The 140,922-nt window shown below is 49.8% G+C and overlaps 3 protein-coding genes across 3 annotated transcripts; 2 read left to right on the forward strand and 1 right to left on the reverse strand.

Moving 5' to 3' along the window:
* Nucleotides 1-1,570: 1,570 nt before the first annotated feature.
* Nucleotides 1,571-80,587, forward strand: URB1 (URB1 ribosome biogenesis homolog). Its single transcript, XM_068975463.1, has 39 exons — nt 1,571-1,712; nt 4,011-4,150; nt 5,068-5,219; nt 6,123-6,255; nt 15,743-15,839; nt 17,842-17,927; nt 19,492-19,617; nt 22,352-22,476; nt 26,531-26,726; nt 28,498-28,635; nt 31,362-31,535; nt 32,231-32,360; nt 33,044-33,160; nt 34,526-34,638; nt 36,409-36,528; nt 37,998-38,114; nt 38,827-38,965; nt 39,759-39,929; nt 41,127-41,320; nt 43,410-43,652; nt 44,539-44,718; nt 46,132-46,990; nt 47,833-48,034; nt 48,693-48,876; nt 52,103-52,161; nt 53,665-53,858; nt 55,150-55,260; nt 57,378-57,441; nt 59,325-59,496; nt 59,879-59,981; nt 68,932-69,092; nt 69,530-69,641; nt 71,462-71,568; nt 72,462-72,605; nt 73,722-73,831; nt 76,009-76,206; nt 77,674-77,915; nt 78,315-78,887; nt 80,049-80,587. Exons 1-39 carry the CDS (start codon nt 1,571-1,573, stop codon nt 80,228-80,230), a joined length of 6,810 nt encoding a protein of 2,269 aa, XP_068831564.1. The 3' UTR covers nt 80,231-80,587.
* A 3,355-nt stretch (nt 80,588-83,942) lies between these two features.
* Nucleotides 83,943-100,638, reverse strand: MRAP (melanocortin 2 receptor accessory protein). Its single transcript, XM_068967624.1, has 3 exons — nt 100,533-100,638; nt 87,029-87,128; nt 83,943-84,240 (listed from the first exon to the last, which is right to left on the reverse strand). The coding sequence occupies exons 1-3, from the start codon at nt 100,636-100,638 to the stop codon at nt 83,943-83,945; spliced, it is 504 nt and encodes a 167-aa protein (XP_068823725.1).
* Nucleotides 100,639-116,982: 16,344 nt separating this feature from the next.
* MIS18A (MIS18 kinetochore protein A) lies at nt 116,983-127,362 on the forward strand. Its single transcript, XM_068967639.1, has 5 exons — nt 116,983-117,313; nt 120,587-120,653; nt 123,753-123,875; nt 126,532-126,628; nt 127,194-127,362. Exons 1-5 carry the CDS (start codon nt 116,983-116,985, stop codon nt 127,272-127,274), a joined length of 699 nt encoding a protein of 232 aa, XP_068823740.1. The 3' UTR covers nt 127,275-127,362.
* The last annotated feature ends 13,560 nt before the right edge of the window (nt 127,363-140,922 follow it).

The following is a 140,922-nucleotide window of genomic DNA, read 5'->3' on the forward strand; positions in this document are numbered from 1 at the left end:
TAAAAAGTTTTTTAAAAAAGAATTAAGTCTGTCTTTACTAACAAAGATTACCCTTTACAGCCTGAATTTTGGGTATATCCGTCTCTTAATACTGCTGCAAGAACTCGTATCTGGTTAGGCCACTTGCTCTGACCTGCCTACAAGGTAAGCATTTCCACAAGCACGATAGTCTTGCCAGGTCAGGGGCTCAGGGTCAATCCCATAGACGTTTCCTACTAGAGACTCTGGAACTTCAACAGTCACAAAAAAACACCCACGTCCTTAGACGTTCAATACAGACCTGCTTACAGAGCACAGGAGAGTATTTCCTCAAAGCAGAGGGCGAGCTAATGGATGATTCCAGGAATCACCAAATCACTCCATCTCATGACCTGGTTCATGATTTATTTCAACACACAACCAAGTATTGATGAAGGTGTATTAAGGAATGCACCAGCCTGCTTTTACTTATTTATTGATGCCTCCATATTTCATGCGGCTCTCAAGTCAACGAGTAACATCGTACAAAGACACACAGTCCTTTTTCCCCCAGTCAAAGGAGTTTTGCACGCATGGCATCATTTTCTCCGCTTGGCAACAGCTGGCTTCGCTGTTGCGCTGTCCACGAGGGGTTTTGACAGACGTGACTTCATTTGATCCTCTCCTCCCACCCTGCAGGGCCGAAAGGGTGCCCGTCCTCCCATTAGTTTGTCAGTCTGCGATGACATCGCACCAGACAAGCCTGTCTTTGTCCGAGAGGTGAGATAAGCTAAGGGTCGGGGTTAGGGACATCCGCACGACTTCGGACCGGTTGCCTGACCAAGGACCTCCCCGCAACAAGCCCGCCCGCAATTAAGTTCAGTCGCTCAGTCTTGTCCGACTTCTTTGGACCCCATGGACTGCAACACATCAGGCTTCCCTGTCTTTCACCATCTCCTGGAGCTTGCTTAAACTCATGTCCATTGAGTCGGTGATGCCATACAACCATCTCTTCCTCTGTCGTCCCCTTCTCCTCCCGCCTTCAATCTATTAGCCAGGGGCATCCACCCTCCAGACCCACCAACAGGACTTCGACTCTAAACAAAGCATCGAATCCCGCCGCGTGTTAATCATGTTCCAGAGGCCACAGCAGAGCCCCCTGAGGGCAAGAACGATCTGACTGTGCTGCGACCACGGGTCTGGGCTCGCGCCCTTCGGGAGCGGAGGATTTGGGGGTTCTTCTTGCTAAGAACCCTCGAGAAGGGCAGCCGAAGGCCCTCTCCTCGCCGCGGCCGAGCGGGGGAAGGGGAGTGTGTTGCGGAGAGTGTCGCCTCGCTCCCGAGCAACCAGCGCCCCAGCTGCGACCGTAGCACCACACGGGAAACCGGGACTCAGAAACCGTTTACCTCCACTACCGGATTTCCGCCGGCCCCCCGCTGCTCACAAGCCCCGCCTCTTCCGCCGACTTTTCCCTCGATGCCCCGCCCCTTCCGCCGGCCCCGCCCCCGTTCAGCCCACGTGTGATCCCTGAGACACTGGCTGGGTAACCGCGCGTTTGCTTCCGCCAGGTCTCGGGCCGCGTGGATCCCGGCGAGCCCCCGCCCTCTTGGCCATGGGGGTCCCCAAGAGGAAGGTCTCGGGCGGCCGGGACGGCGCGGCTGCCCCGGCCGGCGCAGCCAAGCGGGCCCGCACCGAAGAGCTCACGGGCGTGAGCTTCAAGGCTCAGCTGAGGGAGCCGCAGGGCGCGGGGCCGGGTGAGTGCAGGGGGGAAGAGAGCGCGAGCTTCTGTCTGCGTGGGGCCTCCGTGTGCAGACGCAGCAGCTCCTTTCTGCAGCGAGGGTCAAAGCCCAGCCTCCCGATTTGCAGTCGGGAAACCGAGACCTGGGTGCCGGGGATTCCAGGGCCACGATTTGCTTGATGGTGACAGTTTCCTGCGAGTACGTGCTTCCCCTGCCCGGGCAGCATCTGTCGGCAAGCTTTAAAATTCTTTTTATTGCAATTGTTAGGAAAGTGGATAAATGTACTCCTCATTCATCACAGCAGATATTTATGGAGTCCTGACTGTGAGTCGGGGGCTTCCCTCATAGCTCAGTCGGTAAAGAATCTGCCTGCAGTGGAGACCCAGGTTCGATTTCTGGGTTGGGAAGATCCCCTGGAGAAGGGCATGGCAACCAACTCCAGTATTCTCCATGTAGAATATCATGGACAGAGAGCTATAGTCTATGGGATTGCTCAAGAGTCAGTTCGGGGCTGTTCCGTGAGTCGGTTTGCAGTTACTGCCATGGCTCTCAGCTCTGTTTTGCGTAGCTTTGATTCTCCACCACTCACACTGACCTGAGAACATGTAACAAGCTATCACGTGAAGCCACCGCAGGGCCTGTCAGTTGACCAAGATTAGTGACTGATATGAAGTAGATTCTATAATTTCACTTTTTGAAAAATGTGATCACCCTGCACAACTTCTTGTAATCCATTAGAAAGTATTTAAATTATGAGGGCAAAACACAATCGAATTAGGCTAATATGTGGAAACACTGGCATTGTGTCAAAATGAAACCGTGACGGTGTTTCTCTCAAGTGAAAAATTATTAAGTTGATGGCCAGAATATCCTCAGTTTCTAGTTTGTCTTCCACAGATTTTTTTTTTTTTTAAGGATTGATATCTGCAACTGCTAGCCAGTGCTAGGAAGATGATACCTGCTTTAGCACAGAATTATACATTTCATTCATTCATTTGTTCATTAGTTTTGGGGGAAGAAAATGGCAACCCACTCTAGTATTCTTGCCTGAAAAATCCCATGGACAGAGGAGCCTGGTGGGCTACAGTCCAAAGGGTTTCAGAGTTGAACATGACTGAGTGACTAAGCACATACATTTCATTCATTCATTTGTTCATTATTTAGAAGGGGCTGTTATTTGCTGGGGTAGAGATCAAATGGTAAGAATCAGATGGGCCCTGCCATTTTTATAAGGCATGTGGAAGTGAGAACATACAGTATTTGTCTTTCCCTAACTTGTTTCATTTACTACCTTCAGGGTTCATATAGAATGTTGCAAAAGGTAAAGTTTCCTACTTTCTTTTTTTATTTTTTTAATTTTGGCTGCACTGAGTGGCATGTGGGATCTTAGGATTGAACCTGCACCTCTTGCGGTGGAAGCTTGGAGTCTTAACCACTGGCCCACCAGAAAAGTCCCCAGTGTCCTTTTTTAAAGGCTGAATAATATTCCATTGTGTGTATTTCTTTCCTTTGTTTTTTTTGATGTGGACCAGTTTAAAAACATTTTATTTTGCTGTAGTTATCTATTTGTTCACTCATTTATTTATGTATGGCTGCACTGTACAGCATGTGCCAGCTGAGTTCCCCAACCAAGGATCGAACCCATGTCCCCTGCAGTGGAAGCACAGAGTCTTAACCAGTAGACCACCAGGGTAGTCTGATGTGGACCCTTCCCTGATGTGGTCTTAACCAGTAGACCACCAGGGCAGTCCCTGATGTGGACTCTTTTTTAAAGTCTTTATTGAATTTGTTACAATATTGTTGCTGTTTTATGTTTTGCGTTTTTTTGGCCAGGAGGCCTCTGGGATCTTGCCTCCTTGACCAGGGGTTGAGACCTGGCCCCCTGCATTGGAAGGCAAAGTTTTAACTACCAGAAGTCCCTTTTATGTGTATTTCTGTGTATAGATATACCACATTTTCTTTATCCATTATGCCCCCATCAGTTGATGGGGGGTGGGGATGGAGAGCAGGGTTACATTGATAAAGACCCAGAGGATGCTCAGGAGCATTGGATAGTAACCCATCAGGAGGTTTCCTGCATCAGGAAGGGTTCTGCTCTCAACCAGTGACTTTGAAAGATGCTCCCCATGACTTAAGGACATGTCCTCTCTCTTGATCTCCGTCTCCACCCTGCTTCTCTGTTCCATCTTGTCATGGGCCGCTTCCGGTCACCTGGCTGTTTCCTGCCAGCCATCTCCCTCTGTCACCGTAGCACCTGGGATTGTTTCTAAAGAGACTGTCCTTATTAACATCTGATCATGACTCTCATTTCAGCCCTAGAGGCATTTGTTTCCGCTGCTAAGAAGCTCCCCCGAGAAGACGTGTATGATGTTGTGGAGGGGTACATCAAGATTTCTGTGGAGTGTGCCGAGATTTTCCAGCTCCTGAGTGGGGAGAAGCGCCCTGAAAGTGAAGTATGCTCTTTCTTACCTGGCCTGATGGGGAGAAGCAAAAGTTTGTGCTACTGTTGTGTTAGGGCTTCCTGGTGGCTCAGTGGTAAAGAGTCACCCACCAAGCAGGAGACCCAAGTTCAATCCCTGGGTCAGAAAGATCCCCTGGAGAAAGAAACGGCAACCCACTCCAGTATTCTAGCCTGGAAAATCCCATGGATAGAAGAGCCTGGTGGGCTATAGTCCACGGGGTCGGAAAAGAGTTGGACACAACTGAGTGACTAAATAACAACTATTACGTTAAGCTTGATGAAGAGAAATGTGATGTAAATCTCCAAAATATTACCAGCTTTCTATTGAAAATGATGCTTTTTGCCTGGGCTGTAGAGATACATTCATTTTTGCATTGTAACCTTTGAAAGCCTTTGGAGGAAAGTGCTAACTTGTTACTGGTGAATAATAGCAGAAGGAAGGATCATAGATTCTTGTCTAAACACACTTGGTTTCTGCATGGTTTCCTTTAACGGAAGGGAAATAGGTAAAGATTGTGTGTCCCAGGTACAGATGTATATTGAGTTGTCTTGTTTTCTGCTTCCAAAGGGGTTCAGAATTTGAGGTGTTAATGAACCTGTTGAAGTCTCAGGATTATTGCTGTAAGGCTGTAGACCTGCATATCCCCAAAGCAGTGAGGCGGAATCATTACTAGAAATTTCTCTTTTAATTTCATTTGGTTTAATTGTAAGCAAGCTGTTCTCTATTTAGCTAGACTCTTGGAGCAAGGCTAATTCCAGAGCTCCGGGCCTGGCAAATCTCTGTGTTTGATTCAGGATCTGGCAGGTTGAAAGATTTAAACCTGCAGGTAACTGTGGCTAAGACAAGTGTCTGTAGAGGCAGAAAAGAAAAGGAGATGATTTGTAAGCACCTCGATTCTGTCTTTGCAGATGCTTTTAGTGTTTCAAGTTTTCGAGGCCATATTATTGCGGACAGCCAGTGACCTTTCCCATTTTCACGTGGTGGGGACCAACATTGTGAAGAAGCTGATGAATAACCACATGAAGCTCATCTGTGAGTCCCTGTATGCCTCGGGTTACAGGTAAGTTGGCCGCCTGTACGTGGCCAGGACTAGCCTTGGACTTGGTCAGCGTTCAGCTCTCCACGAGGGCACGTGACCTTCCCTCTGCCCGCCCGCAGAGCTGAGCTGCTTCCGAGGCTGTGGCAGTGCCCTCCTCCTGTTGTTGGCTGCCCCCTCGCCGCCACCGACTGCTCTGCTGCTATGTGTCCCTCTGCTCCCGCCCTGCCACTCCCCCTGCGGTCTGGGGAGCACCCCAGACCTCCTTAACGCTACCTGTCCTTTTAACCCCCAGCGGCTTGTCTCCTAGGTCCTTGCAAACTCCCTCTCTCTCCACCTTCACAGCCTTGCGGAGGTGTCATCTCAGGGAGGCCCTCTCTGACCGTCCCATCCACAGCTGAAAGTGTGCCATAATATCCACAGCCATCTCCTGACCCACTGTCTGCCTCCACTGGGATGCAGGGTGCATGAGGGTGGGGCCTTGACTGTCTCGTAAATTGCCGTTTTCCCAGCACTTACCTAGAGTGTAGGTGCTCGGTCAGCGCGGATTCTGAGTAACCTACCGCAGGGTGGAAAGGCAGCCGGGCTCTTGCATCTAGAGATGTCCCCTGTGCAGAAGTCTTCTGGCCTGCACTCGGTGCAGGTGGGGTCCAGCTCCATGATGATTTACTGGAGAGAGACATCTCCATTTTCTCTCTGCCTTCATCTTGTGTTCTAGGATTGTCCTCAGACTCAGTTTTTTAGCTTTCTTTGAAGATTTTGTTGGGGTATTTTTTTTCTTAAAGAAAGGGCATGTCTCCATGTTTCCTTCCTCCTGGTTTCTGGTGTGGGGCCAGCAGACCGGACAGACAGGTTGCAGCTGGCTTGAGGCGAGGTGGCCTTTGTGGTCCTGCCGTCACGACACCAGGTCCCGCTTGTCTTAAACAGGATGGCTCGAGCCTGCCTGAACCTGATGGCCGCCATGGTGACCCAGGGTCCCGAGGCCGCCAGAGATGTCTGCAGCCATTTCGATTTGAATAAGAAGACCTTGTACACCCTGGTGACTAAGAGGGATCCAAAGGTGAGGAGTGTCTCATGAGTTTCCCCCTGCCCCGAGTGTTTCCTTTCCTTCCAGGGGGCTGCGGTGGTTCCTGGGTCCTCCTCTCTCTGGCCCCGGTCCTCACGTAGATGGAGCGGGAGGCCTCTGTGTGAAAGGTGTGCCTCAGCAGCCACTTTGAGCCTGTGAGGAAGGGTGGCCTCACCCCGGCTGGTGGTAGGGGCTTGGTCGCCTGGTGGGGCCTGAGTGACAGGGACGTCTGAGGCCAGCTCAGCGTGGCAGGGCCTCTCTGGCCCATGAGGATGGTGCAGCTGGCAGGCGTCTTCCCAGAGTGGTGGCGGTAGTCTCTGCGGGCCTCGCGGGGTGGTGCTCGTGGTGGTCCTCCTATGCTTGTTCCATCCACTGTGTGGAAAAGCCCTTAAGAGACCACACCAGTGAGGTCATCAGAAATGACATCTATGGCTTTTTAAGAAAATAATTATTATTTATTCTTTGCTTTATTTTGTGGCTGTGCTGGGTCTTCATTGCCCTGCCCGCTTTTCTCTAGTTGTGGCCCGCAGGGGCTGCTCTCCTGCTCTCCTGCTCTCCTGTGGAGCGCGGGCTTCCCCCTGCTGCGGCCTCTCCCCCTGTGGAGCACAGGCCCTGGGCACATGGATTTCAGTAGCTGTGGCGCTCTGGTTGCAGCTCCTGGGCTCTAGAGCACAGGTTCAGTAGTTTGTGGCACAGGCTCGGTTGCTCTGTGACGTGTGGGAATCTTCCTGGATCGAGGCTTGAACCCGTGTCTCCTGCATTTGGCAGGCGGGTTCTCTTTACCACGGAGCCCCCAGGGAAGCCTGACGTTTGTGGCTTTTTAATATGTTCCTGTGCCTCCCAGTTAGAAGTCTTAACAATGAGTAGGGGCTGGATTGTGCCAAAGAGAATCGAAGTGTGAACAGTTGGTGGTGAGAGTTGTCTAAAGAAGAAAGGTTTTCTAGGAGCTCCAGAAGTTTCTCTTGGGTTTGAAAGGATCTTGAGGGAAAAGCACAAGTTTCAGAATACGTGAGCTGGAGCACGGGCACCCTTCCAACCCCTGTGCCAGCTGTGGGTAGTCGAGGTGCCCTTTCCCCATTGCAGGGTCTGCCTTCCCCACTGAGCTTCCCATGTGGCGCTCGTGGTAAAGGATCCGCCTGCCAAGGCAGGAGATGTAGGTTCAATCCGTGGGTCGGGAAGATCCCCTGGAGAAGGGCGTGATAGCCCACTCCAGTGTTCTTGCCTGGAGAATCCTCATGGACAGAGGAGCCTGGCGCGTTACAGTCCGTGGAGTCTCAAAGAGTCAGAGACGACTGAAGCGACTTACACACACACACACCCCCTCACTGCTGGCTCCATCCCCCACGCCCCCTTCCTTGGCACTGGCATCAGGTGACAGAGGCCAACCTTTGTCTGCCTGGGTGGAGGAGCCACGTTAGAATAAGTGACTTCTGCAGCCAGGTGTGACCTTCTTCGCCGGCTCTTCCTAGGAAATAAAGAGTTTCTATTGCCAGGTGATAACTAGACTGAAGGTGAATCACAGTAACAACAGCGTCGAAGGTTTTTCTGGAATAACGAATAAGGTTTTCTCTGAGGAAAAGCTTCCAGGTCTTCGTGATTCCTGGATATACTATAATCGGTGTGTCCGAAGTTCCACTTAATGAGTGACAGCTCCTGGCATCTGAATGGTGTGTCTGACAAAAAGGTGTGTGCTGTCTGCCCCCGAGGGCAGACCTGGCTCTCTGGTCTTCTCTGGCCGTCAGCCTGGCAGTAATTACCTGTCAGAATCCCTTCCCTTTCCCTCCCTCAGTCTTGGCCCAACCCTCCCTTCCATCTTAAGTAAAGCGCATGCCAGCGGACAGGCCACCCGCCACTGCACAGCTTAGGAAAGCCCAGTCCTTGTCCAGATCCGGCTGCTTCAGCTCGGGGCCTCCACAAGTCATTGTACCTCTTGATCTGGAAAATGGGAGTTACTGTAGAAATGAAAGCATTTTTGCTTTGCTTAATCATCTGTATCAAGTATCTTACATACTTTGTGCGTGCTGTGCTAAGTCACTTCCGTCCTGTCCAACTCTCTGTGACCCAGTGGACTGTAGCCCTCCAGGCTCCTCTGTCCATGGGATTCTCCGGGCAAGAATACTGGAGTGGGCTGCCATGCCCGCCTGCAGGGGATCTTCCCGACCCAGGGATCGAACACGCGTCTCTCACGTCTCCCAGATGGGGTTCTTTACCACTAGCACCACCTGGGAAGCCTGGACCCTCTGCATTGGAAGTGTGGAGTCTTAGCTGCTGGACTACTAGGGAAGTCCGAAACTTTGTATATTGTAGGAAATTGTTTCTAGACAGTAAAAAAAACTTTTTCATATGGGAAATGTCAGAAACATTCAAAAATAGTCATCAGCACAGTGACTTCCTATGTCCCTGTCATCCAGCTTCAGGTGCTGCCATCCTTCCCTGCCTTTGGGTTTTGGGCCAGACAGTCAGTTACACAATCAGAAAAAGAGTCATGTCCGACTCTTTGCAGCCCTGTTGACTATAACCCGCCAGGTTCCACTGTCCTTGAGATTTGGTTGCCATGTCCTCCTCTAGGGGGTCTTCCTGACCCAGGGATTGAACCAGCTCTCTTGCTTCTCCTGCATTGGCAGGCGGGTTCTTAACCACTAGCGCCACCTGACGCACCCCTGTTACAGCTCATCGCACATGTATTTCGACTATAAATATTTAGTATCTCGAACAGAAAGCAACATTTTAGAAAACAAAAGCATGGTGCCATCATCATACTTAACACTGTTAATAATTTCTCACCATCATCTAATGCCTAGTTCAGTCTCAGCTTTGCCCCTACTGTCTCAGAAACATCTGTACCCTCTGTGGTTCAAATCAGGATCCACACAGGGGCTACATGGGGTGTTCTGCTGGTACTTCTCTTAAATCTCTCCAGATCTTTGGATTTTCTGCTTTTCTCCCACTTTTTTTTTTTTAAGCCATTTAGTTATTGAAGAAGCTAAGGGAGATATTTCTTTTCAGTGTTTTTAGCATTTTGGAAGGAGTTATTCAAGCCTCGTGAAGAAAGAGGATTATGAATATTTTTTCTCATCCAAAGAAAGCATTGTTAAAAGTCCTGTGCCAAAGAGCAGTTTTACCAAATATGTTTTGGTCTATTTCAGACAGTGTTTTGCAGAACATGCCATCAAGTTCAGGATGTTTTCTCCCTGGGATAACAGCCCTGTGAAGTCAGAGTGTAGGAATGAGGGCAGGCGTGTGTGGCCTTCTTGCCTTTGATGGAGTTTGCTGGAGACGCAGGGTGGCGGCTGGGGGCAGCGAGGGGCTGTGGTCAGGGGGACGAGGCCTGGCTGCGGCTGCTGGAAAACAAAGAGCCAAAGCTGTGTCTTGGGGGTCTTGTTTTCCACCGTGTCAGGAATCTGAACTTTGGGGTTCTCTGGGACATAAAAGATGGATGCCAGCGGGTAAGAACTAACTTTTGTTTCAGTTCAAAATCCATTGCTGGCAGCACCCGTGAGAGGGTCTCTGCTGTGTTCACATGGGATAGAAAGACCTAGAAAGGCAGGTCGGAACCAGCACTCCAGAGCCCTGATTCCCAGGACTTCAGTGGACAGAGAACCCCAAACATCGGGAGCCTTTCCAACTCATGAGGGAAGGATGAAACCTAATTTCAGTTTACCAGGCAAGTTTTCGCATTTTGCCAGGATTCTTTTGAAGTTTAAGGTGTGTGTAGACCAGGATAAGAGAACTGTGCTTGAATCAGGTGGCACATTGGTTTGAATGGTGAGGCTCCAGATGGCTTAGAAGCAGCGGTCACTTGAAGCAGTTACTGAGGACAGGGACAGTGTCCGAGTCACCTCTGCGTCCCTCCAGCCTGAGGTTATGACTCCTTGAGTGTCACTGGCGTCGTATTAATGTAGAGTTGGTGAATGAAGGCCCCAGAGCATTGCTGACACTGACAGAGTCAGAGTGTAGCTTATTTTCAGGACTTGAAGGGATCATTGTACCCAAACCACGTACTGTGAAGAGGCCCACAGGTTGGTCCCCAGAACCAGAGGGTAGCTTGGGGCTCTCAGTGTATTTGGAATAAAGCAGCCCAGGTCCTGCTGAAGTGGGTGCTGAGCTGTGGACGGAGATAAGCTCAGTAAGTGCGAGGACCTTGCAAAGCCTCCACTCGGATGTTACAGAGCGGGGTTGAATGCACATTCTTTTCTCCAGGAGAAACAGCCAATAAAACAAGACAGTTAATTTCATACTCACAGAGGCCTAAATGGTGCCACATATGGTCCTTGAACCTTGAGAAAAAGTGGCATGGAGCTGCCAGGGGAGCGCTGCGAAGGAGGCGCCTCTCTAGGCAGACTTGAGGTAGAGCAGGAAGCGGTGTGTGTGTGCAGGTATTTCTAACCATCCCAGGCCCAGTACTTTCTCACTTGGTAGTGGTGTAACCTCAAGGGAGGGGCTCCCCTGGTGGCTCAGCTGCTGAAGAGTCTGGCCGCAGTGCGGGAGACCTGGGTGTCATCCCTGGGTCGGGAAGATCCCTGGAGAGGGGAAGGGCAGCCCGCTCCAGTGTTCTTCCTGGAGAGTCACAGGGGCAGAGGAGCCTAGTGGGCCACAGTCCATGGGGTCACAGAGAGTCAGACGCGACTAAGCGACACACACATAAGCTTAAGTGAGGTTTTTAAAACCCCACTTTCCCATCTATAAGATAGGTGTGCTGGTGTCTCTACCTCAGATTCTTATTGTAAATGAGAAAACCGATATGCACTTGGCAGGGAGCCTGGCAGTCACGAGTGCTCAGGAAACGTTACTGATACGATGCTCCTCACCGCCATCATCGCCACAGCCTCTTCCACATCCTCATGCTGGGCCGTCACCACCCACACGCTCCTCACACTCCTCACGCTCCGCACCCCCCTCACCTCCTGACCTCCTCACCCCCTTCACCCCCCTCACCCTCCTCACCCCCTCACCTCCCTCACCCCCCTCACCACCCCTTACCCCCTCACCCCCCCTCACCCCCTCACCCCCCCTCACCCCCTCACCCCCCCCTCACCCCCTCACCCCCCCCACCCCCCCTCACCCCCCCACCCCCCCTCACCCCCCCACCCCCCCTCACCCCCCCTCACCCCCTCACCTTCCTCACCCCCCCACCCCCCCTCACCCCCTCACCCCCCTCACCTCCTGACCCTCCTCACCCCCTAACCCCCTCACCCCCTCACCATCCTCTCCCCCTCACCCTCCTCACCCCCTCACCCCCTCACCCCCTCACCCACCCTCACCCCCTCACCCCCCTCACCCCCTCACCCCCCTCACCCCCCTCACCCCCTCACCTCCCTCACCCCCCTCACCACCCCTCACCCCCCCTCACCACCCCTCACCCCCCCTCACCCTCCTCACCCCCTCACCCCCTCACCCCCTCACCATCCTCTCCCCCCTCACTCCCCCACCCCCCACACCTCCTGACCCTCCTCACCCCCCTCACACCCCTCACCCTCCTCACCCCCTCACCCCCCTCACCCTCCTCACCCCCTCACCCCCTCACCCTCCTCACCCCCCCTCACCCCCTCACCTCCCCTCACCCCCCTCACCTCCCTCACCCCCCCTCACCCTCCTCACCCCCTCACCCCCTCACCCCCCTCAACCCCCTCACCCCCTCACCCCCCTCACCCCCCTCACCCTCCTCACCCCCTCACCCCCCCTCACCCCCTCACCCTCCTCACCCCCTCACCCCCCCTCACCCCCTCACCCTCCTCACCCCCCTCACCTCCCTTATCCTCCTCACCCTCCTCACCCCCTCACCCCCTCACCCTCCTCACCCCCTCACCCCCCCTCACGCCCTCACCCTCCTCACCCCCTCAACCCCTCACCCTCCTCACCCCCTCACCCCCCCTCACCCCCTCACCCCCCCTCACCCCCTCACCCCCCTCACCCCCCTCACCCCCTCACCCTCCTCACCCCCCCTCACCCCCCTCACCACCCCTCACCCCCCTCACTCCCCCACCCTCCTCACCCTCCTCACGCTCCGCACCCCCCTCACCTCCTGACCCTCCTCACCTCCTCACCTCCCTTATCCTCCTCACCCCCCTCACCTCCTGACCCTCCTCACCCCCCTCACCTCCTCACCCTCCTCACCTCCCTCACCCCCCTCACCCCCCTCACCCCCCTCACCACCCCTCACCACCCCTCACCACCCCTCACCCCCCTCACTCCCCCACCCTCCTCACCCTCCTCACGCTCCACACCCCCCTCACCTCCTGACCCTCCTGACCCCCCTCACCCCCCTCACCTCCTCACCCTCCTCACCCTCCTCACCCCCTCACCCCCTCACCCTCCTCACCCCCCCTCACCCCCTCACCTCCCCTCACCCCCCTCACCTCCCTCACCCCCCCTCACCCTCCTCACCCTCCTCACCCTCCTCACCCCCTCACCCCCTCACCCTCCTCACCCCCCCTCACCCCCTCACCTCCCCTCACCCCCCTCACCTCCCTCACCCCCCCTCACCCTCCTCACCCCCCTCACACCCCTCACCCTCCTCACCCCCTCACCCCCCTCACCCTCCTCACCCCCTCACCCCCTCACCCTCCTCACCCCCCCTCACCCCCCTCACCTCCCCTCACCCCCCTCACCTCCCTCACCCCCCCTCACCCTCCTCACCCCCTCACCCCCTCACCCCCCTCAACCCCCTCACCCCCTCACCCCCCTCACCCCCCTCACCCTCCTCACCCCCCTCACCCCCCCTCACCCCCTCACCCTCCTCACCCCCTCACCCCCCCCTCACCCCCTCACCCTCCTCACCCCCCTCACCTCCCTTATCCTCCTCACCCTCCTCACCCCCTCACCCCCTCACCCTCCTCACCCCCTCACCCCCCCTCACGCCCTCACCCTCCTCACCCCCTCAACCCCTCACCCTCCTCACCCCCTCACCCCCCCTCACCCCCTCACCCCCCCTCACCCCCTCACCCCCCTCACCCCCCTCACCCCCTCACCCTCCTCACCCCCCCTCACCCCCCTCACCACCCCTCACCCCCCTCACTCCCCCACCCTCCTCACCCTCCTCACGCTCCGCACCCCCCTCACCTCCTGACCCTCCTCACCTCCTCACCTCCCTTATCCTCCTCACCCCCCTCACCTCCTGACCCTCCTCACCCCCCTCACCTCCTCACCCTCCTCACCTCCCTCACCCCCCTCACCCCCCTCACCCCCCTCACCACCCCTCACCACCCCTCACCACCCCTCACCCCCCTCACTCCCCCACCCTCCTCACCCTCCTCACGCTCCACACCCCCCTCACCTCCTGACCCTCCTGACCCCCCTCACCCCCCTCACCTCCTCACCCTCCTCACCCTCCTCACCCCCTCACCCTCCTCACCCCCTCACCCTCCTCACCCCCTCACCCTCCTCACCCTCCTCACCCCCTCACCCTCCTCACCCTCCTCACCCCCTCACCCCCCTCACCCCCTCACCCTCCTCACCCCCTCACCCTCCTCACCCTCCTCACCCCATCACCCTCCTCACCCCCTCACCCTCCTCACCCTCCTCACCCCCTCACCCCCCTCACCCCCTCACCCCCCTCACCCCCTCACCCTCCTCACCCCCTCACCCTCCTCACCCTCCTCACCCCCTCACCCCCCTCACCCCCTCACCCTCCTCACCCCCTCACCCCCTCACCATCCTCTCCCCCCTCACTCCCCCACCCCCCACACCTCCTGACCCTCCTCACCCCCTCACCCCCTCACCCTCCTCACCCCCCCTCACCCCCTCACCTCCCCTCACCCCCCTCACCTCCCTCACCCCCCCTCACCCTCCTCACCCCCTCACCCCCTCACCCCCCTCAACCCCCTCACCCCCTCACCCCCCTCACCGCCTCACCCCCTCACCCTCCTCACCCCCTCACCCCCTCACCCTCCTCACCCCTCCTCACCCCCCCTCACCCTCCTCACCCCCCCTCACCCCCTCACCCCCCCTCACCCCCTCACCCCCCTCACCCCCTCACCTTCCTCACCCCCTCACCCTCCTCACCTCCTCACCCTCCTCACCTCCTCACCCTCCTCACCCTCCTCACCCCCCTCACCCTCCTCACCCCCTCACCCCCCTCACCCCCTCACCCCCCTCACCCCCTCACCCTCCTCACCCCCTCACCCTCCTCACCCTCCTCACCCCCTCACCCCCCTCACCCCCTCACCCTCCTCACCCCCTCACCCTCCTCACCCTCCTCACCCCCTCACCCCCCTCACCCCCTCACCCTCCTCACCCTCCTCTCCCTCCTCACCCCCCTCACCCCCCTCACCCTCCTCACCCTCCTCACCCCCTCACCCTCCTCACCCCCTCACCCCCCTCACCCCCTCACCCTCCTCACCCCCTCACCCCCCTCACCCCCTCACCCCCCTCACCCCCTCACCCTCCTCACCCTCCTCACCTCCCTTATCCTCCTCACCCTCCTCACCTCCCTCACCCCCCTCACCCCCCTCACTCCCCCACCCTCCTCACCTCCTCACCCTCCTCTCCCTCCTCTCCCTCCTCACCCCCTTCACTATCACTACTGCCACCACTAAGTGAATGGAACTCGCTGGAAGGTGAAGACTCCTCGGTCTCTTCAGGCATTGAAGGCAGTGGTTCTCCATCATGTTAACTTACCTCTTGTCTTTAAAGTTAGTTTCTAATAATTGAACTCGGCAAATGCTGTCGGGTTGAGCAGTGGAGGCTCTGAGCCCGTGTGCTCATGCAGGGCCAGCTGACACGTGCCCTGTGTGACCGTATGCCCTGGATTCTTTGGGTGTAAAACAGGAATGTGAGACACAAGTTTGCCTTAAAGCTACTGAGAGGAGAAACTGGTGAAGTGGCCCTTATAGCCGCTCCTGAGGAGCTGGCCGTCGGTCATGGCCTTTGGGCCCTCGTTGAGGATGCTGCCCTTGGTCCAGCTGACACCCCCACGGGACAGTGTGGACTACAGTCCTGGGAAGGCCATGCTGCATGTGTGATGTGGCTGCATCTGTGTGTCTGCTGTGAATGTCTAATATCTGATAAAAACCAGACATCACCTCATGGGTGTCTCATCAAAAGCAGCACCAGCCTTTCCATCATCTCTGGATTTTCGAAAACAGAGACCTATTATCTCATGATGTGAGAGTGGATGGTGTGTAGACAGGCCGAGCATCTTCTGCTGTATACCAGAGCGGTCCCTGAACTAAAAATGTGTGTGTCCTACAGGCGGGGAAAGGGAGACTTATGCTTTGGTATTTAGAGACGGCTTGAAAGAAGAGGAGCAACTTCAGAGGGAAAGAGCAAAAGAAGAACCCTTGGTTTCCATAAAGAGATGACCAGTGGTTCTAGACGTCGACCCTCTGACAGTACCAGCCTGGAGAACCCTGTGATACAGGGTTGACCGGGACATTGAGGGGGCAGCCTCGTGTTCCTGCTTCCTCGGGGGGGTGTGTCTCTGTGTATGTGTGTGGCTGCGTGCATATGAACACCTGTGTGACACGATCTCCTTCGCCCCCAGGGAGTACATGACGTCCGGCTGGCCTACATTCAGTTTGCCCTTTCCTTTCTGATTGCCGGTGATGACAGCACCATCACGCAAGTGCTGGAGTTGAAAGGTAGGAGGGCCTTGTTGTCTTGGGGCCCAGTCTCCCCGTGATTGTTCTGAGCGTTTAGCGGGTTAACAAAGGTCAGCCGCCGCTGTGGCTGCCTTGCACGTGGGAGTGAAGGGTGTGTGCAGAGAGACTTTGGTCACCGTGGCTTGAAAGCCGCTGGTCAGTGCAGAGAGAGTGGTCCCTGTTGCACTAGCTGGGTGCCGAGTGAGCCTAACGGGGGAGAAACGCAAACTTCAGTTCAGTTCAGTCTCTCAGTTGTGTCCGACTGTTTGTAACCCCATGGACTGCAGCACACGAACAAGGGAGGCTTTATAGCTCCAGAAAGGATGCAGATTCATAGCCCTGGCTACTGAGCTTCTCTTAGTAGTTGTGGTTTTTTTAATGCCTAGTGTGAGCAGGATATCAGAAATTGAGCTTCAGAGAATTCTGGCTGGTGCCAGTCTCCCTAGAGCGAGGCTTGGCATGGTTTCATCCATTAGGGCCACCAGCATTTTTCTCAAGACCGTGGATGGCAGTGCAGAGAGGGTCGTCGTCCAGTGAGACCCCCGGGGTCAAGCCCTGTCTGTGGGTTAGGAGTGGCTGCCATCTCAGCTGGGGCCCTGAGACTCGTGGGAGGAGAAGAGCATGGGGGCCTGCAACCGTTTCCCTCTGTCCCCCAGCATGGGAGACCTGAGTCCCCTCCAGGGCAGGCTGCTGAGACCACTCACGAGCAGGTGCGGGTGTGGGTCCCTGGAGGTGGGCAGCCCAGGGCCAGGTGGCCACCCAGACCGCAGCCCCACGGAGGACACACCTCCTTCCCGTGGTGTCGTGCCCTGGTCCTGCTTGTTGCCCGCCTGCGTGGGATGCCCTCTGCCTCCAGGGCCGGGCATTTCTTCAGAATCTTGCCCCACGTCTTCTCAGTGTCCGGCTTTTATTAAACGGAGGATACTGGTTTTGGTGTCATCTGTCCACACTGCTAAAGGGGCAAGGATGCACTTCTGTTAAAGTTTCAGCAGGGCAGCTGGGCTAGGCCAGCCATTCCACATCCAGCCATTTATCCTAAGGGAATAATTAAGGAGTTGAGTAGAGGTTTTGTTAGGGGACATCTTTGTCTGTTAGCTGAAAATCGGACTCCTTACTACCCACCAGCGAGGGACTGAGCAAATTGAGCACTGGTCATAAGGAGGAATGCAGCTATCAAAAGGGATATAGAAATATACTTACTGATCCCAGATCTTTTAAGGGTATGGGACTGGGTGTAACTCCGTTATAAAACTGGTAAAATATGATCCCATTTTACTAAAAGTTTAACAGAATATGGACATACCAGAAGGTTAGCAGTCAACTGGGAACCCAGACATTACTCAGTATGAACTCTTGGGTAGTGGTGCGATGGTTGATTTACCTGGTATTTTCGGATTTTTTTTTTTTTTTTTAAGAATAATGAATTTGCCTTTGAAGAAATTATATGTGCTCATGAAGAATGTATAGAGCAAGAGAAACTGTAATGGGTTTGTTGCATTTTACCAGTGTCGCCAGTATGTCAGTAATGACAGAGCATCAAGCGGTGGAAGGTTGAGTCCTCGGGGAGAGAAAGCAAATAAATCAGTCCAATTCTACGGCCAGTCAATAAAGTGACAGCTGTCATTTTAAATACATCTCTGAGCTGGTCTAAGTGAAGAGTGGAGCTTTGGAAAACTAATCATACAATACATGCTCTTTTAAACCGTTAGTATTAACTTTACTGACGTCAATGTGAAAAAAGAAAGGGAAGATAGAACCAAAGAACTGTTGACCTTTAATGGTTCACTCATTGTATTGCTTTTAGATATTTATTTCCTATGTCACAAAACTAGTTTTTCCTGCTGTGAACTTGTGTAATTAAAAAAGACAAAACCTGAAAAAAAAAGGTGGGGGGGCAAATCAATGGCCTTGTTTGCCATACAATTTTAAGAAGTAATGCTCTCTCGTCTGTTCCCGTTCAAAGTATTTTTGAATCTAACGCTTTGAAACTTTCTACTTTCAGAATTTATTCCTTGCATTTTTAGCTCAGGCATCAAGGAAGATAGGATCTCCACCATCAATATTTTGTTGTCCACACTGAAAACAAAGGTACGTGTTTGGTGATCAGTATTCCTGTCACGTGTTTGTTCCAGTGTTTTTTGACAGGACTTCAGAGCTGTGACCTCATGGGTGATGCGAGTTGTTGTGTGGGTTGGATGGGAAACTGTTTCTTAAGCAAGAACTTGGTGGTGGTGAGCGATTCTGAAGGAGACAGCTGCCATTTCTTACAAGAGGAGAAAAACTGCTACCTGCTTCCCCCACCCCCTACCCCATTCCACAGGAAGCCACTGGGGTAACTGCGAGCTGTAAACGTCAGCCCTTCATCACGTGCACACCTAGCATGCTGTGTTGTGTTATATAATAACACAAAATGTTATTTTGTGTCATCTTCCATATTCTGCCTTATATAAGCATCTTGCAGAAATCTGAAAACTTGCTGAAAGGATCGCTGTCTTTGACACAGAAGCCTCTTCCATGATCCAGGAGAAAAACTCTGTGAGCCTCCCCAAATAAAAAAAAGTTGTCCAAAGGCTGTGAGCTGGCAACCCATATGAAAAGGGCTCGTGAGCACATAGCATTTAGTACTTCTCAACTTGGGCACAGTTCTGTCCCCCATGGGCCGTCTGGCAAGTTTTGGTTGTCATAACCGGAGAAATGTGACCGGCATCTGGTGAGCAGAGACCAGGGTCGAGCAACCACTATAGGCTGCTTAGCCTCCTGTAGTGCAGAAGGCAGCCTCTCACAACAGTTATTTGTCCCCGCATGTCAGTAGTACTGAGGTTGAAAATTTTCCTGGATTCAAAGCAGAGCAAGTCATGAGATTACAGGTTTTTTCACCCACCAAGTTGGCCTTGACTTTTCAGACCTGATACTCAGCGCCAGCAAAGAATCAGGTGCTTCCCTGGAGGAAGTGTTATGGTCCCTCTGGAAGACAGCAGGTCTGGCAGTGCATGTCAGAGGTCTTGAAAATGTGTATCAACCTGGAGGCGGGGTTTTGGGAGTCGCCTCAGATCACCCAGGGAATGGATTTGAAATAACTCATAAGCCCTCAGAGATCCGGGCTGGGGGCTAGGTTGGGAGGGGCTGAGAACTTGTGCACCATTCCAAGTGCATAGGCAGGGACGCAGTGCAGGCTGCTGCTCATGGAAGCAGCCTGATTGTACCCACCTGGGGAATGGGTACATGAGTTACCATCACTTCTGGGATAGAATGATGATCAGTCCTCCAAAACAGTGTTCTAAAGGAATTTTTAATGATGTGGAGACAGTTCATGCTGCATAAATAAAGCAGGTACAAAGCTATATATAATTTCAAAGAAGTTAAAAAAACCCAAACCCCAATAAAAACCCAATACACTTAATATATACACATGTATATATTTTGCATGTGTTGTGGGGAGGGGCAGAGGCTGAAAGGAAATATACCAAAATGTAAACTGTTGGTGTCCTAGGAAGGTGACAATATTGATGAATTTTGTTTTCCTCTTTACATTTTTTCTTTTTCTGGCTAAGTGTTCTGCCACAAGTCTGTATTATTTTTAGTTTATAATGACGAAATCCAACATGTTTTAAAAATCAGCTTCCTTGAAAGCCATTTGTTCTGTTGTTTTCAGGTAGTTCACAATAAAAATATCACAAAAACCCAGAAGGTGCGTTTCTTCACTGGACAAGTGCTGAACCACATAGCATCTCTCTACAGCTGGAAGGGGATTGTTGACGTGAGCCTGGACAGCGTCGAGGTACAGTCTCTGGGGTTCGCTTGGCATCACTGTTAGCATGAGATGCCCAGAGCTGGAATACTGAAGCATCTATACATATTATCTTGATGGCTCAAGTGGTGTAGAATCTGCCTGCAATCCAGGAGACTTGGGAGACGTGGGTTTGATCCCTGGGTTGGGAAGATCTAGAGGAGGAAATGGCCGTCCACTCCAGTATACTTGCCTGGGAAATCCCATGGAAAGAGGAGCCTGACAGGCTACAGTCCCTGGGATCACAAAGAATCCGACACGACTAAGCGTGCATGCACACACAAAAACATGATCTATGCATACACCTGCCTTAAAAAATAAGTCCCCCCGTTTGATCTGTTTCTTTTGGCCTGTGGTTATATTAATTATCTACCTAGATACAACATGACTCTTTTAATTAGAGTAAAATTTTTTCTAATCTCTGAGGTATCATATTAAACTTTTTTTGTCTTTTTCTTTAATGAGCTGCAGGGCATCTCCATTTTCCCTGCAGTGTTTGCATGGTGGACTTAGAGGGTAGATTCCCGCTCTCTCCCCCCTTGCTTACCTCTCCTCTCCCATCTGTTCTTCTCACATCTTTCCAGTCATCAGAGTTTCAGGGCCTGTTGTCTCTGCTTTAGGATCCTGGAATCTAGGGAGCATCAACTTCCTCGCCTGCTGACGGGAATGGTTTGCTCTGTGCGTGTGCTTACTTGCTCACTCATGTCCGCCTCTTCGTGGCCCCATGGACTGCAGCCCGTCAGGCTCCTCTCCCCACTGGATTTCCCAGACAAGAATACTGGAGTCGGTTGCTATTGCCTACTCCAGGGGGTCTTCCTGACCCAGGAATCGAACCCCCATCTCTTGCCTCTCATGCGTTGGCAGGTGGGTTCTTTACCACTAGTGCCACCTGGGAAGCAACAAGTACTAGATAAGAAGAGTCACTCTCTTGAGGACCTAAGGCCTCCATACCTTTGAATTTTCCTTGTTTTGATTTTTCTCAGGGCATTTCTGAACATGGACTTGGCCAGAGTAGTGAAGGCTCAGACTTCCTGTTAACTTTATGGTAGTTAACCTCTCAAGAGCCCACTGTTGTACCCCTTTTTATCTCATGACCTGCCTGTGTCCTTATTCTGCACATATTTTATACGTTCCATAACCAGGAAGCCCAGGGGGCTTCATAAGAACACTCCCAATTGTGAAGTTTTATTCAAAAGAGCAAGAGAAACTAAGTCATTCATAAGCTTGTTTGAAAATACAGGTTTAAACTTGCCCCTCTCAAGAGTTTTGTTTTTGCTTTCTGGCTGCACTGTGTGGCTTATGGGGTCTTAATTCCCTGACCAGGGATTGAACCTGCACCCTGGCCGCGAGAGCGCAGAGTCCTGACCACAGGACCACCAGGGCAGTCCCTAACGGTTCTATTGCATAGGTGAGGACACGGAGAATCGGGGCATTAAGCGATGCTCTCGCTACTGGTAGTCTGGTGTCCAGACCCCATCCTGAACCTCTCCTGGGGCCTGTTAAGATTTGCCTTGTTAGAATGAAAGATGTTCCTGTCACCTAGGAGATTCTAAGGGATTCAGGATCTCCATGTGAGATGTTCCACTTGCCCCCATCACTCAGAAAACTGCAAGGGTTTTAGGAGCTCTGTGCCAGGAACGGGGCAACAACCAAACACTTCCATCTTCTGCCACAGTATCACAATGCAAAAGCAAGAACAAGCTTAGAAAAAAATTAAGCATGTGCTGTAAACAGAGAATCTTTGCTACTGGGGGTCCCAAGACTGACCTGCTCTGTACTTCCTGTCTCGGTGCTGACCTCAGCGTCTCATCCACAGTTTCCTCCTTCGTCGAAAGGATGCGATCCTGTCTGCCCGGCCAGGCTCACGGGGCTGCACTAACAACTACTGTAAAGTGCTCGGAGACAATCAGAGATGACAGAAAATCTCAAAAGTTATCTGTAGTTTCTTATGGTCCCAGCAGCCCCCTGTTTGTTCAACTTTAAAAAGGAAAATTTTAATTCAGTTTATTTAAACTGAAAAATAAACTAACAAACAGAAAAACCCACAGTTGACCCATTCTCCCCAGTCCCTTGACCCCCATGTCTGACAGCTACCAATCTGCTCTCTGTGAGGTTTTTTAAAAAAATTATTATTGTTTTATTTGTTTATCTTGTTCAGATTCCACATATCAGAGCACTTTTAGGTTTTGATTGGTATTTCTCTTTTTTGTGCAGTTTTGTTTTTGAATTATTGCTGTTGTTCAGTCGCTAACTCATGTCCGACTCTTTGTGACCTCATGGACCACAGCACGCCAGGTTCCTCTGTCCTCCACTATCTCCCGGAGTTTGCTCAGATTCACGTCCATTGAGTCGGTGATGCCATCCAACCAAATCTCATCCTCTGTCGTCCCCTTCTTTTGCCTTCAGTCTTTCCCAGTATCAGGGTCTTTTCCAGTGAGTCAGTTCTTCGCATCAGGTGGCGAAAGTATTGGAGCTTGAACATCAGTCCTTCCAGTGAATATTCAGGGTTGATTTCCTTTAGGATTGACTGGCTTGATCTCCTTGCTGTACAAGGGACTCTCAAGAGTCTTCTCTAGCACCACAGCTCGACCAGGTGTTTAATTTAAAGTGTTTTCTGATTTGCTTTTAATATGAGGCATGTGCTGTTGTCCAGTTTTTACCCTGTAGTTGTTAGTAAGGCTTATGAAGCTTGGATGGTCATTGAGTGTCTTTGAAACTCTCATAGACTTCTGCTGAAGACGCAGGGAAGACCATGGTGCGGGAGCTTGTTCATAACTTCCTGATGGATCTGTGCTGTTCGCTCAAGCATGGGATCAATTTTTACGATGCATCTCTCGGTACCTTCGGCAGGTAAGGCTGGAGCTTGTGTGCACCCTGAGTGTGAGTTCTCAGAGGCCGTCACATTCGTGACTTCCCGTGGGGATCTGTCAAGTGATAGAAGTGTAAGGGGTTAGAACTAGCGTTTCAGATGATGCCTGACTCATTTTGGGGATGAACTTGGAATAGGACTCAGATGGTTCCTGTTCGTTGTGGGCACTCAGGGCAGAGTCTCAGGGGAGTTGACTCAGACACACGGTGTGAGGTGTCTCACCCAGGAGGGTGCTGTGTCCACTTGGGGACAGTGCATCAGATGAATCTGAGAATAAATCCAGAGACAAGGGGCCCTCCCGGGGGCCTCCCCACAGTGCTTGGTGGCTGCCGTTGCTACCCCAGTTTTGCAGATGAGGGAAAGGGGCCCACAGAGGTCAGGTCACTCACCCTGTAAGTGGCGGAGCTCAGGTTGGAACCTGGGAGGTCTTGGTTCCCAGCCCACACTCTTGACGGCCACACAATCCCCCTCTCCCCAGAGCTGGCTGCTAGTGAGTCAGGCTTACAGAGTTTTCTTCTTGCCTTTTATTTCATATTGCACCATTACGATAGCATTTCATTGGTAAGGAAGCATGAAGTCCACAGCTAATGGTTTCTATTATGTTCTTTTGGACATTCTCTTTAAACCTATAATAAATATCTGTGTTAATTTTTAAACCAAAATACCCTACTGTTAGATATAGCGTTCATCAATCTGCTTTTTTCCCATTTGACAGTAAAAATATTGGACAGATTTTCTCGTCATCATGAGTGACCCTTAGTTTTATCTCCTTGACATTTTATTATAAGAATAGAGTTGATTAAAAAAAAAAAAAAGAATAGAGTTGGTTTGCTTTGGTTTCCACCAGCCAGGCAATGACTGATTCCCTCAAAATGGGATTAACCTAGGGAGAATTTTTCTCCCTGTTCGTGCCTTTGAACTTGGTTAGATTCTGTAGTTATTATGCATTAACTCGCCGTGTCATTTCTAAATCTTTCAACTTTGTTTTGGTGATATCGTAGCTTCTCTGTCATCAGTGAGAGAAAACTTGTTTTCTCGCTGAAATGTAAGAGCAGACTTTTATAGTCTAATATAAACATGTTGAAAAATGCCTTTGTCCTGTGAAGGAGACCCATAAGGTAGATGAACGTCATGAACATACTGGATCAACTTGCGGTCGTGGGTCTGTTTAAATAAGCGGTGGTTTATGTAAAATTTTTCAGCCATGGACCAAAGGCAAATTTTGTGCTTAGAGAGAGGAAGCGGTTTTGTTTGTGGGGTGTTAATGGAAAGCTTTGAGAAAACTGAAATGCCTGGCTTCCCAGTGGTCGTCAAGCTCCCTTGTGTCCTGCTGGCCTCCGTGCAGATGTCACCATGTCAGAGAGGCCTTCCTTGGCAACTCTTCACGAAGACAGACCTTCCACTCTCACTGTCCTTTTGCTTGGCTCTTGCTTCTGATGGCGACTTACCACCACTTTGCATATTTGTTTGCTTGCTCATTATCCGATGGGCAAGAATCGGTGAGAACAGAGGCTAGTCTGTTTTTGTTTCCCTTTTTCTCTCATTTCTGGCGGTGCTGGGCCTTCGTTGCTGCGTGGCAGCTTCCTCTAGCTGTGGGGTGTGGGCCTCTCGTTGCGGGGTCTTGTTGTGGAGCTTGGGCTCCTAAGCACGAGAGCTTCAGTAGTCGTGGTGCACGGGCTCAGTCGCCCCGTGGCCTGTGGGACCTTCCCGGACCAGGGATCAAACCCACGTCCCCTGCGTTGACAGGTCGATTCTTAACCACTGGACCAAAGAGGTCCTGGCTAGTCTGTTTTGAATCCCGAGTCTAGGACAGTGCACATAGGGAGGCATTTTAGCATAGGCCAGGGTTGGCCAACTTTTTCTCTTAAGGTCCAGGGAGTTAAGTATGTCAGGCTCAGTGTATTACACTGTCGCTACTGTGGCCACTCAGTAGGCCATTGTGGTACCCAAGCAGCCACAACATGAATAAACAAGTGGGTATAACCGTGTTCCAATAAAGCTTTATTGGCAAAGGCAGGTGGCAGGCCAGAGCTTGCTGAGCCCTGTTGTGGAGGTTCAGAGAACAGTTTCTGGAGTGCCTCAGAGACCTCAGCAGGTTATTGCTCTTCTTTGCCAGTATTGCCTCATCTGTTTAAAAAATAAAAAAGAGAGAGATACGATTAGCACCTACCTCAGAGAGTGTGTGGTAACTGCTTAGAGCAGTATCTGGCACCCACTGCAAATTCTGTAAATGTTGTTCATTTTATTACATCATTGATTAAAATGGTGTGTGTGTGTGTGCCATATTTTTGGCATGCTTTGCAGATTTAACATTTTGTGCATTTGAAAGCACAAAGTGCGTTTTGCTCATGAAATTTTCCTATTAAGAATGTTAAGCTTTTTAAAAGATAGCTTTCTGATCAAAATTACTCTCTAATTCAAATTTTGAAAATTCTTTATTATCTGTAAAGTATCATATTGCATCTTAGTTTTGGTGAGTTTTTAAGGGGCTCCAAAACCAATGGTCCCACAAGCCATCAACATGACACGCCAGTGAGGCTGATTTTGAGTTTTTTCCTGGATATTATGACTTCCAGGGACAAGCTTGATACAAAAATGTTTCTGGGGATTAAAACCCACTTAACTGCCTAGATCCTGAGTTAGGTGTCCAGGTTTGTGTAGGTTTTAAGTCTGTAAGTTTTCCTGCTTTTATCATCTTATATCTTTGAAAACTGCCCACTTTGAGACAAGTTTCAACTGTTTTCATACAGTAGATTGCCACCGCCCCACACTAGCTTCTTTTGCCTGCTAAGTGAAGGTGTATTAATTTGAACTAAGCTAGAAACAGGGAAACAGAAGACCTGTAGAAGGACTCTGTGCCACTTGGCTAAGTTCTAGAAATAATTCTATGGCACTCTGGACTGTGGCGTTTCATGAGCACTTCATGGGGGAAGTGTCATCTTTGCATTTTTGTTTACAGTTTTCCTTATGTGTGCATTATATGTTTGGCTGTGCCGAGTCTTGTTGCTGCACACAGGCTTTCTCTAGTTGCGGTGCGAGGGATTGGCGTCCCAGTGGCCTCTCCTCTGCGGAGTATGGGCGCCAGGGCGCGCAGGCTCAGCAGTTTTGGTACACAGGCTGAGTTGCACCATGGCATGTGGGGACTTCCCAGACCAGGGATCGAACCCATGTCCCCTGCTTTGGCAGACGGATTCTTTGCCACTGAACCACCAGGGAGACCCAATATAATCTTTTTAAAGGAAAATGCATGCCTCTGTGATTTTTACTTAATGTGCACATACGTCTTCATATATGTGCTTTTTCATGTGTAGTTGGAGGAAGTGAAAGAGAAAGTCGCTCAGTGGTGGCCCACTCTTTGTGACCCCATGGACTCTCCAGTCCATGGAATTCTCCAGGCCAGAATCCTGGAGTGGGTAGACTTTCCCTTCTCCAGGGGATCTTCCCGACCCAGGAATTGAACTGAGGTCTCCTGCATTGCAGGTGGATTCTTTACCATCTGAGCTAGTAGGAAAGCCTGTAGTTGGAGGAAAGAGGTCAGTAAAATCTCAAAAGGAAATTTTACAATTGCTTTTATGCTGTGGGTTTAGAGAGAAAGAATTTCTTCCTTTTCTCTGAAAGTCAGCTGAACTTGAGGGAGGGAAGGAGAGGTGGGAAACAAGACAAAGGGGAGACTTTTTTTAGCTGTTCAAAAGTAGGGGAGTGAGACGTCCCTGGTGGTCCAGTGGTTAAGACTCTGTGCTTCCAACACAGGGGGCATGGATTTGATCCCTGGTGGGGGAAGTCCCGCAGGCTGAAGAAGTAGAGGAGTGAAGTTCAGGCCCTTTGGTGGAGAACAGGAACCCCACAGACCATGAGAACATCTCACTCTGTGCTCTGAGGGAAACTGACCAGAAGGGAAATTTGCCCATCGTTGCATCACAACATAAAACTCTGTGTTTACTCGCGGGTTCCGAGGACCTGTCCCGTCATCCTGAGAGTTCGGCGTGTTGTGAAAACCCCCCGCTCACCCCTCTCTCTTCTGTCTTTCTGTGACAGAGGAGGAAACCTGACTCTCCTGCACTTCCTGCTGGGTTTAAAAACTGCAGCAGACGATGAGCTGGTCGCTGAACTGGTGGTGAACATTCTGAAAGTGTGTCCGGACCTACTGAACAAATACTTCAAGGAAGTGACGTTTTCCTTTCTCCCGAGGCTGAAGTCCACTTGGTCAAATAACATCAGACTGCTAAACAAGGTGATGACCACTGCATTTTGAAGTCTGCCTCGTGGGGTCGTGGGTGAAGTGTGAGAAGTTGGGGTGGTGAGGATGGAAGGTGGGGTGACATCCTGATAAACTGCAGGATGAGAAACTTCTTTCAGCTATTCTCCCGGTATATTTTTGTTGTTTTTCAGTCGCTCAGTTGTGTCTGACTCTGCGACCCCATGGACTGCAGCCTGCCTGGCTTCCCTGTCCTTCACTATCTCCCCGAGTTTGCTCAAGCTCATGTCTGTTGAGTCCGTGATGCCATGCAGCCATCTCATCCTCTGTCGCCCCCTTCTCCTCTTGCCCTGAGTCTTTCCCAGCGTCAGGGTCTTTTCCAGTGAGTTGGCTCTTCGCATCAGGTAGCCAAAGTATTGGAGCTTTAAGCTTCAGCATCAGTCCTAGATGATGTTAATTCAGTGTCTTTTTCTTCTAAGGACATTTTACTTTTCACTGAGCTGCATTTTGAGGTTTATGCTGCTAAATCTGTTCAGCCAATTTTATTTTCTTCATCCAGATTTCACTTCGAATGTGATCTTGATGAGTTTAGCCACAGTTAGGCTAGAATTAGCAAAATGCCTGACCGTGAAATGCAAGCCAGGGAGCAAGGCTATTTAAAGATTGCCATTTCAAGTTCTTAGAACAACTTGAAACAAGCTGTGTCTTGGTGGTCTGTCCTGCGGATATGAATGAATTTCCATCTGATCGTGGTGTCAGCCGCGCCTCGTTTACCAATGGCAGTACCTGCTACAAGTCCTTCCATCCACCATCGCTCCTTCTCTCAGCCGTATGATCTGCCTCATGGTAACAGGGGGCCTTCCAGGTGGCTCAGTGGGTAAAGAACCCACCTGCCAATGCAGGAGACCCAGGAAACTCAGGTTTGATGCCCGGGTTGGGAAGATCCCCCGGAGAAGGAAATGGCAACCCACTCCAGTATTCTTGCCTGGAGAATCCCATGGAAAGAGGAGCCTGGCAGGCTATAGTTTATGGGGTTGCAGAGTTGGACACGACTGAGTGACTGGGCATGCAGTGATAACACACCTGGAATTATTTTTTTGTGCCTTGACTTGGGCAACGGGTTATCTGCAAAACAAACTTAATCCATCATTTTCCTTGAGCACCCGTGTGTGCGGTCCGCCTGTGTATTGGGGGCAAGAAGGAGGTACTCTGCCCCCCACTTGGTGATGGTATCACCGTGGCCACCACCCCTGTTGGGACCTGCCCTGGCCGCACTCTGGAGTGGGATGGGGAGGGGCAGGTGCATGGCCGCTGCAGATTGGATGGTAGTCTTGCCGTCTCTAGGACTCCCTAGTCTCAAGGCTAGAGTCTGCCTTCTAGCCTTGCAGTCCGAGGGAAGCTCCCCTCATTGAGGGCCAGTGTTGTCATCTGTAAATGTGTTTTATCTTGGTATAAAATAACCCTACCGCGAAGGGTCGTCATGAAGTGCTAAAAAGCCGACATAATTTGCCAGGCGCCGTAACTGGGGAGTAAGTCATCGCGTTGAGACTTGTTTGCCATCAGGGGTTTTAACAGGCTCCCCAGACCACCAGTCAGTCTCTGCTTTGACGGTCATTACCCCAGCAGTAGTCTTTCCACCTGCCTGGTCTCCAACCAGTGGAGCTGGGGGTCGACATTCCAGACCCTGTGCCTTGTGGCGCGCCTTGGGCCTCTGTTACTCTCGTTGTTTCCCCGGAGCGGCTTCGCTCTTGGGCGCCTCCCGTCAGACTCAGGTTTGGAAGTTAACTTCTCTGTGTCCCTTTCTCAGGTCTACGCTGCCCAGCCGGACGTCTCCCGGGCGTTTCAGACCCGAGAGTTCATCCCGCTGCCTCGGCTCCTGGCCATGGTGATGGTGACCACCGCGCCGCTGGTGTGCAGCAAGACCATGTTCACGCAGGCGCTGAACGTGAGTGGGGACCCTGCCTCCAGGCCCTCCCGCTCACCCCCCTGGCCATGCCGGCCACTCCGCTGAGAAGACTGGCCTGTGTGTATTGGGTCGTCTTCTGTCAGCGCTTCCGAGGTTTTCCACGTGTCCCCTCGCCTGGGGACGGGGCCCTGGGGCCCAAGGCACATACCTGCCTTTCTCCAGCACTGAGCGGGCTGCAGGATCCTGTGTGGCTCTGTGGGCCTTTGTCGATAAGGGGCGGGGGGAGCAGGGGCTGGAATCATAGGAGGGTACGTGTGCTCAGCTGCAGCCCAGTGTCACGCATTGAAGTCTCATTACTTGAGGATCTTTGGACAGAGTGGGCCTGACATTTGCCTGGCAAATCCTTTCTTCTGAGCTTTAAACGAATAGTGCTAACTTTCCTGGGGAACACTGACTTTGAGGCCCAGCTGTTTCAGGAGTTTGGGGAGGACGTGTTCATGGAGAAACTTGATCCTCAGATTCTGTGTCATCGTCTATCATAAAGATCCAAGGCTCAGCAGAAGCCACATTGTGAGGGGCCCATGCCTTGTTCACTGTAGCATCATGGCCTGAGCCAAACCTGCCGTGAGTCGTTAGCACATGGATCCTGGGCTTCCCAGGTAGCGCTGGTGGTAAAGAGCCTGCCTGCTAATGCAGGAGACCATGAGTAGATGCGGGTTCAATCCCTGGGTCGAGAAGATCCTCTGGAGGAGGGCGTGGCAACCCACTCCAGTATCATGCCTGAAGAATCCCCAAGGACAGAGGAGCCTGGCTGGGTATGGTCCATAGGGTCGCACAGAGTCAGACACGACTGAAGCAAAGAACATGGGTTCTGGGTCCTGCCAGTTGCCTGCCTGTTACCTCAAGACCCACCTGGCAGAGGCCAGGTGTTCAGAGCGGTGCAGGGCTTGGGGCTTCCTCAGGGCGGGTGGAGTCCCTGCGTTTCAGGCAGGCTGGTTGGGGTGTGAGCACGGAAGACCAGGATCTGCCACGGTGGGTCACAGAGCGTGGTTTGGACCCAGTGTCCACGGGGCATTTGCCGTAAAGTGGCCCCAACTCCTTGGATTGTACTGTGGGATGAGAGTTTTTCTTGCTCCCATCCAGGGATGGTGCTGAGAGAGAGCGGTGGGGTGTGTGGAGTAGACAGAAGAGGCCTGGGTGGGACCTGGCAGGATGGCTTGTTTGCTCTGGTGGCCAAATCCCAGAACCAGAGTTAGGACCCAGCTAGCTTGCCCATCTGTTTTGTGAGACACAAAACAGTTTATCCCAAGAGACTTGCAAGAAAGTCGAGTTGAAAGGGGGATGTCTGACGCCGCCTCTTGTGGGTGGGAGGTGCTGGCTGGCTGCATTTCCTCTCCGCTTTGAGCCAACCCCGGTCTTTCCCCAGCGGCCTGGGATGTCAAAGGCTGTCTCACTCCCAGGACAGAGGAGTTGTGCCCCGGGGGTGTTCATGCCCTGCATGGGGCGGCCTTGGGCTGGGGTAGAGGACACGTCCTCCTTTTTTCCTGAGGCCACCGTCCTCCTGTGCAGGCCCAGGGCCAGTTAAGGGGAAGCTGAGGCTCTGTCTTCCCGTCCGTGGCCCTTTCCCAGCTGTATCTGTGTTCACGTGAGTGACACCAGAGACACGTGTGTCTCGGGGGTGGAGTTAGGAGTGTGTGTGGGGGTTGTCGAATGACATTTTCCTTCTATTCATTACAGTTTTATCTATTAAATTTTAATAGCGTAGATTTTAGAACCAGAAAGAAAAGAGTGAGCTCGTTTTACAAACGGGAAATTAAAAGGCTGTTCGGAGATAAGGCCTCAGGCTGTTGGCCAAGCTTCGTGTTCCAAGCCGGCGGATATACACGTTGAGCACTCATTTCGGTCCTGCCTTTGAAATGATGACAGGGTGGGGGTGGTTATTGGTTCAGGGCATTTAACATAGCCCTTCTTGAGAGTACCACGTCCATATAAAATGAGATACCAGCTGATTGGAATGCTGGGGGCCTGGGGTGTTATTAGACTGCAGGTCCATCAGAAAACCTTGTTAATTCTACTTGACTCTTAAGCTACAGTATCCTACCCAGTGTTCCCTGGGCTTCTCTGTCCTTAGGAGTCACCTGGGGCTGATGGCAGTGGGCTGGTCTGGGCCTGTGATGGAACGTGTCTCCCCAGTGCCCAGGAGATGTCCTCGCTCCTGCTGGCCTGGGGCACACCGCCGTCACCAGGGGCCTCACTTCCCCCTTGGTGCTGATAGCACAGGCTCTTGAACCTTACTCAGTCTCCGCGGCGAGTAAGAGTGTTGAAGGTCTCCTGGCTATCATCCGAATCCAAGTAGAGAGTCCGGGTGTGGGAGGCCTGCGGTGGGGGCTGCGGTGAGCTTAGAGGTGGCTCTTCAGACCCAGGTGCCCGGTACCTTTGCTTATCATCTCTGCAGCTGACGAGAAGTGCTTCTTCAGGGGCTGGTCAGGTCCTGGTGGGGCCTCGGCTGCACTGACGCGGATTATCCTTGTGAGTCTGGCAGTTGTCAGAGAAGACTTGTCAAAAACAGACAGTGGACTAAAAATCAGGAATAACCATCAGACTCCTCTTCTTTAGTAACCAGCCTCCCAGCATCAGCTGAGGTCAGGTCTGCAGGAGTGCAAGCGGGCGGAGGCCATCAGGCCCCCAGGAAAGGCCAGCATGCCCTGGGTCCACCAGGGCCATCCGAAGACGTTTGTGGACTCAACTCTTTGTTTTCTTCCCAGTTGGACAGCGTATCCGTGAAACACACAGCTTTATCCCTTGTCGCCGTCATTTTGAAGAGAGCCTTGAAGACCATCGAGCACTGCCTGAATAAAGAGGCCTGGCAGGAGTCGGGCGTCTACACGGCCGCCATGATGGAAGACTTCGTGCGGCTCTTCAGAGAAGCTCTGAGCAAGGTAGGCCCGGAGCCAGGTGTGGCCTCTCCTTACAGGTCGCACAGCAGCTGGGAGAGACGAGCTCGGGGGCGCAGAGGGTGGGGGTGAAGTGAAGGGAAGTGGTGGGGGGCCGCTCTTGGGACCTCTGGTCTCCTTAGGAACCGTTGCACCACTTCGCTCCCCTCCCTGCCGCTGCACACTGGCCGGGCTGGGGCCGCAGCGAGAGGCAGCCTGCTCCCTCCTCCCCAGGCTTGGTCTGACGAGCAGGGAGGCTGGGCATCCGTGGCCTGGCTGACCGCCCAGGAGAGCCATCCACGGGCTTGCTGGGCAGGGTGCCCCTAGCCGGTCCTAAGGGTGAATTGCTTCGTTCCTAACGTCTGGCTCTGGTGAGCGAGTCTTTAGGGGTGTCTTTTCATGATCAGTGCTTGTGTCTTCATCCGACGGATGGAGGAGCCTGGCAGGCGACAGTGCATGGGGTCGCAAAGAGCGACAAAGTGAGCGACTGAGCATACACTTGTGTGCTCACCAGCTCCTTACCAGGCTCGGTTCGGGGACTTATACCCCAAAACAGAGCTCCCAGAGGCCAGGGTCTCTCCCTTGCACACTCGCACGTGCTGGCCCCTCTCCCCTGTTCTTTGCATCTCATCATCAGTGGGATCAGTTCGTTTCTCCTCCTCTCAGTGTGACTGATTTTTTGCTTGTTTGTTTCCTTTCAGATTTTACCAGACCTGAATGCCATCGTCTGGGTCTGGCAGTCTCTTAGGAAGCAGGGTGCAGGACAGGAGGCCGCAAAAGGAAAGGAGAAGGCCAGCAGGGCTGCTGCTCCCTGCGTGGCCCCCGAGAGCGGTGAGGGCTGTTTGCAGACACCACTGGCCCAGGCAGCCCGGGAGCCTCCTCTCCCGGGGAGCTTGTGAAGCCCTCTCTGACTCTTAAAGGGGCCTGTGTCCTTTATGGCTTAGTGAGGAGGAGGAGCCTGGCATCGTACTTTGAGTTTTAACATCTGCTAGAAATGTGCCCAAGCCTTATGCAAGCACCACGCACATCTCTCTCCACCCTTGCGTGATGGATGCTGTGTGCTCTGGCCTTCTGGTGGGTGGAGGGTGGCGGCAGGCGTAGGACACTCTTTCGTTCTGCAGGTAGAACATAACCCCCGGGTAGTAAAACGCGTTGCCTTAGACCTTGGCGTTGGTGCTTTGTGTCTTGTATCTCTGTCCTGTTTAATCCTTCTCCTGGCTCTGTGGGGGTTAGGCCCTGCTGTGTGTCCCCCTTGTTCAGACGAGGCCCCTGAAGCACAAAGAGCCCAAGTAGCTTTACGCTGCCCAGGGTCACAGCAGTGAAGTGGGGGTTTAGAGCCAGCCTGTTTGAGCAGTCTTGACTTCTTTACCTCGTTGACTCCCTAAATCTCGCTCCGCGGGCATCTGTCTGCAGCCTCGGAGTTCCGCGTGCAGTTGACCGTGATAGGATTGCTTACTGATTGAGGACAGAGAACCAGGGTGTTTCCTGATTCACACTGTTCAATTCTGATTCAGATGATGCAGAAACCATTCTTCTGAAAGCCGTGCTGCTCCAGGTCATCTGCCTCTACCAGAAGGTGGTCCCACACGTGGTCATGCAGTACAACTTTGACTTCAGCAAGCTCCTGAAAGGTGCGTCCTGAGCAATGGCAGGTGCCCCTCCGCCGGGCCTGCCCGTGGGGCTGAAGGGGCCGCAGATAAACTGGGTCCCCAGGGCACAGGACCGGGAAGGCTGGTGGGCGGTTTGGCCAGCTTGTGTGATCCACTGGCTTGGTTGTTTTCTTCTGGATCAGCGCCGGTCTTCTTTACAGAAATATCAGACAAACACTGAACAGCACCGGGAGAGAGAAGGGAGAAGCCAGCTAGGCTGAGTTGTCTGCCAGGGGTGATCTGCAGATGAGATTGCGTGCTAAGTCGCGTCAGTCGTGTCCGACTCTTTGCAACCCCATGAGTTGTAGCCTGCCAGGCTCCTCAGTCCATAGGATTCTCCAGGCGGGAACACTGGAGTGGGTTACCATGGCCTCCTCCAGGGGATCTTCCCCACCCAGGGGCTGAACCTATGTCTCTTATGTCTCCTGCATCGGCAAGTGGGTTCTTTACCACTAGTGCCAAATAGATGAGATTCTTCTTTACCACTGGGAAGCCACATAGATGAGATTATGTGGCGTTGATTCTAAATCTTCTTTTCAAAGGAAAAGGGGTGTGCAGAAATGAGAGCCCCTGAGGAGGTCCCGTTCATACGCACACACTTTTAACATAGTTACTCAGATTTGACTCAGGTTCCAACCACATCTTATAGAAGCAACATCATGCTTGTCCGGCCACGTTTCCTTGATGGAAAAATTTGTCTACTGAAATTGACTTCATAACTGGGCCGACAGAGGAAGACTTGCAGAAATAATCAGTCTCGGAATTTATCTAAGGTGTTGAGATAGTCCTATTCAAAAAGCTACAGTTAAGTTTTTGATGGTTCAAAGGCAGAAAGTTCTCTTGCCGTGAGCAGACGAGATTTGCTAGAATGTGGCCACTGAATGTTTACTCACCGCGTCCTTCCCAAGTAAATGGTTAACCCAGAAATGAGGCCAGGGGCTGAGGACCCCGCCTCGGGTACTGGTGGCCACAGGCTGTGCATAAGACTCTGGCCGTCCCGGGAGCAAGCCCTGTGTCTCCCACCAGGGGTCGCACTGACAGGAGACTGTATGGAGGACCATGTGCCGGGGGCTTCCGGTTGTCGGGTGGTCAGTGTGGCCGAGCGCAGGGAAGGGCTTCCTGGGCCCAGCGGCATCCCAGCTCTTGAGTGAAAGGTTTGGGGTGACCACAGGTCAGGGGGATCTGAGGCGTGTAGACAGGAGAGTGGGCGCAGGGTGGGCTGAGCCGCACGGCCTTCCGCCTGTTTCCACCGACAGTTCCTCGTCGGATCCTCGTGGCTGCGGCATCAGCAGCTAGGTGTCCCCCTCCCCCTGACTTCTCGTCTGTTTTCCTCTTGTCTGCCCGCAGGGGTCATCTCAGAGGAGGGCCTGCGGGAGGAGGTGCCCCCGCTTCTGCAGCACCACATTCTTAAGGTAGCCCTGGAGCTGCCCGCCAGCAAGTTTCTATGGTTAAAGGCCCAGGTAAGAGGCCGAGAGCCCGCCCTGCAGCCTTAGTTCCCCTGCAGGCTGGGCGGCCGTCTAGGAATTTCCAGCTCCAGAGGAGGACATCCGCGGTTCTCCTCTGAGAGCAAAACCTTGGCGCAGAGGCCAGGTCTGGATTTGTGAGCCAGGAATCTCCTTACTCTGCAAACAAACGTGCTTAGCTGTCCTTGTTGAAAAGGCATGGTTGCTGCATACTGCGAGTTTTTGTGTTTTTCTAACAGGGCTTTTACATTTTTCTGGTCCTTTTAAAACCTTTTTGGAAAGGAATAATATATATTTCTTCTCTTTCATCCTCATCCTGGAACGACTCAAGACGGAGCTGGAGATAGACACCAAGGCAGGAGAGGGTTGAGGCTGGTGGAGAAAAGGCTGTTCTCTGTGTCTGTGATAGTGTCTCATAGCCCCTTCTGGAGAACATAATGTTGACCGATAAAGGGGACTCAGGATGCAAGAGATGTTCATCCGTGTGCTTAAATATAGGACACCATGTCGCCCCGTTCAGGGAGGGAAAATGACCAGGTCAAATTAAGCACTGTCAATAAGGGTGTATCTCAGTAGCTCAGATGACTTGTTTTAATGACTCAGGTCTCCCATGAGCTCTTGTAAGGAACCGTTAGTGTGGACGTGTACGTTGGCACTATGAGAGGTGAAACTCCAGAGAGGTGCAAGAATGCCGTGGCACTGGGGGTTCTGTGTCTCCCCTGAGTCCTCTCTCTGCGGCTTACCTGTGTCACAGCTGAGAATAGTTCTCGTCCAGGACTCAGCACCAGGCTTGGCACGAGTGTTCTACGTGTCGGCTCACTTACCGCCACTCCCAGATAAAGGCAGCTGGAGCGCAGAGTGGTTAGGAGACTTCTGGGGTCTTGGGGGGTCCAGGACGCAACCTGGGGAGTGTGGCCCAGAACCTGCTCTCAACCCGGTGAAGTTACTGCCAGGACTGCAGAGAGATGACGCGTCTGGGCTGTTTGGTTTATCATCCCAGATGACCCGGACCATTGAGATCTCGCTGATTTAGTTGGAAAGTGAGCAGAGAGGCCTCTTATCTTGAAAGAGCTGGTATTAACATAGTAGTTTGTAGCCTGTGCTTCAGTTTTTGTTTTAATAAGGGTCTGCTGGGCTCTGTAAGTGCCAGTTCCTCAGGGGCTCAGATCGGAGCTGCAGGGACTCCCCGGGAAGACGCAGAGTCTGGGCGGGGTCTGGAGCTCCATGTGCTCAAAGCCCAGAAGCCTCTGAGAGTCTGAATCATGTATAAAGGGACCAGTTACATTGCACCGGCGTCTTGCTGAGATGCAGTGCGTGTGGTATTGGGTGGAGTCGGGGAGCCCCGGGTGGTGTGGTTCCCCACCAGCCTCTGGCCGGAGCTGCATCTGCGCCAGGGCTCCCAGGCTTGCGTCCCACCTCAGTCATTAAAACAGCCTGTTAACCTCCTTGTGTCTCAGTGTCTGCACGTGTGAAAAGGGGGTGACAGTCGTCCCCAGCTCAGGCTTGTCGGGAGGATAAAGCGAGTTAGCATCTGTGAAGCACCCGAAGGTCCCCCTGCTTCCTGCTGTGACTATTGTTGCTGCCACTGCTGCTGGGGGCTGGGGGGCTGAGCCTGCTGACTCCAGAGGTTCCTCGTGTCTGACGTCACAGCAGGCTTGCCAAGGGGTGGTTGAGATGAGGTGAGAGGCTGGAGAAAAGCCTGGGCATGTAGTATCTATTCACTCAGCAGCAGTGATCTCTGTTATAACTTTGTCATTCAAACTCCAGGAAGGCCCAGATGCAGAAATCATTGGAGGCAAGCGATCGGTGTTTTACTTACTGATGAAAATGTTTGTGACCAGTGGCCATTCACAGCTCAAGTCATCAACCAAACTTCTGATTGTGAAGGTGAGCCTTTTCTATACCAGTTCCTAGTGTTGGAAGCATTTTGCATAGTCTTTCTTTGCTGAATTAAGAACGTATTAGGACCGACATAATTTAAGGAGAGCGGGTTTTATGGCAGCTGTAATTTATTCTGCCTTCACCTGGTTGTGTTCCTGAGAGGCGGCCTGGTGAAGGGGGAAAGTCAGCACTTTGATCCCTGGTTCCGCCCCTTCAGGGGGGGTTGGACTTCCCTGCTTAACCTCTCTGAACTTAGTTTTCTCGCGGCAAGTGGGGATAACAAAGCTAGAACTGCAGAAGGAATGACATGTGATCCGGGCTCAGTAAACATTGGATTGCCTGCCCGCTGGGGACCAGTTTAGTAGGCAATGCCTCGGCCTTCATCTCCAGACTCAGCCCTCTCCAGGGCTCCAGCCTTTTGACCTAGGCCGTCACCACAGCCCAGGTGTCACCAAAGTTAGAGGAAGGAGCCGAGCTTGTTGGTGCCTCTTCTTTCTTACACTTGACCTAATTTTCCAGAGCCACTTTAGGTCTTAACTGCAGTGCTAGGAAATCCAGTTCTTTGGTCCTGCTTTGTCACGGGGTTGGGTGGCAGCGGGGAGTCACTACAAAAATCACATTCATTGTGTCTGGGAGTTGAGTCGCTCAGTCGTGTCCGAGTCTCTGCGACCCTGTGGACTTGGGCCCGCCAGGCTCCTCTGTCCAGGGGATTCTCCAGGCAGGAATACTGGCGTGGGCAGCCAGTCACAGCCCAGGGCTGGAGCCCGGGTCTCCCGCGTTGCAGGCAGGCTCACTAACCACCAGAAGCACTAGGGAAGGGTTCAGGGCACCAAGACTTCACCTCTCCTAGACGTGCCGGTTGTCTTCACTGGCACTCGAACCTCACGTGAGCTGCCCGGAGGGAGTGAGCGTCTGGGCCTGGGCCTCTGGCCTCTGCACACCTGTGCGGGTGTGTGATCTCACGACCGCCCCCTGCATGTGGGTGGAGGGGTCTACCAGGCTCTCCCTCAGTGCCGAGACCCAGAGTCCTGTCATCCGACCACGTGGGGCTGTCACTTCACCAAGTCCTGCCTTGAAACACATTCTCCCCTCAGAAACGGCGGTGCTTCCGGCGCAGGCCTGGCTCTTGAGGGGCCACGCTGAGATGGCACGGCTGGCTGGCTCCTTGTCTCGAGGAATCTCACACAGGCCGAGGATCAAGTCCAGGTTGAAAGTCAGACTTGCCGATGGGAGTTGGGTGTTTTAGGAGTCGAAGGGAAGGAATAAGCAGCAAGACGCGGGGCTGCGTTCCCCTTGATGGAGCCCGGAGCCACCTCTCGTCTGGCAGAGGGGAGTGCTCTTCTGAGCTGGAGCTTACAGAGGAGAGCTGAATGGAACTTCGGCCGCGTGTGAGCTCCTCCGGGGGCAAAAGGAGGCCGAGACCTCAGAAAGCGGGGTTCTGCCCTGACTTACCCCCGCGGTCTGCCTCCCAACAGATCCTGCGGGACACGGGCGTGTTTGAGCATACCTGGCCAGAGCTGGAGCTGTGGCTGGAGCACTTGGATGACACGGCGGAGGAGAACAAGGAGGCCGTGATTCAGTTTCTGGAACGCGTGAGTGCCTATTTCCCGTGTAGAGGAGCGTTCAGGACGATGTACTCAGTGGTCCTTAGTGTATTTAAGGCGTTTCCTAGGCAGTTAGGAGGCCTTTCCTCCCGGCTCACTTCCTAATTCTTGCTGAGACATGAGAAACTACTTAGTTTTAGCATCTGTAAAATGGGAACGTATCATCGAGCGCTATTTAACTTCCCTGGGGGCATTCGTTTTCTTTTTGGGGGGGGGGGCATTCCTTTTCACAGGAGGGGTTAGTGGTACACTAAAGTGAAGGCGAAGTCACTCAGTCGTGTCCGACTGTTTGTGACCCCATGAACTGTAGCCTGCCAGGCTCCTCCATCCATGGGATTTTCCAGGGAAGGATATTGCAGTCGGTTGCCATTTCCTTTTCCAGGGTATCTTCCCAACCGAGGGCTTGAACCCGGTCTCCTGCACTGCAGGCAGACTCTTTACCATCTGAGCCACCAAGGAAGCCCACAGTGGTATACCAAAATTAGTATTAAAGGCAGTAGTCTAGTGTGAAAAGGAGATAATTTTTTAAAGTTCTACAATGGGAACTGTTTTTTAAAAAACTTGGCAGCTAAAGTATTGCTCTTACTAAGGCCTGTTAAGATTCTTGCTCTTCCCTTTATTTCACCTGTGACTTCTAGACACACTTTTCATCCCACCTGTGACTGTCTAAACACTTCCCACTTGACTCTTCAATGCTCAGGTCCTCCTGACGTTGGTGGCGAATCCGTATTCGTACACGGACAAGGCGTCTGACTTCGTCCAGGAAGCCAGCGCCCTGCAGGCTCCCGGGACGCGGCAGGACGCCGATGACTCCAGCATTCCCATCTCCCACATCGACGGTAGGTGCCATTCCCCAGCGCTCCTTGGCTTCTGAAGAGCCAGCCAGCGTGGCATGTTAGAGACAGGCAGCAGAATGGCTCTCTGAAGCCTCGTGCAGAGGCCAGATGTCCCCCCACTTTCTTTGCATCAGAGATTGGCCCCCTCTGGAATTGGGAATCCCCTTGTTTGTTTCTGTAGCAGGAAATACGTTCAGGGGCTTACTCGCTGTGTTATTTTCATCTGCACAGTGTTTACACTGTGCCAGGTGCTGCTCTGAGCTCCTCACAGACCCTACCTTGTATAACCTCACAAACAACCTCAGAGCAGGCAGGCTGTCCTCACTGCAGGTCTGGGTGAGGCAGTTCAGGCACAGAGAGGCTAAGCGGTCTGCTCGGCCTCACCCAGCGAGCACGCAGCAAGGTCAGGGTTCAACTCCAGACCCTGTGGCCCTAGTCTGTGCGTTAACCTCTGTACACTCATGTCGATTCTCAGATGTTGGCTTGTTTCCCTGACTATCCGGGTCGAAGTTTGTGGGCTTTTCTCAGTGTCACCCGAGGAAACATCAACCCATTATCACCTGAGCGGATAATCCTGCATTTTGTCCGGCAGAGATAATGAAGATTTTTACAGATAATACTGTATCTGTTTAGAATCAAACATTACATTAAGCATTTTCCCCAAGAGAAGTTCAGCTCTCTTTGTTCCCCTCTGTGCAAGTGTTCTCTTCCGAGCCCTCCCTGGGGGCTTCCTGCCGCAGAAACCGTCAGTGCCTCTCTACCTGGGCCTGACTCCCCGCCGCCGTTCCATCTCCAGATGTCCTCGACATGGTGGATGTGCTGGTGGAGGGCAGCGAAGGCTTGGATGAGGAGGTTGGCTTCGTCCTGAATGAAGACATGATCCTCCTCACGTTCCCGTTCAGCGCCGTGGTCCCCGCCGCCCTGGAGGCCAGGAATAAGTTGCTCCTTGGAACAGAAAGCAAAGCAGGTACCCCTGCGTGGTCAGGGTGTTCTGGGTGCCTCAGGCCAGCTGGGTCTCTGGAGGGTGGGAGGTGGGCTTCCAGGGGCTCTGGAAATAATTGCTGCAAAGCCAAGGCAGCAAGGGTGGAGACCCACCAAAGTGACAGCTGCACAGCTGGCAGGGCCCAGTGTGCAGGAGTAGGTGTCTGGAGGCTGACTCGGCTGTCGGGAGAACGGGGCATCTGACAGAGGAGCCTGAAATTGTGTGTTTGCCTGGCCGCAGACACCTGTGGTCACACCAGTGTTTCCTCTTTGGTCTTTACTCATGATTATCTTGATGCTGAGCGCTTCCCTCGTGGCCCAGATGGTAAAGAACCCGCCTGCCAGTGTTGGAGACCTGGGTTCGATCCCTTAGTCGGGAAAATCCCCTGGAGAAGGGTATGGAAACCCACTCCAGTATTCTTGCCTGGAGAATCCCATGGACAGAGGATCCTGTAGGGCTACAGTCCAAGGGATCCCAAAGAGTCGGACACGACTGATCAGCTAAGGGACATCTTGATGCTAAGGGACAAATCCTTCATCTCTCCTGGGTATCCAGGAAACATAGACCAAAGGAAGCACTCACTGATCACAGTGGTGTCATTTAGTCAGGATCATTCGGGATTTGCTGCAGTAACAGCTACGTTCCAATGCATCAGCGGTTTAGGGACTAAGGGTCTCTTTCTTGACATTGTCCGGGACAGGTCAGGTGCTCTCCTGGGTGGTTGTCGTGCAGGAGATCACGGCTGCTCCCATCTTATTATCTGTGTCGTCTCAACATACAGCACCCAGAGTGCCTGTGGAGGGGAAGAGTGAGTGGACAGTCCCGCAGGCGGCTCTGGCCAGGCCCGGAAGTGGCTAAACCAGTTGTGGGGTCCCCGCCTGACTGCAGGGAGGCCGTGTGCTGAGGAAGAGAGGAAGTGGCTTGGTTTGCATCAAGCAGATCCCAGAGGCCTTGGCCTCGCCTCTTCCGGGCCTGGGTCTCCCACTTCTGGGCCTCCACACCTGCAGTCCGACTGTGTGCTGTATGTTTAAGTAAAAGTCTGGTGTGGTCTGCAGTGGTAGCCTTTGCCTTCCACTGCGGTCATGTGATCCCTTCGAGTCATGATGAATCTTTCCTGGGTCTCGAATTCATGTGGGGGTTGGGGTGACTGATGGTCCCAGCAAGCTCCTTCCTCCCACGCAGGAGAGAGCATCGTGGCGTACCTGACCGGGGTTCTCACTGACCTGCTCCACACCCAGAGAGACCCGCTGGCCCTGTGTCTTCTGCTTCAGTCTTATGACCAGTTGGAGCCTCCGAGCCTGCCTTGCCGCCGCCTGCTGTCCCAGTTCAACAAATACTACAGCCTCTGGATCCCGGAGCCAGCCCGCGAGGCCCTGGTGAGCCACGGCGACCCTGCGGAAACCAGGCCTTCCTTTCCCTGGGAAGCCCCGGAGGCCCCTGCCCGTGGGCCGCGGCAGCTTGTAGCCCAGATGTGTAGCTTTTCTCAGCTCACGGGGTGAGCTTTCTTCACTTTCTCATTTCCCTTGGTTAGAAGAGGCAGCGCAGTGGGGGTCAGCAGTCATGGGGCAGAATGAAATCCCCGCTGGCCGTGTGACTGGAGGGAGGAGGTCCCGTCGTTTCCCTTTCTGCACGGTCTGTACACGCTGGCCTTGTGGCCCTCGTCCAGGCACCCTAGCACCCCCTAGAACAGGCGTGCCCAGCAGTCAGACCTGGCCCCTGAAGGCCGCCAGCTGGCTACGTTCTGCTAAAACTGGAAAAGCAAAAAAGGAAAGAAGGAAACCCGTTTTCTCTTGGTGAGGACTGCATTCTTAGCACATTATTGACCAGGAGTTTTTTGCAGAAATTAACAGGGGTGGCTGGCTGTTTGTTATGTTAAGTGAATATTGAAATAATTCCACTCAATAACAGTCGGGCAGTGAAAGGAGAATTAATATGTCGGTGGTAAATAAGTTGTTAAAAGGGGTGCTGCAGGTCTGGCTCTAACGCAGAGGACTGAGGATTGCTGAGTGGGGCAGGAAGGTCACTTGGCGTGTGCATTTTTGTGTTTTCATTCAGTTGTGGCTGCTCTTAAAAAAGCAGGCAGCCAGGACTCCTTGCCTCATGGACTTGGTAGCAATAGCTAAGGTTGATTGCGTGTTTGCTGTTTGTCAGGACCTCCCCCAAAGGGCTGCCAAGTCACTTCAGTTGTGCCCAACTCTGTGCGACCCCATAGACGGCAGCCCACCAGGCTCCCCCGTCACTGGGATTCTCCAGGCAAGAACACTGGAGTGGGTTGCCATTGCCTTCTCCAGTGCATGAAAGTGAAAAGTTAAAGTGAAGTCGCTCAGTCATGTCCGACCCTCAGTGACCCCATGGACTGCAGCCTACCAGGCTCCTCTGTCCGTGGGATTTTCCAGGCAAGAGTACTGGAGTGGGGTGCCATTGCCTTCTCCGCCCTCTAAGGGCAGTATGTATCTTTTGCACCATGTAACCCTCCCAACTCAGAGAAGGTCAGGACTTCCTGTCCTCATCATACACATGGGGAAACGGAGGTGCAGAGCAGCTCCACCACCAGTCAGTGGTGGACTCAGGGTTTTGCCAGGCAGCCGGGCGCCAGAGCTCAGGCCGGTCACGGCTATCACCGCCTTCCCGCCTGCAAGACCGTGGTCAAGAGCTGGTCAGAGCCACACAGCAGCTCCCATGGGTCAGCAGTCAGGCGGTGCCACGGTGCTCCCAGGGTCGGCGTCCACCCTGTGGAGCTGGGCACAGGCCATTCCCACCCACAGCGGCACGTCCGGATCCCCAGATGCTCAGTCCCCGGGCAAGTCTGTTCAGCAGGTCTGTGCGGGCCCAGGAGTCTGCATCTCTAGCAGGTTCCTGGTTGATGCTGCTGCTGGCCCAGGGACCCCACCTCCAGCCCCGCTGAGTTTCAGGGCTCACGTAGCCTAGTTGTGTTGGCCTTAGGAAGCGGAGTGTTTGGAGGTATAACAGTACAGGCCACGTGGGGTGAATAAAGATGGCAGTTGGGAATGAAGTTAGAAGAAGTGAACCCCTTTGAGGCAGGCTGGTTGCAGGAATCTGTCTTCCATGCAGCCCCTGTCATCCCATCCTTCCCGGGGAGGCCTTCGAAAGGTCTGCAGCTCACTGAGCTGGCCCCTTCCCGGGGCAGGACTTCCCAGTCTGCAGGGATCGATCACAGTGATTCCCATTTGAGTGAAGTCCTGTCTTTGCCCCGGGCAACTCCAGTTCTCCAGGGCATGTAAATAACCTCCCCGACCCAGCGCCCTCACGTGAACACACACTAGGATAAAACACGTGTGACCGAGCGCGTTGGACTTGATGGGGTCCCGTGGTTTTCAGCATCAGTGGGTGACTTTCTGTGAAGCGCCCCACTGTCGTGCGTGTCGCCCGTCCCTGTTGCCACACTCCGTGCCTTTGGCCCCCTGGGCTGATCCGTCTGCCCTTCTCACCTCTGCTGTCCCCCAGCCGCTGCAGACTTCAGGCAGCCCTGCCCCGCCGGGCCCCGCGGCCCCGTCCTTCTCCTCCCTGCTGCAGACGGCCTACGCCAGTCAGGACCAAGGCCAGGGCCCAGGCGGGCTCCCGCTCCTGGACGAGGGGGTTCAGGCGCAGCTGCGGGCCGCCCTCCTGCGCCTCCCGATGCAGCAGGCCCTGCGCGCCGCCAAACACCTGCTGCTGTACGTCAGGAGCGCCGTGGAGAACTTCGCCCAGGTGAGTGCTGCCCATGGTCCCCTGCATCACCGCCCACAGCGAGTGTGGCTTCTGCCAGTCGGGTCCGAACTGAGTGGTAGTGTGGACTGGAGCATCTCGGGGCCCTGCTGTCGCCCTGCTTGTTCTGCACGTGGGGAGGGTGGTGGCCAGTGCACAGGGCCCTGGGCAGGCCTATAGTCCGGGTGCCCGGGTGGCTGGTCTGGCTCCCTTCTCCCTGGAGCAGAGGTCTAGATCCCAGATGGGGAGCCCAGCGTGGCTGAACTTGGTCACCCAGGCAACGATCGGTCAGGACGGGGCCCTGCCAATGGCTGACCAGGTCAGCGTCATGGCCAGGCCTTCCATCTTCCTTCATGAGTTTAAATTTGATGGCTCATTGTTGAGCATTCTGTCCCTGAGGTGCTTTACCAGAGTTTTAGCTTAGATTTTGCGGGGGTGGGGGGGCCTTTCCTCTTCATCTTGGTCAAAACAAACCTCAGTGTTCCATGAAGATTTAGGAGAACATGTCTTAATTAAGACGGCTTCTCAGGTGGTGCTAATGGTCAAGAACCGCCTGCCAATGCAGGAGACACAGGTTCGATCCCTGGGTGGGGAAGATGCCCTGGAGGAGAAAATGGCAACCCACTCCAGTATTCCTGCCTGGAGAATCCCATGGACAGAGGAGCCTGGCAGGCCACAGTCCAGAGGGTCACAGAAAGTCGGGCACAACTGAAGCGACTTAGCACGCACGTCTTACTGAGACATGACTTCAGTGTTGTTGGTGTTGCCGTTTGAGGCCCGTCTCCCTCTTTGATCCTGGTTTCTGGCAGCGTCACCCGATCTGTCCCAGGAGACCTGGCGGTGAGTGTCGGCCCTTCCAGGCCTGAGGGTCGTGTATCTTGCCTCACAGCTGGGCCGGAGTGCCGGGCCGCCCCTGCTGCAGTTCCTCCTGGATCTCCTCCGGCGCCTGGTCATCCACTGCCAGCAGCTGGATGCCCAGAACCAGCAGAAGTGCCAGGCCGCCCAGGCGGAGTCCGACCTCTTTGTGGACATGGAGTCCATGGCCTCTCTGGAGCTGGCCAGCGACAAGGTACAGCCTCCCGTTTTCCCCCTTCCTGTTGGCCTTTCTCCTGGGAGGTTATAGACGCTGGTTTCCCTACATTCTGGTTGGAAGCTAGCACCTGTTCACTGCAGGGAAGCAGGGAAAAGCAGAGGCCACTAGAGGAGATACTGAACACCACCCGCACCCCCACCCCATCCCGAGGGAGGCACGTTCACTTTGGGTGCTCACATTCCCCTTCTGTGAACACTTTTCCCTCCCACTATGTGCCCCGAGCATCCTGAGAACCCAGCCTGCATCTTTTCCTCGGAAAGGGTTGTGGCCTGTATGGAGTAAAGGTTGGGTAGGGGTGCGGCCCTCCATTGTGAATACTTCCAGCGACCACTCTGCCCGAGAAAAGTGAGCCTCCTTCTCTTGTTGGTGGCTTGGCAATCAGCTGCTTACCTAAGGCCCAACCAAGTCTTTCTCACCCTTTGCCATTTGAGATGTTATATGGGGTTCAGGAAGCAGGCATGTTGCTCATTTCATAATCAAATGCCGGGCTCCCTTGCTTTGGTCTCCAAGGGGCTTTTGGGGCGGGGGCGGGGTTGGTGCACGGCCATCTGTTAGCCACTCGTCAGGCACAGCACTCCTAATCTGTGCTTTGCTGTTTTCACTTGGGAAAGCTCAGTTGGCAAATTCGTAGGCTCCTCTTCCCTTCCCTGAAGAGTAAATAAGGAGAAAAATAGATTTCTGTCCCCAGGGGCTGGGTGGCCTCCTTGGCTAGGAATCGTGTGCAGCACGGCTGAATCAGATCCCTCTCTGATGCAGCAAAGGGTGCTCGGCTGCTCTCTGCTCAGTGGTTTAAACTAGTCTCGGGGTCAGAGTTTGCTCCCTGAGGGCCTAGTCTCCTTCTGAGAGTGGACGCAGGCTCACCTTCAGTTCTGGCTCGTGTAAGCCCTGCTCACCTCCCTCAACCACAGAATCTCTTCTCAGTGGAGGCCACCCTGTCCCTGTGGTCAGGTGGTACTCGCGTCCCTCGCCCAGATTTACTTAGGAGGGTAGGGTTGCTAGGGAGAGACCAGAAGACGGTGGATCGTAATTGCATGTAGCATCTCTGCGTAGCCCCGGCCTGCCTGAATGACCGTGGAGAGCAGTTTCTCTGCACAGTTAGTTCATTCAGCCTCTGTTCATCAGATTCCTGCTGGTCTTGGGGGAGAGGGGCTTCAACTGAGTTACAATCCAGGCCCGTTGGTCTCATCCGGGAGGAGGTGCATTCCAGTGGGGTCACAGCTCTGAGTGGGTCTGGGTTGGGGTGCTGTGGGCACCCCCCAAGAAGGGCAGGGAAGCATGAGCTTGAGGCCGAGGGTGGCTAAGGAAAGCTGCCCTCTGCTGTCTGTCCGGCTCGAGGGCAGCCGCTGGCGGGGCGGCAGCTGAGGCCTCTGCCCTGTGGCTCTGTTCCAGACGCTGGAGGAGGTGCTGGTGGCTGTCCTCAGACACCCCACGCTGGAGGGCTGGTTCCTGGCCCTGGAGCGGCAGGCCCTCCCGCCGCATGCCCTCAGCCCGGTCCTCGTGAAGCTCCTGGCGGCTAGCCTCAGCTTGGGGATCCTTCCACTGCTGGTGGCCAGTGCTCCGGCCCTGCGGAGCCTTGGTCAGCTGGGCCTGCTGGCCAGGTACTCGGAGGCCGTCACCCAGAGTGTCCTTCGTGAGCTGCGCAGCCCGAGGGCCAGCTCGGCCACATTGACGCCGAAGACCCTCCTCCCTCCGCTCGAGGCCCTGCGGGAGCTGCACCCCTACATGGAGGACGCCCCGCTCCGGGAGGTCACCCTGGCCCTGCTGAGCCTGCCCGAGGCCCGCCTGGCCACCCAGCGACCCACCCAGCCCCCCCGGAAGGAGAAACCACTGACCGCCCTCGGGAGGACCCTGGTCCAGCTGCTGAGCAGCCACGCCCAGGAGAAGCCGCAGAGTGGGGAGCTCCTCTGGGCCTCCGAGTATGTGCGGGGCCTGGCGGCTCTGCTGCCCACGCTGGCCGTGGCTGAGCTGGACGCCGTGCTGCTTGGGGCTCTGCAAAGGGAGCCGGCGCTGGTCCCCGCGGTCGGGCTAACCCTGCTCGACGACTGCCTGGCGCGGCGGACGCCAGCAGCCCTGGCCACGGTGGCCCTGCTCCTGCAGCACAGCGGGCCGCACCGGCTGCGCTTCGAGCGCTGGTGCCAGCGGGCCGGCTCCAGACTCTGCCTGCGGAAGGCCCCGGACGACTTCCTCCCCGTCGTCCACGTGTACCTGCAGGGAAGGACGCAGGGGCGCTTCACACGCCCCACAGGAGGTAAAGGGGCGGCTGGGGGCAGCCGGTAGGGCCCTGTCCCTTCCTCCACGTGTGTCCACGCTTAAGCCCTGGAGCCTCATGTTCCAGGGTTCCATTTAGTTCTGTTTCCCCGCTAGTGTCTGCCCCAGCTCCCGAGTCGACTCCGAGTTACCCAGAGGAAGCTGGGGCAGTAGCTGTGGCCACTGGGGGCCAAGGATGGAGCAGCTCCGTCTGGGTCTCGCTAGGGGGAGAGGGGCTCGCCTGGGTGAGGGTCCTTTGCCCCTTTCCCCACCGTCCAGTTGGTTGAGCTTGCTGAGTGGAGCCATTCAGCCGCACCCAGCTCTCTCTCTTCCCCCACTGGTCTCAGATTTGAGGCACTTTCTGATCACCCCAGTTTAATCCCTTTCTGCCAGTATGTATGAATGGCGTTTTGCTCACTGCTCTGCCTCTGTGCCGCACGGCTTGATATCACCAATGACAAAAAAATGCTCTTACAAAGTAAGAGGCCCTCCACTCGTACAGCCTGTGGCTCTCCCTGCCCCTCTCCTATTCCCGAGTGAGTTCAGGACTTGAGTGCTCACCATCTCATCATGACCTTTGAGCTGGGGCCCACGGGGCTGAACGGTCCCTGTGAGGGTTGAGTGTTGACAGGTGGCCAGTGGCGTGCTGCTGAATGTTTCAACATCCGGCTCTCAGGGGAGACTAATGTGTAGCATTTGTCAATTTCCACGGCATCAAAATTCGCTGGGGTCCCACCTCGAGCCACTAGTGTGACCTCACCCAGGTCACAAGGTTCCTAAAGCACTGAGCTGGCTCTGGTGCTCCGTGGCGTCCGACCCTCCTCTCGTTCGTCTCCACCCCAGCTTCCTCCGCTGTCATTCCTGTCTTGAGGAAGGCTCTGTGGACGCCGCTGCAGACCAGGCTTCTCAGTGCTGACGGGCCCCCAGAGTCCGGGCTGCCACAGCAGATCCTGGCCCAGCTGGTCCCGTTTGCCAGATCCAAGGACCTGCGTGCCCTTATGGACCGCTTGCCCAGCTTGCTGCAGACTCCAGCCAGTCACACAAGGTATGAAAGCTCAGCCCTGTCTGATGGCCCTTCCTGTCTCAGCTTCCCCTTCCCTGTAGTGCTTAAGAAACCGTGAAAGTTGCCCTGTGGTTGTGTCTGCCAGTGAGGAGGCAGTTCCTTTGAGAACCCATCTTAACAGCATCCTGGCTGGAGTGAGTCCATATCCATAAGTGGATGGTTCTGAGTCCCTTAGAGCCGTGGTCCTCAATCGGGAGATTTTGACCACTCCAGGGGACAGTTGGCATTGTCTCACATTTTTTTATTGTCACGATATGGGACTGGAGAGTCTAGCTTCTGGCTTCCAGAGGATAAAGGCCAAGAGTACAGCTAAATATCCTGTAATGCATAGGACAGGCCCTTCCCCCCGAAAGAAAGCATTATCTGGCCCCGAATGTCAATAGTGCTGAGGCTGAGATAGCTTGATTAGACAGAGTCTGGACAATATATTCTTTTTCTGGTGTGTTAATAGTGTTTCTCCTCGCCATAAAGTTCTGGTACACCTTTGAAATTTGAGTAAGGGGCAGGTGAAGCCTCTGATTTCTGAGCTTGGGGAGTTAGTTGTAGGGACCAGGACTCAGGGCGTTTCTCTTCTGTGGCCTGTTGTGATGTTGGATTACACCAAAAGCCTCGAACCCTGGACTTTTGTCTCCTGCTGCAGCTGGGTCGTGGCTGACGCCGTCTCAGCCGTCCTGGAAGGGTCGGCAGAAGAGCTGCAAGCCTGGAAGAAGACTCTACTGAAGGCCTGTGTGCAGTGGCTAATTGCATCCTTCAGTGGCAGCCAGCAGGAGGATGGTCCCCAGGATCAGGAGAAGCAAATGCTGCTGAGGTTAAACGAACTGTTGGTAGGTGTTTCTTATTAGGGACCCTGGTTAGATGCATAAGGGAAGGAGGGAGATAGACAGACCGAGGTTTACAGATACATTTAAGCTGGGGGCATGAGTTCAACCTAGCAGGGAATAAGGGGCCATGTCTTAGGGGCGAAAGGCAGGTAGAGGGCAAGCTCTGAAATGATGAGCCATCTTGTGTCAGAAATGGATGTAGAGATTTGTCAAAATGCTTTTTTGTTGCACCTCCTGAGATAGTTATCTGGTTTTGTGTTAGACTGTTAATAAGCTGAATTATATTAATTGATTTTTGAACATTAAACCAACCTTGCATTCCTAGGTTAAACCTGCTCAGTCATGACATATTACTATTTTTATGTACTCTTGGATTTGATTTGCTGATATTTTATTAAGAATTTTGGTATATCTGTCCATGAAGGGTATAAGCTTAAAATTTTATTTTCTTGTAATATCCTTGTCTGGCTTTGAGATCAGGTAATAGCGGCTTGCAATGTGGGAGACCTGGGTTCAGTCCCTGGGTTGGGAAGAGCCCCTGGAGGAGGGCATGGCACCCCACCCCAGTACCCTTGCCTGGAGAATCCCATGGACAGAGGAGCCTGGCAGGCTACAGTCCATGGGATCGCAAAGAGTTGGACACGACTGAGCGACCCAGCACAATCGTGGCCTCAGAATGAGTTAGGCAGTTTTAAAGGCGTTGCTTTACTGTTTTCTGGTGTGCTTTATTTCTGACAGGAAGCCTCTCATTTTAGAAAGTTAATGATTTCTTGGCTGCACTGGATCTTGGTTGCTGCACACGGGTTTTTTCTGTAGTGGCAGGGAGTGGGAGCTGCCCTCTACTCACCGGTCACAAGCTACTCGCTGCAGGGGTTTCTCTTGTTGCAGAGCGTGGGCTCGAGGGCACGAGGGCTCAGAAGTCTCGATTTGCATGCTCAGTCGCTGTGGTGCACAGGCCTGGCAGCACATGTGTCTCCCCAGACCAGGGATCTAACCTGTGATCCCTGCAGTGGCAGGCGGATTCTTATCCACTGGACTATCAGAGACATCCAGAGATCTCGCCTTATTATCTCTATTTCACTGTACATGACAACGTTTCCCTGCAGCTTCTTCGAGGATTTTTTTTCTCTTACATGTCTTAAACAATGTGGTGACGACACGCCTTAGTGTCATATTCTTCAGGTTTTCAGTGCTTTGGGTTCAGTGAGCTCCCTGGTTTTGTGAGTTTAGAGTTTTCATAAAATTTGGAACTATTTACCTGTTTCAGGCCTTCACTCTCTGTCATTTTTAGTGTTACATTTTTGCACAGAAATAATTAACATCCCGAAGGCTAGCATGTGAGGTTTTCCTCAACCCATGGTGTAAACAAAGGTCCATCTAGTCAAAGCTATGGTTTTTCCAGTAGTCATGCATGGATGTGAGAGTTGGACTATAAAGAAAGCTGAGCACTGAAGAATTGATGCTTTTGAACTGTAGTGTTGGATAAGATTCTTGAGAATCCCTTGGACTGCAAGGAAATCCAACCAGTCCATCCTAAGGGAAATCAGTTCTGAATATTCATTGGAAGGACTGAGGCTGAAGTGAAACTCCAATACTTTGGCCACCTGATGTGAAGAACTGACTCATTGGAAAAGACCCTGATGCTGGGAAGGATTGAAGGCAGGAGGAGAAGGGGATGACAGAGGATGAGCTGGTTGGATGGTATCACCAACGCAATGGACGTGAGTTTGAGCAAGCTCCAGGAGTTGGTGATGGACAGGGAGGCCTGGCGTGCTGCAGTCCGTGGGGTCACAGAGAATCGGGCATGACTGAGCAACTGAACTGAATGGTGTAAAGTTGTGTTAAAAGTAGAGCCTTTGACTGGTGTGTCACCGCTGAACCCAAGACTTAAAAGGGAATCCTCAGGAGAAGAGCCCCAGCTGGAAGGTTTTAAGTGTGATAAATATGTTCATAGGTTATAGATCAAGCTGCAGTGCCACAGCACTTCTGTTAAAAGACTTTCAGTTCAATTCAGTTCAGTTGTGTCCAACTCTTTGCGACCCCATGGACTGCAGCACGCCAGGCCTCCAGGCCTCCTTGTCCATCACCAGCTCCCGGAGTCCACCCAAACCCATGTCCATTGAGTCGGCGATGCCATCCAACCATCTCATCCTCTGTCGTCCCCTTCTTCTCCCGCCTTCAATCTTTCCCAGCATCAGGGTCTTTTACAATGAGTTAGCTCTTCACATCAGGTGGCCAGAGTGTTGGAGTTTATAACCTGCATTTCAGACTTACTGCGTTGTGTTACAGGACTGTGAACTTATGACGCACAGGAACCCCACATAGCAGAGCTAGGGGCGAGGAGGAGCACCCCCGAGACCTGGGAGGAGCCGAGCTGGGGAGGCGGGGGTGCGGGGCTCTGCCTCTGTAGAGATTCGTGTTCTCGGGGCATGCTGCCCTCCTTCCCCAACTTTGCTGTCCCCCCTCCCTCCTTTTTAACAGACTAAAATTTTTAGAGCAGATTTAGGTTCACAGCACCATTGAGCAGGAAGTACAGAGTTCCTGGGTGCCCCCACCCCAACACATGCACAGCCACCCCGCTATCAATAGCATCCCCATTGACCTTTGCTTGTAATCGAAGTGTGACTTCCATATTGTGCAATATAGGATCATGAGTGTGTAGTGTATCGTTGGCAAGTACACACCCCTTTGCCCCCAGAGTCCTCCCCAAGGTTTTCATCATTCCAGAAAGCTCTCTCGTGCTTTTCCTGGTCTGTCCCCTCCCCACCAGAGCAGCCACTCTTGTGATGTGATGTAACGGAGCGTGTTTGGAGACTGTCTCCACGGCGGGGGCTGTGGGCCTCTGACGGGCCTGTGAGGGCGCAGTGGTCTTGCCCTGGGTGGATGTTCACTCTTGTATTTAAGCAGTCACATGTGGCTGCACCTGTGTGTGTGTGTGTGTTGCAAATCAGTCAATTCTGTTCAGAGTGGTGGACAAAGGGGAAGTTACAGGACTGTTCGAGAATTTCCTTTCGGTCACTGGTGACCAAAGGTATCTAACAAAATGACAGAAGTGCTAGTGGAAATAAGAATTTTTAAAAATCAAAGGAAGAAAGAACTGCTTGCTTTTGTGAGTTGCTTCGGTAACTGTATTCTATACTTACCGAAGGGCTGTAGTTTAAATCCCATGTCCTCTATTTTAAGTTAATTCAGATATTCTACACATATTTCTCACTCACTTTATTCCTAGAATTCACTTAAGGAAGTTGACCCTGGTGATTGGCAGAAATTTGTGAAGACCGGACTCAAGTAAGTCGAATTTGTTTTCTTGGTGCGGCTGAGTAAGGCAGTGAGTGTCTTTGCTGGGGGCGGGCTCGGAGCTGTTTTTGCATGAAGGAGGTGGTGGAGCTGGTGCCGCTCCCCTTTGGGGCGGAGGAGACGGCAGCGCTGGGGAAGGAAGCTCCCTGCCCCACGTTATGCACATGCTTCTAACGAGGGTGAGAGAAGCAGCCTTTGAACAACCAAGTATTTGTTTAAAAGCCAGAGGTGTGCAGAGAGTAATATAGTGGCACCCAGATCTAATAAAGACTGACAGCTTTCTCTGTCCTCATGGACTCTCTTCCCTCCCTCGTCCAAGTGTCATCCTTCTGAGGTTGACTCTGCCATGGACCAGTGTTTTTTGTGTTTGACATTGTACACAGATGTATCAATTTACCGTCCCTTTGGTGCACTCAGTTTTCTGGTGACCGTTGTTGAGACCCTTGTTGGTACACGGAGATGATCCCAGTCGTTCCTTCCCGCTGCCCGGGGGCATTCTGTCTTCTGACTGTGCCCCATTCATTCAGCTGGTCCCTGCTGAGGGACGGAGCCCCCCCTTTCTCCTTCCCGCCTCCCTCCCATCCTGACAGTGAATGTCTCATGGCTCCTTGTGCCCGCGTGCCGGATTTTTCTGGGCAAGGGGGCACTCACTGGCCCTTACTGTGGGCACAGCTTCAGTTTTACTAGATTTTTCCGTTTGTTCCCCAAGATTTTCTTGTCGTAACAGAGTGGAAGCTCATTTTGTCCTCGCATCCTCACCAGCAGTTCATGCGGTCAGACTTTCTTTTTGGCACTCAGGTAGTCATGAAAGTGTCTCGTTGTGGCTCTAATTTTCATTTCCCTAATTATATCCGTCGATCTGAAATGGAGAAACACTAAGAAGGAGATAAGTGAAGGCAGATCAGAGGGTAATGGTAACCGAGGCTTGCCTTCGTGACCTGGCGACATTTCTTTGAGTCTTTGGTTAATTTGTGTTTCTAGAATGCTCACGGAGTACCCAGTGCTTCTTAACAATGTTCACATATGACCGAAACCTTCTTTCCCAGAGCGTGATGCTATCATTTCCTTCACTGGCTCTGAAGGGATTTAAGATGAGAACTTCTGAGCCGTTAGAGGGGCATTCTGAGGAGCTGAAAGGAAGGAAGGAGGCTGCCCCGATAGGTGGGCTGAGGGTCGTCTTTATGCAGGCTGCCTCCTGGCATCTCAGCTAAGCAGGAAGTTCACTGGGCGTGTGCACTGTCAAGAAGGGGAGCAAGGTCCGTCCTGCCCTTGCTTTCAGAAGCGCTCCCTGTGACGCGTGCCGGCTCGGTGTGCGTGTGCGAAGGGTAGTCGGGGTGATGGTGAATGACTGTGTGCTCTAGAATTCTCACCTTTGACCTCAAAGGTGATCTCCTTTGAGGTCATCGCGGGATGATCTCCTTAATATAATGCTGAGAAAAAAAAGGTTTTCTTATTTTTTGTGACGCCGTTTCCCCTTTGGTTCTTGCCTCCTAGGTTTCGGTATCAGGACTGCGCGTTTTTGGAAGCCCTCCGTGCCGCCATGCAGCTGTTGTATCTCCCAGAAAGCCCCTCGTGCTCGCAGCTCATCCAGCTCCCGGTGGTCCACATGATGCTCACCCAGCACTCCCTGTTCCTGCCCACCCTGCTGAGGGCCGCAGAGGAGGAGCCCACAGACAGCCCCGTGAGAGGTGTCTCCTCACCCCACGCCCCACTCCAGACACACAGTTTCTTTCCGATTCCATCAAACTGACTGTGCACAGGAGCTTAGCACCCACGTGTTCCCAGAGCTGGGGAAGCGTTACCCAAGCAGTATCCGAACATCTCACGTGGGCTTCCGGGGTGGCTCAGTGATGAAAGACCCACCTGCCGATGCAGGAGACGCAGGTTCGATCCCTGGACTGGGAAGATCCCATGGAAGGCTTCCTGGGGTGGTCAGTGGTGATGAATCTGCCTGCTAGTGCATGAGGAAGATGCCCTGGAGAAGGGACTGGCAACCCACTCCAGTGTTCTTGCCTGGAAAAGCCCATGGACAGAGGATCCTGGCAGGCTACAGGCCACAAGGTCGCATAGAGTCGGACATGACTGAGCAGCTAAACAACAATGATAATCTGAGCATTTCTATCAGATTCAAGCTCTAGACTTGTTTCCTCTGGCTTCCGGTCACATAGCAAACACACACCTCTTCTTAGAGCCTATTCTGGCTTACAGGAGTCAGGTTTAAGGCCTTCTCCCATATCATGAGTGAGTGTTACAACCTGGGAGTTACGGAAAGTTAGGAGGGGGTGTCTGACTTGGCAGAAATTGTTCAGCTGTGTGAGATGTCTTAATGTGGTGACTGAAACATTGATCAAGGGCGAAGGGTTCAAAGGTCCCCGTTGCTGGGTCCCCACCAGGGCCTCCTACAGCCCCGGCTTTGGCTCCTTCCTCTCCAGTTCACTGAGTGCCTACTTTGCATGGTGAAGGCTATGGGAGACAGCAGAGGTCTGACGGGTCCTGCCCTCCGGAAGTCACACCCTGTTGTTTAGAGACAAGTTGACATGTCCTAAGTGTGAGAGATCACTGCAGAGCCAATTGTCATAAACTGCTGAATTGGAGAGAACCATTACCAAGTTCCTAGTGTAGTCAGTAGAAAAACATCAAAAGGCGCTCCCCCTTTTCCAGCAAGAGGAGAAATACTAGAGATTTTGGTAACATAATCATGGAGAACAAGGTTTGGGTTTTTTAATCTGTTGGCTCAAAGCTTGGGAGGAGACTGAGGAGAGGCTGGTACCAAAGACCCAGGGAGGGAGATGGTTGTCAAGAATCTTTTATTTAAAAAAACAAAAACGTGGGGCAGGACAAGGTGTGGTTCTCAGCCCAGTGTTGTCCAGAGAAGGGTGTCTCAAGCATCTCTGTTCCCAGAAGCACTTCCTCCTCGGCTGGGAGTCTGCGCCTGTGCAGCCCTGCACTGCTGGGCAGCTCCGTGGTGTTTTCTTCCAGAAGCGCTGGTGGAGCTGATGGCGGTGGTGGTGCAGCTGTGCCCCTCTGTCTGTGCGAGCAGCCACTTCACGGTGCTCCTTGGGGCCTACGGTGCCTCACTCAGCATCCTGGGTGAGTGTGGGGATGGGGGGTGGGGCCTGGGGGTGTGGGGCAGGGCGCTGTGGCTCAGGAGAGAGTGGGGACCAGGGGTGGGACCTGGGGGTGTTGGGGCAGGGCACTGTGACTCAGGAGAGAGTGGGGACCAGGGAGGTGGGGCCTGGGGGTGTGGGGCAGGGCGCTGTGACTCAGGAGAGAGTAGGGACCAGAGGGTGGGACCCAGGAGAGAGTAGGGACCAGAGGTGGGACCTGGTGGTGTGGGGCAGGGCACTGTGGCTCAGGAGAGTGTGGGAACAGGAGGTGGGGCCTGGGGGTGTGGGACAGGGCGCTGTGGCTCAGGAGAGAGTGGGAACAGGAGGTGGGGCCTGGGGGTGTGGGGCAGGGCGCTGTGGCTCAGGAGAGTGTGGGGACTAGGGGTGGGGCCTGGGGGTGTGGGGCAGGGTGCTGTGGCTCAGGAGAGTGTGGGAACAGGAGGTGGGGCCTGGGGGTGTGGGACAGGGCGCTGTGGCTCAGGAGAGAGTGGGAACAGGAGGTGGGGCCTGGGGGTGTGGGGCAGGGCGCTGTGGCTCAGGAGAGTGTGGGGACTAGGGGTGGGGCCTGGGGGTGTGGGGCAGGGCGCTGTGGCTCAGGAGAGTGTGGGGACTAGGGGTGGGGCCTGGGGGTGTGGGACAGGGCGCTGTGGCTCAGGAGAGAGTAGGGACCAGAGGTGGGACCTGGTGGTGTGGGGCAGGGCGCTGTGGCTCAGGAGAGTGTGGGGACTAGGGGTGGGGCCTGGGGGTGTGGGACAGGGCGCTGTGGCTCAGGAGAGAGTAGGGACCAGAGGTGGGACCTGGTGGTGTGGGGCAGGGCGCTGTGGCTCAGGAGAGTGTGGGGACTAGGGGTGGGGCCTGGGGGTGTGGGACAGGGCGCTGTGGCTCAGGAGAGAGTAGGGACCAGAGGTGGGACCTGGTGGTGTGGGGCAGGGCGCTGTGGCTCAGGAGAGTGTGGGGACTAGGGGTGGGGCCTGGGGGTGTGGGACAGGGCGCTGTGGCTCAGGAGAGAGTGGGAACAGGAGGTGGGGCCTGGGGGTGTGGGGCAGGGCGCTGTGACTCAGGAGAGAGTGGGGACCAGGGGTGGGACCTGGGGGTGTGGGGCAGGGCGCTGTGACTCAGGAGAGAGTAGGGACCAGAGGGTGGGACCCAGGAGAGAGTAGCGACCAGGGGTGGGACCTGGGGGTGTCGGGCAGGGCACTGTGACTCAGGAGAGAGTGGGGACCAGGGGTGGGACCTGGGGGTGTGGGGCAGGGCGCTGTGACTCAGGAGAGAGTAGGGACCAGAGGGTGGGACCCAGGAGAGAGTAGGGACCAGGGGTGGGACCTGGGGGTGTGGGGCAGGGCGCTGTGGCTCAGGAGAGAGTGGGAACAGGAGGTGGGGCCTGGGGGTGTGGGGCAGGGTGCTGTGATTCAGGAGAGAGTGGGGACCAGGGGTGGGACCTGGGGGTGTGGGACAGGGCGCTGTGACTCAGGAGAGAGTGGGGACCAGGGAGGTGAGGCCTGGGGGTGTGGGGCAGGGCGCTGTGGCTCAGGAGAGAGCGGGGACCAGGGGTGGGGCCTGGGAGTGTGGGACAGGGCGCTGTGACTCAGGAGAGAGTAGGGACCAGGTGGTGGGACCCAGGAGAGAGTAGGGACCAGGGGGTGGGACCTGGGGGTGTGGAACAGGGCGCTGTGACTCAGGAGAGAGTAGGGACCAGGGGGTGGGACCCAGGAGAGAGTAGGGACCAGGGGTGGGGCCTGGGGGTGTGGGGCAGGGTGCTGTGACTCAGGAGAAGGTAGGGACCAGGGGGTGGGACCCAGGAGAGAGTAGGGACCAGGGGTGGGACCTGGGGGTGTGGGACAGGGTGCTGTGACTCAGGAGAGTGTCGGGATCAAGGGGTGGGACCCAGGAATGTGGGACAGGGTGCTGTGACTCAGGAGAGTGTCGGGATCAAGGGGTGGGACCCAGGAGTGTGGGGACCAAGTGCTGTGACCTGGGGCTGCAGTGACCAGGGTGTGTGGCTTCGGGGTATGGGCACTGGCCACTGTTGCCAGAAGTATATGGGAGGCCTCGAGAGGAGCCACCAGGAAGCTTTCTAAACTGACCCTCAACTGACTTCAGACCAGAAGATCTTACTTCTCCTCCGGGCCTATGAACAGAACAACCACAGCCTCGTCAGCTTCAGGTGGGTGCCGGGCTGGCGATTTCAAGCAGCAGACCCTGAAGGCCCTGCACAGGGCGCTATACACCCGGGCAGGCCTGGGGGGGTAAACGCGTGTAGGGGACTCCTCTGCTCACTCTGCAGCGCCAGCGGGCCTGCTCTGCCCTCTGCCCATGAGGACGGCCCCTGAAGGCCGGGCCTGTGTGCGCTGGGCGCCCCCGCTGGCCGATCATGTGTGTGTGTGTCTCCCTCCCGACTTAGGGGTCGTCTAGCTGATTTTCCTGAACGCTTTTCGCTTCGTGCTGGCCTGTAGGTGGGAGGGACTTGGGTATGGGTGTGGGGAAGGAGTGGGGCGTGCTGGCTGGGTGTTTATTCCACTCTCCTCCCCGTCTGTGTGTGCACACGTGTGCGGTATCTGTCTCTTTTCTGTCAGTCTTTCTCTCTGTGTCTGTCTGTCTCTCCCAGGTTCCCAGGGGCTGCTTGCTCCTTGGCCAGCGCAGCTTTGAGCCCAGCTCCCCAGGGCCCGGGGCTGTTCGTAGGCAGCATCTGAGGTCCTCTTTCGCTGCCCTGGTCTCTTGTCTCCTTAGTTTGAGACCAGCACCCCAGCCTCTGCCCAGTACAAAGGAAGAGCTCTGTGTACTGAGACAGGAAGTTAGCTGACTGGGCCAAGAAAAATAGTTCAGGAGAACTCTTCAGGGAAGGGGGAAAATATTTCCCTTCTAGAATACTTTTTTTTTTGAAGATTAAAGATGTATTAACCACCCCCACTGCCCATCCCCCCCCCCAAAAAAGACAACAAACAGTTTAAAAAACAAACAACAACAAAAAACCCTTTTCTGCATCTTCAGAGCACCCAGGTCGTGAATCAAACATTCTCTCTCCTCCCCCCACCCCACAGCCTCACCCTCTTGCTAGCCTTGCAGTTGGTGCTATATCAGTTGTATTCTTTCTGGAATAAACAGCCCCTGGGTAGGTGAGGGAGAGGAGAGAAAACAGGAGCAGTTGCACTCATGGTGACGAGCAAGCCGTCTACCCAGCCACCCCTCAGCATCAGAAAACTCCTCTCAGGTCACAAAGTCCACAAGGGTGCCCCCGGCTGCAAATGGGTTCAGTCACTTTCCAGGAGGAAGGCAAGGTGACCTCACTGGGCAGTTTCCGTCACAACCGGTGGTGTGAAAAGTGGAGATGGGGGACCCTAGAGGTGGGGATGGCCCACAGACTATGTGAGCGCTCCTGGTCTGCTCACGGCTGTATGGGAATGGGGAAGGGTTTATATAAGTAGAGCATTATCGAACTGCCAGGATCCTGCCGCTATGTCCAACCCGGACTCTCCAGATTTGAATTCGTGCTCTGCCACTTACCAGCTGGGTAGGGGACCAGCTGGGCAGGGGACCAGCTGACCAACTTCCCAGATCTTCTATGTCTCTTTTCCCCCAATACGGATAATAGTGCCAACCTCATGGGATTCTTGGGCCCCCCTCATAGCTCAGTTGGTAAAGAGTCCACCTGCAAGGCAGGAGACCTGGTTCGATCCCTGGGTTGGGAAGACCCCCTGGAGAAGGGATATGGCTACCCACTCCAGTATTCTGGCCTGGAGAATTCCATGGACGGTATAGTCCATGGGGTTGCACAGAGTCGAACATGACTGAGCAACTGTCACTTACGGGATTCTTGTGCAGATTAAGTGGATTAATACACAGACTTAGACGAGGGCATGGCACATCGTAGCCCCTCTGCAAGCGCTGGCCTCCGTCATCCCCACCCTTATCGTCTTCAACCTCTCCATCACCCCCACTCCCCCTATGTTATGATGGGGATAGAACATCTTACACCTGGCATGTCAGCTGCCCAACAAAGCTGCCTACAGTGGTCTCCACCATCATCACCTCTGTGACCGCCGGCTCTAGGGTACTGCTGTGGGGCCCAGCGGCTGTGGAGCATCAGAAGACATGCCGGAGCCTGGGCAAGTCGCTATGGCAGCAGCCAAGCGTCGGGGACATCCTCCGCCTGCTGGATCGCGACCGCATGATGAAGACCATCCTCCACTTCCCCCAGAACCGGAGGCTGCTGCCCCCCGAGGTGCGGGGGCCCCTGGGGCGGAGCCATCCGGCTTTAGCCGCTGTAAAATATGAGTGCTGTTTTGCTTGTGATTTGTTCATTTTTTATAAGTAAAACTGGAACCATTTGCAAAGGTATAGAGACAGAACCCATACCCATCAGCCATCTTCATCAGTTGTCAGCACTGGCCACACTTAACTTCATTTATAACTTCTTTCCACAGAGCAAATATCAAAGGTATCATTTCATGTACAAGCCCTGTTTGTTTTCTATATAAGAAACATTTTTTTTAGTGCACTTGAATATTCAAAATAATTTGAACTCTAAGTGATAGTGGGCAAACATCCGCATGCTCTCACGTTTACGAGGCTGAGCTGCATGTCTCTGTCTCGGGCTGTTTCAGGACGCACAGGAGCCGATATTTAGAGACCAGAGTGCGGTGGATCTCGGGGACCTTTATGACCCCTGTTTCCTCCTTCATCTCTTCAGTGAACTGACCCGGCCAGGTAACTGCAGTCTTCCAGAGTGGGTGGAGGGATCATAATTTTTACCGTAATTACCAGTGCGTGTGTGCTTAGTCGCCCAGTCGTGCAACCCTGTCGGCTCTAACCTGCCAGGCTCCTCTGTCCGTGGGATTCCCCAGGCAAGAAGACTAGGGTGGGTTTCCATTTCCTCCTCCAGGGGATCTTCCTGATCCAGGGATTGAACCTGCGTCTCCTGTGTCTCCCTCACTGGCCGGCAAATTCTTATACTGTTGTGCCACCTGGGAATCCCGCATAATTACCAGATTAGGACCTTAATCTTGAAAATAATTCTTGAAGGATCTTCAACTGCCTTCTCACCTTTTCTTTCCAGCGATTTTCAGCAAAGTAACAGTTAATGTTTTGAATACACAGTTGTTTTTTTTTAATTATAATTTAAAAATCTGGGTCTGCCTTTGATGTTTTCCTAATTGTAATGGCAAGAGCCTTTTCTGAGTTCTCACTGAAATGAGAGATTTTGTCTTTGACGATGAGTGAGAGCCTGCTAAGGTTGGCTTTCTCTTGGTTTAAGTATATTTTTGAAACGGCCTTTGGTGTCTGCTACCCTGAGGGTGGGAATCTTCACGGGTGAATGGGTCGGGGAGAGAGAAAGAACAGAAACCTGTCCAGGTGCACACTGGTGAAGACCGGGGTCTGTTGGTGTGGGCCATTTCTCAACTGTTGGTGTGTAATGCTGTCTCAGGATGGTGTGTATTGCATTTTCCTAATAGCTAATAATGTTGAACATCTTGTGACTTACTTGCCATCTGTAATCTTTTTTGGCGAAATGTCAATTCATGTCTTTTGCCCATTTATTCTGATGGGTTTTATTTGTTTTTACTGTTGGGTTTTGAGGGTTCTTTATATATTGTAGGTATGAGTCCTTTGTTTGATATGTGGTTTGCAAATATTTTCTCCCAGTGTGTAAGCTTATCTTTTCACCTTCTTAACACCCTTCTTCAAAGAGCAGAAGTCTTCAGTTTTGATGAAGTCCAGTTTATCAGTTTTCCCTTTTATGGGTCAAGCTTTTGGTGTCAATTCTTAAGAACTCTTTTCCCATCCCTCCGTCCCAAAGGATTTCTCCCATGTTTATTTCTGAAAGTTTCATCATTGTAGCCTTTACATTTCAGTCTGTGGCCTCTTTTGAGTTAATTTCTGTGTAAGGTGTGGAGTGTAGGTCCAGCCACAGATGTTTGCGGTTTGCCTGCGGATGTTCTGATCCAGCCCCCCCTTTGTCAATCCACCATCTCTCCTCATCCCTTCTCCCACTGACCACCAGCCAGGGGAGTCCCGGCTCCCCTGCACTGACACTTCCTGGCTGGGAGGGCAGGAGTGGTCGTTACCGCTCGTCACGTGGCCCCAAGCGGAAGCCCCATCCATCTGCTGTGTTAGGCTCCCTCTGATGCATCGTGGGGACCAGTCAGTGTGCTGCCTGAGAGGGTCCCTGATATCTACCTCCTGGTTGCCATGGCCACGTAGATTAGGTGCCCTGGGAGACCAAGCCTCGCTGATCACTCTTGTGTTCTCCTTTTTTAAATTTGATATCCTTTTTCCCCCCTGCCATGCAGCTTGTGGGATCTTAGTTCCCCACCTAGGGTTTGAACCCTGGGCCCACGCAGTGAAAGCTCTGAGTCTGTAACCACTGGACCACTGGGGCTTTCTCTAAACCTGACATCTTTCTATACTCAAATGTTGCTCCTTGTGACCAGATTTGCTGATCCCCCACCGCTACCCCTCGGTTCCTCTCAGAAGAAAGAGAGGGCTGTGCTCTTAGAGCAGACCCTTGCCTTGGACACCAGGTTCTGTGGCTGAGCTGAGTCTTTTGCAAGAGAGCAAGAGCGAGTGTCAAGTGGTGATGATGGCCAGCGGTGGATTACCAGCGACTGGGGGAGCCGCGTCTACTGCCCTCTTTGATTCCCCCATGCCTTGGCTGTGCTGGCTAAGTCTGTTCCTCATCAAATACGAAAATAGATTGTCCACAGTCTAAAAATGTGATGCAACTCCAGTGAATTACCGCAAGTCATTTAGTCTGTTGCCCTGCCTTTCAATAGAGCGTTTAGGAGGCAAGGCAGAGGCTTGGAAAACACTTTAATAGAGAAGTAGTAAAATCAGGACTGTTGTTCTCAGGATCTTGAATATTGCCCTTTTGGGGCAAAGGAGGGTAGGGGAAGGACAGGATCTGAAAGGCCTTTTGTGGAGAGAGGCAACTAGTAAATGGCTTTTTCAAGTTAGGGAAATACAGCCCATTTTACATTTTATTGTTATAACATTTGCAGAGCATGTCTACCAGAAAGGATTTGCACTAGCTTAAAATACTGGTCACACTACGATCATTCACATTAAAGTAGAATATTTTAAAAACTGTAGAAATAGGCGAATAGAAATGCAAAACCAGCACACCGAGAAAAACTAGGTCATTAAGTTTTGCTTTGGGCTACTTGCTTATAATCCAGAACAACCACAACAGAAAAATGGAAGCAGAATATTTTAAATAAATTTTTATCATCTGATAAAGGGAAGCACACGAATTCATCAGGAGGGGAAAACTAGCCGTAAAGGGACAAGTTGAATAAAACAGAAGTCTGTGAACAGCATTTATAATGGCCAAAGGCTTATTGTGGTTGCATTAAGCCATCAATCTTTTTTTCATATTGTTATTTTTTTTAAGTTATTATTGCATTAACTTTTGCCCTGGTGGATAAGTGACCATGAACAATGTTTTAAATAAACTTTTATTGAAGTGTGATGTATAGAAACCCATACAGGTCATATTATATATCTGTGAGTTGGGTGAAACCCCTAGTCAGATCAAGGAACATAATCCGCAGCCCCCCAGGCCCCTTGCTGGCCAGTACCCCTTCCCCCTCAGTAAGGGCCAGTGTCCTATGCTTGAAGTTTATTCAAATGACATTAAACACTCTCTTTTCTTCTGTAGAAGCCCCATTTACCCACATTGTATTTGTGAGGCTCATCCATGCCGTGTGTGGCAGAAGTTTTTCACGCATGTTTTTGTTTCCCGAGGTGGCACCGGGGTCCTTGTAATCCTAAATCGGGTGTGTGATTGGTTTTTGGTGTCGTGGCCAGGCTTGAGAGAACCAGTCTCAGCTCTGTATGTCAACCCTTTGCTGAAAGTGGGAACCTGTTTCCTTAACCTTGCTTCTCTCCTTTGAGTCCTTGGCTGAGAAGCAGGGCCAGCCTTTTGCAATGGCAGTGACAAATGCTCGCACAGCAGATGCTTGTCCTCGGGAGAACCAGGCCGAGCCCTTCAGTCGCCGTTTCACAGAACAGAGAGGCGCCTGTGCGGTTCTCTCTAGGGCCCTGGACGGGGCCTCAGTGGACCCTCCCTGGGATGCGCCTTCCTGGCCAGGCCGCCTCTAGGAAAGGGTGTGAGAGGAGGTGTGAGGAAAGCTCCTGAGGCTCTGACAGCACCTCTGTGCTGCCACTGAACCCCTTAAAACATGAACTGCTTTGCATTTTAATCCTTGATAATTGTCCTGGTTAAGCCAGGACAAATTTGTTGTCACCAGGGGAAATTGCTATTTTTGAGGTTCTTAAACAAAACGACTGGTATTTCTGTTTTTTGATCACCTTTTATGTTTTCAGCTCTCAAGGGACAGCTCTTTTCCATACGTTTTACAAAGCCAAGACTTCCAGAGAATAGCAGATCCCACAGAACATGAAATTGACTTTTTCTCATGGACATATGAAAAATCCTTTTGTCTTTAAAGTGTCCGTGATTACTGCTAAATACTCACTATTTTTAGTGAGTAATATTAAATGTTTAGAATGTTCTCTCTCCCAAACTTATTCTATTTATGTGTTTATATTATGTATCAGTAGGTATGTAGGTGTATCTTAAATATATCTCATCTTCCCCAAAATAGTATAATTTTATCCCTCAGTTTGATGCTTTGTAAAGCTTTTGAAAATTCCTCCCCCCATCAGAAGTAGTCACTTGTTAGAAATGAGAAAAGTTAGTGTGTAAGCTGTTAGAGCAGAAGAGTCTTCTAATTTTTCTTTTTCCTTTTACTTTGTTTTCCTTCCAGTTTTACTGAGATATAATTGACATCAGCACTGTATAAATTTAAGATATTCAACATAGTGATTTGGCTTAACACACAGGATGAAATGATTACGGCAGTCAGCTGAGTGAGCATCCAACACCTCATATACAATAAAATTAAAGAAATATTAAAAATGTTTTCGTTGTGCTGAGAACTCAGCATTTACTCTCTCACCAACTTTCATAGATAGCATACAATAGTGTTAATTAAATTTATTGTGTTGTGCATTATATCCCTAGCACTTATTTATTTTATAATTGGGAGTTTGTATGTTTTGACTCCCTTCATCACTTTTCCCTCCTATCCCTTGCGTCTGGTAGCCACAAATCTGATCTCTTTTCCTCTGGGTTCGTTTGTTTGTCGTTTTTCTTTCTTTTCTTTTTTTTAAATTTATTTTACTTTACAGCACTGTATTGGTTTTGCCATACATCAGCATGAATCCGCCACGGGTGTACACGTGTTCAACTATAGTTGACCTACAGCATTATTAGCTCCTGGTGCATAACAGAATGATTTGCTGTTTCTGTACATTTCAAAATGATCGCCGCTCCCACCTTTTACTTAAAATCTGCATCTTGAGATTAAAAGTGGTTTCTGGTAGACAGCAGACACTGGGTTTTGTGTTTTCATCTAGTCTGACCATGTTACTGTTATTCCGTCTTGGTCATGTCTTTTAATTTCAAGGCTGCAGTCACCATCCACAGTGATTTGGGGACCCAAAAAAATAAAGTCTGTCACTGTTTCCATTTTTTCCCCCCATCTATTTGCCATGAAGTGATGCTTTTTAATTGGAATGTGTATACCATTTAATGTTGATTATTGATCTGATTCCAGTTTATTTATTGACTTTTAGCAGTAAGTAGTTTGTGTGCTTGTGAGTGTATGTACGTGTGTGTGTGTGTGTGTGTGTGTGTGTTGCTTTAGGGTTTATTAAATATATATTCAATGTATTGTGGTTTACCTGCAAGTGACATTATACCACTTCATGGATAGCAGAAGCACCTTAGACTAGTATCTCTGTCTCCCCTCCTAGCTTTCATGCTATAAGTATCATAAATTTTCCATCCATAAGTTAAAGATTTCACAATATGTGGTTATTTTTGCTTCAAGCTGTCAATTACCTTTTAAAGGGATTTAAATATTTTATGTTTATCCCATAGTTATCATTTCGTGTTCTCTTCATTCTTTAATTTCCATCTTCTATCATTTTCCTTCTTCCCAAAACACTGCTTTTAAGAATTCTTAAAGTTCATGGCTGTTGGTGATCCATTCTTTCAGCTTTTAAAACGTCTTAACTTCTGAAAGACTTTCATGGGGTGTAAAGTTCTAGGTTGACAGGTTTTTTCCTTATCGTATGTTAAAGATGTTGGCGCCTCGATTCTAGATTGCATTGTTTCTATCACGGGGTGTAAAGTTCTAGGTTGACAGGTTTTTTTCTTATCGTGTGTTAAAGATGTTGGCGCCTCGATTCTAGATTGCATTGTTTCTATCACGGGGTGTAAAGTTCTAGGTTGACAGGTTTTTTTCTTATCATATGTTAAAGATGTTGGTGCCTTGATTCTAGATTGCATTGTTTCTATCACGGGGTGTAAAGTTCTAGGTTGACAGGTTTTTTTCTTATCGTATGTTAAAGATGTTGGTGCCTTGATTCTAGATTGCATTGTTTCTAACAGGAGATCTGCTGCCATTCCTATCTTTGCTCCTCTCTATGTTTTGAGACCACTTTTAAGATTTTTTTAACCATTGGTTTCAAGCAATTTGATTATGATAAACTTGAGTATAATTTTATTTATTTATTTATTTTTTACTGTCTTGGCCCTGTAGGTTTGTAGTTTTTCTAATTTGGAAGAGTTTTGGCCATTATTTCTTCATTTTCAGGGACTCCACTTCCACATGTATTAGCCTGCTTGAAATTGTCCCACAAATGCTCATGTTTTTAGAATTCTTTTTTCTCTCTGTGTTTCTCTGTGGTTCAGTTTGGTTAAATTCTGTTGTGTCTTCAAGTTCACAGATCTTTTTTTCTGCAGTGTCTAATCTTCTGATCAGCTTATCTAGTACATTTTTCTTTTTTGTTTGTTTTGTTGAAGTATAGTTAATTTACAGTGTGGTGTTAGCCTCAGGTATACAGCAAAATGATTCAGTTATATAAAAATACATCTATTCTTTTCCCTTATAGGTTATTACAAAATATTGAGTATAGTTCTTTGGGCTATAAGGTAGGCCTTTTTTCCGTCTTATATAGTAGTGCATGTATGTAAATTCCATACTCCTAATTTATTTCTCCTACCTGGTCGTTTGGTAACCATAAAGAAGGTCATTTTCTTTTTTTAAAGAGTCCACGTATAGGCAATACCATATGTTATTTCTCTCTCTCAGGCTTACTTCGGTTAGTATGATAATCTCTAAATTCATCTCCGTGTTGCTGCAAGTGGCATTTTGTGCTTTTTTATGGCTAAGTAATATTCCATTGTGTAAATGTACCCCATCTTCTTTATGCATTCCACTGTTGGGGGGTATTTAGGTCGCTTCCATGTCTTAGTTACTGTGAGTAGTGCTGCAGTGAACATTAGGGTGCATGTATCTTTTCCAGTTATGGTTGTCTGCAGGTATATGCCCAGGAGTGGGATTACTGAATCATATGTTAGCTCTATTTTTAATTTTTTAAAGAAACCTCCATTCTGTTCTTAGTGCTTGCACCAGTTTACATTGTCAACAATTCATCCAGTGCATTTTTCATTTCAGAAATTTAAAATTTTTATCTCAAGAAGCTTGACTAGGATTTTCGTATCTTCCGTCTCTCTACTTAACACACCCCGTCTTTCCTGTAGCTTCTTTTTATTTATTCGTGTATTTTTAGCTGTGCTGGGTCTTCATGGCTACGCGGCCTTTTCTCTAGTTGTGGCGTGCAGGCTCAGTAGTTGTAGTTCCCGGGCTCTAGAGCATAGGCTAAGTGGTTGTGGCCCACAGACTTAGCTGCTCCAAGGCAAGTGGGATTTTCCCAGGCCAGGGCTCGAACCCGCGTCTCCTGCATCAACAGGCAGATTCTTTACCACTGAACCACCAGGGAAGTCCATCCTCTAGTTTCCTGAGCATGAAGAATTCAGTGCTGCTAACTTTATAAATGTCTTTGTCTACTAATTCTGTTATCTGTGTCATTTAGAAGCCATTTCCAAATAGTACGTTTTTCTCTTCACAATGGGCCATGTTCCTGCTTGTTTGACTGTCTGGCAATTTTTATTGGAAGCCAGAAATTGTGAGTTTTACCTTCTTTGGGGCTGGGTATTTTTGGTATTTTGGTGAAATGTTGTTCAGCTTTGTTCTAGTACACATTCAAGTTTCTTAGAAATGGTTCGATCCTTTCCAGTATTGCTCATAAGCTCTGTTAGGTGGGACCAGAGCAACATTTAGTCTGGAAGGACCTTTGCCACACAAGTGAGGTGACATGCCCTGAGCCCGGTGCCTTGTCCCTGGGTGCTGTGGGGACTTGGCCCTGGCCGGTGGGAGCCTGGGGTTGTCGCTGCTCAGCCCTCTGGGTGGTTCTTTCCCAGCCTGGGGTGGCTTGCTCATGTGCTCTTGCCGATGGGCATCCTCTCAGTGGGGCACTCCTCTCGGGCTTGGCCTCATGAACTCCGGCCACTTGGCCTCCCAGGCCCCCTCAACTCAAAGCTGCCCGGGCTCTGCCTCGGCTTGCCCTGCTGTGCACAGCCTGGGAACTCTCCAGGTGTGTAGCTGGAACAATCGGAGGGTCGCCTGGTTTCCCATCTTCAGGGATCACCGTCCTCTGTTGCTCCATGTCCAATGTCTTGAAAATCCTTAGTTCATGCCTTCAGTTGTTTTTTCAGTTGGACAGATGAGTCTCTTTCCAGTCTCTCTCCTGGCTGGAAGTGGAAATGCTGGTCCTTCTGCGATATGGTGTGAGAGCTGAGAAAGGGGAGGGGACCCGCACCTAAGCGGCTTCCAGGAGCTCTTGCTGCTTCTGAGGAGGAAGAGAGCTTGCATGATGCGCGGGTCCCCGTCCCTGGTGTGACTCAGCCCTGTCACTCCCAAGGCAAGGACTGCAGGCACACCCACAGGTCCTCCACCTTGTGGTTCCTACACTTTTGGACAGCCACCCATTTGAGGACCGTTATGTGACTATATGGCTGTTTGGACTAAGAAGTAGCTATTATCATTCTTCTTCTTGATTTATTTTTAGCTTTTTCTTTTGTTTAAACTGTGGACATTATCTTTTTAAGTCTTAAACTTTGGGGAGAGAAGAGAAAAGAATAAAGAGTTTGACTTGTAGAAAATATTATCAGTAGTGTATATCTATATATAGGTTTGTTTGTCTTTTATTGATAGTACATTCCAAGATCACTCATCTGACTGACTACGCTGGCTTTTCCTGCTGAGTCCCTTCCCCCTAACCTCAGGCTTATTCATGCTGGGACCTCAGTGGTGGGTCCTGATGTCACCTCTGACACCTCTGAACCTCTCTGATGTTCTCCGACTCCTCGGGTATTTGTGAGAAGTGATGAAGGAGACTTCGTTGGGATTTACAAGTGTCTCAGAGACTGAAGGCGTGTGATCGTTGCTGCGGGAGGGGACAGTCTTTTAGAGAGCCACAGCAGAACCTAAGGGAGCAGGAGGCGGGGGAGCTTGCATGTCTGTGTCTGGCACGCACACATGTTGCTGATGATGGTAAACTGCAAAAGGAAATGGAACTCCGTGTTGCACACGTGTCATGGAATCAGTGTGTGTGTGTGTGTGTGTGTGTGTGTGTGTGTAGTCAACGCTGTGTTTTATCTCCCTCAGAATTTGTGGTGGATTGTTGGAATCAGTGTGTGTGTGTGTGTGTGTGTGTAGTCAACGCTGTGTTTCATCTCCCTCAGAATTTGTGGTGGATTGTAGAAAATTCGTGGATTCAAATGCTCTGGGCCTGACTGTCGCGGCCCTCAGCAGCTACGACCCACACATGCGCGCCGCAGCCTACGCGGTGCTGGCGGCCTACTACTCGCAGCTGGAGGGGGCACGCTTCCGGGAGCAGCCCCAGGTGAGCGGGGCTAAGGGGGCCCGGTGAGAAAATTTCCTGAAGAACTCAGAGGCGTTGCCCAGAGACTCTGATACAGAACCAAAGTCTTGTCTCCTCCTGGCGGGGCGGGGGGAGATGCCACAGGTCATCTTGGGTCCTCAGCCTTGGGTGGTAGACAGAGGTCTCCCCTTACAAGAACTCTTCCTATGTCATGGAGGGCAGAGCAGTGCTCATTTCTGTCGACTGGTTCCTTGATCTGAGCTCAGGTTACAGCAGCTGTCACCCACGACACACAGAACCTCAGAAGCTGTGCTCTGAGGTGGTGGTGGGGGGTGTGAGCCCCTGGATGTGAGGAGCAGGCCACCCTGTAAAGCCATGGATTAGGCCGCAGGAGACAAGGCTGGTCACAACTGTTCTGCAAAATTTCCCCCAACCCTGCCCTTTTTCCTGCTTTTAAGGTGCTGTACCTGTTGGATGTGGTCCGGAACGGGATCCGAACCAAGAACATGAGACTCACCTTCACCCTGGCTCTCTTCATTGCCAAGGCAGCCTTGCAGATTTTGAAACCAGGTACCACTGCTAGAATCAGGTAGGGGCTAGGTGGAAGTTCTGAGGCTGAGCGAGCCCATTTGGTGGCGTTAATCCCACTGGCATAACCGGTCCACAGCATGTGTGTGAGGGTCACAAGTGCAAGGTGCAAGAGAGTGTGTGTGAGTATGATGCGGGACAAGTGTGTGTTCCTATCTGCCTGCAGGTGTGTAAAGCTACAGGAAAGGCAGATCACAGCTCCACCAGAGGGCCAGTTGAGGGAGTCACCGATGTGCTTGGAGGGGGCCTGACGCAGAGGCCCTGTCGGTGCTGGCAGCCGCACTCCAAGCTCGGGTGTCAGCGTCAGCACAGCTCACCAGCGGGATGACAAGCGGCCTGTGGGTCCCTGTGCCCGCGTCACCAGGGCGCAGAACATGGCTCCGCTTGGTCCTCACAGCCGCCCACTGTTGGGGTGGTCTGAGGACGAGTCAGTCTATCATGGGACCTTTTCTTTTTGTCACTAGTGAAAAGTTACAGAATGTTGATGTCGTTAGGGACCACAGGGCTCTGCAGGTAACCTGGTTGTTTTCAGACAAGGAGACAGCCTTCCAGCTGAAGGTTAACCGCAAGGTTAACTCGCTTCAGTCATGTCTGTCCCTTTGTGACCCTATGGACTGTAGCCCGCCAGGCTCCTCTGTCCATGGGATTCTCTAGGCAAGAATACTGGAGTGGGTTGCCATTTCCTCCTCCAGGACATCTTCCTGACCCAGGGATTGAACCCGCATCTCTTAGGTCTCCTGCATTGGCAGGTGGATTCTTTACCACTAGCGCCACCTGGGATCCCAAATAGTTTGTCCAAGGCCTGGCAATTAGTCTGCAGTCAAGTTACTGTTGGAATTCAGATCTGATTTTCATCTGCTCCTGTATCATTTTTATTACTTTTTTTTTTAACCTTAGAAATTATGGGAGGGAAGAAGGTAATTAGCCATTTAGATTCTAAAGAAACAGGCTCTTCAGAGAAAATATACTAGCCGAGGTCACGAGCGATAGTCTTGGCCTCCCATCCAGTCTGTGCCCCTCTGGTGAGCTGTCCCACATCAGACCTCATGTCAGTGCGGGGGCTCAGGAGAGCGGTCTTGGATGGGCTGTGAGGCTGCAGGTGCTTTGGATAAATGCGAGATGACAGTCCAAGGGTGAGACCAGGGGAGGAGGTGTCAGCCCTGTCTCATCCCAGAGCCAAGTGACCCAGGGCAGGTCTGAGCCCCCTTTGCTGTGGAAGCTCCCTCAGTGGGAGGCCGATGTGCTGGTATTCGGTGTGGTAGCCCGCACTCTGCCCACCAGCTGATTGGAGCTTCGGCTGATGCCTCGGAGGGAGTGGTACCAGCAAAGGACTGGACATCCCCAAGCAGTTCCTGAGCCGTGAGAGAAGCCCTTATGCCATGTAGACCTAAGGTGTCTTACTGTATTTTAATTCTTGAGAACTGATCACCTGGATGAGAATTAGAAAGCCCCGTGGGGGCAGGGATTTCTGTCTGATTCCCCCCCCCCCCACCAGGACCCCACTCCCCGACTCCACCTGGTCATGGAGTGTCCTTTTGGCACCATCCTGAGTGACAGACAGGCTTCCCTGGTGGCTCAGACGGTAAAGCATCTGTCTGCAATGCAGGAGACCTGGGTTTGATCCCTGGGTTGGAAAGATCCCCTGGAGAAGGAAATGGCAACCCACTCCAGTACTTTTGCTTGGAAAATCCCATGGATGGAGGAGCCTGGTAGGCTACAGTCCATGGGGTCGCAAAGAGTCGGACATGACCGAGCGACTTCACTTTTCCTTCCTTTGAGTGACAGCCTGCTTGTGTTCACAGAGGAGCGTATGTACATGAAGATCAACAGGTTCCTGCTGTCCCACGAGTACCTGAATATGAGCAAAGTTCCAGGCTTCTACCAGTTCTTCTACAGCTCGGACTTCGAGGTAGCACCCTGCCCTGAGGTCCGCGGGGCTCCCAGTCTCCTGAGTGGGATGCTCAGCCACTGCACCAACTCATCCCTGCGGAGACCTGTCGGCTGCAGAGCGCAGGCTGGGGTGGAGTGTGGGGGTCGGGTGGGGGGCAGGCGGGCCACTCTGCCCTGAGGTCTGCAGGGCTCCCAGTCTCTTGAGTGGGATGCTAAGCCACTGCACCAACTCATCCCTGCGGAGACTTGTCGGCTGCAGAGCGCAGGCTGGGGTGGAGTGTGGGGGTCGGGTGGGGGGCAGGCGGGCCTGCCTGTGAAAGTGCTTCCCAGTCCACACCGTGATTCTGGGGTGACTCCTCAGACCTCACAGACTCTAGAGGCCTCGAGTCACAGCCTCTTCACAGTTATTTTCTGGGCGAATCACAGGGTTGACTACTGATGTGCTTTTACTGAACATATGAGCACAGCTGAGGTCTTCCCTGTAACTCAAATGGTAAAGAGTTCTGCAATGCAGGAGACCAGGGTTCAATCCCTGGGCCAGGAAGATCCCCTGGAGAAGGGAATGGCAACCCACTCCAGTATTCTTGTCTGGAAAACCCCATGGACAGAGGAGACTGGCGGGCTACAGTCCACGGGGTCACAGAGAGTTGGACACGACTGAGCAACTAACACTACACTGAGCACAGTTGAGCGTGTAAACGTGACCTGGTCCTTTATTCCTGACCCAGAGAAATGGAAGCAGAGAGAAGAGAGGGAGGGTTTTTAATAACAGACCCAGAAACAGAGGGTCGGGGGCTGCCATGCTGCAGTCTTCACCACCCCTTGAAAACAGTGGTGCTGGAAGAGTTTTCAGGGAAAAGAAAAAAGCCTTCACAGGTTTAATGACGGTCTCTTGTTTGCGGGGCTTTACAGCAGAAGACGGAGCGGGAGTGGGTGTTGGGGCTCCTCCGCCAGGGAATGCGGGACATACACTGCTTCAAGCTGTGCGCCAGGCGGGGCGTCCTCCACATCGTCCTGTCCTTCTTCAGCAGCCCGCTGTGCGACGAGGCGGCCCAGGTAGGCGCCCCCAGGGGCTGAGGGCTGGGGGGCGCCTTGGCTCAGGGTTCCACCACCTGCAAGTCCCGCCCCGTGGACCCTCACCTGACCACCTGCTTCAACATTAGCTTTCTGCCTGGGCCCAGGGCCGGCGGGGAGGGAGGTGGATCGTGAGGAACCAGGAGGCTCTGGGCAGCCGAGAGCTCTGGAAACACAACTGAGGCGCTTCCAACCCGCACAAGCCACCAGTGTGTCACGTAACACAGAGAAACTGCAGGTCATCGGACCTTGGCTGGGAAAGGAGTCGGGCTTTGAAACCGCCTGCCTCACAGCTCACAGGGAGTCTGCACCTGAGTTCTGTCCCTGGAGCAAGAAATCATGTGGAGTGAAACGTTCACTAGGAAAGGCCTGTGGGGTTTTGATGAGTTTGTAGCCTGATCAGTATCTGTCTCTGGCATCACCTAAAATATCGGTAAAGAGGAGTGAGTCTGCATAAGGGGAATTTGAGTACGGTAGATTTCTACTTTTTATGGCATGTGAGAACTCTAATGCACCCAATTAGGGACTTCGGCGGTGCTCCAGTGGTTAGGACCCTGTGCCTCCACTGCAGAGGGCATGGGTTCAATCCCTGGTGGAGGAACTAAGATTCCCATATGCCATGTGGTTTGCCAAAAAAAAAGTATGGGCGGGGGCGGGGGCGGGGGTGGGTGAGGAAGCACCGTGTTAACAGTTCCAGTGAGAGTCCCATCTCTCTGTCCTCTCCACCTGGTAAAATAGAGGCGATGAAATGAGCCACCAGCAGTTCATGGGTGGACTAGCAATGTTTCTTCACTGTCCCACTCAGGCTGCCGGGATGCGGGGCCGTGCAGTTTCCGTGCCACGTCTCCCCTTGTGATGGATTAGCGGGTGGGTGTCCCCGGGCTGGCGCTCTCCCTGCGGCCGTCTGTGTCCTCTGGCTGTTACGGCGGGGCAGGTGGTCCCCCACGGCCACCATTCTCGCAGACCTGGCAGATGTCACGTGCAGCGACCACCTGGGTAGTGGGGACGCACCGTTCTGTTTTTTTAAGGCCTTCCCTGGTTTGGGTAAGTCAAGTTATTCCCACGGAAGACCAATGACTTTTTGCTTGGGTTTGACAGAACTGGATTCTGGAGATTCTGCAGAATGCCGCCCGGGATGCCAGGTCTGCCTATGAGATGCTGCGGGACTACAGCCTCCTAACGTGGGTCTTAAACATCCTGGAAAGCAAGTAAGCACCTTATGTCCTGGAAAGAGGAGTTGGGTGGGGGTAGGGTGGAGCAGCGCATGCGCACTGGGCATGGTTGGGAGCGCACATGCGTGCTGGGCGTGGGGGTGGGGAAGCGCATGCACACTGGGCATCGGGGCGAAGGGGAGAATGCGCATGCGTGCTGGGCATGGAGTGGGGCGGGGCGGGGGACCGCATGCCCCTGGGCATGGGGCGGGTATAGGCAGAACGTGTGCATGCATGCTGGGCATCAGGCAGAGGGGAGTGGGGGGAGACCGTGAGATCATGGGAGCTCCTGCAGCTCCGGTGTCCGCTAGGAGAGTCCAGGAGAATCCACACTCTCCAAAACAGCGGCCTCTACACCACCTTTCCGTCTCTCCTGCGTGGCCCAGGCTGCTCTCCGGGAGTGGGTTCTCTCCGAGGTTTCGAGGCCGCTGCCCTCCCTGAGGCAGAAACGGGGAGCCTAGGGTTTCGGGAGCGCTCACTCATGCAGTGATGTGGGTTCGGCACTCCACTCCCGCCCAGGGTTGAGGTGCCCTGCTAAGGGCCCGTACCGGAGCCGCATCAAGGGCTGGCGTGGTATCTTGTCTTGTGACCGGGGCTGCTGTCACTGGGTAGCTCAAACGACATGGATTCGTTTTCTCACCTCCCGTGGGCCGGCATGGTCGGCCTTGGTGAGAGCCCTCTTCCCAGTGTCCGCACTGCCAACCGTGTCCCAGCAGGGAGAGAGGAGAGCGTTCTGGTCTCTTCCGCTTCTTGACAGACAGTGACAGTGAAAGTCGCTCAGTCCTGTCCGACTCTGTGACCCCATGGATATACAGTGTTAGGTAAAAGGCCAAGACGCCAAAGAGTGTCTAACAGGCTTTAATGGGGGAAGCGCTCCGGGCGGGGTTCCTGGACCCGACTGAGGCAGGTCGAGGCAGTCCGCGCCGGACTGTGCTGGGGAGTGGTTTATATGCGTTTGTTGCGGGGGATGGTCAGGCTAGATCGCCCAAAAAGGTACGGTTAGTGAACGGGGGTTCGGATAGGTTGCCAGGCCGAGGCGTCACGGGCTGACAGGTCCTTCTCCGTGGCTGGGGCGGGGCGGCTTTAGCTGGCGAAGTGTGCTGTCATTGGTCCCCGGGATCTGGGAGGCTCCTTCCATTGGGAGAGAGGAGGGGCGGCCCATCATGGCCCCCGGGTCCGGCCTTACATACAGTCCATGAATTCTCCAGGCCAGAATACTGGAGTGGGTAGCCTTTCCCTTTTCCAGAGGATCTTCCCAACCCAGGGATTGAACCCAGGCCTCCTGCATCGCAGGCGAATTCTTTACCAGCTGAGCCACAAGCTTCTTACAGGGTGCTAATCTGGTCATGGGGCTCCATCCTCACGGCCTCATCTAAACCTAATGACCTCTCAAAGGCCCCACCTCCAAATACAGTCACAGCGGGGGTTGGGGCTTCTACCTGTGAATGGTGGGGCGGGGAGGAAGGGCACACAGTTCAGTCCATAACGTGATCTGTTTAGATTCTCCTACCTCTGAGGCTGTGTGAAAAGATGAAGACTCTTGGCTCTGTAGACAGCCCCTCAGTGGCAGGAATCTTTCCTTCAGACAGCTGTCTGTGATGATAATTCTGGGAATATCCAGACTCTTTGCCCTCCCCCCCCCCCCCCGCCTCTTTTTTTCTTTCTTTCTTCTTTTGTGCATTTTTTAAAAGAATTTAAAATTTTTTCTCCTAAAGAAAGTAGTATCTTCTCTCCGAAGGCGGCGCTGGCTGATTGTCTGCTCCTGGCTATTACCTCTGTGCTTTAGAGTGGGTTGTTCTCATGGGCGGGGAGGCTCTCCCTTCCAAGCCGCAGAGGCTCCAGAGTATCTCTTAGATGGGACTGAGGGGAGAAAGGAGGGTTGGTCAGAAAGTTTCTTTCACAAGAAAGTTTCTGGTGAGAAAGGAGGGTTGCAGCCTCGTCCTGGGATGGAACTGTGTTTTTTAGCAGACACCCTGTCTTGCCTTAGGTGCTATGCCTGTCGGGGGCTGCAGTGGCTGAGTGAGCGCATAAAAGGGTTGGGGGCTGGGGGAGAAGCCGGCACCTTGGGGTGGCCATCACCATCACCGTCTCCTCCCTGGTTCCTGCCCACCCCTCCAGGAGATGGGAGGAGAAGGTGTGACAGAGGGTGGGACTCTCCCCATGTTTGGCTTCAGGTTTCTGGAGACTGAGCTGCTTTCCAACCTCATCTCCCTGCTGCACACACTGTGGGTGACCACGCTGGGCAACAGAGAAGTGGAGCCCGGGGCGCAGCCTCCCTGCAAGCCTGGGTCTCAGGAGCCCCCGAAGCTGCTGGCGCTGCACCTGGTGGACGAGTTCCTCTACGTTCTCCTTGTGCTCACGAAGCACCTGAGGTGAGCCCCTCCCCTTGGTCCTGGCTCTACAGGTGGACTCTGGGCCGGGGCTGTGGTCCTTGTGGTGACCTCAGGACACCCATTTCTGCTGCTCCTCTTTAACAGTTAGACTTTTGAGGTTCCTTTCCAGACCAGGAGAACTTAACACGCTCAGAAAACCTGCAGCCTGTCACGCCAGATCATTTTTAGCAGAAAAACCACCTACCCTGATATTTGGATTCAAGCACTCAAAATGATGTTTTATATTATAGAAAGAACATGTTTTCCGTGACGTTAAACCTAAGAAAGTTAAGCTGTCCCCAAACTCACCTCCACCTGTATTAGCCTGCACAGGCTCCCTTTCAGCCATGAATTTCCTGGAAAATTTCAGTATTTTCCCCTTGGAATTTCTCGCTTGGTTTCCTCAGGAAAACTCAGTGCTTGTCAGATTCTACTGTGTTAGAGAAAATACACCATGTCCTCTATACTTCTGATGTGGGAACAGAGGTGTGCTGATTGGAACTAGATGATAGATAACAAATGTATTGTCATCTCAGAGTGAAAACCTTGATAAAGAATACGGCATTTCGTTTTCTGTTGTTCTGAAATCAGCTGTTGACTCCATGCTGGGTAGCCATGTTTCTTATTTTAAGTTCAGTTCAGTCCCTCAGTCGTGTCCGACTCTTTGCGACCCCATGGACTGCAGCACGCCAGGCTTCCCTGTCCATCACCAACTCCCATAGTTTACTCAAACTCATGTCTGTTGAGTCAGTGATGCCATCCAACCATCTCATCCTCTGTCATCCCCTTCTTCTGCCTTCAGTCTTTCACAGCATCAGGGTCTTTATTTTGGAGTTGTCCAAAGACACATGGCAGCCCACTCCAGCATTCTTGCCTGGGAAATTCCATGGACACAGGAGCCTGGCAGGCTACAGTCTGTGGGGGTCACAAAATCGGACTCGACCTTGCGACCAGACCACCACCAAAGACACACTGGTCTCTGAGAACTGGTTGTAATTCAGAATAACAACCATATCAATAAATGTGAAAACGGTTAGAGCAGACAGTTTCGAATTTTAAATTGCTTAGAACTTGGAGGGAAAAAAAAAAAAGAACTTGGAGGAATATATGTCCTTCCAGGGTCCTCTGTCAGGCTTGGCCATGGGTGGTGCTATCCCAGGGCTTTTCCTGGCCTTTAGTTCCTGAGTTGGAGAGGATCCAGTGGTCCTGGAGTTGTTAGCGGGGCGGCTGGCACCCTGACCCTCTCCCGGTTTCCAGAGAGCTTTCTGTGCCTCCAGGGTGGAGGTCAGACCCTGGTCCCCTGTCCGCCTGCCCTGGAGAGGTGCTGGGCTCTGTGCCCTGGTCTGTTGGAAAGGGCTGCCCGGCACCTCGAGTCTGTGGCCTGGCTGCTGCCTGGCTGCCTGGGTCCTGGGCTGCAGGCGACGAGGCGGCTCTCACCCAGCCTGGGATCGTGGGCTCCCCCCACAGGCCCACCTTGGCCTCCGCCCAGCTGACCGGCTTCTTCGGGGCGCTCGACTCGGTCCTGAGGTACCGGGCCACCGTGCTGCAGGCCTTCAAGGCCATGAACCGTCTGACGGTGAACGCCGCGGTGCTGTCCACCCGGGACGTACTTGTGCTCCTGCACAAGTGGAGCCTCCTCGAGAGAGACGTGCGGCTCCAGGAGGACCTGAGGGCTGCCGCGGAGAAGTGCCAAGTCCGGGAGCTGCTGAGTGAGTGTCCGCTGCGTGGTTCTGTCTCATCTCCCACTCCCCAGGTGTGCTTACTGCCCTCCCCACCCCCCAGAGCAGCCGCGTCTCCCCCCGACCTCTGAGCAGCATGTCCACAGCTGCTGAGGCATAGAGACAGGGCCTGTGTGTCTTCATAGCACTAGAGGGAGATGGGGCCCCAGCTCCTGCTCCCCTGTGCTCAGCTGTTATAATAGCGGTGATGACAGTCACAGGGAAAAACAGCCCTGCCCGAGCTCCAGGCCGGGTGTGTCCTGTGGGAACCCAGCTCTGAGCTGTGCCCTCCCCTGCGTGGATGCCCCACCCTCTGCATCTCTGTGGGTTGGAGAAGGGGGGAACAACAGTCTCATGCCTTTTCTCTTTACCTGTGTGTGCGGATAACAGAGATGCTCAAGGAGAAAAACAAGCCCGACGCCCCCGCCCGAGCCAAAGGCCTGCGGGCCCGGAAGCAGAGACCCGGCGAGGCGGAGGAGGCGGCTGACCCCAAACTGCTGGCGTCCACCCTGGAGGCGTGCCGGGGCCTCCTGAGGTCCATCCTGACCCACTGGGGGCCCGAGTTCCCCGGCGCTGACCTAGAGTGTGAAGACCCTGGCCCCGTGGGTGTCGTCACCTCCCTGGTGGCCGGCTGGGTGCTGCGCTCCGCAGCCGGGAGCACGCTTGGCCGGGCGGACACGGCGGGCCTCCTGGGCTGGCTCAAGAGCCACGTCCTGCCGCGGCCGGCAGTGGTGGCTGAGCTTCTCCGCGACAGCACCGTGATGAGCGGCCTGTTCCGCCTGTACAGCCGGTTCTGTGGCGCCGCAGAGCCGGCGGAGCTGGAGGACCGCTTGCCCGGCCTCTTCAACGCCGTCCTGCTGCGGCTGGTGGCAGCCCGGGGCGCTGCGGGGAGCCCCCTCCAGCCGGTGCTCGAGGCCGTCCACCTCTCCTCCCTGGACGCCGAGGAGGATGCAGACACACAAGGTAATGTGGGGGGCTGGGCTCGGAGGCTGCAGACCTCGCGAGGTTGGCCTGGGGCCAAGAGCACTTCCCGTTCTCACAGCCTGCGGGCGCTGTCAGTGAAGCCTTGCGGGGAGGACGGCCCTCAGCACGGGTGTGCGGAGCACGGAGAGTCAGCCCCTGGGTTCTGAGTGTGGGGGGAGAGGAAGGCCCCGCCTCTGCCTTCAGGTGAGACCTTGATCGCCGGGGAAACAGTGGAGAGGAACGCCCTCCAGCCGGCCTTGTGTACCCCTGGGGACGCTGCGTGGCTTTCTAACTTCCTACTATTAGCGTTCACGCAGAGAATTAGATTGCACCTCGTGGTCACAAGCACACACACGTGCGTATACAGGCACTCAAGTCATGGTTCATATGCGCGGCTTTTAGTGGGTGCTTGATGAAGGTGTGGGGGCTTCCCCAGTGGTGTTAGCGGGGAAGAACCTGCCTGCCAGTGCAGGAAACGTGAGACTCGCAGGTTCAATCCCTGAGTGGGGAACATCCCCCGGAGGTGGGCAGGGCAACCCGCCCCAGCATTCTCGCCTAGGGAATCCCCACAGACAGAGGAGCCCAGGGGGTGACAGTCCATGGGGTTGCAGAGTCGGACACAGCTGAGCGACCTAGCACACGATACAGGTGTGCCTGCATGGATGAGGCACCGGCAAAGGCGGTAGGAGGACAGCAGGGAGGCTGTGGGCATGCACAGGGGGCTCCTCCACTGTGCGGAGGGTTGGCCCTTCAGGGAGGGCTGGAGGGGGCGGAGACTGGGCGGGGCCACAGCCGGGCAGTGAGCTCACCGGGTTGCAGGGAGCCTTGCTGTCTCCCCTGGCCTGCAAACCTTCTTGCCTGTGCCCGTGGCTCAAGGGCAACCCTCCCAAACTTTAGTTGCGGTTCTTGGCCTGGGTGGGTCAGCACCAAGGAAGAGGTTTACATTCAACACACAGTCATCACGTGAGAAAAGAGAGAAGTTTTAAAACGAACAGGAAAGATGAACCCAGCAGTTAAGTACAGGCAGGACTGGCATATCCGCACACTCACCGCAGGTTGCCACCTGGGGCCGAGCGAGCCCCGGGTCACCGTGTGTGGGGTGGGCAGCTCATTCCCAGCTGACCGGCTTGCGTCCTAATGGCCTCCTTGTCCCTTCCTCAGCCGCTGCCGCATTCCTGGTGTCTCTGTACATTAAGGACATCTGGCTGGGGGCCCAGCAGCCAGACACCCTCCTGAGCCATGTCCAGATGGTCCTCGACGCCGTGGAGAACTCAGGAGGGGGTGATGAGGAGGCCATCGTCCGGCTCTGCAGGGACATCGCGGCCACGGTCCCCGACACCTGACCCTTGTGGCTGGCACCTCTGGCTCCAGGTTCCAGGAGTCAAGTTGAGTTGGGGATTTCCATGGAAGGCCTGTGAGACGCAGGCTGTGCGTGTCGACCTGCTGTTCTGACGGGAAGCCTTGGTTTCCTTTAGGTGACTGATACAGAAGAAGCTCAAAGGACCGTGTATGCAGAGAGGTCAGGGTTACAGGTGGCCTGGGCGGCCCTAGGCCCACGAGCCCCGGTCAGGGAGACCCTTCCTCTACGGCGCTTGCTGTTCCTCAGAGAAATGCCTCAAACTGAGGTAACCCTGAAGTTGAAATGTCTAAAAGTATATGAGACACAGGAGCCTGAAGACAGATGGGTCACGTTTCCTCTTCATAAGAAGTCGCAGCAAAGCTCTGTGTAACTTTTTGAATAAACAAGCCTTTCCAGGATTGTGTTAAAGTTATTTTACTAAATAAAAGGATGGTGTACTAAATTCTTAAAGCATAAAACTATTTTGTCTTCTGCTTGGAAAAGACAGCTTTATATTTTTAAAAATTCCTTTTGAAAGCAAGGACTTTGAATTTTATAACTTATTAATAAATGTCTATTTTTGTTAGGTTTGGTGTTTCATTTTTATTGACTGAATCACAGACTATTTTTATTCTACAGAAACCTGCATTTTAGATGTCAGGGTTTTACTTTTAAGACTCCTAGATAAATTGATATTGTAGCTGACACAAATTGAATATGAAATTTCATGAATTTCATGCCAGGTAAAATTCGGTCCTGTTCATTTGAAGCTCTGCACATACCCTCGTGCCACGTCGGCACACAGCATTCCCGGTCTGTCACCAGGGAGGTGGCTGTTTATTGACCCTTACGACATTTATCCCCTAGAGGAAGTCATGGCAACCCACTCCGGTATTCTTGCCTGGAGAATCGCCACAGACAGAGGAGCCTGGTGGGCTACAATCTATGGGGTTGCAGAGTCAGACACAACTGAGCAGCTAACCATGTGAGGTTTATAGCCCTGGGAATGGCTTGGCTCCAGCTTAAGCGTTTATACCTGTTTCCCTCCAGTGTCGTTTAGACTCTTTGCTGTTGTTTTTTTTATATATATAATGACTTAAGGTTCTTACAGAAGCAGAAGATATTAAGAAGAGGTGGCAAGAATACACAGAAGAACTGTACCAAAAAGATGTTCACGACCCAGATAATCATGATGGTGTGATCACTCACCTAGAGCCAGACATCCTGGAATGCGAAGTCAAGTGGGCCTTAGAAAGCATCACTACGAACAAAGCTAGTGGAGGTGATGGAATTCCAGTGGAGCTGTTTCAAATCCTGAAAGATGATCCTGTGAAAGTGCTGCACTCAATATGCCAGCAAATTTGGAAAACTTAGCAGTGGACACAGCACTGGAAGAGGTCAGTTTTCATTCCAATCCCAAAGAAAGGCAATGCCAAAGAATGCTCAAACTACCGCACAATTGCACTCATCTCACACACTAGTAAAGTAATGCTCAAAATTCTCCAAGCCAGGCTTCAGCAATATGTGAACTGTGAACTTCCTGATGTTCAAGCTGGTTTTAGAAAAGGCAGAGGAACCAGAGATCAAATTGCCAACATCCGCTGGATCATGGAAAAAGCAAGAGAGTTCCAGAAAAACATCTATTTCTGCTTGATTGACTATGCCAAAGCCTTTGACTGTGTGGATCACAATAAACTGTGGAAAATTCTGAAAGAGATGGGAATACCAGACCACCTGACCTGCCTCTTGAGAAACTTGTATGCAGGTCAGGAAGCAACAGTTAGAACTGGACATGGAACAACAGACTGGTTCCAACTAGGAAAAGGAGTACGTCAAGGCTGTATATTGTCACCCTGCTTATTTAACTTCTATGCAGAGTACATCATGAGAAACGCTGGACTGGAAGAAACACAAGCTGGAATCCAGATTGCCAGGAGAAATATCAATCACCTCAGATATGCAGGTGACACCACCCTTATGGCAGAAAGTGAAGAGGAACTAAAAAGCCTTTTGATGAAAGTGAAAGAGGAGAGTGAAAAAGTTGGCTTAAAGCTCAACATTCAGAAAAACGAAGATCATGGCATCTGGTCCCATTACTTCATGGGAAATAGATGGGGAAACAGTGGAAACAGTGTCAGACTTTATTTTTTTGGGCTCCAAAATCACTGCAGATGGTGACTGCAGCCATGAAATTAAAAGCTGCTTCCTCCTTGGAAGGAAAGTTATGATCAACCTAGATAGCATATTCAAAAGCAGAGACATTACTTTGCCAACAAAGGTCCGTCTAGTCAAGGCTATGGTTTTTCCAGTGGTCATGTATGGATGTGAGAGTTGGACTATAAAGAAAGCTGAGCGCAGAAGAATTGATGCTTTTGAACTGTGATATTGGAGAAGACTCTTGAGAGTCCCTTGGACTGCAAGGAGATCCAACCAGTCCATTCTGAAGGAGATCAGCCCTGGGATTTCTTTGGAAGGAATGATGTTGAAGCTGAAACTCCAGTACTTTGGCCACCTGATGCAAAGAGCTGACTCATTGGAAAAGACCCTGATCCTGGGAGGGATTAGGGGCAGGAGGAGAAGGGGATGACCGAGGATGAGATGGCTGGATGGCATCACGGACTCAATGGACATAGGTTTGGATGGACTCCGGGAGTTGGTGATGGACAGGGAGGCCTGGCGTGCTGCGATTCATGGGGTTGCAAAGAGTCGGACACAACTGAGAAACTGAACTGACTGACTGACTGAAAGTTCTTAATGAGACAGGAGTAATGCTCTGTGCATTTATCCCCTTCCTACAAGTCAGGCTGATCATCTAGAAGGCAAGGAGTGTTCACTTCTCTTATTCCCTCCCCTGCAAAATACCCACAGTGGTGTTCTTAGAATATTCTGAAGCCAGAATGCTATGTTTAGATTCAAGTTGGAAAGGCCATGTGGTCCTTTCTCCCTTTGTGCATCTCTGGAGCCCATCAGTGTCCCTTTCCCCATCTTCCCTTCTAACCCACTGCCCCTGGGTCTGGCCGGCCGAGCCTGGCCCTTACCTGGCAGAATTATTTTTCAGTCACGTGGGATGGGGTGGGGTGGGGTGGGGTTTGTGGGCTTCATGGTGTGATGCTGGCTCTGGACAATTTGCCTGGAGGAAACTCAGGCCCTAGAGAACTAGGTCCTTCGGGGGTCTCAGGTCACATGAAGTCACACCCAGCACGGGACCCTCCTGCCACTTGGGCTTAGGCCCTGCCGGCTGGACCCGGCTGCATGGAAGGTGTGGCTTGGGTCCCTTGACCACAGTCAGTGAGCCTGGCCGGGCGGGTGCTGCGGGGGCGTGGAGGGGAACCTGGCAGGCCCTTCCCAGGTGCCCTAAAAGAGGCACAGGTCAGCCAGGTGAATGAGTCAGTTATAAAAAGAATCTTGCAGAAGCAGTAGCTGAAACTAAAAGGTGTCATAGTAAAGATTAGTGAATACAGTTTCATTTCCGTTCGTATGTATTTTATTTTTCTGTCCTCAACGCAAACGTAAGTGGTGAGTGCACTAAATAGAAAGGAGCAGCATTTGTGCCTATTTCCCTCGGTTGGCTGGGCCTGGCTGTCAGCCCAGGGTAAATGCTTACACGTGCCCCCTGGTGGAGTCATTCTTGACCCACTTGCCTGTCCCGCTACATAAACAGGCTTTCAGAGGGCACGTGGGTATGGGGTGTTGGTTCTCCCATCGAGACGTTCTGTCTACAGGGGAGGCTCACTGGGCGTGTTGCTGACGTCAGCTGGTGCCCTGTAGGTCCCCACCAAGGGCCAGTTCCCAGAGGAGAGCAGGGTGGTCCTGGGGGCGCCGAGGTGGAGGGTCTCTCTCGTTGCAGCTGTTGGACAGGCCGGGATGCTCCGGCGTCTGGTTCCTCGACCGAGCTCGGTGGAGGCTGCAGGGTCCCCCGGGGGGGCCCTGGGGTGCTGGGGTTGCCTCCAGACGTAGAGCGGGAGGTTGAGGCCAAGACTCCAGGGACATGTTGGGGGCTGCTGGGTGGCGTTCCTGTGGACAGAGCAGATGGGAGAAGACATCCAAGCCTCCAAGGGAAGAGTCCTTCCTGGGAACCTCCTGCCTGGCCAAAGCCTAAGGAGGAAGTTCTCCCCAGGCCAGAGCCCCTCTGCCGAGGGAGCAGGCCCGGGGGTGGGGTGGGGGGTCAGCTTGGCTCACCGAGGTTACCTCGGTCGAGAAATAGAAGAGATGAGGAAGTGCTCCCTGGTGACCTTGACTTCGGGGCTTTCCCTGTGACCCGGTGTGTCCATTCACAGCTGGGGGGCGGGGGGACGGAGGGGTATCTGGTCAACCTTCCATCCACCCACGTGGTTGAGTGCAGCTCGTCTTGTCTGTGCCTCAAGCCAACTCGTGTCCCAGCCAGAGACACGTTCTCCCTGGATGGACCCTCCTGCCCTTGAGGTGCCGGGGCGGTGGGCAGTCCACCTGCCTTCGATTCGATCAGTGAAATGGGATGCAGTAACAACTGCCTCGTGGGATCAGCGTGAGAGGAGACCATGAATTGATGGGTGTCTGAGCTAGAGAGCTAGGCCATGTGTGGTTATAACTGTAACGTGAGGAGGGTCAGGAAGGGGAGCGCAGGGAAGCAGGGCCTCCTTCCAGAGGGACTCAAACGACGCTAGCACGATCTTTTTTGTTAAGTAGTTTTTGTTTTGCTTCAGCGTGGAAAGAATGCCTCTTTGGGAAGCAACTCAGTATTCTCTTTCTGAAATCTGACTTAGGACGCATTGGCCCTCCCTGAGTGAAGGAGGAAGCAGACAGAACAGGCTTTATCTTGAAAGCAGGACTCCCATCTTAGGCCTGACTGTGGACTTTGAGCTATATGCCCAGTATCTCTGGAAAGGACATGCCAACTGGGAAACCAGGCCTCCGGAAGGAAAAGCCCCAGGGCTCTCCATCGCCTGAAAGAGTACCCTAAGTATCTGTGTAACTGAATAGAATCATACATTTTATTATGCTTATTGGGGTATGACCACAGGCCTATTGATAAGTGTCCACTGTTAACTACCTAGGCTTAAGGCATATGAATCACGGGTTAACTTTGATAGTATCTTTCTTTTCCTTTGTTCAGACTAGTTTCAGGGAATTTGGGGAGGTGGGTTTGGGCACATACACTTAGGGTATATAAGGTTTTCACAAAAACTGCTCGGGGTCCTTGGCTAAGAGGAGACTCTGCCTTGGGCCCGCGGGTGTAATCAACTGCACTCCACTATCTGCATTGTCCTTCTGAGTGAGTTTGTTTCCGGGAACACGTGTCTACAACAGGGAGCATTCCTTGTCTGTCACGAAGTCCCTGGAGAGTGTTTTGTTTAGCAAGCCACGTGGCCGGTCAGGGGTGGGGGGCGGGGAACAGCATCCTCGTTTTGTCCTGTTGTCAAATTGTAGCTCAGGAGATGGGAGAGACCCCCACGTGCCCACTGGACCTTGGAACCCTCCGCTGGGACAGGAGCTGGTGGTCCCTAGCACAGGGCTGGCTCCAGGTCACCTCAGAAGAGTAGAAGACAGAGGCGATTTCTTGGGCTGGTCCATCAGGATGTCTCTTGAGGGTGAGAACCTGCTTAGCTTCAGTGTGAGGTCTGAAAGCTAAAGGACTAGGTCTCCTCTCTGCTCCAAAACTGGTCCCTGCCTCCCACATGCAACCGAGGGGCCCTGAAAGACCTGGTGGGTGAGACACTGTGGACGAGGTGGGGAAGGGGCTAGAAGAAATAGAGCCCCACCCCCACCCCCAAGGCAAGCCTATCCATCTTCAGATCCTCAGGGGCGCGGCTGTGAGCCCCCACCCCCACCCCCAGGCACAGGGGCTGCCCTCTGGTTCCCTCAGAGGCTTGGAGACTCCTCTTCCCTTCCTCTCAGAACAGCTCTACTCACCTCTCCCTGCCCCCAGCTTCCTGTGCCGACTCCTGATTCCCACCCCCCACGACTTGGGCCAGAATAGGGGCCCAGCCCGCCACCTCCGCCCCCGTCCCCCAGGTCTTCCTCTGGACACGTCAATGCCTCCTGAGCCCAGCTATCATCGTGCCAGGCCGCACATTTCCAAGGGCGATGGCTAACCCTCAGTCACCCTCTCTGGTTTAGTTGCCCATCCCTGGTCCCATCAGCTATGGCAAGGAGACCGGTGGTATAGAGCCCCTTGGAAGCATCGTTCTTAGGATAGCGGTGGCTGTCTTGGGTGGATTAAGCCGAGGAAAATTGAGTGTGGGAGGCCAACTGCATGAACACAGGAGTGAACGTCTAGTGAGCTCAGCTCTAATTACTGCTTGAAACGTGTGGATCGCCTCCAGTTGAACCACGGAGGTACACAGTAGGCATCTGACAACAGAAGGTGGCCGTAGATGAGGGTCTTCGCTTTCCCAGTGAACTGGTGACCTGATTGGCACAGGATCACCTTGGCTTCATTATCTGCAACAGCTTAACGGAGGTATGTTCTATACATACCCAAGCTAAAATGCAAAATCCAGCCATCTTTAGTCTGTTCCCTGAGTAGTGAGACCATTACCACGACCGTTGAAAGAAACCCCCTGCCCCTGAGCCGTCGCCTTCCTTTGCTCCTCCCCAGCCCTGGGCAACCACTAAATCTTCTGTCTCTGAGTTTGTCTCTTCTGCCACACTTCACATCCGCGGAGTCACACAGTGACTCATGTCTGCCTTCCTTCACTAGCACAGTGTTTCTGAGGTTCATCCAGGTAGCATGAATCAAAAGGCTTTATTCCTTTTCATGGCCCAAGAGTATTCTGCCTCGGACACAGTGGCCCCCTGTTTAGCCACACACCCCCGTCCTTACCTCGTCTGTGGAGAGCCTGACCAGGACATGTAGAGAAGGATGAGGAAGAGAAAAACCACGAAAGCCGCCAGGCTCACCCAGAAGGCGATGGCGATCGAGTCTGTGGGTGGAGACATACATGTCGATGTCAGTGGGATCTCCCGTGCCCCACGGTCCCCATGTGCTGCGGAACTGGGGCTCCGGGAGAGAGCCTTCTCAGTAAGTGACCCATGAGATTTTCCCGTCAATAATCACCCTGAGGGGCTCCCCTGGTGGTCTAGTGGTTAAGAATCTGCCTTCGAGTGCACCGTATGCATGCCTGTGTGCTGAGTCACTTCAGTCGTGTCCAACTCTGTGACCCCATGGACTGTGGCCCTTCTGGCTCCTCTGTCTGTGGGGATTCTCCAGGCAAGGATGCTGGAGTGGGGTGCCATGCCCTCCTCCAGGGGATCTTCCCAACCCAGGGATCGAACCCGCGTTTCATACGTCTCCTGCATTGGCGGGCAGTTCTCTACCACTAGCAACACCCAATGCAGGGTACATGGGTACAATCCCTGGTCAGGGAATTAAGATCTCACGTGCCACAGGGCAACCAAGCCTGCTCCAGAAGAAGAGAGCACTGTGCTGCAACGAAGACTCAGCACAGCCAAAATAATAATAACAATGAAATAATGATGATAACCTTGGGAAGGAAAGAGGCAGCAGGGACCTGGCTTTTTCCCAGAGCAACTAGTCACTGGGTCAGTTTAGGGTGATGACTGAGGGAAAAACCAGTAAATGAAACTGTTCCCACACCACCCCTACCCCCCAACCCGGACTTGATTTTTTGGCTGCTTCTGTTGCTCAGAGAGTGGGTTTTCCCTTCTTCCTTCCTCCCAGGAAGAAGAAAGTGCTGTGAGCAATTTTATGTGGCAGGACAGCCTCCCCTCTCCTGTGAGGACTGCAGCCCCTTCCAGGAGCCTTCTGCGATCAGCCCAGTTGGGGACCGCTTCAAAGACCCCAAGATCAGAGACTTAGAAAAACGATATGCACCAAACAATGCTGCTAACCTCCTCCGGAGAGGGCCAGACTATGGAGATGTTACCCAAGGCTGCCCCAGCCAGGCTGCTGGAGGTGAAAAGAGATGGTCCCTCTCTTTTCGGGGCACAGGGCCAGCTGGGGAGCTGTGGCAGGAGGAAAAAGCACCATTGCAGCCACCACTGTGGCTGTATCAGCGGCTGGAGGTGAAAACACACAGGAAAATCAAGAAGGATGCTTAGCCTCTTCTGGGCCCTGGTAGAACCTGGTGGAACCTGGCAGTTTGGGAGGTACCTTTATCCAGGGCTCCGGGTCAAAACATTCAGCAAGTTGCTAGGGAACTGTAGGAGTGTGTTTGTTTCTCTTGTTTGTTTCTATGGCTCTGGGCACAGAATTATTATTGTTTTAGTAGCTAAGTTGCGTCCAACTCTGTGTGACCCCATGGACTGTAACCCACCAGGCTCCTCTGTCCATGGGATTCTCCAGGCAAGAATACTGGAGTGGGTTGCCGTTTCCTTCTCCAGGGGATCTTCCTGACCCAGGGATCAAACCCACATCTCCTGCATTGAGGGCAGATTCTTTACCACTGAGCCACCAGGAAAGCATACTGGGTTCATAATTAGTCTCTGCAACTATCTTATCTCAGACACACCCTCGCCTCAGGACAAGATGCCCCAGACTGGGATATGCTAGGCACCCACGTGCACGACCCAAGGAAACCACTGAAGGATGGTAATCAACAGGCATGTGGTAAGCGCCTATGCAAGTCAGGCTTTGCTGGGAGCTGCTAAGGACCCCGAGGAGGCCAACCTCGCCCACCAGAAATCGCTGGCCCCCTTTAGGATTCTGCATCTGTCCACCAGCATCCTCCTCGACACTCTTGCTACATCACCAGCACTAGTCCTGCCCTGCCTTCTGTTGGGTTCTGTTCAAACAAAAGAGATTTCTGTGATGTATTCAAGTTAAAAAGTGCTAATAAATGGATAAATAAATGAACAAATAACTGAATGGATGAATGATTAGAGATGTGTGGGGTAAATAGTAATTATTGAGTAAAATTGTTACCTCTGCCCTCTATGACCCAAGACAGCTAGAGGGAGAAACTAAAACCTTATAAGAGTTGATTTTAAATCCTAAAAGTGTCAAAAACAGGTAATAAGGAAAAGATGCAGTATTGGCAAAAGGCCTCAGGGACTCCACCACCTTGAAATGTATCAGCAAGTTGGCACTCACACTGCAGAGAGGCAAGGACCACAGAGCCCCCCAGGCTGACTCACACCCTCTCTGCTTTCTGTCCCTGATCTGAGAAATGGCTGGCCTGCCCTGCAGCATCACACTGTTAAAGGGGATGCACGGGCTCCTGGAAAACAGGAAATGAGGTTGCTGCTGTCTGTACTAAGCTTCTTTTTTAAAAAATTTTTAAAAATCCACAATCTGGGATAAGAAATCTACAAAATGAGCCTGGAACATCTTGTCTTCCAGAAAGCAAAAAAAGCTATAAAAACCCAAACAAAGCAAGCTCCTAACATAGCCAAATATTGTGTTAGTTTCAGGTGTACAGCAAAGTGAGTCATCTCTCTCTCTCTCCTCTCTCTCTCTCTCTATATATATATATATATATATGTATATATACTTATATACATACATACATATACACATGGCTTCCCTGATGGCTCGGCTGGTAAAGAATCTGCCTGCAATGCAGGAAACCTGGGTTCAATCCCTGGGTTGGGAAGATCCCCTGGAGAAGGAAACGGCAACCCACTCCAGTATTCTTGCCTGGAGAATTCCAAGGACAGAGGAGCCTGGCAGGCTACAGTCCATGGGGTCGCAAAGAGTCAGACACGATATACACTCTTTCTTAAATTCTCTTCCTATATAGGCCGTTACAGAACATTGGGTAGATTTCCCTGTGCTAGACAGTAGGTTCTCATTAGTTTTCTATTTTATATATAGTAGTGTGTACATGTCAATCAAAAGAAGCCTCTGACTTTCGAAGTGTTCCTTGTCTGCTCACTGTGTATTAGTCCCCAGAACCTGCTTTAATTCAACTCTGTCCTAAAGAGTCACAATTTATTGTCTAACCCTCAAAGTATAAGAGTATATAGGTTCTCAGAAAATATGGTTTGGGAGTTCTAATGTTTAAGGAAGTTTCAGATTTCTGCAGACACTAACACTCTTTTTCTTTCATTTAAAAAAAAAAAAATGCAGGATTTGAGGTCTTTGGTACCTAGATAAGTTCCATCAGAGCCTCGAAGAAAACAGCATCAGAAATTGAGCAGTTCAGACGCCCTTTCCTGTCTCCCAGGCTCACTCTGTCTGTCCTAGCCCTTGGTCATTATCTCCAGATGCTGAGCAGGAAATGAGATGACACCTCTTCCAGAACACAGAGTCTTCCGAGAAGTGAAATTTTAATTTTGTCAGACCAAAAGAGCGAACAGCAGACACCAGCCGTTTCCTGCACGGCGTTCTCTTTCATCATGTGCTTTTGAAAAAGGCAGCCAAGAAAATAGGGTTTTTTCCTCTTCCTCCTGAAGGGTCAGCCTAAGTGCTTGGAAAGAACATTTTGTTACAAGGGCAAGAGCTGTCATTCTCCAGGGTGGGAAATGTTTAAACAACCCAGAGCTTGTCTTTACAACAAGGAGCGCCAGACTGGCTTGACAATAAAACTGGTTCAGTCATGGAAAACTCCCCTCCCCTTCCCTCTTCTCTAGAGTCCCAGGAGAAAGTTAACAGCAAGATTTTTCCCTTCCTGGGGGATAATAATGGGGTTGAGAGCCTAGACTCTGGAGGAGGTCGATTTTGAGTTCAAATTCTGACTTGACTATTTCCTAGCTTTTTGATCTCAAGCCGTCTGAGATTTTTACATCTCTAAATCTGTTTCCTCATCAGTTAAATGGAGATGATAGTGCGTGTTATATAGGCTGTTATGCAAATTAAATAAAATAATATGCGTAAGCAATGCCCATGGCAGGATTTCCTCATGTGATAGTTGTGAAATGATCTGTAAGTAGAATTAAAATCATTATTTCTGTTGAGGGTTTTGTGGCACGTGATGTCGCTGCTTCCTTCAAGCGCCCTAAAACGTAAGCTACGTAAATGTAAAGGTAATTGTTCTTGTCAATCCTTCACCTGCTTCCATAGTAATAGAACCCCTCCTGTAGCTAGGCACATGGCTGCCTGAGATAAAGACTGTATTTCCCAGCCTCCCTTTCAGTTAGTATGGTCATGTGACAAGGTTCTGGCCAATGAGATGTGAATGGAGCAATTGCAGGCCAGCTTCTAGGAGTCCTGTGGAGATGGCTAGATTTCTAACACATGCATCCCTTCATATTCCCTTACTCCATTTTGCTGCCCAGAACATGGATGTGATGGCTATAGCCAGGACTGGAACATGACGGTGAGGACACATCCCAGGGACCGCAGAGGTGTGAGCTGAAACAAAGCCAGTCCTTGAAGACTTCATGGAGCTGACCTACCACTCTGCCCTGCAAACTTTTACATGAGAGAGAAATCAAAGTCTGTTTTATCTGGTACTCCATTAAAGTAACCAATGTTCTGCATTGAATCTGGACAAAAATCAATAAATGACTTCTTAAATGAACATACCAAAACTGACAATTCCAAATAAATGCTGACCTTCAAAATAATCATCCCCTCTCTACTGTGGTGGTAGTGGTGGTTTGGTTGCTAAGTCGTGTCCGACTCTTTTGACACCATGGACTAGAGCCTGCCAGGCTCCTCTGTCCGTGGAATTCTCCAGGCAAGAATACTGGAGTGGGCTGCCATTTCCTTCTCCAGGGGGTCTTCTTGACCCGGGAACTGAACTCAGGTCTTCTGCACGGCAGGCAGATTCTTTACTGACTGAGCTACGAGGGAAGCCCTCTCTACTGTAGAGCCATGTAAATTTTCTAAAATACCTATGTTGATCAAACATTTATAAATTCTTCTTTTGGAATTACCTTCAAGGATACACACACACACACACACACACACACACACACACACACACACACACACACACACACACACACACCAATCTTGCCACTTTATGAGATCATATTTTTTTTTTTTGAGATCATATCTATTTTCAATTCCCAAATGGTAACAATCACTTAATTTCATTCACCTGATTGGTTTATGGGTGATTCTAAACTGTTTCGCAGAAGCAAATCCACCTTCCAAAGAAATACATAATCTATCACTGTGGATATTTCATAGAATGTGTCAGGACCACCAAAGTCAGTTCCAAAGGACGAGTACCAAGCAGGTTTTGAGGAATCACGGACTCACTCAAGTACGACAGCTCCACATGAGGCTAGCTTGATGGGAAATTTGCTCCAAGATTACATTCTCAATCTTTGTTTAAAAATCCCTTTCAGTGCTTACATCGTACCCATGGAACTGACCGTCTGCAGAAAGCTTAGACATCATAATAAAAGTTCTGGGACTTCCTCGGTGGTCCAGTGGTTAAGAATCCACCTTTCAAGGGATGTGCATTGGATCCCCGGTTGGGGAACTAAGATCCCACATACTTGCACGGCTACTAAGCCCACTGAAATTAGAGAGCCTGGGTGCTCTAGAGCCCGTGATCCTCAACAAGAGAAGCCCAGTTGCATGCTGCAACTAAGTGCCACAACGAAGACCCAGCACAACCCCAAAAAAGGAAAAGTCGTAACCTGAACTTGTTTGCTGCGACTGAAAGAGATGAATAGCATCATCGACTCGACGGACGTGAGTTTGAGGAAACTCTGGGAAATAGTGAAGGACAGGGAAACCTGGCGTGCTGAAGTCCGTGGGGTCGCAAAGAGTTGGACATGACTGAGTGACTGAACAGCCACAACAACCCGCACTTGATCGCTCTGGCCAGAAGAGAAGATTTATAGAAATCAGTCTTTACCCCAAAGTCTATTCGCTGTGTTCAGAAGAAATTGGTTAGTGATTGTTCAGAAGAGATTGGTTAGTGATGTGTTTTTGTTCTTCTCCCAGCTGTTGGAGAAGCAGATGAACAGACTGCCTTATTATTGAAGCTGCCAGAGGCAGTGCCTCAGCAGAAGTCAGTGTGGGCTATGACAAATTCTTTCTAACTGGTAATTAAAGGAAGGAGGCATACTGACCTAAGACATAAATAATACAGCAGTAAAGCCAGGCACTACCCAAGGGAAATCAATCTGCCTCGATACTCCCTGCAAGGGAGCATTCAACCAGTATTTGGAGACTCATTGTATTAACATTATCTGTATTGTCACTGTAAGATGGGAATATGAGATTGTCTTTTTTCTCTCCAGAGCTTAGCCTCTGAAAAGGGAACAGAATCAAATGTGGAATCAGTTTGTTCAGGCAGGGTCTCTGGGGACGGATTTCTGTTTTCCACCTTTTTGACAGTGTTGGGGAGATTCTTAACATTTCCATGAAACAGAAGCCATGTCTAAAAATCACAGGGGTGACAATCTTTGTGAAGTCCCTGTAACAGAATCACACACCAGATTTCAAGCCTTCCCTGAGGAAGGGCAACCCACAGCCTTCAACTCGGCGTTGAAGGCTCATAAAAATGTGTCTGCATCCCGAGATCTTTCCAATTATCCGTCCAACCATGATGGAATAAATTGCACCATCTGGGTATGAACACAAAAATCTTAAAATCCTTCCTGCTTGTTAGGTTAACACATGAACTCGGGTATTTTTTTCTTCTATTTTGTCTTTTCTCAACTTGACATAAGTTGAACCCCATCTGGCCTTCGCCATGTCAACCTGCTGCCCCAGGTGACCGTCTAGTGAGGTGGTCTGAGGGAGAGCTTTGCCTCTCTGTTTCCCTCTAAAGCATCTTTCTGTCATTCATGTGCACAGACCTGGGGCATGATGGTTTGTGATTTGTTTGACTGGGATGGAGATCCAACCCAGAGAAACTGGCAAGGAGAGAAGGTGGCATTTGTCAGCAACGGAGGTCACCTGCTTTCTGTGGCTGACCTCTGACCAAGCTCACCTGGACTCGCACCTACCTTCCTCTGCCTTCAAAGCCAAGTAACAGAGCATCCCTGAGACAGCCTGATGCTGCTTCTGCCCATCATTATAAAAAACAAAAGCGATGCAGTGATATGGGAGCACAGACTTTGGATGAGGGAGATTTCTGGTTTTGCATTTTTAGGCTCTTCTAAATTTGTTTATTTGTGTCTGTGCTGGGTCTTTGCTGCTGGGTGTGGGATTTCTCTAGTCGCGGCAAGCAAGGGGCTACTCTAGTTGGGATGCTCAGGCCTCTCACTGCGGTGGCTGCTCTTGTTGCAAAGCACAGGCTCAGTAGTTGTGGCACACGGGCTTAGTTGCCCCAGGGCATGTGGCATCTTCCCGGACCAGAGATCAAACCTGTGTCCTCTGCATTGTCAGGAGGAGTCTCAACCCCCGGACCACAAGGGAAGTTCCTGGCTTTTTCTTTCTTTCTTTTTTCAAATAAACTTATTTGAATTCAAGTACTGAGGACAAAAGTAGGCAAGACTTCTTCGCTTAACACACAGCAGTGGAAGAAGTCCTCTCCCTGGGGCCATTGCTTATAAGACCAAAATCCTGGAAGCGTTCTATAAGTTCAAAGACACCAATTTCTAGAACAATAGGCAGCTACTTACAAGGTTCTTGTGAAAGAATATTTCACAACATGGGGAAACAAAAGATAGTGAGGTCAGTAAGAGCAAGGTACAAAATAGCATATACAGCCAGCTCTTATTTGAAATATATCTAGGAAACAGAATGTGTGTGGTGAATTGTCTCTATCTGCTTCAGCTGATGGCTAAGACAAAGGTACCACCATAGACTGAATGGTCGTGTCCCTACCACCCCAACATGTGGAAGCCCTAATCTCCAGGGTGATAGTACTTGCAGGTGTGGCCTTGAGAGCTAATTAGGTTTAGAAGAGGTCATGAGGGTGGGGCCCTCATGATGGGATTAGTGCCTTTATAAGAAGAGAAAGAGACCTCTTTCTCCATTTACACCAAGAGCCCTTCGAGCACATGACAAGAAGGTGGCCATGTACAAGCCAAGAAGAAATCCTCACCAAGTGTGTGTGCCTGCTGGGTGCTCAGCACTATTCTGAACTGTGGGAAGACAGACAGACAGACAGGTGGACAAAGTTTTCTGCTCTGCTGGATCCCACATCCTGGTGAGAACCTGCCCTCTAATCATGACAAGTGTCCTGGGAAGAGTCCTGAGGCATGGCAGCTGGAATTGAGGTCCGGGATCTGTAACTATCCAGCTGGGTGACATTGAGTTATCAGCTTCCATGAGTCCCACATACGTCTATTTCCATATGGTATTCTATAATACCGGGGCACTCTTATTCATGTATGCAACTGTTCCTGCCTAGACTGTCAACACCTAAGGGTAGAGATCTTATCTTAAAAAAAACCATTTATTTTTTAAAAAATATGCATTTATTTGGGTGCACCAGGTCTTAATTGTGGCATATGGGACCTAGTTCCCTGACCAGGAATCAAACTCAGAGCATGGAGTCTTAGTCACTGGACAGCTAGGGAAGTCCCAAGGACCTTTTCAACTTTATGCCTCCAGCCTCAGCGCATGGCCATTTCCTGCCCACATGTGACCACTACCCTACCAACCCTCACATGTATATCCACCAAAGCCATATTTTTAGCAAGCAAAGCGCACTTTGTCTTTTCCCTGCTTACTGTTTTACATGATTTCCCACAGCTTATGGGGATCCTCCGAGGCTGGCCTGCAAGAACTTGTCCCCTGGAGGGTCTATTCTTCTTCCCAAAACACCTCTGGGAAGCACCTCTTTTATATACAGGAATGTAACTGTTCTCTATCCTGCGCCAGTTCTGTTTCCCCTCAGCAGCTCCAGGCAGGAGTTATTACAAACAGCACACAGAATAGGAGTCCAGTTGCATGCGGCTGAATAGGTATGTTTGTGTATGTGCTTCAACGCATGTGTGTGCATGCCTGGGTGCATATGAGGACACAGACACAGAACCACCCTAGTTGGCTAGGCACTGATATTCTTCTGAGTAGTTGCTGTTGTTCAGTTGATCAGTCGCGTCTGACTCTGCGACCCCATGGACTGCAGCCTGCCAGCCTCCTCTGTCCTCCACTGAGAGGTAGCGTGAAGTCATCTACTGAGGGGCATATCCAACTTTAGAAAAGGCATTTTAGCATCTTGCAAGGTTGTCCGGTGGTTGGGACTCCAATCTTCCACTGCAGGGGGCCCAGGTTCAATCCCTACTTGGGGAACTAAGATCCCACATGTTGCGTGATGAGGCCAAAAAAAAAAAAAAGAAGAAGAAGAAAGTAAAAGAAATAAGACGGATAAAAAGCTGGAAACAAATAAAAATATATTTTCTACGTATTTTTAAATGTGGTTGTAATAACACATTCAGGTAAAGAATCTGCTTGCAAATTGACCTTGCTGATTGAAATATTGGGATGAATGAATCATATGTGTAAACATTACATTTTCTTTCTTGTGTAATAAAATGTCCCCATAAAGTGACGCTCTAAGCTATTAAGTATAAAATAAATTATTCAAAAGATTAGAGAACAATGAAAAGAAGAACGTCTCCTGCAGGAGACACAGGAGACTTAGGTTTGATCACTTGGTTGGGAAGATCCCCTGGAGGAGGAAATGGCAACCCACTCCAGAATTCTCGCCTGAAAAATCCCGTGGACAGAGGAACCTGGCAGGCTATAGTACACGGGGTCACAAGAGTCAGACATAACTGAGTGACCAAGCATGCCTGTAGTAACACAACCATCATTCATTTATCCCATCTCCTGTTGATGGATATTAGGCCATTTCCACTTTCTGACTGTCAGACAGTGCTGCGGTGAACACTGAGATACCTGCATCCTGGTGGACACCGGAAAGGGGACTCTGCGTGATGCCTTGTGAACATCTGTAACTTTTTTTGGTTCTTGCCAAGCTGCTATCCCAAATGGTGAACTCAAGTTTCATCCTATCAGCTGCATTTAACGGTACTAATTTCTGTCCTTCCTACCCCAACACTTCAAATATCAGCCTTTTAACTCTCACTGATTGAGTGGTTGTGAAATGGTACCTACTTGTTCTTTCCCAGTGCATTTCCCTGATGACACTGAGCATTTTCTCCTGTTCCTTGGCCCTTTGAGCTTCTTCTGTTACTGTCTTTTCATATCAATTGCTCATATTTCTTGGAGAAGGCAATGCAACACACTCTAGTACTCTTGCCTGGAAAATCCCATGGACGGAGGAGCCTGGTAGGCTGCAGTCCGTGGGGTCGCTAGGAGTCAGACACGACTGAGCGAACTCACTTTCACTTTTCACTTTCATGCTTTGGAGAAGGAAATGGCAACCCACTCCAGTGTTCTTGCGTGGAGAATCCCAGGGACTGGGCAGGGGGGTGTGGCGGGGTGCTGGTGGGCTGCTGTCTGTGGGGTCGCACACAGTCGGACACGACTGAAGCGACTTAGCAGCAGCAGCAGCAGCAGCTCGTATTTCTATTTTTTTTTTCCTGTTGATGGATGGGTTGTGTTGACTTATGAAATAATAAAGTGGTTTCCATTTTAAGAGAAAAAGATAGTTTGCAAAAGTAGCTCCCCAAAATATAAGGAATAGCCACTGCGGTCTCTTTGTCATTCCTGGAATATACCAGGCACTCCTCTGCTTCAGAGCCTTGGCCCTTGGTGTTCCTAAAAGGTTCCTTCCCAAGACATCGTCAAGACTTAATTCTCACCTCTTCACAGGCCACAGGTGAGGCCTTCACCAGCCGTCTTCCACCCTTGGGTCCCTGCTCTCCTAGCCACGTTTCCCATTTGACTTTTCTCTGGAGCACATCTTGTCATCTGCCATATTTCTCTTGTTTACAGTGAACTAAAAAGACTGCCTCCAGTTTTTTGTTTTGCTTATTTTTGGCTGTGCCACACGGCATGCAGGATCTGAGTTCCCCAGGGAGTGAACCCCTGCCCCCAGCCCTGGAAGCACAAGGTCAGAACCACTGGGCCTCCAGGGAGGTCCTCTGCCTCCAATTTTTAACCCTTCTTGCACTAGAACCCATCTAACTCCCTCCTCCTGAATCTGGCCTGGCCTCGCTAACTTACTTACCCAAGACACAGAGCTAGTAAGCGGCACAGTTCAGATGAGAATTACAGCCAACTGGCTTAGAGTCCATGTACCTAGACTCGACAGAGTCACTGGTCCATGGCTGGTCACCCAGAAAAAAGCAACAAAAACAAGACAATTAACCTATTCAAGGTGCAAACACCCCAGCAGGGGAGGAATTTTGCCTAGCCCCAAATTTCTTTCTCAGAGACAATAGAAATTAAAATCAGGGCATGAAGCCTGGGATATGTGAGACACAAACAGGAATAAAGGAGCCCAGAGAAAGCACCTCTCTCTGTGGATGTTAAAGATTCCTGATATCTAGGACTTGGGTATAAAATGGTATTTGGCAGCCTTTGTGATAAATTTAGAATTAACTTTCTAAGACACTTTTGTGATACACTGTATCTTTCTAAGATACTTTTGAGACAGAATATTCTTTTAAGATGGATTTCCTTTTTTCTTAATAAATGAGACTCAAAACTTTATTTATTTGTTTGTTTGCTTATTTTTGGCCATATCACATGGCTTGTGGGATCTTATATCCCTGACCAGGAATTGAACCCTGGACCCCGGCCAGTGAAAGCACCCAGTTCCAACCACTAGACCACCAGGGAATTCCCTTAGAATGTATTTCTTAATAGAATTTAACGTATTTGTTTGGAGTTCCAGTGAGCTGGGTGGGTTTCTTCAAATTGTAGATATCATGTTTTCTATAGTCTGTATGCAGATATGGGAGAGTTATTTAGCCAATCCCCTAAGGTGTATAACTTGAATACTTTCTGTAAAAATACCAGTGGATACTTACTTTTCATAGGAGGGACACAGAGCCTGGCTTCTCCCTGTGAGTGTCAAAAGTCCTCAACATCTAGGTTGTCCAGGGTGGGGACAGTGACTGGTCTCTCTGGCAAGATTCTTTACTGAAATAATTGCTATTGGGTTTGGGAATTTGAGGAAGAACTTATTTGATCTCATATCTAGCTCCCCAGGTTGTAAATGTCCGACTCTAGTTCAAAGTGAAAAAAAAAAAAAAAAAAAAGAACATCTCAAACCTCACACACAATTTAGAGAAAACCAGCCTTTTCCCCAAGAAATGTAAGTTACCTGTGGGTAACAGATGGGGGCAGAGATTGAGATCATGTGTTCTAAGCTCCTAAAGTTGCAAACAGCCGCCCAACACAAAGCAGCGAGGACCAACTTTAGAGCCCAGGTGATAAGTGAGACGTCAGAAGCTGAGCTAGAATTTTATTTAATTTGTGTTCGTTTTAAAAAGTCCTTCCTAAATGCACATCTGTATGTTGTCCAGGGCAGCATGGATCTTGAAGTTCTGAACTTCTGATAATATCTGAGTGGGCTTTTATTTCAAATCTGCCACTTTCTCCCTGTTACTCTATGTCTTCCATATTGTGAGTTGCATGTGAAAAAACTCTGCATTTTCATTTCATGGGTTTATAGCTTGTATCAGAAAACACACCAAATCTATCGTCCCCCCCAAAAGTTTTGCTACAGTGTCAGGAATACAGGAAGTCCTCAGCAAACATGAAACAGAAGTCCTTCACTTCTGGAAGGTGGATAAGACATAGGAAAGGGAACACTTCCCAACCAGACATTCTACAGGACTTTCCCCAAGGACCCTGCCAGGGCTCTGCCTCCTTTTATTAAATAATACCAGTGAAGTGAATTTCAGTTTTGAGCTGGTTTGTAACAGACTATGTTTTTTTTCATATGGGAAGCATTGTGTTCTTTCTAAGGACACATTTATTTTTGACAGACATAGTGTGTGATTGTAGTGAAGTCCCTGAAACCTGGGGGACTTCAGGATAGGCAGAAAGGATGGGTTCCTGGAACTTTGTTTTTGTTTTGTTTTTTATGCTCATTTCCTCATCTGACTTGTTATCTGGTCTGAGTAACTGGAATAATCAGAGAAGATTATTGAGAAGCTACCAAGTTACTTCAAGATAAAGACTGGGCAGGTTAAGATGAAAAAAAGGCTGTTAACTTGTCTGGTGGTCCTTCATGAGACCATGAAGATGAAGCGTCGCTCGGTATTTTTAATAAGAATCAGTCACACATCTTAGAAGTGAACACCGTAGCTCTCTCCCACATCTACATGGAGACAATGGGAAAACTCGAAATCTATACAGTTTGGAGAAACTCATCTAGTTATTGGACCCCTAGACAAATATAACTCTATTGAGAAATCTGTCTTACCAGTGTAGCCTGCTCCCAAAGTGTCTTAGTTTCTCAAGAGTCTAGTTTCCAACTTAGTACAGAAGACAATAGATACACCCTCCATTCCCTTCTATCTACGAGTTCAGAGTCCCATTCTGGCTTTCCCTTGATATCCTGGGATTCATAAGTGAATGGAGAAAAGCCATCTGTGCCAACCCCCAGCCTCCGATCGGCCAGCTTCCCCAGTTCAGGACTCACGTTTGTTGGCACTTAGCTTCTTCTCATCCACGGGCATGAGGTCCAAGTAGTCCAGGTAGTATTCGTAGCTGTAGTATGGGGCAGAGGTGTTGGTTCTGTTGGCCATGCCTGCGTTGCTGGCTGGTGGCCCTTCCGGAGCTGCTCTGAGCTCGCCCAGGAGATGGCCCTGCTGATTTGTGTAAAATCATTCAAGTATGTCTGTGGGTCTCCGGACTCAAGGCCTACTCACTTATCAGAGCCGTGGGGCTGGGAGGAAGGTCGGGGGGTGTGCCTGACATCTTTAGAGTTCAAGTAGAGCGATCCATCCTGCCTGGCTTGATGCAGCTCCAAAACAAACAGAGTACGAGGCGGGAGCCTGAGGTCCCTGCGCAAGTGCTGGTTGGCCCTCAGCATCTGGACAAGAAAACAGATTCCCCCCAGGACCCTCGAAAGATAAGATGTGGACTAGGACTGGAAAGGACAACCACTTTGGGCCCTGAATAATTAATTGAACCAAATCAAGAGCCTGGCACTGCCAGGCTTGACTTGCATTAAGGCAGCTCTTGGTGCTGTTAAGCAACCAGCAAATCACTGGCCTAGATTCCTTATCTGAGGGTGGACTTGAACTTGCAACCTCTCTCATGGACACATCACCACTTCATTAAACCCAGAGAACACGCTGCTCCAACAGAATGCACGTCCCAGCTTTCATGTGCGCTCCCAAGAACCAAGCAGTCAGCTGCCTTTGTTCAGACTGGGAGGCTGTTTTCCAGGTCAAGAACCCGCACGAATTGTGTTCTTAGGAAACAGGGCCCCAGGGTTCACCAGTCCTTGGCTGATGATAGACGTGACAAGGATTCATCTGGTCAGGGCCTGACTCCAAGTTGTACACTCACTTTTCTAAGAGCAGAGATACAAGGAAGAGGAACATTCCAAGTGCTGGAAATGAGCAGGACTAAATGTGAAGAGCTCCTTAAAATTTAGCTTTTGAGAATTAGTGATGAAGTCAAAACACACACCGTCACGGGGACTTTCCCTCCAAGATCCTGACTTTCTAGTCTTCTCGACTCAGGTCTACACTGCCAGAGGAAAGCTGGGCATTGATAGTGTAGGCAGTGAACCCAGATAAATTCAGGCTGCCTGCAAAGGTCCATCTAGTCAAAGCTATGGTTTTTCCAGGTAGTCATTTACCGATGTGAGAGTTGGACTATAAAGAAAGCTGAGCACCAAAGAATTAATGCTTTTGAACTGTGTGTTGGAGAAGACTCTTGAGAGTCTCTTGGACTGCAAGGAGATCAAGCCAGTCCATCCTAAGGAAATCAGTTCTGAATATTCATTGGAAGGACTGATGCTGAAGCTGAAACTCCAATAATTTGGCCACCTGATGGGAAGAACTGGCTCATTTGAAAAGACCCTGATTCTGGGAAAGATTGAAGGCAGGAGGAGAAGGGGACAACAGAGGATGAGATGGTTGGATGGCATCACTGACTTGATGGACATGAGTTTGAGTAAGCTCCAGGAGTTGGTGATGGGCAGGGAGGCCTGGTGTGCAACAGTCCATGGGGTCTCAGAGTTGGACACGACTGAGCGACTGAACTGAACTGAATTAAAGGATAATTGCTTTACAGTATTGTGATGGTTTTTGCCATACATCAACGTGGAAAACTCTCACAGACAAACCCATAGACATTGTTTAATGAGATATCTGGGCTTCTGGTGATGTGGTCACGTTGACGCATAGCAGCATCAGCCCTCCCTCCTTCCCTGCCCTCTCCCCCTCCCCCTTCCCCCTCTTTCTCCTTCTTCCTTCCCTCCCTCCCTCCCTCCCTTGATACATTTTCCAATTGAACACACTTTAATTTCATCAGCTTGAAATTTTCACTTCAGACAAAACACCGATTGTTCAAATGAATTCATTGATTGCTCTGGTAATAATCTTGACTTTTTAAAACCCCATGGAATTTCCCTGCTAGGAAAACAGATTAAAAACGTGTTTTCCCCTTTGACATAAGTAAGAACTAATACTCCCATCAAGGTCAGCTCTCTGAGATAACCATGACATGCTCATATTAACAAAGACCTCCAAGACCTTGACAGTTGGCCTTGCTTTTCCTCTCACTTTAATTTATAAACCCGAACTCAAAGGTGAAGTTGTCTTTCCTTCCACGTTTTCTTTTACAGGAGATGCACACACTTGTTAGCTAGCCTTGTGGCCATCCACCGCGTACAGGGGAGAAGGCGAAGAGAAGAAAGGGGAGAGCAGACACTGGCTGAGCAGTGCCTGAGCTGGCTGCTCTGCTCTGTGTTTCCTGCGATTCTCACAATACTCTGCTCGGGGGTCGGAAGCCTCTTTTAGGGGGATAACAGCCAGGTAGGACAGCCTCCATGCTCTGCCCAGGACACCTTGAACTTGCAGGCTGGTATGCAGTCATGTTATGTGGTTGCCATGACAAATTACCACAGACTTAGTGGCTTAAAATAACATAGGTTTACTATCTTACAGTCCTGGAAGTCAGAAATTTAAAGTGAGTTCTGGGGCTGAACTGTGGGGTTGGAGAAGACTCTTGAGAGTCCCTTGGAGTGCAAGGAGATCCAGCCAGTCCATCCTAAAGGAAATCAGTCCTGGGTGTTCATTGGAAAGACTGATGCTGAAGCTGAAACTCCAATACTTTGGCCATCTCATGCGAAGAGTTGACTCATTGGAAAAGACCCTGATGCTGGGAGGGATTGAAGGTGCGAGGAGAAGGGGACGACAGAGGATGAGATGGTTGGATGGCGTCACCGACTCGATGGACATGAGTTTGAGCAAACTCGGGGAGATAGTGAAGGACAGGGGAGCCTGGCATGCTGCAGTCCATGGGGTCCCAGAGTCAAGCATGACTTAGCGATTGAACAATAATAACAATTATCTTACACTCCTGGAAGTCAGAAATTCAAAATGAGTTCTGGGGCTAAAATCAAGATGTACCCAAGACTGTTTCCTTCTGGTAACCCTGTGGAGAAATCTGTGTCCTTGCCTTTTCCAGCTTCTGGAGGCTGTCCTCTTTCCTTTAAAAAAAAAAAAAAAAATATATATATATATATATAATATCTATTTATTTGGCTGTGCCAGGTCTTAGCCACAGCATCCTGTGGAGTGCCTGTTAGGTGCGGCATGTGGGGTCGGACCTGGCCCCCTGCACTGGGAGTGTGGAAACTTAGCTTCTGGACCACCTGAGAAGTCCCTGTCCTCATCCCTTGACATGTGTTTCCGTTAGACCTTTCTCCTCTTGATTCCGTTGTCACTTCACCTTCTTTCTCTGCATCAACTCTCTCTCTTCCTACCTATGAAGGTACCCACTCCATTTTGACCACCCAGACCATCCAGGAAATCTCTCCATCCAGAATCCGTAGTTCAGTTATATCTGCAAAGTCTCTTTTTGCCATATGAAGTCATATTCACGGGTTCCAGGGATTAGATGTAGATATCTGGAGGCGGGGGACTATTATTCAGCCTGCCACATGGGGCAAACAGTGTTGTGGGTATACAAATCCTTAAAAACAGAGCCTCTCTCTGAGGTATCTGTTGTTGTCAAAGATTTTTGGTAAAAACTCACTTTTTAATATTGAACAAGCATGGGTATATAATAGAGAAAATTCAAAATTTTCATGACTTAAATTTTTTTTATCATAGGCAATTTCAAACTTTTTGCAAAAGCAGCAAGAATAGTATTTTAAAACTCCATGGAATTCATCACAACTTCAACAACCATCAAGTCCTAAGTAACTTAGCATCTGTAGCTCCATTCACTTCCCTCATTCTGGACTATTGTGTAGCAAATTCTAATACATCATTTCATCTGTAAATATTTCAGTACATATCTCTAAAGGAAAAAAATTTTTAAAGTAAAACCGTGGTACTCTTATCCCACCTAAAAATAGTTAATTGTATCAAACATCCAGTCAATACTCTAATTTTTCCAGTTTGCCTCATAATTTCTTTTACAGTTGATTTGTTCAAATCAGGAGGAAATGAGTTGCATGCATTGCAGTTGGTTGAAACGACTCTCAAGTCTTGTTAAATTTGTAGGCTCTGTCTTCCTCCTACTTTTTAAAAAAATTTGGAATTTCTTTGTTGGGGAAAAGAGTTATCGACTCTGAAGAGTCTGCCAGTTAGATCCCACATTGTGTTAGTCATGTTCCCCATTCCCTTTATTTCCTGGAAAGTGAAGTTAGACCTAGAGGCTGGATCAGATTTAGGTTCAATTTTTTATTGACAAGAATACCTCATTGGTGTTGTGCTGTCTTACCCTCAGGAGACACATAATGTCTGGCTGTGTCTTTTCTGTGCAATATTATCAACCAGTTGAGATCCATTGAAAAGTGAAAGTGAAGTTGCTCAGTCGCATCCGACTCTTTGCGACCCCATGGGACTGTAGCCTACCAGGTTCCTCGGTCCATGGGATTTTTCCAGGCAAGAATACTGGAGTGGGTTGCATTTCCTTCTCCAGGAGATCTTCCCGACCCAGCGATTGAACCCAGATCTCCCGCATTGTAGGCAGATGCTTTGCCGTCTAAGCCACCAGGGAAGATCCATTAAATATCGTAAAAATGATGATTTCTTTTCTTTTTTTTTTTGCCCACAAGGCTTACAAGATTTTAGTTCCCCAACCAGGGATCGAGCCTATGTCCTCTGAAAAATAAAAATCGTAATTTCCTTATTCCATCATTTCTTTTTCACTTATTAGCTACCATCCTTCTAAATAAACAAACCAAAAAAGGAAAAATATCTTTGTTTATGAACTATCTGGTTACCTCAGATACAGTTCAGATCAAGATGGGATAAATGTTTGATTTACTTCTTTTTGCCAGTTTTCAAAATAATAGTTGGATTTCCTAGCATCTTTCAGCAGTGAACAGTGAGAGGGTTTTTGTTTGTTTGTTTGTTTGTTTTGAGCTTGTGCAATGAAACCTTCTTATGTGTCCCATCCATTACAGCTACTGTCTTTACCAATGTACAGTTTACCTCATATTTGGAGAGTGAGAGCCTCCTCATGTTGGTTATATTGGAAGTTTGCTTTATTTGGTTTTTATAGCTGTGTTGCTTTCTGGAAGACAAGATGTTCCAGGCTCATTTTGTAGATTTCTTATCCCAGATGGAGGATTCAGCCGTTTCTCCAAGGACTACGGGTATTTTAGTGGGAAATATTCAGCTATCATAATCTGGATGTTAAAGGTGCTAATTGCTGCTGAGTTGGTTACAGTGTTCAGGCCTATTCAACCTAGAGAGCTAGGAAATGTCTATTCTTTAAAGCAAAAAAAAAAAAAAAAATCATGAGTTCATACTGATACATTTTTTTTTCCTATTTTAAATTTTTTCCCCTTTTTCTCACATGTGCGAAGTCACTTTAGTTGTGTCAGACTCTTTGTGACCGTATGGACCATAGCCTGCCAGGTTCCTCTGTCCCTAGGCTTCTCCAGGAAAGAATACTGAAGTGAGGTGCCATTCCCTCTTCCAGGGGATCTTCCCAGCCCAGGGATCAAACCTGCATTTCTTGTGGCTCCTGCGTTGACAGGTGGGTTCTTTACCCCAGGGCCACCTGGGAAGCCCTTTGCTCGCACTGATACTGTTAAATTAAAAATCATCACCACAGAGGCTTTCCTTAAGCTTAACTTCCATGGCTGCATCTCTTTTCCCCAAAACTTCAAATCCTATTCTCCCCAAGTAATACTTACTCAATGTAAGTATTGGACAGAATACTTACTCAATGTAAGCACTGGACACAATGCATGCACAGTCTCAGAATAATGTGTGCTTAGTGGCTCAGGCATGTCTGACTCCCACGACCCCGTGGACTGCAGCCCGCCAGGCTCCTCTGTCCATGGGGTTCTCCAGGCAAGAATACTGGACTGAGGGGCCATTTCCTTCTCCAGGGAATCTTCTGGATCCAGGAATCCAACCGGGGTCTCCTGCATTGCAGGCAGACTCTTTACCAACTGAACTATGAGGGAAGCCCTCAGAATAATAATATCAATATCAATAAGAACATGATTACTGAAAACAGTTTAAGGTCTTTTGTGAGGAGGCAGGGATTTTTTGTTTGTTTGTTTTTGCTCCTTGTTTTGGGTTTTTTTTTTTTTTTTTTGTCCTTAGAGTATCTCCAACAAAGTATATATAGTCAAATTTATTTATTTATTTATTTATTTTGGTCATACAGAGTGGCTTTTGGGATTTCAGTTCCCCAAACAGAGATCAAGCCAGGGGCCCCAGCATGAAAGTGCCAAGTCCTGACCACCGGGTCATCAGGGAATTCCCTCAACTTCATGTTTTAAAGTCACTTAAAATAGTTCTATCTATGAAGTTATGCCACCATTAAATATATTAGATATTTCAATATGTAGAGATCACTTTTTAAATATTTATTTTGTTTTATGGTTATGTAATATTTATGCCTTCTCCTATTATTATTATATTTACGTGATTCCAAAATAAAATATTACAAACTAAGGTATATTTGTAGATAAATTCCTTTCTACAGAGCTTGTAAAGTCTGTATTCTTACTGGGCAGGAAACCGCCTGCTTTCCTGCACGATAGTCTGGGCTACAGATTATGGTGTCGAAACTTTTGAATTTTATCAATCTGATAGCTGAGTTATTTGTTTTCAGTGCAGTCAAAAAATGAGTGTGGTAGAGAATATATTAAAAATATTGAATATTTGCCTTTCTCTAACTGTGACTATGCATGCCACATTCCTTGTTGCAGCACATATTTGAATAAGAAAGGAAATGTTCAAGACACATTGTAAAAGTTCAGTTGGACTTCCTTGGTGGTGCAGTGGGTAAGAATCCACCTGGCAGTGCAGGGTTCCATCCCTGGTCCAGGAAGATCCCACATGACATGGCGCAACTAAACCCCTGTGCCGCTACTCCTGAGTCCGCGCTCTAGAGCCTGCGAGCCGCCGCTTCTGAAGCCCGCTCACTCGAGAGCTTCTGCTCAGCAGTAAGAGAACCCATTGCAGTGAGAAGACCACGCATTGCGAGGAAGAGTAGTTCACACTCGCAGAAACTAGAGAAAGTCCATGCAAAGTAGCAAAGACCCAGTGCAGCCAAAAATAGAAAATAAGTAAAGAGAAATTACTAAAAGATAAAAAAGTGCAGTTATGTCTAAAAATGTCCACTATACATGGATCAAGATTAGAGTGGATAATCTAATTCCAACCTGAAATTACTTGCCCTCTAAATTTTGAAATTTTCTAGCTTCTGAAATTGAGCTGTTGAGGAGTCTAAAGCCACTCTGATTCTTGCACCTTTTTCTTTTCTTTGAAACTTTGGCATCTTTTCTGAAGGTTGAAGTTCAGATATTTTACAATGCTAAGTCATAGTGTGAGATTATTTCATTTTTTGGCTGGGCAGTTGGTCTATCCTTTCCATCTAAAGAGTCATATGTTTAGCTGAGAAATTGTATTATTATGTATGAGTGTGTGTTAAGTCTTGTCCAACTGTGACCCTATGAACTGTAGCCCACCAGGCTCCTCTGTCAGTGGGATTCTCCTGGCAAGAATCCTGGAGTGGGTTGCCATGCCCTCTATTCCTTTGATCATTTGTTCTCCGTCATTTGGTCTCTCCTGTCTGTCTAGTCAGATATTGGGTCTCTTGCACTGATTGCTTATGCCTCTTATTCTTTCCTCACCTTTTATATTTCTTCGTTGTTTTACTGCATTTTCTTCACTGTGAATTTTCTTTAATGTTCCCTTCCAGTCCTTCTACCGTAGATGCAGCATTGCCTCAAATCTCTTGAAAGATACATAAGCCATACTGTGATACTGGGTAACAGGCAGGAAGGCCAGGGGTCTCCAAACGGAGGAAATAGCCTGCAAGTGTCAGACATTTTTCTCTCTCTTAAGCGGCAGGAGGAAACCAACTAGCAATATATTTTCCTTCTCTATACAAATTTAAAAGGAGGTGTCTCTTAAAATTCTGTGTTGCCAGAATGACACCTGGTTTCTCCTGAAGTTAACTATTCTCAAACCTAGAGATAACCAATGCCTTTTCTTATGGAAATGTTTATCTTAAGCTATGCTAATATACTATGTATTTACCTCAAACTCTGTCTTCAAGCTTTTGGCTCAGAACCTACTTGACAAACCAGTATGTTATACTCGATATCGTTCCTCTAATCTATGTAAATGGAACTATTTGTATGGTGATCTGCCCTTCTTCAAGATTCGAGTTTATCATTTTATGGCCCAGGATGAACCATTTAGTGCCAAGATTATCCCAAAAAGCATCTTATGGGTGAGGGGCCTGGTGCCATTCTGAGTTTTAAGACATTCTTTTCTTTCAGTTACAGACTGCTAGTGACTATATAACATCCAGCTGAAGACTAGCAGAGGGGTACTCTTTCTGCCCCCTTCTGATGCCTATGTGAGAAGCTTTCTCTATCTCCTTTATACTTTAATAAAACTTTATTACACAAAAGCTCTGAGCGATCAAGCCTTGTCTCTGGCCCCGGATTGAATTCTTCTCCTTCGGGGCCAAGAATCCCGGCGTCGTGATTCAACAACAACCTTTCAATACTTTAGGTCTCTGCCGTATTATTCCAGATCCAGGAGTCACAGTCTTCACTTTGGATCAATCTGTGTTGCGTTTAGAGGTTTGGTATGTTTGATGCAGTTTATAATAAAAACTATTCCCCTAGACTTTCCTCTGGTTATATACACACACAAAACAAATAATGAAAAGAACTGGGGCAAACACAGGAGTGCTTGGAAAGAAAGCAAGAGACTGGCTTTAGAATTGCAAACTGGAGATATATTCTCCCTTATACTGCCATTCTCCAGAGTTAGCCCCCTTGAGAGATTATAGTTGGAATGCCTCAAGGCATTGTCAAATGTGAAAAGTGAAAAGAAAGTGAGAGTCACTCAGTCATGTCCGACTCTTTGCGACCCCAGGGACTGTACAGTCCATGGAATTCTCCAGGCTAGAATACTGGAGTGGGGAGACTGTATCAAATGTATGGCGTTATAGTTCAACAATTTGGTACAGTGGTATGACCACTGTATTTAGGAGCAAGAAACTGAGGTTTTAGATTAGAATCTGTGTTTTAGGACCCTTGGGAGTTAGTGACAGACAGCTGATTCTAACTAGCTTAAACACCAGCAGGGTTTACTGGGAGCACGTTGAGAGGGGTGCCCACAGGACTGGGAAGGGGGTAACTGAGGTCCCGCTGTTACTCTCGGTCTCTGCCTCACATCTTGCTTCTCCCTGAGGATCAGAGTCACGCACACTGTTCCACAGAGCTGGATACCCGACTGATGACAGTTCTGGGCTCATGATTCAAGAGGAAGGGGTGAGCAGATTCTCTCCCAAGCTTTGGCCTGAAACATTCCAGGGATGGACTTGGACAGGCCCTCCTTCGGACACCAGGCTCACCTCGAACCAGTCTGTGGCCAAGAAGGTGGTGGCTAAGACTGATGTGAGGCCACCTCTGGGATAGGTCAGGAGTGGGGCGGGACCTTCAAGATGAGGAGCCCCACTGCAGCCACACTGTTGGAGTTGGGGAGGGGAAACAGCTTTAAAAGGGGAACAACGCTGGACCTGTCATAGCCCGATGTCCACCAATCTCTTCCACTAACCTGAGCCGTGACTTCTGATCCAAACTGAATCTCAGCTCATCTATTTGAAGAGTAAGACGTGCGGATGAAGCATCTCTGTGGTTCTTTTCCAGCTCAAACACATGCTTTTGCTGAAAAATCACATGTCCGTCTCATTCTTTTTTAACTTGCATGAGAATTAAACATCTCTGTTAAAGACCGGGAAATCGTGATTCCACACATTAACTAGGAGAGGGAAACAGAACTATTTAAAGAATGTCTTTCCTCCGAGGACTTTTTAGAAGGTGCGGCATATCCCTGCAGTTACTGTTTCACCCCCAGAACACAGATATAAATATCTACCGACCCTTTTCCCACGGCGTATTTTATCTCCCTAAGGAGGCTCTGATTGTGGCAGAAGGTCCCTGGGGGCTGAGTGGGGAGCATGGCTTTCTCTCAGTGACAGCTGGTCGGGGAGGGCAATGCAACTGACATTTGGTCCCAGACATCTCTCCACTGGTAGCAGTTGGACCAAACACCCTTGAAATGCAGCTGCAACCAGCTCTCTATATACTCAAGGGGCCAGCTGGCTGACTCCAACGACCTCTAATCACTCCTTATTGTCACTCTATGTGTAAGGAAGTGCACGCAGTTAACATCTAGTCCCTGATTGTAAGTGGACGCCATTAATTTCTGATTTTCCCAATTGCTAGAGTCATAAATTTTTTCCATCAAAACTATCAGGGTCTAGATAGGAGGAAGAGGAGGAAAAAAAGGAAAACAAAACAAAGCAAATCAAAACAAAACTATCAAGATTTCATGCATGTCTTCTCCCATTTCCCCTGGCCCTTTTTTCCCTGAGTTATGCTGTCTCTCTTTCCCTAGTGTGAGCCACAGATATTCAATTAGACTAGTATTTTTTCTGTTAATCACACCAAGACTTTTGAACTCAGCCATAAATGAGGGTTGAATCAGATAGTCCCAAGTAACCAATATGTGGAGAAAGGTGGATTTCAGGATAGAATCAAGAGGAAACCTTATTGGAATTTCCCTGGTGGTCCAATGGTTAAGACTCCGTGCTTCCAATACAGGGGGCATAGGTTTGATCCCTGGCCAGGGAACTGGGAAACTAAGCTGCCCTCCCTTCCACCACACACACACAGAATAGAACCTTATTTTGAATTTTGCTTCCTACTTTGCCCTTAGAACCTCTTTGGTGAGGATGGCCCTCCCAAGACGCTAGGCAGGGACAAAGGTGGTCTGTGGGTGAGCTTCTTTCCCTTTGTCCCTCCAGATCCACTCTCCATCCTGATGTGGATGGATCACCTCAATATGCTTTGCACTCTCTCTATTCCAGGTGGACCTGGGCAATGGGGAGCTCCAGCAGGGGACTGGAGGGAAGGATGAGAACACGGTCAAGGAGTTTAAACTGCAGCCTCCCTCTGTGGGAGGTCAGCTCCACTGGCTGCCTCCCTTGATGGGTGGGTGACCCTCTCAAGGTGGTCTCTTCTTCCCACCTCTGCTTTCTCTCCTGGATCCTTGTGGGCTGAGGGAGAGGTGGTGTCAGTTCCGAGGCTATTAACCTGGTTCCTTCTACCTCTTGAGGTTTTCTCCTGTGTGCACTCTCCATCTTTGTTATCTGTCCCTTTATAAAGAAACCCTCCCCATATTTTTGGAATTTGACTGCCGCTCCCTTAGGGAGTAGACAATTTTGCAGCCAACTTTAGCTGAAAAAGCATCTCAATGCTGAACCGACAGTATTCAGTCCAATATATTAACCTGCACTGCAATTTTCACTCCAGGATGAGTCACCCTCCTCCCCCAAGGGGGAATGTGCAGGGGGTCCTGCCTCTAGTGGGGAAAGGGCATGGGACCAACTCCTCTCTCTTACGCCTCGTCCACAGCCTGTTGACTCCATTCCTAGACTGAAATGGGGGACAGAGAGGACAGGCCAGTCTCACCTGAACTGATTCTGTCATAACCGGGTTCTGCACCCTCTGGCCCGGCATGGTTAGAACCCATTCTCTCTCCTGGCCCCTCAAGACTGCCAGCACCCTAGTCCCCAGCTACACAACCCCTGATTGGGACGGTCTCCCCTCTGGCTGGTGCTCCCCTCAGTCCTGGTTCTCCAGGGGGCCTTTCACATGTGGCTGCCCCCTCCTCTCATCCTTTCAGGTTATCTTCCTGGGCAGCACTGAAATTCTGGGTGACCCTCCCGTCGGTAAAATTTGTGTCTAGTTGGCAGTCTGATCTGGCTCACTTTGTTATGCTACTTCAAACAGCTCAATGGCTGGATCGTCCTGCCAGCCACTGTGTCTGCAAACCCATAGGGGACCCACAGGCTCTGGGAATGGTTCCCTGAAGTCTCCTCTCAACAAACTGAAACAAGTGGAGAGATACCCTCCACCTCCTCTGTTGGGGGAGAGGACTGGAACTCACAACCCAGCCAGTCTCCAAAGAAACGCCCGTGGAGTCATGTCTGTTGCCACTTTCTCCAGCCTCTGATATTCCCCGGATGCGGGAGGAGGTTTAAGGGAGGGAGGGAAATTAGTTCTCCAATAGCCTCTCTGCAGATGCCTCTGGAGTGAGGGGTGGCGGTGGGGCGTGGGGGTGAGAGAAGCAATTGGTCTCATACACTCAGGCAGGCCATCTTTACCTCATCTTGGAGGATCAGTTTTAACAGACTGTAATGGACTGTTACACATGCTCTTGTTGTTTCGTCGCAAAGTTGTATCCAACTCTTTTGCAAACCCATGGGCTGTAGCTCGCCAGCCTCCTCTGTCCACGGGGATTCTCCAGGCAAGAAGACTGGAGGGGGTTGCCATTCCCCTCTCCAGGAGAGCTTCCATACCCAGGGATCGAACCCAGGTTTCCTGCATTGCAGGAAGATTCTTTAGCACTGAGCCACCTGGGAATGTAAGTTTTGAACTGCTAATAAAAAGAAACAAAACAAAACAGTTCAAATTGGCTTCCATAATAAAGATAATTTATTGGTTTGCATAACTGAAAAAGTCCAGAAATCAAGTGCTCTGTTTCTCTGTAATTCTCTCAGCTCTGTCCATCTCAGTATTTCTAAGGTGGCTGCCCTACAGCCCTGGCGTATGCTTCCTTGTTCATATCCAGGGAACAAAGAGGATCTCTCTTCCCTCAACTGCTGAACAAGTCTTGAGATTCACTCTGATTGGACGAAATTTGACTACATAGCCTAAGTTCTTATCCCAAGTCAATCCTACCACTGGGTGAGTATGACGCGCTGATTGGCTTAAGTCTGGGCTAGAAGCCATCCCAGCTCAATCTCTGTGGGAGAGAGATGGGCCATCCTGATTGGGTGAAACCTCTGGGGACCCATTCCTGGAGTTGGCGATGAAGGTAGTGGAGGTGATGACTCTTAGACTCAGCCTTACCCACATGTCCTCGTTGTGTAACTAAGAGAAGGGTGGGAAGGGTTATTCAGGAAGCAACTACACCCAGCCAGTCCAAGGTCAGTTTACTCAAGCAACTCTTTTGTCCCAAGGTCATCCTGCTCAAGTATCTCTTTGGTCCCTGCATAAAATATGATTTTGTGGGTATCTAAATATTTTATATTCATAATACAAACATACCCGTGACTTTAAAAGGCATTCATTCTGCTTTTCCCTGGAGAAGGGATGGCTACCCACTCCAGTGTTTTTGCTGGCGAATCCCATGGACAGATGAGCCTAGAGTGGGCTATAGTCAATGGGGTTGCAAAGAGTTGGATAAGACTGAGCAACTAACACTTTTGCTTTGGAATGACTTTGCCACTAGACATGGTCCATTATATTTTTAATGCCCTACAAAAATGTTTTAAACTTTTAAGTCAAAGAAAATACTTTAAAATATATTTCTATGTGTATTTTTATAGCAATACAGTTGTAAAATATTATTATTGTTATTTACTTTTTAAAAGTTTTGGAAAATTTAAATGGAGGCATGGGCCCAGCAAGGCACATGGACTGGTGTCCCTAGGATGAGGAACAAGGTAGACAAGTTCCTAGGACCCGTCAAAGTCATTAGGCAGCCCTGCTCGGCATTCCTTCTTTACTGTGCTATCCCACCACAGTATTTAGTGTTGCTAATAGGAATTGCAGGCATGAAATTAAAAGACGCTTGCCCCTTGGAAGAAAAGCTATGACAAACCTAGACAACACATTAAAAAGCAGAGGTAATACTTTGCCGATAAAGGTCTGTCTAGTCAAAGCTATGGTTTTTCCAGTAGTCATGTATGGATGTGAGAGTTGGACTATAAAGAAAGCTGACCACTAAGAATTGATGCTTTTGAACTGCAGTGTTGGAGAAGACGCTTGAGAATCCCTTGGACTGCAAGGAGGTCAAACCAGTCCATCCTAAAGGAAATCAGTTCTGAATATTCATTGGAAGGACTGATACTGAAGCTGAAACTCTAATACTTTGGCCACCTGATGGGAAGAACTGATTCACTGGAAAAGACCCTGATGCTGGGAAAGATTGAAGGCAGGAGGAGAAGGTGACAACAGAGGATGAGATGGTTGGATGGCATCATCGACTCAATGGACATGAGTCTGAGTAAACTCTGGGAGTTCGTGATGGACATGGAAGCCTGGCATGCTGCAGTCCATGGGGTCTCAAAGAGTTGGACACGACTGAGTGATTGAACTGAACTGAACAGGAACTTAAAGTCTGAATCAAAGAGATTATCCTTTGAACTCCAAGGTTACTACCCACTTACTTGTACCAGAGATACCGAGCTTGAAAATAGTAGTCCTGGGAAATCAAGCCTGCCTCCACAAAAGAAGCAGCGGAGGGGAGGCAGTTCATTCTATGGGTGAAATAAAAACCTAAAATATTCAAAGCATTTTCTTCTACTTGGAGGCTAATGAACATGGGCACAGTCTGCTAACATATTTTCATGCATATTATGTCATGATCCCCATAACAACCTAACTCACTTAATCCACAAAGAATTCGATTCAGGGAAGGCAAGTATAACCTTCCAGTTTCCTACGTAATTATACCTCCAGGAAGGGTAGGTCAGCTCAAGGCTTTTGACTCCAAAGCTTTTGCCTTACTGCTAGTGCCCAGAGGCAATAAAATTGGAAGTCAATTTTTTTTTGAAAAATAGTTTATCTGACCATGCAAAGTGGGCAGTGACTTAGGGGACACCCAAAGAGTTCTAAGAGCAGACCAGGGCCTTGGGGGTAACTTTCTTCCCAGACATGCTGCAAGGTTGTCCATAATGCAGGTCCATACCCCACCAGGTTTTCCCGTCCTAATCTGTGGTGCTTTAAGGTCAGAGGCCGGCTTCGGTCAGAGGAAGGCTAACCACCAACAAGGGAGGCTTGCTTGATGCATGGGGCCACTGGCTCCCAGATCCAGACAGCAGAGGCACTTCCATGCTTTTTAGCATCACCGCTGCTGCCCACACCGCCTCTCCAGCCTGTCCTTGCAGTGCTAGTCTGAGTGATCTGGGGCCCTCTCCAGGGTATTAGAGCAATAACAATCCACAAACGAAACACGCATTGGGGTGCTTCCCCAGCAACCCCTGCTTTCTCCACTTCCAGGAAATTAGGCAGACAAACTAAACCCCTGCAAAAGGGGAGGTGTCTCTACTGACAGCATCTGCATCACCCAGGAACTTGTTAAGCAAATTCTCAGGCCCATCCTCACCTACTGATTGAGAATCTGTGAAGGTGGTGTGAACAAAGAGTGTTGCCTGCCAGTATCAGGAAACAAAGGATGTTTTGACCATCAAGCCATCAATGGCTCCCCTGAGTTCAATAAGCCCATTGAAAAAGCACTAAATTCATTAACTTGAGATGTCTACGCGTGAGCTAAATCCCCTCAGTCGTGTCACACTCTTTGCCATCCTATGTGCTGTAGGCCACCAGGCTCTTCTGTCCATGGGATTCTCTAGGCAAGAATACTGGAGTGTGTTGCCATGCCCTCCTCCAGGGGATCTTCCCCACCCATTGAATCCGTGTCTCTTACATCTACTGCACTGGCAAGCAGGTTCTTTACCACTAGAGCCACCTGAGAAGCCGTGGTTTTCTTTACTTAATGCTAACTGTGAAGGGCTGTAGCCTCTCGGGAGGGAAGGAGGCCTTCGAAAGGAGGGCTATGCCCCAGCTCCCCAATCTCTGGGTGGTGTATGGGCTGCATAGTCTTTAGCAACCATTGCCAAGGTTGCTCTAGTTCAGTTCAGTTGCTCAGTCGTGTCCAACTCTTTGCGACCCCATGGACTGTAGCCCACCAGGCTCCTCTCTCCAGGGCATTCTCCAGGCCTGTCAGGCCACCAACTCCTGAAGTTTACTCAAACTCATGTCCATTGAGTCAGTGATGCCATCCAACCATCTCATCCTCTGTCGTCCCCTTCTCTGAAGGGGAAGGGCTGAAGAATTGATATTGGAGAAGACTCTTCAGAGTCCCTTGGACTGCAAGAAGATCCAACTAGTCCATCCTAAGAGAAATCAGTCCTGAATATTCATTTGAAGGACTGATGTTGAAGCTAAAACTCCAATCCTTTGGTCACCTAATGCGAAGAACTGACTCATCTGAAAATACCCTGATGCTGGGAAAGGCTGAAGGCGGGAGAAGGTTGCTCTAAGGGGTCTGTAATTGTTTGGAGGGCAAAACTTTCTCAAACACGTCCCTACCCTCCTTTGTAAGAGGCTGATTTACAGCCTTTCCATTTCTTGAAGGCGTAAACCCGACCCAGGTGCCTAGACACCGCAGCTAGTCCCTGCCTCCACTGCGAGCATGCGCGCTATCAGGCTGCCCTCCGACCCCGCCTCCCTCAGGCCCCGCCCTTTTGGTCCTCCACCGCCTCGCCCCGCCCCGCGCACGCCCAGGGCCGGTTTTTTTCCTCCCGTGATGCTCCGCGGCGCGGGCGATTTGTAGCTAATGGAGGGCTCTTTGTCCCCGGAAGGATGTTCCTCTACAAGCTGTACGTTTGGCCACAGGGGCGAAAGGGAAGACTCCTCTCTGTTAGGCAGGCGGCTCTCGGAAGACTCGAGCCGCCACCAGCTGCTGCAGGAGTGGGCGAACATGTGGAGCTCCATGAGCGGAGACGCCTCGGTGGCCTGCTCTGAAAGGACGCGGCGCGAGGAGGCTGCGGAGCCGGCGGAGGGGCACAGGCCGCTGGTGTTTCTGTGCTCGCGCTGCCGGCGACCGCTGGGAGACTCGCTGAGCTGGGTGGCGAACCAGGAAGACACCAACTGCATCTTGCTGCGCTGTCAGTTCGGGCTGGGTCGGGTGGCGGGACTTAGGACTAAGGGTTGCCTTCTTCCTGGTGTGCGGCACCTGGGCGGCCCCGGAAGAGGCGGGGTGTTTTGGAGCAACTCAGGATCTTTAAAAGCAGAAAAATCTGAGAGGCTGAGCTGTTCCAGAAAAGGGGTAGGAGGAGAGTCATCCCTGCATCTTGGGCTTACGCGTGGAAGTCCTTTTCTGGGGTCCCCCATCCCAGAAGAGCAATGGATGAATCAACAACGTCGTGGGCATGACTTAGGGGGAAAAAAAAGTCAACCAACCAGGTTGTAAGCATTTAAGGTGTAGCTACTCTGTATTATTCCTCATAGAAATTAGTGGGCTCTGTTAATCGGTAGGTAATATTGTTAATTGTTTATTTAGGAAATTAAGCTTTTCAGCGGCCTGCTTCCTGCAGGGGATGTCAGGATTGATTTTTCAGATCATAATGCTGTTATAAAAATTGAAGGAGGCTTGCAATAAAAGCACTAACAACCCTCACAAAATTGGAGAGGAAAGAGGATGTGGTAAAAGGGTGAAGAAGGTCAGAGTTGTGGCTTTTAATACTGATTCTACCAGTTACCTGTATGTTTCCCCAGTTTCTTTGTTTTGCTGTTTTCATAGCACTTATTTAGGGAGGTGGTTCACTGAGTTATCACTAAGTTTTCTGAGTTACCACTGAGTGGTTTTCTGAGTTAATGTAAAAATGACTGTTCTTTTTGAACTTGTGGTTTTCAAGATTAAATTTCTGCTATATTTGAATTCTGTAAATATTTTTAATGGCAGAAATCCACCACCAATTTATTGACATTTGTGGAAAGTTTTCCTTCCTGGGATGTGTTGGGAAGAAAGAAGGAGAGCAGTGTCCACCTGTTACCTGAAACTTTTTGAAGTCTGTTTTCCTTAAGGATGCACTTAACAATAATTGCTGAATCCTTTTCAGTTGTTAAACATAAGCCTAAGAACATACATTTCCCATAGTAATTCATTGAGATTAATCTTTCACATCTATTAAAATCAAACAATGCAGAAGGGTGTAAAAGTAAAAAGGACTTGTCCCCAAATCTTATCCCCGATCCTGACACTCTCAAGGCCCCAGAGTTCAACATGCTTTATTCTCATTCATAAGTCCAGATACTCTCCATGCGTATATGAGCATGTTTAAACATACATTTTTTTGGAATTCCCTAACCATATAAATTTTCAAAAACACCCTTGGGATAATGTTTATACTGTTAAGCATCCTTACCTTTTTATTCTACATCTATATTCTGAGTATTTTTCCATGTTAGTGCATATAGGCATGCTGCTGCTGCTGCTAAGTCACTTCAGTCGTGTCCGACTCTGTGCGACCCCATAGACGGCAGCCCATCAGGCTCCGCCATCCCTGGGATTCTCCAGGCAAGAACACTGGAGTGGGTTGCCATTTCCTTCTCCATGCATGAAAGTGAAAAGTGAAAGTGAAGTTACTGAGTCGGGCATAATTCACAGTTTTGGCAGCTGCCTCTTGTACCTCACCTGTGTAGGTGATGGCCCTCAACTGCGTGGGTTTGAATCCTGGTCTTGCACTTACTAGCTGTGTCTTGGGGCAAGCTACGTAGCCTCTCTCTGCTTCAGTTTTCTCCTCTGTAGACTTAAGTATAATACTTACATGCGGTTATTAGGAGGACTAAGCGAGTTAGTGTGTGTCCTGTGCTAAGAAGAAATAGGAAGTGCCACTAAAGTGGCATCCTTAACGGAGATGCTGTTCATCCTCCCAGTCTGCCCCTGTTGATAGAGGTCTAGGTTTTTTCCCAGGGTCGCTGCTTTAGAACCACATGTATGTATCTGGGTTGAGATTTTGCTACAGTCCGAGGGCCTTTGTAGGCTGTCATAATTGAGAATCTTAATCTTTATTCTAAAAATGAAAACGAGAATCTGTTTTAGTGAATGCGGCGTTTAAGCTGGGGAGTGATAGGACTCAGGTTTTCCTTTGGAGGATGCACTGGAGAGAAGAATAAGCACGGAAGTGGGGAGGTCAGTCCGGGGCCAGCTCAGCTGCTCAGGGAGGGGAGGTGGCGGTGGTGTGGGGCTGGGCTGAGGGTCATGAGGTAGAACGGACAGGACTTCTCAGAGGAGTGTCTGAAGGGGAGCAGGGTAATGAGATGAGGAGTGTAGGGTGACACCGATTTCTGATCTGAGCGGTGGGCAGATGGGAGTGGGGTTTACTGAGTTAAGGTAGACTGTAGAGGAGGTGAACTCAAGAGTCTGTTCTGATGTCCTCCTTCATATCCCTCCACTTTTGCTATGTCCTGAATTTGGATGCTCTGGGAATATTTCCTGTTGCTTCTAGGGTTCAGCTGTGACCCCTGTTCAAGTTGTGGGCTAAAAGATTTGGGGCTGGGTTCCTGTGGACCCTCTCTGCTGCTGCTAAGTCGCTTCAGTCATGTCTGACTCTGTGAGACCCCATAGACGGCAGCCCACCAGGCTCCGCCGTCCCTGGGATTCTCCAGGCAAGAACACTGGAGTGGGTTGCCATTTCCTTTTCCAATGTATGAAAGTGAAAAGGGAAAGTGAAGTCACTCAGTCGTGTCTGACTCTTCGCTACCCCACGGACTGCAGCCTACCAGGCTCTTCCGACCTTGGGATTTTCCAGGCAAGAGTACTGGAGTAGGTTGCCATTGCCTTCTCTCTGCTGCTTATAGGGAAATGAGCTCTGTATTTGAGACTTGGAAATGTATGCCCAGACTTGTGGCCTGCTGGAGAAGGAAATGGCAGCCCACTCCAGTACTCTTGCCTGGAACATCCCATGGATGGCGGAGCCTGGTAGGCTGCCATCCATGGGGTCGGAAAGAGTCGGACACGACTGAGCAACCTCACTCACTCACTCTGGGTTAATCCCTGTTTCACTGTGTTTGGCGGGTATACTTGATAGTCTGTGATGTGAGGTTCTGATTGTTCCAAGTTTCACCGTCAATTGAAATTTTTCTTCCCTGATTGTTCTAAGTTTTACCATCAATTGAATTTTTTTCTTCCTAATTTTATTCATTTTGTTAATTTCAGTGTTTTCTGGGAAGGGAAGGAAATAACTCTTATTCTGCTATGTTTTTCCAGAAGACCCTGTACCCTTAGTTTTAAACCACTGTGTGTGTGTGACTTTTGGGCCTTTGTTTTTTTTCTGGCTTTCTGAGTTCTAAAATTAAAGTTGAATTAGAAGCTCTCTAAATACCTGCATGTGTCTTATATCAAACCACATTAATACTTTGTTGTTACGTCTTTCCAGGTGTTACCTGTAATGTTTCTGTGAATGAGGAACAGATGCTATCCAAACGTGAACATGATAATTGTTGGTGAGTAAAGCTATATCTATATGAGTATGTATGTTTTCATTTTTTTAAATAAAAATATTTGAAAAGATCATCAGCAGTAAAATTTGGGATAAAACTTTTTTCATGGTGTGTGTGTGTGTGCTTAGTTGCTCAGTCATGTCTGACTCTTTGCAACCCCAAGGACTGTAGCCCTCCAGGCTCCTCTGGAGGAGGATTCCGTGGGGGTTCTCCAGGCAACAGGACTGGAGTGGGTTGCCGTGCCCTCCTTCAGAGGAGCTTCCCAAGCCAGGAATCGAACCCAGGTCTCCTGCATTTCAGGTGGATTCTTCACAGTCTGAGCCACTAGGGAAGCCCTTTTTCATGGTGATATCAAATCAGTCATTGTGCATGCTTAGTTACTTCAGTTGTGTCTGACTCTTTGCAGGCCTGTGGACTGTAGCCCGCCAGGCTCCTCTGTCCATGGGATCCTCCAGGCAGGGATACTGCTGTGGGTTACCGTGTCCTCCTCCAGGGGATCTTGCTGAACCAGGGATCGAGCCCACGTCTCTTACATCTGCTGCATTGGCAGGTGGTTTCCTGAGTGACAGTGGGCACCTTTAGATTTAAGAAGATGGAAGAGTTTCTAAACTTCTCAAGGCCTGTTCCAGCACTTCCATTTTGGGTGTTTGGCTTGGACCTGAAGGTCATTGAAACTAAAAACAGGAAAAGAAAGTATCTTTATCGTGGACTCTCTGAGCCACAGAACGCTCTAGAGAAATGCTCGCTACTTTCCGTGCCGTAGCTCCCATAGACAATGCCACATACAGACATGTGGCCCACTGCGGTAAAGACAGGCGGCACACCCGGCGGCACAGGGGCTCCAGCTGCCCCAGGCCCTGTTTTATCTCTCCACGTGTTGAAGGGGTCACTATCCTGCGCTACCTGCCACCATCTACTGCAAGCAGCATCCTCAGCACACTAAATGGGAACCTCTGCTTTGAAGAATTGTTGCCCAAAAGTTGTCTTACTGATGCATGTGAATAAGTGGTACACAAGCAATTCAGCAGAAATGAATAATCATATATTAAAATTTTATTTTTTTTATTTATTTTAATATTTATCTATTTGGCCCCACAGGGTCTTCATGGTGGCTCTTGGGATCTTTGCTCTTTGGTTGTGGACTCTTTAGTGTGCAAACTCTTAGTTGTGGCACGTGGGATCTAGTTCCCTCATCCCCAAGGGTCAAACCTGGGCCCCCTGCACTGGGGAGCTCAGAGTCTCAGCTGCTGGACCACCAGGGAAGTCCCTATTTTTTTTTTTTTAAATTTTAAAACATTGGTTTTTCATTTCTAGTAATGTTAGAGTGTCCTACTCAAATAAAGTATAGTTTCATTTAAAGAATTACTCTCTTTAAGGAGAATTTAAAGTCATAATAGGACAGGGGGGTGCGAATGTAACAGAAATTGTACTGCTGGCATGCTGGTAGTAGCAATTTGGAAAACCCAGCCTTGGATCATTTCTCCCTTTATTGATGAAGAAAATGAGGCCTGGGGAGGTTTACAGCCTCACCAAGGACATAGGCCGATAGCAGGAGCTAATGATGGTACTTTGCTGTCCCTTTGCTTCCTGCAGAGTGTCCTCTACTTCCCAGTTGCAGTCATTCTGATGTCAGCTTACAGCTTTGCTGTCGCGCACTTGATATTTTTCATTACATTGACTCTGAGTTTTTATTTGTTTATTTTAAAAGGAATGTGTATGACTGCCGTGAATGTATCAATTGCTGTTGAGTGAGTGAGTGAAGTCGCTTAGTCGTGTCCGACTCTTTGCGACCCCATGGATGGTAGCCTACCAGGCTCCACCATCCGTGGGATTTTCCAGGCAAGACTGCTGGAGTGGGCTGCCATTTCCTTCTCCAGCGGATCTTCCCAAACCAGGGATTGACCCCGGGTCTTCGGCATTGCAGACAGATGCTTTACCGTCTGAGCCACAAGTCTGCACATGTCGAAAGTAACTGGGACGATAATTACAGTAGAAACAAATGTTATTAAATTCTAGCTGAGATAGCCCTGGCTGGCTGGTTCTGAGCCTGAGGTCTGTCCTCTTACAGTTAAAAGATTTGCAGCTGTGACATACACATTAAAGACCTCTAGCACCAGGCTGAGACTTTTCTGTCCTTCATAATCAAGATTTCTAGAGAACTGAAAAGGGAATTGACTCTTGCTCTGAACCAGTGTTGTGAGTTCTGCTCACTTGTATCACCTGAACCCCATCCTTTATGCCAAACAGCGCCTGTTTTTATCAACATGTTTTTATTGGAGCACAGGTCATTCAGTTATGTGGTGGCTTCCATGCTACAGTGGTAGAGACAAGTAGTTGCAGTAGACTCCACATGGCCTGCAAGCCTGAAATATTTGTTCTCTGACTCATCACAGAAAAAAATGTGCCTGTCCCTGCCCCAGAGCATTAATGATCCTTGGTGGACAATGTGACATTTAAAGAACATGTACGATCTTTTTGCCTTATTTCAGAATTTTAGTTAATTTTTAATACCAGATTGGGGCGTTTACATTCTAGAAAAGCAGCATCTTCTTAGTATAGTCTCATCTTTTTTGTTTTTCTGAATTTTTATTTATTTTTGTCTGTGCTCCATCTTCATTGCTGTGCATGGGCTTTCTCTAGTTCTGGCGAGCTGGGACTGCTCTCTAGCTGGCGGTGTTCGAGCTCATTGCGGTGGCTTGTTGTGGAGCATGGGCCCTAGGAGCTCGGGCTTCAGCAGTTGTGGTGCACAGGCTTAGTTACTCCACGGCATGTGGAATCTTCCTGGGCTAGGGATCGAACCCTTGTCCCCTGCATTGGCAGGTGGGTTCTTATCCATTGTACCACCAAGGAAATCCAGCATACTCTCTGCTTTGTCTGTCACTTGTGTGCATGCTGTCTGTCACTGGATACTGAAGGTAGTGTGACCTGGAGGTGCTTTCAAATGTAAGCATCTTAATATCTTTTTTTTTTCCTTTTTATACATAGGACCTAGTAGGGTCAGGATAACATACTTCAGCAACTTAAACGTTTAAGTGTTTACAGATCTCAACAACGGGGTTTTTGTGGTAACCAGTCACTAAAGGGCGACGTTTCTTGTTGCAGCATCCTGCAGACTTTGTACTGCACAGGTTGTTCGCTCAGCCTCGGCTACCTGTACAGGTGCACACCCAAGGATCTAGACTGCAAGAGGGACATGTTCTGCCTTAGTGTTGAAGCCATTGAAAGGTATGTTTGAGGCATACATGAATAGCTCATCACTGAATTCTCAGAAAGTTGTTTGCAGACAAATTGGTATGAAAACTTGGAGACTAAACATTGTTTAGTTAAAATATGTTTTTAAATAATAATTTCTGACCCTAAAGCAAGTGATTTTTGTTGTTGTTTGGACCTGATTTATTTGCTATTGGAAAAGTCTGTCATGCTAAATTGTAGAAGAAAGCCCTGTGAGAACATTTTGCAGAGTAAAAATTTGCTGTTTTTCTCAATTAAATTTAGTAGGATTTTTTTTTAAAGCAATTGTGTGTATCAATATATTTTGTCCATTTTATTTTTTCCTCTAGTTTTTAGTCTAGTATAATAACTTGAAGAAATAGGAATTTCAGAAATGGTCGGGAAAGAAGTCCCTTTGTTCTGGAAAAGTAGAAATGCAAAGTGCAGCTATTTCCTAGAGGACTGTAAATAACTGCCTGCTGTTTTGAGAGATGCAAGGAAGTACCTTCATTTTGCAAGACTTCTAAAAGGTGTTTGGAGACAACGTGAATTAGGGTCTGATGACATATATCTTACTGACCCTTTAGTTCATAACCTTTTAAAATTGGAAACAAAATTAATTGACCCCAATGTCTTTTCACTTATCCTGGAAATGATGTAACTCTCAAGACTTTAGAGATTGTTGTTTAGTAGCTCAGTCGTGTCCGACTCTTTATTACCCCATAAACTGTAGCCCTCCAGGCTCTTTTGTCCATGAGATTCTCCAAGCAAGAATACTGGAGTGGGTTGCTGTTTCCTTCTCCAGGGGATCTTCCTGACCCAGGGATCGAACCCGTATCTCCTGCATTGGTGGGTGGGTTCTTACCGCTGAGCCACCAGTTAGAGAGGTTTTCTTAGAGATGCCTAGGAAACCTTAAATATCAAGAAAGAAGAACAAAAGTGCCTACACTTTCATTACTTGAAGTATGTTGTCACTTTGTTGAATTTCTTAGATTTTCTCTTTAAAAAAATTTAGAATAGTATTCTTTTTATTATAATTTTTCATTTAATTATTTTTTGATTACTACAGTTTTACCACCATCTTTGTAACTAGACAAGTTTGGATCAAAATTGTGAAATCTGCAAACTTTTTACAGCCTTTGACACAAGAGAATAATGTAGCAAGTACTGCTCGTTGATGTAAAGCATGCAGGCCCACCTGGGGAGAGATCAGATCTGATTTGGTTTTAATATGTAAATAGAAGACTCATGCCCAAACAACTGCTCCCTTAATCTCCATGGGAATTTTACCAAGACTTGTGAAAATTATGTGGGGGAGAGGACAAGTATGAACGACATAAAATCTTAAACAAGTATGGTTGGTACAGAACTTTAAAAACGATCCATATCTCTATTTCTGCACAGAGGATCCTAGTATCGAAGCTGTTCTTTCCCCAATAGTTGAATTTAAGGAAAAGTTACCTCATAGGGCAGAATTTAAATGACAGGGAACCAGGTGTGTTTTAGAAATGGATGCCCTCCGTAATGTTTATTTACAGCATTATAAATTAATCAGTGCCATTTAATTTTCCCCATCTCATTTTTCTTTTCTAAATAAGATATTAACTGCCTTCTGTAATTTTTCCTTTGATGACATTTTTTTAGAAATTTAATCAATTAATCTTGGGTTTCCAATAGAAGACTGTTTATATTTAACAGAAGTGACATACTGAAGTTGTTACACGTGGTGAAAGACTTCTAAAGAAATACAAACGAATGAAGGTTTTTATTTTATTTTATTTTTTTTTTGAGAAATAACAGCACCTTCTCCACTGTTTAGATTTATTTGGTTGCCAGAGCTGGGCTTGTTTTCTTCCATTGCTAGGCCAGTTGTATTTTCAAATTGTAGCATGTCATCCGGAGAAGGCGATGGCACCCCACTCCAGGACTCTTGCCTGGAAAATCCCATGGATGGAGGAGCCTGGTGGGCTGCAGTCCATGGGGTTGCTAAGAGCTGGACACGACTTCACTTTCATTTTCACTTTCATGCATTGGAGAAGGAAATGGCAACCCACTCCAGTGTTCTTGCCTGGAGAATCCCAGGGACGGGGGAGCGTGGTGGGCTGCCGCCTATGGGGTTGCACAGAGTTGGACACGACTGAAGCGACTTAGCAGCAGCAGCAGCATGTCATCACCTCAGAGAGCAGAGCAAAACATGAGTTATAAAATAACTGTTGAAGTTGCCGAAATCTAGGTAATCAACAATTGATGCTACAGATTACATACTAAAAGTCAAAACTTGAAAATGCACAAAAACTTGAAAATGCACAAAAACTTGAAAATGCACATGTTCTTGAAAAGTTATATAAAACAGTGGCTTCTTCAGGATCTTTTAAAACTTCAAAATGTTACTGTTGTACCACCCAGCTTACTAAAGAGCCAATTTTATTCCCAATAATGAAATATAGCATTGAGAAATATGTAGAGCTCTTGGACAAAGCTGTTATGGAGAATAACATGGTTTCATGTAGTTCAGCTTCCTGTGTAGGTTTCTATTAACAAAAGTAATTGTTTTATGTGTTTACTCGGTACTAATATATACTTCAATATACTTTGAGTTTTAATGTTATCAATATAAACTTTATATTTACTCCCTTCTCATATTTTAACTTTGTATTGTACTGTACTTCAGTTATGTTTTAGGGTCATCTGAAAAGCAAATTGTGTCAGAAGACAAAGAGCTTTTTAATCTTGAAAGTAGAGTTGAAATAGAAAAATCTCTAAAGGAGGTAATTTTGTTCTGCACTTTTTGTATCTTTGTATAAACAACTTCCAGTCAATGACCAAGTGCTGCTCCATGAATAATTCTTAATTGTGTCTTCTCTTTTGATCTTAGCATTCATGGTGAGAGTGCTTATTTTATTTCAGTTGTTAGTAAAGTTGATTTACTGGGAACCAAACTACAAATTAAGCCAAAACTTTATGGAAAAAATTATAAAGACATTCCATGCTAAATCAAAGCAGTATGTATTCTAAAACTATTAAAATAGAAATATATCTTTAAATCAGTATTTGACTTGATTTGATTTTCATGGTGAAAACAGCCTTGTTTTTGAATGTTAACATCCTGTCACAGGCAAGATAGTGGTGAATAAATGTAAAAGCTATGGATCAGAGGTTGAGAGCTACTATTAACAGGCTTATGTCTTATTTAAATAGAATTCCATTAAATAAACACAGATATGTATAATGTATAACATAGCAGAAATTATATTAATGATCAACATTTAAATCATATTTAACCATGTATGATTTTAATCATATGTATTTTTTTCTATTTTTTCCATTTGATAGATGGAAGAAGTTTTGAAAGCCTTGCAAACAAAGCTTTGGGAGGTCGAATCAAAGCTGTCCTTTACCAGTTGTAAAAGCTGAATTGGTTCCAAGGCCCACATTCTGCAGTCCTCTGCTGATGGAGAGTTCTTTCATATCTAGCAATTCTTGTTATAATATACTTCACTTAGAACTGAAAGAGTTGGAAATAGTCATGTACATTGTATCCTCTTGTACTGATCAGCTGGTCACATGAGAAGAACTGGAGAACTTTTCTGGCTGTGTTTGATGGTAAAGAGGTGATTGTTTCCTAAACTCCAGTTTTAAAGTCATGATAATTGCTGGAATTTAAGAGTTGTTGTTTTGATAACAAACTGCTATAATTTTTTGAATGGTTTTCTCCTCTGTACCAGATTCGTTATTTTTTATTTCCTATTTTTTAACTATTTTTCACTTTTAATAGTTTGGGCATTGTTTAATATTGAGTGCTTAGAAAATCTTAGAGGTGTTTCCATCTACTGTGTGGTTGAATCTTCTTTGAAAACTAATGAATACAGCTTTCTGGAGAAACTGGTCAGTTGAATTATTTGTCAAAACTCTGAAACCTTGCACAAGAGTAGATTAGCTTGTATTCTGTTCGTGGTTGGATTCCGTCTGGTCCTGTTTATTTACTCCTGTGTGCTTGCTTAGCCGCTCAGTCGTGTCGGACTTTGCAGCCCTGTGGATGGTAGCCCTCCAGGCTGCTCTGTCCATGGGGTTTTACAGGCAAGATTGCTGGAGTAGGGTGCCATTTCCTTCTCCAGGAATCAAACCTGTGTCTGCTGCATTGCAGGGGGATGCTTTACCTGCTGAGCCGTCAGGGAAGCCCTTGTTAACTACTGTATGCCCCGTAATCTGGCAGCATAGTCACCAAGGAGAGCAGTAATCATTCCCAAGGGTGGGATTCTGGGAGAACTTCCAGTTTTCATAATGTAAGACTTCTAGTAAGCGCTTGTTATTTTTATAATGAGGGGGAAAATAAAGATGAAAGCAAAGTGCTTTACAATTGATGTTTATGAAACAGTTGTTTAAATGAGCTCAGAAATCCTGCTGTCATTAAATACCACACATTTACTGGGCATGGCAGTGTAAGGGGTCCTGGTCAGGACTCTAAAGGTAACCCCAAATTTCCCCAGCTCCTACTCTGTTTTTGAGTATAAATGAGGCCACCTAACATTAGTATTCAGCGTGTTTGAGTAACTTAACTCAATTTCTGCTCAGAACCTCCCTAATTGTTTCTGAGAATACCTCAAGTTGTCATGGCAAAAGGTCCTAAGTCAGATTGACTTGATCATTGATCATTCACAATTACTAAGTTCTTTTTGAGAGACTGTCCGCAGCCTCTAATCGTCTGAAGTTAGTGAGCTGTCCAGGTCTCTTCTCAACACCTGCTGGCAATAGTCACCCTGCCTCAGTAAGCTTGATGCGGTCCCCAGGGTCTGTCATTGTAGGTGTTTCAGTGGCGCTTGTGTGAAAGTTCATTTAGAACAGATGGGAGAGTTATTTTAACCGAGAGATTCAGCTGACTTTCTAGTCGGCACGGGTGACTGTTCTCCACTCACTTTCAGGGCCATTCCAGTTTGGCTCCTTAATTCCTTTTACCCTGTTCATCCTGGGCTACAATTTATAGCCAATCCGTACACCTTGAAAATGACTCATTTCTCCAATGCAAAGTAATTTCTAATATCCAGCAGTGCTAACCAAGCCTCTCTTGTGGTTCAGGAAATAAACAGCCCAAGTGCCTTTGTGGCAGTTTGGGCCTTTGGTTAGCATTTCCCTGTACACTCTGTGTGTTTGGAGTTTTATTTCCAGTGAGGGTCCTTCAGACGAAGTTAGCTTAAACCATGTGGGTGGAGAGCTCACACACAGTTATCACACAGTCTTTGTTGAAGCATCTGAAAGCAAATCCCAGGAAACAGTCGTGTCTCCGTGTAAGGCACAGTCTGTGTCTCTGGCCTCTGTGATGTTGCTGAAAGAGTGTGCTTACTATCACCGTGGGGAAGAGAGCTCTGAGGCTCCCACACTGCCTTCTCGACGGGTCCATGTGGGACAGCCTCATCCTCCGCAGGCTGCCCTGTGGCGCTTTGGAGGAGGGCCCGTCCTCACACTCTGGGTCAGCCTCTGCTGAAACCAACCACCCATTTCTCTGAAGCCTAGTGACTTCAGGCTTAGCGACTTTTTAGGCTCTGCCTGAGGGCTCATTGGTGTGCTGTTTGTTTGACTTGCCCTATGTAGCCACATACTAAAATTGACAATCAGGCCTGGTTCCTACTCCTTGTGACTGTGTGCTATTGTTTCTGGTTACCATTGCCCATGAGCAGGAGTGAGGATCCTGGAGCAAGAAGCATTCCAGCCTGAACTGTACAGGACCCCCAACAAAGAGACTTCAGATAGGATCTAACCAGAATTTGTTTCTTCAGCCAATCCTCGTGAAACGGTGCTCCCCAGTTCTTTAGGGAGAACCTCTGGAAACTAGTATAGAGCCTATTTATAGACTGTTGTGAATGCATGTGCACAGAACGTGGTCTTCATCCCAGAGTGTGGGTTCTGCTCTTCTCCGCAAGCTCTCCTGTGATGGTCACAAGTTTCCAATCTTACGCGGCTGCGACGGCTATTGCTTGTGTAGGATCGAGGTCTAGACGGAGTATGTCCCACCCGGGTGATTCTAGTCAGGCTTGGGGCGGTAAAAGGGGGCAAAATGAGAGTGCCTCCTTGCAGAGTTGGGTCTCGGTGTTCAGGAAGAAGTACTTGAGAGGAGCCGTGATGAGCAGCGTGATGAGCTTTTGAGGGGATCTTGGGGGTGGTCAACCCCTGGCCAGAGTCCCCCGCTGCAACTGCCCTATTAGCCTTGTGACCTGGGGCAAGTCTTTTATCCATTTTGAGCCTCTGTTTTCTTATCTGTAGAATGAGCTATGATAACCTGCTTTTCTTGCGTCACAGATAAAGTAATGCTTAGGATGGCACTTTGAAAGCAGTAAAGCATCACAGAAATAAATGACAAAGGTGTAGCCTTGATTAATTTGATCTGATTCAGTGTTCTCGTCAGTCTTACTTCTAGTCGGATTGTTTGGATGTCCTGGTGCCTCAGAGGCAAAGAATCTGCCTGCAGTGCAGGAGATCCGCGTTTGACCCCTGGGTCGGGAAGATCCCCTGGAGAAGGGAGTGTCCACCCACTCCAGTATTCATGCCTGGAGAATTCCACAGACAGAGGAGCCTGGTGGGCTACAGCCCATGGGGATCGGAAAGAGTCAGACGCAACTGAGCAACTAATTCAAAAGAAAAAAAAATCTGAACCACCATATTTAAAATAAATACAGTGACACTGGATTAAGTTCATCCTCTAATTACGAACACACGAACACTGTAGAAAAGTGAACGAAGCACAAAGAGCAAAATAAAACCCACACGCAGTTTCACCACTGCTTTGTGGAGCTGCATTCCTGTTGTCATTTTATGTACAAATTTAGAATTGTTCAGGACATACTGTTTTTACTAAAAATATTTCATAAACATTTCTGCGTCATTAAACGTTCTTTTGTAACCCGATTTTTAATGACTACCTCGGATGAAGCATCTATTTTCAAACTTGTTTAAATGTGATCCTTTGGTGTGAAATTCGTACTTTGAACTCTGGGAGATGGTGATGAACAGGGAGGCCTGGCATGCTGCGATTCATGGGGTCGCAAAGAGTCGGACACGACTGAGCGACGGAACTGAACTGAACACCTTAGTTTACTTGTCAAATAGGAGAGAGGCATGAAGGAAGTCTTCATCCAGCCGTCTCTTTGTCTAACTGCAGGGTGCACAGGAGCAGCCAGCCAATGGTTAAAATTTCAGGAATTTGTGAACTGGCTGTTCAATCCTTGGCAATTTCAAACTGGCCAGGATTAGGAGCACAGATGCAAGCAAGAGGAACACTCCCAAGTATTGGGAATGAGCAGGACCAAAGGTGACAAGATCCCTAAAATTTAGTCTTTTGAGAATTAGCAATGAAATCAAAACACACACCGTCGTGGGGACTCTCCCTCCAAGATCCTGACTTCCTGGTCTTCTTGACTCAGGTCTACACTGCCAGAGGAAAGCAGGGTGTGGACAGTGAGCCCAGATAAATTCTGGCCCCTGGCAGGTTCTGATTCCATGCACCCAGGTGGCACTAGTTGTAAAGAGCCCTCCTGCCAGTGGAAGAGATGTTAGAGAGGTGGGTTCAGCCCCTGGGTGGGGAAGATCCCCTGGAGAAGGAAATGGCCATCCACTCCAGTATTCTTTCCTGGAGAAGCCACGGAGAGAGGAGCTTGGCAGGCCACAGTCCATGGGGTCACAAAGACTCAGATAATATTGCATGTAGGGGTATTTATACCAGAGAAATCTGCAATTGCTAAAAGGCAGGATTGTTTCCAGAGAGCTGCTTTCCCGAAATATTACTGTATATTTTGAACCTCCCTCTCTACTGTTTGACTTGAAGTTTGAGAAGAGAATTGACTTATGTATTCAGCACTTGGAAGACCAAATCCTGAGAGCTCTTCATCTAATAAATATTAAATGAAACACTATCTTTTGGACTTTAGTGATTGGACTGTCAATCCCTCTTCTGAGGAAAAAAGCAAAATACCTTAAGTGACTTCAGATGACATATAAATGGTGACTGTTACACACATCTGTTTTTGTTCTTCCTGAATTAAGATAAATAACTGGACAGTTGCTTGCCTGTGAACAAGCAGAGATAGTTCATCTGCAATCACTTTTGAACTGAGGGACATTTACTGTTTAGCCCAGACGTGTTCTGGATACCGATGGTTAATTTTGTTTAGTGAGAACTAAGTTCCGTCTAGAGGATGTTTTATTATCCAGGCCTCTGTTCACGATGGTCCAAGTGCAGTCAAGGCCAGTCTGCATAACTGTAGTCTCTTTGGAGTGTTTACACTTGCCTAAAACCTTGTTCTACTAATCTGGGAGGCAGTGTGGAGTGAGGGGATCTGAGGAAGTGATGTACTGGAGTCTGGAGTTTTATTGGCCCTAATGTGATTTCAAAGAGAACTGGCCTCATTTCATTCAGAATTAGCTCCTACTGACCTCTGCGAGCTTGACAGAATTAAATTAACTCTGTAACTTTTTCCCCCTAAACAATTACTACCATGGTTTCTAGATCCTCTATTTAATTTTATGGCAGAGAGATGGACAAAGGAATCTCTCAAGGGTCCTTTCAACGTTATAACTCATGTAAGCTGAAAGGAAATCAGAAATAAACGAGAGAAATGAGAATCCAGGAGCTGACTTGGAAGACTTGAGGGTAATTTTGTTCTTTTTAACACTTTCACCTTCCTGTCTTGGGAGCTGCAAGCTTCTAATTTTGAAGACTTGAGAATCAGAATTTGCGGAAAAGTAAATGGGGTTCCCTGGTGGCTCAGCAGTAAAGAACCCACCTGCCAATGCAGGAGATGAGGGTTTGATCCCTGGGTCAGGAAGATCCCCTGGAGAAGGGCATGGCAACCCACTCCAGTCTTCTTGCCTGGAGAATCCCATGGACAGAGGAGCCTGGTGGGCTACGGTTCATGGGGTTGCAAAGAGTCAGACACGACTGAGCGACTGAACAACCACAAGATGTGTGTTTGATTGAATAACATTTTCCAAAGCAAATGCAAGAGTGTTGTGATTTTGAAGAGAAAACTTATGAAGCCATCAAAGGGTATTCCCTGAAGGGAATAGCTTACTTTTGATAGGCACATTGGTCTCGCAGGGGCTGGGTAACCTTTTTGTTCTTAGCATTAAGTAATCATTTACTGTGTAATCATTTGCCGTGCTTGGAGCTCCACCTAGCTTGTCTCACTCCATCCTCAGAAAACCATCTCTCATGGAAAGCCTTCTTCCCCTTTTACAGATGCAGAAGCTGAGACTCACGGAAGTTAAATGGATTCACCTGCTCAGCTGGTGAACGGAGCCAAGGGTTTTCCTTCTGTGCACTGCTGTCTCCTTTCTACCCTGAGTGCATTTGGCGGGGTGGGGGGCTGGGGGTGCTTCCTTGCTTCTTAGCAGAAAAACACGTGAAAGGAGGCTGTGAAGTCCGAGTGTCCAGAGGTGTTGAGGAGTCATGAGCTTCTCCGGACTTGCCTGGTGGTCCAGTGATTAGGACTCCGCCCTTCAATGCAGGAGACACAGGTTTGATCCCTGGCCGCGGGACTAGATCCCACATGCTGCTCAGTGCAGCCAAATAAATAAGTTTTTAAAAAGTCATGAGCTCCCCACCCCCAATTTTTTTTTTTTCTATAATTAAAGCGGATTGAGCCCCCTTGACATGAGTTCCCTTCCCTTTCTTCATCCCTGTTTTGAGATGCTCTGGCTGCCGTATCTCCCGGCCTCTTCCCTCCTCAGCCCAGAGCTGCCGGCTGGCCTGTTTCAAGCTCTCAGCTCTCCAGGTAATTCTGAGTCTCCCTTGCAACCACCTCCCGTGTGCCGTTGATTCTACTTTACTGCACTTAGCACCATGAACATACTTTACCCTTGTGTGTTTAATGGCTGCCTCTCCATGGGAGTGTTAGCCCCACGAGGGCAGCAGTTTTATCCATCTTTCCGCTTGTGCTGCAGAAATGCAGACTCATGGAAAATGCTCATTCGACAGGTCAGTGGAGTGAGTGAATGTCGCGGCATCACATGGCTATTTCCCCACATCTTCAGCCTTGGCTCTCCCTCTCGAGCGTGCTTAGGTCTCTTCTTGGTGACAGTTGTCCCTGGGCCTGACCTACCTGGAACTGTATCCACTCCGCCTGCTGTGCTCTTCCACTCTGGGCATTACTGAATCCGCTCTCTTGAAGGCCACCGAGGAGTTGCAACGAAGTGGCACTGTCTGAAACCCCTAAGGCTTCCAATAATTTAAAACTGTCCTCCCCTTTAAAGTTCTCTTTCCAACTGATGAAAGAGGCAGGGATGCGATGCCATGAGGGATTTGCTGTAAAATATTTCAGTAAGGTAACTATACAGCAAGAGGGCACGTGGGCATAGCTTGGTCACTGGTCACCTTTAAATGGTGATTAGTGTGTGATCAGTCGTTCAGTCGCAACCAATACTTTGCAACACTATGGGCCGTAGCCCACCAGGCTTCTCTGTCCATGGGATTCTCCAGGCAAGAAGACTGGAGTGGGTTGCCATGCCCTCCTCCAGGGGATCTTCCCAGCCTGGGTCTCCCGCATTGCAGGCAGATTCTTTACCAGCTGAGCCACCAGGAAATATGTGCATTGAGTGGGTATTGGGCTTCATTATGTCTTTATTTGGGGGTGTGTGTGTGTGGATGTTTTTGTCAGACCAAAAGCCAAACCCACATCCTTAATGGCATCTGGCCCTCCTCCCTGCTGCCCTTCCTGGCGGCTCTCATTCCTCCCGCCTCCCCTCCTCCTGCCCGTGACCTTGCTCCTTTCTCCCGCCTCTCTCGGATGCTTCCCGGCCTGCCACGACTTCAGTGACTGGCGCTGGGCCTCTGACTCACTCCTGCAGTCCTAAGCCGTCTCCCCAGACGCACCCAGTTCTGAATTCCCGAGCACCTGCAGCCCTATGGCCCCCGCTTATGTCCTCTAGGCGCATGCCGAGTGTCTCCTCTAATGGATGCAGATGGTTTCCTCTCAAGGCACCCCTGCACACCCCTGATCCCTGCCTCTGCCTCCTGAGTTCTCAGTGACGTTGTCCTTCTTGTGTCTTGGCCGCAAAACGCCAGAGGCCCGTGACCTCTTCCCCGTTCTTTGCCTCACCTCCAATCGTCAGGTCCCCTGTCTTCCTTCCCAAAGCCTCTTCTTTCCTTTCCCTGCCCATTTCTTCCTTGCCAGTTATCCTTGTTCAGGCTTCCTTGTTTCTTGCCCGAGTTATTGCTTAGTTGGTCTTCCTACTTTAATTTTCACCCCTCGATCCAGTGAACACAACATTGTCAAATGAATCTTCTCCTGTTCTGCATTTCCCCAAAGCACAAGCGGAACACAGCTCTCTCTCTCTTTTTTGGTTCTTTTTATTTTATATTTCAGTTCATTTCAGTTCAGTCGCTCAGTCGTGTCCGACTCTTTGCGACCCCATGAATCGCAGCATGCCAGGCCTCCCTGTCCATCACCATCTCCCAGAGTTCACTCAGACTCACGTCCATCGAGTCCGTGATGCCATCCAGCCATCTCATCCTCTGTCGTCCCCTCCTCCTGCCCCCAATCCCTCCCAGCATCAGAGTCTTTTCCAATGAGTCAACTCTTTGCATGAGGTGGCCAAAGTACTGGAGCTTCAGCTTTAGCATCATTCCTTCCAAAGAAATCCCAGGGCTCATCTCCTTCAGAATGGACTGGTTGGATCTCCTTGCAGTCCAAGGGACCCTCAAGAGTCTTCTCCAACACCACAGTTCAAGAGCATCAATTCTTCAGTGCTCAGCTTTCTTCACAGTCCAACTCTCACATCCATACATGACCACAGGAAAAACCATAGCCTTGACTAGACGGACCTTAGTTGGCAAAGTTATCTCTCTGGTTTTGAATATGCTATCTAGATTGGTCGTAACTTTTCTTCCAAGGAGTAAGCGTCTTTTAATTTCGTGGCTGCAGTCACCATCTGCAGTGATTTTGGAGCCCAAAAAAATAAAGTCTGACACTGTTTCCACTGTTTCCCCATCTATTTCCCATGAAGTAATGGGACCAGATGCCATGATCTTCGTTTTCTGAATGTTGAGCTTTAGGCCAACTTTTTCTCTCTCCTCTTTCACTTTCATCAAGAGGCTTTTTAGCTCTTCTTCACTTTCTGCTTTAAGGGTGGTGTCATCTGCATATCTGAGGTTATTGATAGTTCTTCTGGCAATCTTGATTCCAGCTTGTGCTTCTTCCAGTCCAGCGTTTCTCATGATGTTCTCTGCATATAAGTTAAATAAGCAGGGTGACAGTATGCAGCCTTGACGTACTCCTTTTCCTATTTGGAACCAGTCTGTTGTTCCATGTCCAGTTCTAACTGTTGCTTCCTGACCTGCATACAGATTTCTCAAGAGGCAGGTAAGGTGGTCTGGTATTCCCATCTCTTTCAGAATTTTCCACAGTTTATTGTGATCCACACAGTCAAAGGCTTTGGCATAGTCAATAAAGCAGAAATAGATGTTTTTCTGGAACTCTCTTGCTTTTTTGATGGTCCAGTGGATGTTGGCAATTTGATCGCTGGTTCCTCTGCCTTTTCTAAAACCGGCTTGAACATCAGGAAGTTCACGGTTCACGTATTGCTGAAGCCTGGCTTGGAGAATTTTGAGCATTACTTTACTAGCATGTGAGATGAGTGCAATTGTGCAGTAGTTTGAGCATTCTTTGGCATTGCCCTTCTTTGGAATTGCAATGACCTTTTTCAGTCCTGTAGCCACTGCTGAGTTTTCCAAATTTGCTGGCATATTGAGTGCAGCACTTTCACAGCATCATCTTTCAGGATTTGAAACAGCTCAACTGGAATTCCATCACCTCCACTAGCTTTGTTCGTAGTGATGCTTTCTAAGGCCCACTTGACTTCACATTCCAAGATGTCTGGCTCTAGATGAGTGATCACACCATCATGATTATCTTGGTCGTGAAGATCTTTTTTGTACAGTTCTTCCATGTATTCTTGCCACCTCTTCTTAATATCTTCTGCTTCTGTTAGGTCCATATCATTTCTGTCCTTTATCGAGCCCATCTTTGCATGAAACGTTCCCTTGGTAACTCTAATTTTCTTGAAGAGATCTCTAGTCTTTCCCATTCTGTTGTTTTCCTCTATTTCTTTGCATTGATCACTGAAGAAGGCATTCTTATCTCTTCTTGCCATTCTTTGGAACTCTGCATTCAGATGCTTATATCTTTCCTTTTCTCCTTTGCTTTTTGCCTCTCTTCTTTTCACAGCTATTTGTAAGGCCTCCCCAGACAGCCATTTTGCTTTTTTGCATTTCTTTTCCATGGGGATGGTCTTGATCCCTGTCTCCTGTACAGTGTCAGGAACCTCCATCCATAGTTCATCAGGCACTCTATCTATCAGATCTAGACCCTTAAATCAATTTCTCACTTCCACTGTATAATCATAAGGGATTTGATTTAGGTCATACCTGAATGGTCTAGCGGTTTTCCCTACTTTCTTCAATTTAAGTCTGAATTTGGTAATAAGGAGTTCATGATCTGAGCCACAGTCAGCTCCCGGTCTTGTTTTGTTGACTGTATAGAGCTTCTCCATCTTTGGGTCCAGAGAATATAATCAATCTGATTTTGGTGTTGACCATCTGGTGATGTCCATGTGTAGAGTCTTCTCTTGTGTTGTTGGAAGAGGGTGTTTGCTATGACCAGTGCATTTTCTTGGCAAAACTCTATTAGTCTTTGCCCTGCTTCATTCTGCATTCCAAGGCCAAATTTGCCTGTTACTCCAGGTGTTTCTTGACTTCCTACTTTTGCATTCCAGTCCCCTATAATGAAAAGGACATCTTTTTTGAGTGTGAGTTCTAAAAGGTCTTGTAGGTCTTCATAAAACCATTCAACTTCAGTTTCTTCAGCGTTACTGGTTGGGGCATAGACTTGGATTACTGTGGTATTGAATGGTTTGCTTTGGAAACAAACAGAGATCATTCTGTCATTTTTGAGATTGCATCCAAGTACTGCATTTCAGACTCTTTTGTTGACCATGATGGCTACTCCATTTCTTCTGAGGGATTCCTGCCCGCAGTAGTAGATATAATGGTCATCTGAGTTAAATTCACCCATTCCAGTCCATTTTAGTTTGCTGATTCCTAGAGTGTCGACATTCACCCTTGTCATCTCTTGTTTGACCACTTCCAATTTGCCTTGATTCATGGACCTGACATTCCAGGTTCCTATGCAGTATTGCTCTTTACAGCATCAGATCTTGCTTCTATCACCAGTCACATCCACAGCTGGGTATTGTTTTTGCTTTGGCTCCATACTTTCATTCTTTCTGGAGTTATTTCTCCACTGATCTCCAGTAGCATATTGGGCACCTAATGACCTGGGGAGGTCCTCTTTTGGTATCCTATCATTTTGCCTGTTCATACTGTTTATGGGGTTCTCAAGGCAAGAATTCTGAAGTGGCTTGCCATTCCCTTCTCCAGTGGACCACATTCTGTCAGACCTCTCCACCATGACCCGCCCGTCTTGGGTTGCCCCGCGGGCATGGCTTGGTTTCATTGAGTTAGACAAGGCTGTGGTCCTAGTGTGATTAGATTGACTATTTTTATTATTTTATTATATTATTATTTTTTTACTTTACAATATTGTATTGGTTTTGGCATACATCAACATGAATCTGCCACGGGTGTACACGGAAACACAGCTCTCTTAATCTGAGACTCCACGTCCCCTGATCTGGCCCCAGATGACTTCCCAGCTCTAGTTTCCACGTCTCCTACCCAAGACTCTGAGCTTTTGTCAACACTCTGTGTCTCACCCCAGGCCTTTTCTATATATACAGTTCTCACTGTCTTTCAAGGTCCTGCTCAATTGCCACTTCTTCCAGGAAAACCTTGCTGATTTCTCAGCCAGAGGTAACTGCTTCCAGTTCATCATTCTCAAATTACTTCAGGATGTTCTTGCCTCATTTCATGTAATTTTGTAGGAACCTTTCCTGCAAAACTAGAGTTCCCCCCACCCGCTGCCAAAGACTCAACGTGTTGTGAGACCTTATATGCTGGAGGTAATTAATACTTGTCAAATAAGGTCAGAATTTTAATCTGTCATTTTAATCTCCTCTACTTCGTATAATTACGATGATAAATGGAAAAGCGTGAAAAACGTCTAAGCTAGAGAAAAGTTTATACCCAAGCATTCTAAACTGCTTTTAATATTTCAGAATTGACATATAAGACTAAAAAGAAACTATCCCAAAATGCAGTGGTGGGGTAGGGTTAGAATTCAATGTTAACCAATGTAAATAGGAATTCAAGGGAGAATTACCAAACCGAACTCATTTACATGTGTAATTACCCACCTGTGATCATTCTACTGTCTTATCTATTCCATTTTCCCCCTCCTACCTCAAGTTAAAAATACATCTTTTTTTCTTTCTAACCAAATACAATGAATTCTTGAAATTGGGAGTGGGATGTGGATGCAACTCTACCACCTGAAGCAAGATGAAAATGGGCCACACGTGTGCAGTCGGTGTGTGTGTGTGTGGGGGGGGGAGCCGAGCAGATAAACTTATAAGCCATGCTCAAATATGCAAGAGGATGTGTGGAAATAAACAGCATTGGAAACATCTTGCTGCTTCCAGCCATCGGGAAAGCCGTGAAAGAAAACCACGAAGCACAGGCCTATGGCAACCTGAGATTGCTGCTTCCTTTGACAAGAAGGTATTTGATAGTAGGAAGGTGTCAGTGGCTTTGCCTTCTTAAGAAACTCTTTTTTGGGGGGAGGAAAGGATCTCTCAGAGCTTGAGGAGAGAGGCTCTTGAGCTTGAAGAAGCTAAAGGAAAGTGGTTTTTCCTTAGTGTTTGGAGGGGGAAGGCCCCAGGGTGCCTGTGGGCCCTGCAGTGCAGGGCTCTGATGGAACCTCCCTGGCTTACCCAGAGGGCAGGGGCCTTCCCACGAGACCCTGGCACTCACACCATGGGCGTTACCTCCTAGATCCTGCCAGGTCTGCTCTGAATTTAACAAGGCCCAGGTGATCTGCTGGCATGTTCACATTGGAGCTGTGCTGCTTAGAGGGCGGGGTTAGTGAACACCCCTTTCATGCGCTCCTCTGTTTGATCACGATCAGGGTCATCATTAATGATCCCGAACACCACCGTCGTGTTCTCAGCATCTCCTTTAACACTTGTAAAGTGGGTAGGTTAGTAGTACTCCTCTCCTGCCTTTGAGTTGGATTTTTCTTAATCAGACCACAAGGGGACGCATTTCACCGTGTAAATACTCCCCACATCCAGCCTGGTCACAACCAGAGTCAAGAGCTGCGGCAGAAGCCCCCTCCCAGACATAGGCTGCTCCATCTCAACTTGGAGTCTCCCCTCTCCGTGCTTGTAACCAAGCTCTTTAATTAAAATAAGATCAAAGTCTCTCCCCACCAGCCCCCGCCCCGGACCAGTGCCAAGGGCTTGGGTTACTCAGCCTTCATTCTGAAACCGTCTACACCTACACGCCCACAAGCCTTCCCCAAGAGATTTACATTTTCACACAGGGAAGTTAATTATGTTTTCTCTTGCAGTCATTTCTGATGTTTCCATGACTCAGGTTCATTACTAAGTCCCCTCCCCCAGTCCTTAAGGCAGTGCTTGCCAGCTCCCTTTAAACTTGCCAAGAGGGGCATCAGCCTCCCCCGAGGAAGCACGTTTCCCATCACCTGGCTTGAGTGTCTGAGTCACAGGGCTTCCCCGGAATCCTTGCCTGGATCACTGCCGTTTATTCCTTGGGAAATACTAAGGAACACTGTTATACTCCCTGGTGGCTCAGACGGCAAAGCTTCCCCCTGGCAGTGCAGGAAATGCGATTTGATCCCCGGGTCGGGAAGATCCTCCGGAGGAGGATATGGAGACCACTCTAGTATTCTTGCCTGGGGAAATCCCATGGACAGAGGAGCCTGGTGGGCCACAGTCCACTGAGTGGAAAAGAGTCGGACTTGACTTAAAGACCTGGCATCACCGGCTCAATGGACATGAGTTTGAGTAAACTGTGAGAGTTGGTAATGGACAGGGAGGCCTGGTGTGCTGCAGTCCATGGGGTCACAAAGAGTCAGACACGACTGAGCAACTGAACTGG

The sequence above is a fragment of the Capricornis sumatraensis genome, chromosome 1, assembly GCF_032405125.1.
Source record: "Capricornis sumatraensis isolate serow.1 chromosome 1, serow.2, whole genome shotgun sequence".
NCBI classification, from domain to species: domain Eukaryota; kingdom Metazoa; phylum Chordata; class Mammalia; order Artiodactyla; family Bovidae; genus Capricornis; species Capricornis sumatraensis.

Excerpts from the sequence above, each read along its gene's own strand:
- URB1 (XM_068975463.1), top strand. The coding sequence starts at position 1,571 with ATGGGGGTCCCCAAGAGGAAGGTCTCGGGCGGCCGGGACGGCGCGGCT. Across the intron at positions 69,093-69,529 it reads GCTTCCGGGAGCAGCCCCAG|GTGCTGTACCTGTTGGATGT; the intron begins GTGAGCGGGGCT and ends CCTGCTTTTAAG. Across the intron at positions 77,916-78,314 it reads CCAAGTCCGGGAGCTGCTGA|AGATGCTCAAGGAGAAAAAC; the intron begins GTGAGTGTCCGC and ends TGCGGATAACAG.
- MRAP (XM_068967624.1), bottom strand. The coding sequence starts at position 100,638 with ATGGCCAACAGAACCAACACCTCTGCCCCATACTACAGCTACGAATAC. Across the intron at positions 87,129-100,532 it reads GAAGCTAAGTGCCAACAAAC|ACTCGATCGCCATCGCCTTC; the intron begins GTGAGTCCTGAA and ends CTCCACCCACAG. Across the intron at positions 84,241-87,028 it reads TCAGGCTCTCCACAGACGAG|GAACGCCACCCAGCAGCCCC; the intron begins GTAAGGACGGGG and ends CTCTGTCCACAG.
- MIS18A (XM_068967639.1), top strand. The coding sequence starts at position 116,983 with ATGGAGGGCTCTTTGTCCCCGGAAGGATGTTCCTCTACAAGCTGTACG. Across the intron at positions 117,314-120,586 it reads CAACTGCATCTTGCTGCGCT|GTGTTACCTGTAATGTTTCT; the intron begins GTCAGTTCGGGC and ends ACGTCTTTCCAG. Across the intron at positions 126,629-127,193 it reads TAGAAAAATCTCTAAAGGAG|ATGGAAGAAGTTTTGAAAGC; the intron begins GTAATTTTGTTC and ends TCCATTTGATAG.